General features: G+C 39.8%; 1 protein-coding gene across 1 annotated transcript; it reads right to left on the bottom strand.

Annotated features, from left to right (window-relative positions):
* Positions 1–73,523: 73,523 nt before the first annotated feature.
* On the bottom strand, positions 73,524–125,286 carry LOC137503195 (uncharacterized). Its single transcript, XM_068230707.1, has 5 exons — positions 125,193–125,286; positions 120,708–120,824; positions 118,706–118,801; positions 105,497–105,592; positions 73,524–74,102 (listed from the first exon to the last, which is right to left on the bottom strand). The coding sequence occupies exons 2-5, from the start codon at positions 120,771–120,773 to the stop codon at positions 73,722–73,724; spliced, it is 639 nt and encodes a 212-aa protein (XP_068086808.1). The 5' UTR covers positions 120,774–120,824; positions 125,193–125,286; the 3' UTR covers positions 73,524–73,721.
* Positions 125,287–144,179: the final 18,893 nt, after the last annotated feature.

Below are 144,179 nucleotides of genomic sequence, written 5' to 3'. Positions count from 1 at the left end.
AATACAGAATAAAATTTAGCACCATAGAAGAATGAAAAGCAAGTATGCAAGTCAGGTAGTGGAATTGATTGCAAGATAATCTTCTTATTGAGAGATCGGTAGTCGATCACAGGCCTGAAGCCACCTTGGGGCTTAGGGACTAGGAAGATGGGGGACGCATAAGCAGAAGTTGAAGGCCTGATAACTCCTTCCTCAAGCATCTTATCAATAATTTCTTTCAGAACCTTCATACGTGGGGGAGATAGACGATAGGGAGGAGATCGAACAGGGATGGTGTCACTCACATCAATTTTATACTCAAGCACATTAGTTACCCCTAGCTTATCCGTGTATACCTCAGGAAATTCATCACACAATTCATGTATCAGTTGAGCTTGTTCACTAGTTAAATGACTCAGGTCACATTTTTCCTCAGTAACTTGGTCGTGTGCATCAATAGAACAGAGATGTTTACCAGAACAAGGGAGATAATTGACCAATGGCAGAGCATAGTCTGTACAAAACTTGAAAGACAGAAAACGATTATGGGCATCAAGAATTAATCCTACGTGAACAGCAAAGTCGTAACCAAGAATTACATCATGCGATAACCCTTCGACCACAATGAATTTAAATTTCCAGGTGAAATGATTAATACGAATTTTGACCTTTACATGACCTTTAACATCCAAGACAGAGCCGTTTGCGGCATGAAACACAGTTGAAAGGGGCTCAAGGTTCGGAAATTTACAGACAGATTGATTTTTAGAAAACCAAGACCAATTAATAGCAGAGGTAACACTGCCAGAGTCCACTAGTGCAAATGTAGGCTCATTATTGATTTCTACAGGAATAATCGGAATTTTAGAATGGACACTCCCTGAAATACTTTTACAGTCACCAGGACAAACAACATCATTATCATAGACATAAGTATTATCATGGTCATTCAAATTACTCATGGAGGGGCTTGCGTTATCAGTACTTTCACCTAGTCAGATGCGCTGATTAGTATTACTCAAGTTGAAATTAGCAGAGGGAGGTGGATAATTTGGCACCGGGTAAGCAACGCCTTGAAATTGGGGGCTAGGAAAATTACTAGTAGGCAAATTCTTCCTCTTTACCAATGGGCATTTGTTCCTCAGATGGTCTTTAGACCCACAAGCAAAACATTTTTTTGAAACAGCACCTAAACTACTGGCGTTCAGGCCAGACGACTGCCTAGGAGAAGGACCAGTTGGAGGGGGTACATTAACAGGTCTACAACTATCACCATGTTTGGCTTCTTCAGCCTTAATACAAGCCACTTTCAGCTCACTAAAGGTTTCAGGACATTTCCTAAAGGACAGGTATGAACGGTACTCAGGGGATACACCACTCATTATACTATCTACCATATTTGCCTCATCAATAGATAGCCTGAACACATTACAATAAAACTTAAGGTCATTGACATAGTTAAACAGGCTTTCAGAATACAACTGTACCCGAAAACAATGTTTCGCTGTTAAATCCTTGAGCGCTCTGAAAGGTATAAACTTCCTTAAAATTCCATCATGAAATTGGTCCAAGGTAGTATCACCCCAACAAGCTTCTAAGATCTCAGATTTAAGGATACCAACACAATGGGAAAATAGGGTTCGGAATACACTGGAAGAGCTAAGTTTAAAACAATTTGCGGTCTCTTTAACCTCGACCAGTAATCTCAAAAAGGACACTGTTTCCTCAATTGAATCAATGGACAACTTGTTAACCCCTTTAAGCAAATCACAAACAGGGTTCACATTATCGCACCTTAGCATGCCAGGATTATCAACCAATAATACAGGTTGGCCATGAAAAGCAGCTAACGAGTGATTACCCAAAACAGAGCTAGAAATGGGTTGGTTAAAATCATGAGCAGCAGAAATATTGGGGTCATTATCTTGAGAACCAGCATTAATATTAATACTTCCCAATTTAAGAGTTTGCATGATGACGTTCAAATCAGCAGATATGTTAACAGCCCTAGTTAGCAACACAGTACATTGGTTCAGAGTGGACCGATCCATTTTTAAGGTAAACAGATCCTGGAGGCGATTCGTGTAATGCGTTACACGAGCTATTTGTCTCTGTACCTGGTACTCTGAAGGTTGAGATGTTTTAAAGGCTTCAGTTAATTCACTTATTTCATCTAAGGCATCAGTAATGAACAAAACAGACTCACCAATCTCTGCTTCTGACATGTCAGGTACAACAATGGGGAGATCAGCAATTTCTGAAAGCAATTCTACGTCACCCTGGATAGTACCGGATGGCTTCCTACCACGAATCTGCACCTCATAGCTTAACTCCAGCTTCCGCAACATTCTAGGAACTGGCAAGGGGCGAGACTCCATGATTGACATGAAACAGACAACAGTTAGATTAGACTTTACACTTGGTCTTACAAATACAAGTTTAAATACCAGTTATTTTATTTTGAGCAACTAGCAATGTTGGCCTGGGCAACTTATCAAGGTGTTAGAATAACAATAACTGAAACCACAGCGAATTGCTACCACTCACTACTGCAACCTTACCAATTAGTAAACCAAACATTCAAAAGAAAAGCACAAACATCAAGAAGAAAACAAGCACAATACTTACCGAAAGGCAGTAGCATAAAATATGAAGCGTGGAAGGCAAAGCGAGAATTAAAAAGGCCAGGATCTTACATAACTTTGACAGGTTGCCAGGTAAATACTGCTAGCTACTAAATGACACACCAGATAAATTTGAAATGAAGAAAATTTACTAAGCAAATGTAATTTGAAAATGGTATAAAATAAGAACAATAAAAAAATATATAATTCTTTTTCTGAAATTTAAAAATGCAATCAAGCTAGATGAGGAAAACAGTATTTTAAAATAAAGTTGAAATTAAGGAAAAATGAAGCTCACATAAACATAGGCTTCCGCCGAAATTAAGGTTTGAAAATTCATTAATAACTCATTACCTTACATATAGAAACATTAAAATTGGTTGCAACCGATATGCGGGCCCGCGATATAAAATCACTTTAAAACTGAAATTTGCTACACTACAAAATTCTAAGTTACAAGACGCACACAAGGACACACGAAAAAGAAGAAAATTTAGTGGCTCCAACCGGGAATAAACATTACACTAAAGAAACGAGCTAGATGAAAACACAATAAAATAATAGTGCAGAGCAATCCGAACAAAATGAAGTATATTAAAGGAAATTTACAATTAACGGTGCACTCATAAAAATAATAAAGGACACCGAAACACCAAACAGAAGCTACCCGTTACCGACGCGAAGCCAAGATCCCATAATAATCCTCAAAGCCACCCAAAATATTAACGTATCATCAGATTAGATAAGAAGGGGTGACATGACGTAATAAAGACAAAAGCAAGAAACCCAAACAATGGGAGAAAAGGTAATAAGACAACGAAAGAAAACTCCCATTATTAAACTTAATTTAGACCAGCAAATTTCAATTTTAAGATTTTAAGTTATTAAAATAATAATAATAATAATTATTTATCCAAGAGGTGATGGTACCAGTTTACATTAACCTTACTTAATTAATTCACCAGCGATTTACATACTTTAGAACAGAGGGGGCCGTGGAATGCGCTACGATGCGAATATGAGGTGTCATTAATTAAGGCCTGTAACAATGCGATAATCATTACGTACAGATAACCAGCCACGAAGGCAATAGGACAAAATTAGACAGCAATATCAACCAAACAGGACAACACTAAGGGAGAAAACACGCACCGAAATGAATTACCAAAAAATAAAAGTAATAATAATAATAATAATCATAATCGCCATCATAATGAATATCAAGAAACACAGTTGGCAAAAATGCACCCCGACAAAAACGTAAGACAAAATCACTTACACAAATATCACCTCATTGATGCATAACTAGCCATCCCGCGCTCCCTACATTACATTACATTTTCTTTTTCAAACGGTTTCAGTTCAAACAGATATCAAATTTTGCTTACAAGGTTGCACTCTACCAAAATTGTCGTTTATAATGTTGCTCATGTCCACGATGAAATTACTCACACTGGTGCCTGAACGAATGGGATCCCTTCAATAAATTATAATTTTCAGTACTTACTTGAGTTAAGGTATCCAAACTTACAAGACACATAAAACATTTCATGCCGATAATGGTTACTCACTGCACCAAGTTTACATGTTACATTAAGAACAAAAAAGGGTTGGAGCACACTGGATAACTTTGAAGGAATAATAGGGCCTAGCCCTCACATTATGTTTAACCGCCGGAGTCAAGCTCCATTATAATAGCTTTCCCTTCTCGCCAAACCGTCTGCTTGGGAGCTCCATACAACACAGCCATCTTGGAGAGTAACGGCAAGCTGACTACTGCCGACTACTGAGCTCACACCGAGCTAGCCGAGAGGCAGTCCCATAATTCAATGCGTGCACCGCGAAAATGCGCAGAAGTTACAAATGATAATACGGCGCAATACAGAATCCAGTCAAATGCCTGACAATAATGGATAGATAACTTGAATTAAATTGGTCTGGTAACTTCCACAGTTAGGAAACAGTTCCAACAATGACCGATAATACAGATAACGGCTGGATACACAAGTCGACATGACAGATGAATAAATAAATACACTTAGATGCTTTGATGTAATAATTCAGTTATGTCCAGTAAATATTAGTTCCCATTTTCACATTACAATAACGAACACAGAGAGATCCGCATAGCAAGACAAAGCTTTCATGGACTCATGAGCACAATACAAGACGCGTAAAATAACAAAGGATTGCCGCATCAAGGCAAGGCATATCCCCACATAATACACAGTAGCTTCAACGTAACCATCACGCTTGCAACGTATTCATATCGCCTCACCACGGACGAACATGAATACCAGTCATAGCGTCAAACACAACGTCACGCATCAAGAGCTCGGCCTGGTAGAGGATCGACAAATTAAAGAAAAATGGCAATAGGTCTCGAACTTCAGACCACATACACGCCAAACAAACACACCACTGACTAAAACCATCCTCCATCCTTACGGGTTTAAGTCACACAAAAACAGAACACACAAGATCAGAGAAAACTAGCAATAAGACAAAATGCAGCATTAACGGTTAAATGAACATAACTAATACGCCCACGCAACCACAGCAAGCCAAAAAAGTTACCTAAATAGTCAGGCGTTGCTCAGAGCATTAGGTAGTCACAAAATAGCGACCGAGATAAAGAGCCGGGCATTCAAGTAGATAAATATACTGCAGGAAATATAAACGGCACAGGTCAAAGATCTCGTATCTCAAAAAGTACATTGTTGTCTCGACCGCCATGTCGGCTACAACCGTCCTGCGAACTTATTTCAAAGAAGGCGAGCACAAGACTGACTAAGAGGGCACTTCGGCTGATGGCCGGAAGCGCGCTATGTCAAGGAGAAACCGAGTCATACGTCACGTCCGGGGAATAGATCGACCAAAAAGTCGATAGCGGTCAAAGAGTGTATTACATACAGATGAGTGCGCCACCAAGGGAAACTTGGTGCGGCACATCTTCTCCACACCCCCTCGAAAATGAGTCCTTACTTGGTGATCAGGCAGGAAGGGCTCATTTTACCACGGGCAAAACTTAACACTAAGTGTGTACACACCCTATAACTAAGCGTATCAATTAAACAATAACTTCAGGCATTAAAAATGGACAACAGAATATGAAAACATCTATACACACGTCATAGTTACACCTTATTTTGAAGATATACAATATAATAAACGTCCTTTCGTTATCAAACACAGATTCATTAAGAACTAAACAGGCATCAGTGTCCTTTCACCGAGCGGTAATTGACTCCAAGGAGAGTTATGGCAAGTCAGGCAAACATATGTATCTGTCGATTAATAATCCAGTGAATTAAACAAGTTCAGACCACAGTACTTCAACACACTCCGACCTCTTCTCAGTCACTGAGGGTGGATTGCGAAGGAATTTGGTCGAGCTATCAATACGTTTCTTTTCCTTACAATACAAGTGTTTCTCACAGGGCAATCATTACCTGAAACACAAAACAATATAAGCATACGTGCATGCAACAAGTCAAAGTTAACTCCATATTATCAAGTCCAATACATCTTAAGGGTGCTAGATAAATCAATGCTACGAACTTCTGGAGTAATACTTTTTTAACATGGAAACGTGCGCCTTTGATTGCACACGGCCGGAGAGATCCTCCACTTTTACCGTAACAGGTCCCAGAAACTCAGTGATCCTTCGGGGCTCAGACCACTTTCGACACAGCTTTTTACTAATGTGATCCATGGTAGAACTGACAGGGAACCTCTTTACCAGGACCAGATCTCCGACGCGGAAAGGCACAGGCATTCTTCCCTTGTTATACCTCTGGGCCACCCTGTCTCTGGCTTTAATCAGTTGCTCGGAGGCTATCTTCCATTTCTCCAGGACATCCAGACGTCGGGAGGGTTCGGAGAGATACTCCACATTCCATTTCAAAGAGAGTGGATCGTTGGGGACCCTGCCCAAAAATAATTCGGCAGGCGTGAACCGGCTGGACTCGTGCATGGCAGTGTTGAATCCTAGGCTAAAAAAAGAGAGATAGCAATCCCAAAGGGATTGGGTGTTATAATGGAAGGCAGACAAACAGATTTTTAGATTTCGATGAAATCTTTCAACAAGGTTCGGTTGAGGGTGATGAGGGCTCAGACGGATATGTTTTATATCCCAGGAGAAGCATAAATTACGGAACTTAGCGCCGGTAAAGATCGAAGAATTGTCAGAGACAAGCGTCCTAGGTGGACCAAAAACTCCGAAGATGTGTTTAGTTAACAAATTCACCGTGACGTTAGAGTTAATTTTACGAACTGGGAACAGCCAAATGAATTTCGAAAAACCGTCGATAATAGATAAGATACCCACGTTGCCAGATTGAGATCGAGTTAGGGGTCCAAAGAAATCAATGAATAGTTTATCACCAGGAGAATTGGCAACGTCGGCGGAATGAAAACCAATCTGAGTATTCTGAGCAGGCTTACATTTTTGGCAAACATCACAGGTTTTGACATACTCGAAGACTTCCTTTTTTAAGTTCGGCCAGTAATAATTCCGGGAAATTTTGTGAAAGTATTTTAACTGACCGAGATGAGCGCCTAAATGAGAATCGTGATAATAATTTAAGATCATGGGTCTCAGATTCTGGGGGACGAAGATTTTAGAAGTACGGTTGTGAAGACTTTTGTGACACAAAAGGCCCCTTTTTATTTCAAAGGATTCCCAACCTTGTTCCTTCTTCGAAAGTCTATCGGCTAGACGGATACATTTATCGTCTTTCTTCTGGAATTCAGACAATTCGGTAAAACTGAAGGGGTAGTTTCGAAGGATGCAGACCGGGAGATGATTATCGGGACTGCACCCGATCTCGTAATCAGTTGTCTCGCCACCTTCAAACATGCGCGACAAACAATCGGCAACAATGTTATCTTTACCTCTTACATGAACAACAGTGAAATTATAAGACGACAGTCGGAGAATCCAACGAGCAGTCCTCCCTAACCTTTTGACATTGGCAGCCATCCAAGATAGTGCTTGGTTATCAGTATGAATCCAGAAATGTCGGTGTTCGAGGTACGAGTGAAATTTCTCGACACCAAGGACAACAGCCAGACATTCTTTTTCGTACGTGGAGTACCTGGTTTCAGAGTCGAGCAATTTCTTACTGAAATAAGCAATGGGGACAAGATGATCGTTCTCCATTCTTTGGTTCAATACAGCAGAGACAGCAATATCACTAGCGTCACACTGAAGGACAAATTCCCCGTTAAAGTCAGGGTTGTGCAATACGGGAGCTTGACAGAGGGCATCTTTAGGTTGGCAAAAAGCTTGCTCTTGAGCATCGCTCCAGAAGAAACGAACATTTTTCTTTTTCAACGAGTTCAGGGGGGCTGAGATTTCAGAAATGTTGGGGATGAATCTAGAATAAAATCCAATCATGCCAAGAAATCTACGGACAGCTCGTAGGTTCTTTGGCCTGGGAAATTCACGAATGCATTTCACTCTCTCAGGATTAACAGATATGCCGGAGCCGGAAACGATATGTCCTAAAAACGTTATCCTTCTAGAACACAAAGATGCCTTCTCAGGATTGACAGTGAATCCGTGCCTCTTCAACCTAGTGAAAAATTCGCGAAAATGAGCGACATGTACCTCAAATGTGTCGGAAAAGATCACGACGTCGTCTAAATACGAGAATAAACAAGAGAACTTTAAATCACCGAAGACGGAGTCAAGGATGCGACTCAGCGCTTGGCCGCCTACTGAAATACCCATGGGAACTTTATTAAATTGATATAAGCCAAAGGGGGTGGCAAAAGCCGTAAATTCTCGGCAACTAGGGTCGAGAGGAATCTGGAAATAGGCAGAATTGAAGTCAAAAACAGAGTAGAACTGGGCCTTCCCGAAGGATTGCAGGGCAGATTCGATGGTTGGGAGAGGGAAACTGTCGAATATAACATTGCGATTCAAAGATCGATAGTCAATCACAAGACGAGGTGGGCCATCCTTTTTGGGAATCAGAAAGGCGGGGCTACTAAAAGAAGACTTTGATGGGCTAATGACGCCTTTCCCCAGGAGTTCATTGATACACTTTCTCATAGCGGCGAGCTTGGGAGGGGAGCAACTGAAAGGTGGGTGTCTGACGGGAGTACGATCTTTCAGTTCGATGCAGTACGAAAATTCTTTGTCACACCCTAATTTGGCAGTAAGTACCTCAGGGAAATCTTTTAGAAGATCATTGAGCACGGATACTTGGTCATTGGAAAGATCAGACGGGTCAATAATGGGAATGCCGTTTGATATAAGGCATAACGGATTATTACCAGTAGGAACCTCGAAATGGAAGTTTTCATTGGATCGAAAGCGAAAGGCAAATGAACAGCTGATAAAATCGATAGATAACCCGGTGGCTAACATGAAATCAGATCCAAAGATGAGGGGAACAGTCAAATCGGGAACAACGTTAAAATTCCAGTCCCAGGAAAAATTGTGAATTTTGAAATGGATACGAACACGTCCGGTGGGACACATACGATGGCCATTGGCAGACACGTATGTTACGGAACATTCACTATCTCGAAGGTGTTTCAAAGCCATGCCTTCTACCACAGACTGATTTATGAAAGAACTCGAGGATCCGGTATCCAAAAGGGCATATAGCGAGCGCGAGCCGGAAATAATTTTGGCCCAAGGAGACGCAAAGGGAAGACCACAAACTTTGCGGTTTGAAGAGGCTTGGGGCACCAGCGGCGGGCCTACACGCTGGCGCGGGATCAATTTCCCTAGTTTCCATTGCATCGAGGACAGATATCATGAAACACGCCAACTAAGCCACACTGACAGCATTTTACTGGGGGCTTCGAGTTACACAGCATGAAGACGTGTCCATCTTTCCCACAATTCCAGCATGTAATGGACCTAGACGTCCCCCTACGGGGTACGTTTTGATTTTGAAGACTGCCTGCCATATTATTTAAAGAGTGAGGAGGTTTTGACCGGTAATCAGAACGATCAGTGCATGACGCAGAAGAGAGCGGTCGGGCAAAGGAGACCGATTTAGACACAGAGCGACAGGCGGTGTCAGGGAAAGAACAGGTATCGGGCGGAGGAGGGGTTTGATATAAGTGATTCAGTTGAAGAGTAGACTCGTATTCGCGCCCTAGATTGATTATATCATCCACACAATTTACCTCAGACCTCTTTATGAAAAGTTTATAGTTAGGAGCCAAATTACGGTAAAATGTATCAAATATTTCAGTCTCATGAATATCAACATCAAGACGGTTAAACAAGGTAAGGATACCAGTCGCATACTCATCAATAGGTTCGTTAGGACCTTGGGTTCTCCGTAGGATCTCTTGTTTAAGAACAAAATTCATGTCTGATAGACCAAACCTAATTTTAAGTTCCTTCGAGAAATCGGACCAACATCTGACTTTAAATTTATTTAATCGGAACCATTTACTTGCACGCCCCTCTAACATACCGGGGATGACAGGGACAAATAGGTCTAGGGACATAGAAGCACACGCAGCGACGTCTTCGACTCTCTCTAAGAATTCGATCACGGAGAAACCTTTTTCTTCGCCGGAAAATTTCAAATTCCATTTTCGAATAACATCAAGCGCAGGATTAAATTGAGATGGCCCACTCGCAATAGGCTGAGGAATGCGATGTACAGTATGAACATCCATGCTAGAGATAAACTCATTAAGGGGCCCATTCACAGTCGAGCGGGTTGGCGAGCCCGTTCGTGACCTTGGTCGCACTGACCGGCTCGAAGGTGTATGGGGGGTTGTTGAGGGTTGGGCTCGAGGTTGGGTCCGTGTTGGCGGTTCGACTGCTAAACCAGCGAACCCGACCGGTTCGCCAACCCGTCAGTGTGTGTATGGCCACTACCTGACCGGCTCACTGTGGTTTCGTCTGTAGCTTAATTTGGTTTCTGTGTGAGTTAATTAGGCCTACCTCGAATAACAATGACTTTTGAGAAGAATAAGCAGTTCCGGGAAGAATTTATTGAAATGTACGGGGCGAGTCCTGGAGCTTTCCCATCCTTGCGTCACGCAATGCCTTCCATGTGTTAATGCGACATTCGAACGCTAATAATAATAATAACAACAACAACAACAACAACAACAATAATAATAGTAATTTGAAGAAGAAGAATCCATGGTCTCCCGATACTCTCGTACAAATATTATTAGCCTATAGACCATTGTGCTATGACATATATGAATCTCGCGCCTCTGCACTTAACTTGTTAATACTGTAAGTAGGCTATGTATCATACATTACTACAGTAGTGGAATTTTCTGTATGTCATAAGTAGTAGTGAAATAACATTTCCCAAACTAATCACTTTCAAAAGAATATTACGTTTGTTTTAAAAAAACTATCTTATAATACATCACAATCAAAATTATGTAGGCCAACTTACGTGCAAATATTCCGACTGCAACGTATCGAAGATTGCCCAACACGTCTCAGGAATGATTTTTCCAAGTAGCTGAGGAGATATTACACTGCTAAATTTCAGGTCTTCATAACTTTTCCCTGTCGCTAGAAAATCGCAATGACCGAGCTCGATACCTGCAGTCGCTTAAGTGCGGCCAGTATCCAGTATTCGGGAGATAGTAGGTTCGAACCCCACTGTCGGCAGCCCTGAAGATGGTTTTCCGTGGTTTCCCATTTTCACACCAGGTAAATGCTGGGGCTGTACCTTAATTAAAGCCACGGCCGCTTCCTTCCCACTCCCAGCCCTTCCCTGTCCCACCGTCGCCATAAGACCTATCTGTGTCGGTGCGACGTAAAGCAACTAGCAAAAAAAAAATCGCAATGTTACAATTAACCTCTCTTCAGCACAGATGGTATCTCCCATGTGTGTCTCCTGTTTCTTTATGTTTGGCCGAATCAACTCCAACAATTTTTCGCAAAAACTGTCGCTATCCATTCGCAGAAAGTTCTTATAATCTGCAGGTTCTTGTACGCACAGAGTTCTTAATAGGCTAACGTGTGAAAATCCTAGTTTATCTCTCAACCATTCCTTCATTGACACACGTTTCTTCTTCTTTACTTCATCATTGCACAAATTCTGCAACAGCTACAGCCACTTTGGAATGTTTTTGTTGGGCCATAACAAAAACTTTTTTTGCTAGTGGTTTTACGTCGCACCGACACAGATAGGTCTTATGGCGACGATGGGATAGGAAAGGCCTAGGAGTTGGAAGGAAGCGACCGTGGCCTTAATTAAGGTACAGTTCCAGCATTTGCCTCGTGTGAAAATGGAAAACCAAGGGAAAACTATCTTCAGGGCTGCCGACAGTAGGATTCGAACCCACTTTCTCCATAACAAAAACTAGGCAATGCACGTACTATTTGCAATACAGACTGGCGGACTGGTCCGCCAACGGGTTCGCCAGTGTATGGTCACCGTCGAGCCAGTCGGGTTCGGGGTGTGGATTTTATACATGGACGGGCTCGCCAACCGGCTCGACTGTGAATGGACCCCTTTAGGGCAATTGTTTACAGCAATACTCGCATTGTTGTGATCAGAGTTTGAATGAACGGAATTACCTTCCATAGACGTGCCTGAATTATTTTGCATATCAACACTGGGGAGATTTTCACACGCATTGACTTCTATGTTCTCCATTGTTTACAGATAAGATAAATAATGCAAGAGCAACAGTCAACAATGACAAAACCACAACCAAAGTTATACACAAGATTTAACGAAAGTATGCTGTGAAATAGCATCAATTAATATATATATATATTATTCATGGCACAGTATAGACACAAAAAGGAGGACTTAATTTTAAAATAATCCAGCTCTGCTCCACCGAGAATCAGCCCCTCAGTGAAACTTTCCAGCCACGAACCACGCTCTGCATAGCATCTGCACCCACACACCGGACCCACACACACATTCACTCATGCCTTACACACACTCTGCTACCGAAGACACGCACACGCACATACGCACACACGCACGCATACACACACCAACAGGTCCGTGAATACTTACCAACTTACCTCATGAGACGAGGCCGTGGACGGGCTGGAACAGACTAAAACAGTCTGGAGCTGGACTCGAACCAAATTAAACTAAAGGGAGGAGCGGGAGACGGAAAGAACCCAGAACCCTTCCCGATAAATGAAAGAACGGGGTCAAAATACATGGGGGTTTATTAATGAAAATAAAGCAAGATAAGGCAATAAAAAATATCCAAGTTTGAAACATTACTCACGGAGATATGCGTAGAAACTTATCGTGTAGGTTATTCATCCAATCATATCAAGAGGCAGATTGAAAAGATATCAAACATGGCCACACAAGCTTCTTACAATCACAAACTTGTAACATACGATTTACTCTCACCGCATAATTTCACATACGCGACGTATGACACATTCGTCCTCGCAATGAACTAATATCAGTGGACATACATCGAAAGAACTTACACGCACATCAAATAAAAACATACACGTTACATCTCACACATCTCCATGTATATGGACCAGCATCCCAGAGAAGAGATCCATCACGCAACAATCCCCCATTTGAAAAGACACAGCATCCCAGCAAGGAGGAAAAAATCAAAGAATAAATATGGCTGCCATAGTTACGAGGCGAGTAAACAATGCTAACAATGAAAGAAGACTCATTCAAATGAAAACTACAAACGTAAATATATAATTAGGCCAGCAAATAGCCCGAGGAATGAAAATAAGAAAATGTAAATAAAACTTTAAAAAATAACACTGTAAGAAAAGGAGAATGCTGTTAATCAGGCAAGCATACAGCACAACCACACGTACACACTCACCATAAAGACCCAAAAGAAATGTATACGGGTAGAATAATCAGTTTTGTCCAGACACATAACGAACACAGAGAGATCCGCATAGCAAGACAAAGCTTTCATGGACTCATGAGCTCAATACAAGACGCGTAAAATAACAAAGGATTGCCGCATCAAGGCAAGGCATATCCCCACATAATACACAGTAGCTTCATCGTAACCATCACGCTTGCAACGTATTCATATCGCCTCACCACGGACGAACATGAATACCAGTCATAGCGTCAAACACAACGTCACGCATCAAGAGCTCGGCCTGGTAGAGAATCGACGAATTAAAGAAAAATGGCAATAGGTCTCGAACTTCAGACAACATACACGCCAAACAAACACACCACTGACTAAAACCATCCTCCATCCTTACGGGTTTAAGTCACACAAAAAACAGAACACACAAGATCAGAGAAAACTAGCAATAAGACAAAATGCAGCATTAACGGTTAAATGAACATAACTAATACGCCCACGCAACCACAGCAAGCCAAAAAAAGTTACCTAAATAGTCAGGCGTTGCTCAGAGCATTAGGTAGTCACAAAATAGCGACCGTGATAAAGAGCCGGGCATTCAAGTAGATAAATATACTGCAGGAAATATAAACGGCACAGGTCAAAGATCTCGTATCTCAAAAAGTACATTGTTGTCTCGACCGCCATGTCGGCTACAACCGTCCTGCGAACTTATTTCAAAGAAGGCGAGCACAAGACTGACTAAGAGGGCACTTCGGCTGATGGCCGGAAGCGCGCTATGTCAAGGAGAAAACGAGTCATACGTCACGTCCAGGGAATAGATCGACCAAAAAGTCGATAGCGGTCAAAGAGTGTATTACATACAGAGGAGTGCGCCACCAAGGGAGACTTGGTGCGGCACACACCATAGTCTGCACGGTTACTAGGTAACACTTTATGCCATCAATCCATACCCCACATCACAGCCTGCAAGTTTGGTAGGTAACATTGTCTTGCAATCCATCCGTACTTCACGTTACAGCCTGTACTGCTTCCTGGAAACATTTCCCGGTCATCCATCAATACTTCACATCACTGCCTGTACAGTTGCTAGAGTTACGCATTTGTCGACTTATTTCTGATGATCTCCGGCCATAAGACTTTTATGTCCAAAGGAAGTACGAATATAATTTTTAAAGGTAAACAACTCCATCTTGAGCTAACACGATACATATGTTTATTATTATCATCTTTATTATTAATACTTGGAATTAACTCTCCGGTGGTCGCGCGGATCACAATTGCGATCAATACTTTCTTTGTGATATGAGGCTGTTCTGTGCTACTTATTCAATGAATATGATTGTGCATTGTGAAAAGAACTCTATTTTCTGTACAGTGTAATATTATCATGTGTGCATTTATAAGAGACACCTGAAATATTACTGGCATTGTGATTTGTCTCACTCACTCCCTCCATTACCTTCCTCAATGTCTGGTTCATAGATTTATTTTCTCACAGTCATCCTATTTGCTCCTATATACCAATAAACTCATGACACGGTGCTTATATAAGCACAGGAACTGAGATTAGACACCGTAATAAGAAACGAACAAAGTCAAAAGAAGTCACGCTAGTGGTCGCACTGATCACAGTTGTGATCCACAAGAATAAGTTGTTTTATAACGCAACGGCCATCAGTCAAGGGTTAGCAGACTCCTGCGTGTGAGAGAGGGGTCGAGGCGTGAGGAAGGTACACAGATGCTCAAGGTCAACAGTGATACCAACAAACAGTAGCGAAGAAACTAAACGGCTGGATCACCATTGTGATTCACGCGACCACTGGAATGTTAGGTCTTGCAGCATTAATGAAATAATCATCAATTGGGCACTATCAAGTCATTGCTACCCATAACCTTCGAACATTCATCTGAAATGAAATATGTTATTTGAATGATATAGCAAAATGCCTACATTCACGCTTAATAGTTAATAAGTAATATTTTCTGGCCATCGATCCATACCTTACGTCAGTGCATGCTCGTTTACCTACTAACTTTGTCTGGCATTCAATACATACTTCACATCACAGCCTGTACAGTTGCTTGAGTTACACAACGGGTTAACATTATGAGCCCAAAATCAAAGTGAAGTGGAGGCGAACAATCGAACTCCTTGAAAACACTAGTTGGGCTCGTGGCCCGACGATACAGAGGCTAACTACTGAAGTGACTAGCTGGAGAAAATCTTTACGTCACAGAATTTAAAGATTAAAAAGCTTACATAATTCTAGTCACCTCAAAATCAACATGAGAGGGAAGTCGAGAGAGTAACTCATTCTCTATGCCCTAATGAAGTTTAAGTTATATACAGCTGTTAGAAATTTCCTTTAGAAGTAGAACTTAACAATTTATGTTAATGGTTAAATTCGGAAACCTTCTCCTCGAGTTAGCTTTCACTTAATACGGATGTACTGTCATTACCTGTAGATGCTCGACGACTCGCCTCCTTTGTACACACACACACACTAGACCAGAGCGATTAGCAAGACAAAGTGGCTCAAAAAATGGGTAGCTTATACACTCAAGAAGAAGGTTCCCGAAAACACTGGGGTAAAGCCCGACACCCCCCCCCCCATTCTTTTTGGATAATTTTCATAGGTACATGAAAATCCCTACTGGTTGAAATAAATATATAAATTTCATATTGGTCAATATTGGAAGTCGGCGGTCAGAGACAGAAGTGTAGTAAACCATTGAACATAACAACACAAAACATAATCAACACAGTTTAGGAAACCTACGAAAAAAATCTTCAGAATTTTAGTAGTTCCGTTTTAATAGAGACATCTATAGGGAGAAGTCCAAATTTCTTGCACTAATTGTTGCCATCTTCAATTTAAGATGTCGTTCTACAATGCGCATGATTTAAATGAGCGGGGCAGGTGTACCCACCGGTACTCATATTTCATGATTTTTGTATAAAATGTTGTAAAATGAACATTATTACACTTTGTGGACAAGGCGATATTATTCTTAAACTTCAATCATCGGCGAATCACCTAGAATTATACTTCAATGCTACCTTCAGAGCATTAATACACAGAGTGAATGTTGCAGCGTGAGGCCAATATCATTATCAGATCATCTGGGATTCGAAATAGTTTCTGAGGGGATATATGGTTAATTGTCAAAGACTGGCATGAGAAAAGGTCATGAATTCGGAACATGGGAGGTGCTTACTTAGCTGCTCTGGTTAAGCGTAAATTACAATGAAAACCGTGGACATAAATGGATATTTGCAGCGGAAGTCATTCCTGAAGGTGACCTACCATAGATTACAATCTCATTATGATCGTATTTTTGTAAGTATTTGTTGTTTAATGTCAATTATTTATTATAATATAAGGGACATTTATTTTTCCAATTACCGCATCATATTATTCGGATTAATGGTTGAGGGTAACATTTGAAACTTCTTCATAAGGAAATGTAGCCTAATTTTAAATATTAATGAGAATGACATCTAAAATAAACACTTCATAACTTTCACAAACAGCTGTAAAAACTGTATTTACCATTCTTGGTGTACTGAAATATATCTACACCAAGCAATGCGCAAACACAGCAAAATATGGACAGAAACGGACACGAGTAGCGTACAGCGCCACCAGATGAACTCTCAGGAGCAAAAGATAAACAGGTAACAAGAAATGTTCACTTATCATCAGTCGGAAAATACACAATACACTAGGGTCAACAGCATTTCAATTGGCACTGGTTGTATATGAGTCTTTTATAATATGCTGCTTCAACAATAATGATCATAATAATAAAGGGATACATAAAAAGCAACACAGGTGAAATTTCACTCCACCTACTAATTTCGGCTTGGTAAAGCACATTATAACTAATGTGCATGCCACATTTGAAATAGGCCTATAAATAGGAACCGCTGAAGAAAAGAAACATCCTGCTGGTAAAATGTGGTGTGGGAAATTAAGAATTGTTCGTACTGAATTTGGCTTAATTTTAATTCCCACATCAAGAGCTTCGTTATGAAAATATTCCGGTGAGAAATGCTTCGAGCGTAATGTTGAATGCTTGCCAGGCAAGAAATTCTCCCTTCTTAATGCAATTACCCATATTCTTCCTTGCCTAATTAGCTTGAAAACTGAAATCTATTAAAGCACAATATTCATAATTACAGCACCCGGGAAACTGGAACTGTAACCAAAAAAATAAATTACACGTGATTTTTCGTATTGTACAGACACCTGACAACGACATTATAAAGCATATAATCCTCTCACCATCGTAGTTTGTCATTATATACGAAACCACAGATTAATTTAGGTAAATGTTAACCTTCTGCTCCCATCGAATTGAGCCTAATTTGATCATAATAAAACTTTATTGAATATAAAAATGTGAATTTTTTCATAAAGCGAAATTCAGTGCTCTTACAGCAGTATTTTGACAAAGACCGCCAAAGAATATCCTTAAGTCACTCAAGTTTCTTAAAATCACGTTCTGTTGGGGGCAATAAAACAATTATCTCGGCGAAAAACAGCTCACCAGTGCGCACTAGATAGCGTAGAAAGTAGGACAACCCAGCCAGACGTGTGGGAATTTTCCGCTGGTTGCGAGACAAGGAACCACGGAGCAACGAAGAGAGAAGTTGGAAATACCTTCCTGAAACCCCTAAAAATGAAGTGAAATCGTCCAGACAGACAATTATCAAAATAGCTCAGCCAATAAAAATTCGCCATTCTAACTATTTCAGTGTTAGCGCTCTGTTTTATTAGTCACTATAGGCTATCAATCAGAAGTTACAGATAATTTTGTGGGAATAATACTCCGATTTATAAAGCGTAAATAGTGGAGGAAGAAAATTTATTAGATGTGTGGCCGACAGTTAATGGAGTGAAACAAGGGACAATCAGTATTGCCGCCATTTCTCAACCACGTCACTCAGTCCGAAATATTCCAACCTAAGCCGTCAGAATGATTTCAAATTCAGTGATCAACTTTGCAACCACGATACAATAATGAAACCGCTATATTGGAATGTTCCAAGAAAATAAAAATTTAATAACCCATGATGTAAAATTATAATTTATTATAATGCAATAATTGGTGACACTAAGTTTCAGTAATAAACATTTAAATGGTGGTTATTAAACTATTGTAATGCACTTTACATCAATGATGATCGAAATAACAATTAAGGCATTGTCAAATGTAAGATGAATTAGTAATGTGATAGTTAATTAATTAATTAATTAATTTAATAAAAGTTCATAATCATTTAGAATAATAGTAAACTTCTGGAAATCTTCCAAGCTGGCGTTAGATCAAGATTTCAACACGTTTCCAGCTTGATAGTCTATGTTCATATTGTATTTTATCAGTCTGTAGAAGTAGGGGAGCTGTGGGCGTCCCAATCCACCTCGTCAGCATTTCTTTTGCTGAGTCAGCACCCGAGGTCATTGACCCTGAGATCATTGACTCCGAGATCATTGACCCCGGTCACGTGACTATGACGTCATCACCACGTGCTATTGTTAGTAAACAAAGCCACGTGCTCTTGTTTGTAAACACAGCTACGTGCTTTCTGATAGCTGTCTTCGACAACAACGCATCGCTAACCTCAGTGCTGCCATCTTAACGGGCCTAAACCTCAGTGCTGCCAACTTAACCTTACTAGCGCAAGATTTGAATCGGTAAACAAATCCACGTGCTTTTTTGACAGCTGTCATCCGCCATCTTGCATCGCTAACGTTTGAAATGTTAAACAGCTAATTGAGATCAAACTATATACTTCGATGCCAGTGTCTTTAACGGAAACGTTCCTCGAGGTCACTTACCTGGATGATCTATGGTGCTGGCTATCCACACTGTCCTCAGCTTGTAGACCGGCTTCAACCACTTAATTCGACGATACTGTGCAAGTATATTGCTCTACTCAACTTCCAATTAGAGAGCGTCATACGGTCTGCAACCCTTAGTAACAAAGGAGGCAGAGAGCTGCTAATTTAATCACAAGGAAGATGGTTCTGGGGCCAACACTAACTCATATTTAACAGTTTTATTACATTGAAACAATTTATTTACATTGGTACAAGCCTTAGCATATAATACGATTCGCTTCCAGGCAACGACACAACACAGAGTTCTTTGTTACCGGCAGGATCCCTCACTGTTGTAACACTGAATCTCGTGAGAGGAGGAAGGGCTCCTTCTCACCTCCAAGGCGCAGGTAGGGATTGTGCTACGGATAGACGGAGACACACTAGATTACTGTTGTGTGTCCAAGTAACTTACTTATTCAATGAGCACTGCTCTAGGAAGCGTACCACCTCATGGTGCCTTCCCCCCTCCGTTTGGCTAGGGTCAGAGCTGTGCAACTATTAGTCTTAGCATCGAGACTAGTGGGGTATAGTGTGGTGAGGTACTTCACTACTTCAAAGTGACCTCCACGTGCAGCCCAGTGTAATGGTGTGTAACCACCACTAGTCTTAACATTGAGACTAGTGGGGTCTAGTGTGGTGAGGTACCTCACTATATCGAGGTGACCCCACTGAGCAGCTTGTACACGAGTAGTACCCAGCAACTCCCCAGTAATACCTGCCCCCTCCAGCAGGTACATTACCACCTCCACGTGGCCATGTATGGCTGACAAGGAAAGTGCAGGCACTCCTTGTCTGTGGGTAACAATGTTCACATCAATGTCACTCCTTCCAAGGGAGAGACAGTCCTCTAGACCTCGATTTTCTCCTTTCCTACCAGAGCCTCCACAACATGCAGCTGTCCCCTTCTGCAGCATGGTTCAAATCGGTACGCTTCCAGTCCACACAGGGATTTCTTTCAAGAAGGAAATTCACCACATTGATATATCCCTGATCAGCGGACCAATATAGAATTTGCTGAAGGATTTCGTGACTTGGTTCGTACTGGAAGACCAGTTCCCGCCACTGTGGACCTTCCTCTCTTTTCCGCCAATCCTCTCTCTCTGGAGAGGAAGTTTCTCTCTCATCTCGCGCGCCAGCTCTTTCTTCTCAACAACCTTCTCTCCGTCTCTCATCTCGCACGCCAGCTCTTTCTTCTCAACAACCTTCTCTCCTTCCTCCTCTCTATTCTTACATGCTCTCTCCAACTCCTCTTCTCTCTCCTTACGCGCTTTCTCCACATCTTTTGCTTTCTTCTCAAACGCCTTTTCCCTCTGTTCTATCTCCATCTCCTTTTCAGCACATTTTCCCATGAACTAGCGCTGTTCTCTGTCTCTTTAGGGCTTCTCCCCAATTCTTGCACCACTCTAGTGTCATCTTTCGGCTGCAACTCCCTAATCTCCACATGTTCCGCCAGTGACCCATAGAGTGCCGTACACAGTCGCACCGAGTCTGGAACACACAATAATACCACAAAATAGCAGATAGTCCTCCTTAGAGCCGGTTTACATGGGATCATGTTAATGAAACTGGCCACCATGAGAATTACCTGAAAGGAAATTGATTAAGTTACGAAGTGCTGCAGACATGCCAACCCTATTATAATGTTCAAGAAACTTACTTCGTCAGCTGAGTAGCACTGTAGTCAAGTTGCCAACAAAGAAAGAAAGAAAGAAAGAATAAATTGCACGCTAAAAGGATGATTTAAACATTGAATTTATTTGCAATGTAGATCCCTCACCAGCCACACATTTTATATTGAACTACCTGTACTTCTCAATGTTTACGGTTGAATGTTTTCTTCTAGGATTGTCACGGCCTGTCAATTATCTGTGATGTGAACTTTTGGAGATTTCTTTACTGTGAGAGAAATTTATATTCTTCACTTTTTAATTTTAGTTTTAAAGTTAATATATTTAATTAAAATGTCTATTTTTCTGTCTTAGGTTTTTTGGCAGCTCAGTTTGTCCACGGAATAGTTCATCCTTTCAAAGTAATGGCAACCCTCGATTCTCTATTCAAAGAAAGTTAAACAACAATAATTATTGCCAGACTCAGCTTGAGGTCCCCTAGCCGCTAATACCACGCTCGGAAGCTAAGAGCCCATAACACCCCTTTTTAGTTGTTTCTTAGAGCAGTATTCCATCACCCTCCTGCCTATGTTACATCACTCCACCGAGAGTCGCAAGTTAGGGAGGGCATCCGGTTAGGAGGATAGAACCTCGAATTGGGGTAATACGTGAAAACAAAGCCCTATCACAGCCTCCACCGGATTAGTGCCATAAGAACCCATGTATACGCGTGATTCTACTTACTTGTGTCAGGCCGCCCACTTTTATCTATCCTATCCGACCTTCCTCGGTTTACTCTTGTTCTTTTCCGACCCCCACGCTATTACGTTTACGAGGGCTAAGGAGTCTTTAATTTCCACGCCTTTCGTAGCTCTTGTCTTTCTGTGGCTGATACATTGCGCGGTCGCTCCACTCCCCAAGACCTAAGGTCGCTTTACAGCGTTAAGCGTCAAGGAATAAAGCACAGTGTGTATTAAGACATACACCATCTCCCTAGTACCATGTCAAGTCCTAGGAGTTTAATGCGTGGCCAATTGCGACGTTAGACCTGCAGGAGCATCGAACGTGAAGTGTAGGTAGGGATTTCATTCTGTATTCGGGAATTCTGATAACACGCGAAATCCTACAGAGCTAAATTCCGGCACTACATTATTTTTACCTATTATATTGGGTATTCAGTATAAAGATAGTTTAGGTATTCCTGCGTGATTGTACCTAAGTTGCGAACTTGCAGAAAAAATGAACTTTGTATTCCATGTTTCAGCAAATACATCCAAACTTGTCAACTTGCACGAGAAGTTACTTATTTGCTGATATGTGCATCCTAGGTTCACCGTTTCTAGAATTTCCAAGATGCTTCCCAATATTACGCCCTCTATGAATAAAACATTTTTTTTGCTAGGGGCTTTACGTCGCACCGACACAGATAGGTCTTATGGCGACGATGGGATAGGAAAGGCCTAGGAGTTGGAAGGAAGCGGCCGTGGCCTTAATTAAGGTACAGCCCCAGCATTTGCCTGGTGTGAAAATGGGAAACCACGGAAAACCATCTTCAGGGCTGCCGATAGTGGGATAATAAAACATTTGTATTACACCATATCCCTAGTCCTATGTGTAGCCATCAGCTCCCACAAATCTCAGCATCAAAGTCGAATCTCAAACTTGAGACTGTAACACCCTTGTAAAGTTAAGCCTAGCGTCAAACGCATCGGTTAACCTAGCACTTTTGACCATAATCACGTCAGCAATTAGGTCTTGAGATGTTAACGCGTGGGTGAGGCGGGGTGATGTACTGGTCATCCTCCTCAGTTGTATTCCCCTACCCCCAAAGTCTGGAGCTCCAGGACACTGCCCTTGAGGCGGTAGAGGTAGGATCCCTCGGTAAGTCCAATGGAAAAACCGACCCTGGAGGGTAAACAGATAAATAAGAAGAAGAAGAAGAAGAAGGAATTAGGGAATTGCCTCTATAAGGCTCTGTGTATGCTTATTTACCCCTGTGTCCTAGCAGAGCTCCCCCCTGAGTTAGCCCTCCCTATTAGTCACCCTTACGACTGGCAGTACACCATTGATGCAATTCTACCCCTCCACCTCACCTCATAAAAATGAGGATCTGAGTGGAGTGACGTCATAATAGAAGCAAAGGCTGTAGTGACGTCACCGCGAACAAGCTTTGACCTGTAGCTGAAGACTCCAAGTTCTCTCAAGTCAGGTGTCTTGCGTCATAACACATTGTCGCAATCCTTTACAACGCCAGATAGGAAAAATACAACTTAGCTCGCAAAGTCATTCTTTTTTCTTTCCTGATGACATGTACACGTCTCCACATTTACTGTAGTCAGTACATCTTCATCGTACACATATTTCAATTGGGGTGAGGATATTTGAAATGCACATAAGCTCTTTTAGTTTTTGAGTTTATGTCAACTCCACGTTCGAATCCTTAGGAGTGGCATTTACTCTGCTCACCTAGGGTTGAAGTGCCCCCTACAAGATTTAGCCAAGGAGGTTAGATAGACGACAGCTTAGCACACAACATGCCTAGACTCAGATACAGATCCCCACGATTTCGCCAATGCTGACACAACAACAGCACAGGTTGCACGGCTCCTACCTAAAGCAAGGGTGCCCCTGGAGTAGCTTTACTCTTTTAGAACCCCAACACATCAGAATAAAGTGTCCTACAAGAGTTGGCCAAGGGGGCTTAGATAGACAAGAACTTACAATACATCATGCCTAGAATCAGCTAAAGCCCCCAGTTCGCTAACCCATGCTCTCTCAAGTCAGGCATTTCTTTTAGTAGTCTCTTTCTACAGTATTCCATAAGATAACGGCATCCTACTTTCTGAAGGTGTCAGAGGACGTAACGCGTGTCTAGTATCATGATCTTCAAAAAATCCCTTCTACAGCTGTAGTATTGTATCCAAGGGACGAGCTAAACCTTGGTATAAAATTCCTACTTTCAGCTGGAAATATATCACAGGCAATGTGCTTCAATGTGGTAGCAAACACTTGTACTGAATTGTGGATTTGTGACAATTTGGCCTATATTATGCAGAGTCTTTGCGGTTACCACGCTAAGTCTTAAACTTATTACCATATTATAAGTTCAATATTAATAGTTCATGGTGTAGGTTACTGTAGTCACGTACTTCAACAGATGAGTTGTCCTGAGTTCGGGATACAAGTTGCTACAGAATAGGTGTGGTCACCTCAAATACATTCTGAGTTGTAGCCCTCCCTGTTAAAAGCCACTGCAGTGAGCTCACAGTTTGATCAACGGCATTCTGTGAGAAAGAATTCCCAGACCACACTATATTTTCGTCGGGCTGTTTTCACATCAACTTTGCTGCATGGGAGTGAAAGCTGGGTGGATGTGGGGGTACATTGTTTATGAGATGTAAGTAACAGACCTGAAAGTAGTGAGAATGACTGCTTGTACGATCAGGAGGAAACAATGGCAGGGGGATATTCGGAATGAGGGTAGTTCAATCCCAATTCGTACAGTACAGCTACTGATTTAATTTGGCTTTGGTGGTGTCATGTTTGGCGAGTGGCGAAGAATAATGTACACTGCTTTAGAGTGTAGGAGAAGTACAGAGAGGACCAATACGACGACGGTTAGACTCAGTTCTTAACGAGATAAAGATTAAAGCTCTGAAACTAAATGAACCACGGAGGGTTGCAGACCGAACGCAAAATACGTGACAGTTGTAAATGAAGAAGTACTTAAGACACACTTCCCGAGTCTTTGACAGTAATTTGTGTTTGTATCAAGCCTGTCCTTATTCCTCCTTCCAAGATGCGCAGGGATGAAATGACGCCAGACGCCGCTAGCTGCAGGAGAAGATGGCCGATACACAGCTTGGTCACGTGTCACAGCTCATCGCTTCTCTCAGAATACCTGATGTATTCAAACATGTGGAAAAAACAACTTCAGGATAAAAGAAGTAACAAGTAGGTTTTGAGATGAAATAAACAACACTGAAATTACAAACAAGTTATAAACTTAAACACGTGTAATTATAACATGAAATGTGATCACAGCGTGCAATTCCCCCAAAATACTCTCAAGATTACACAAATTACCTTTACTTCGCTGGCTGCATTGCAGCTAACGTCACTTCGCTTGCTACTACGCTACTGACTTTATACTGCCTCACCGTACAGCTGCTACCTTCGCTGATTCTCCTCACTTCTGCAACCTGGGAACCTCTATGTCACTACAACATCAGCCGTCTGGAATCATCTCATGATAAATGTGTTTTTGAACTTTCTACACTCGCCCTATAACAGATCAGCCCTCAGCTTCTACAAATCAGTTCAATGCTGACAGCGGTGTGGTTCTGCTTTCGGCGTATTTAAGTTGACTTAACATCTTTGCTATCTGGACTCATCTTCAGCACGGCATGGGTGAGAAAAGGCTTGACATTTATATTTTGTTGTGAGCATTAAGTCCTTCATTTCAGCAGCTCCGTTAGCCAATCATCTACGAGTGTTTATTAAGCTATCTCGAAATTTATGAAGTTCCCAGAGAAGCACAGTGATTACATGTGGTTAACGATCCTTTGCATTATTTTGGTTACGTAACTGCGTGTGGCCATGTGAAATATTTTTCTTTACTTATGCCATTTTCAACTACGCGGGACCGTTGCTTCGATTCATGTACCTTCCCCGAGTTCCCCTTTTGCTTTTCCCAATGATGGGGTTCTTCCTTTTTAATGTTCGCCACTTCTTGTTATTGTTTACCTGAGATTTGGTGTAAGGATTATTTTCTTAAGGTAACTTTCACTGTTGTTATCTTTGCGACCATTCAAGTAATATGCGGCTGGTACACTGCGTCTTGATCAGTGATTCGTTTTATGAATGTTATTCCGTGTTGCTCTCTTAACTTGGTCCTCTGAATTGTGTATTTAATTCTTAGCATTAATACGTGTTACACGTTGAGTTTTTGAAATATTTTTCTACTATCTTTTGTCAATAATGTACTTTCCTGCGAAAATCTCTGGTTGTCGAAATGCTTCCACGAACCTAGTTAATTCCTATTATCTTTGCTCTTTGTCGGTTGGACATTAGTTTCTTGTTCGTGAGTATTATTATAGCCAACTCGCTTGAGTTAAAGTCAACTTGCCACAGTCTATTAAACATGTGATACCTGATCTAACGCATAACAACCAGAACACATATCTACGTGCCCTGGTACAGCACATGTTCACTTCACAACGGTCCTTTAGAGATTGTTCAGTTCCCCGGATCTCATACCTGTAGATGGCCACATATGGGGAATACTGAAAGAATTTGTTTTCCAGTCAAGACGACTCTATCTAGAAATGTACATGAATTACAAGAGGAAACTGTCTGCTGCAACTAATATTCACAAATATGTTCGACGATCTACAGGAATCTTATGATCAATGCATGACGCATTAGGCCACACTTTTGACAGACTTGCACAGCAAAGTGCATATCAGTTCGTGCTAGTGCTTCAAAATTAACGTATTGCGCACTGCCTACGCAAACATATGAGGAAACGGAATAAGCGAAGGAGACATCGGCCATTTATCCAACGAACATTTACGGGCGTTTTTACAATTCTCTACATGTCTTTAATGGGAAGCTCCCATAACCAGGATCTCAACTCCATTTTGCTAATTATTATGCTTCTCAGTGTTGCAGTTAATCTTCATACAGCAACAGCGATTGCACTCAGACCTGCTACTTCATGCCAGGGAAAGGCTGAGCATTGTAAGCTTCAATTTGTACCAATGAAATCATGTGATTCCTATGGGTGAATCTGAGGCAAGTAGAGACAAGTGTTCGTGGATATATGTGATCCAAAGTGCTCCCTCTGTTTTCCCATGTAAGCTGTCTTGTATATGACAACTATTTCCGGGTATTGGGGAGACTCACTTCACTTCATAACAAGCCTAATTTCTTATTAAAATATCTACAATTACAATTATGAAGGATGCACACTGTTACCAGTCATGTTTAAGGGAGAGTGTTTGTATATAAATCTAAACTTAAGGGTACATGTCTGTGAAGGACCATAATTTTAACTACAAATCACACACAAGATATCACCAGTAGTATGCTTCATATACACCCGAAATTAACTATACAAGTGGAATTAACCTTTTAGAACCATAAAACAACAAAGAAGAATTAGTTAGTCAAGTATTTTAATAATTAGCCTACTTTATCCTTTGTATGTAATTTACTTTTTGGGAGTGTAGACAGTTTTAGGTACATTTGTCTCTGAAAATTATCAATAAAATCCACCATTTTTTAACTGTACACAGAGAATGTGTGTGTGCATAAAGTAGACTACTACGGAGAACATGAGAAAAGAAATGAATTAGCAGCATTAATTAAAACTTGGTACATAAAAGTACAGCAATTTTTTGTTGGCTGTAGCTGAAGTCAAGTCCTAACTTTTTAAGATAGGTCCATGATTGTAGTCTACTTTTCTTCAATTATCGTTCTGATTCTATGTACGAAGTTTCAGCCTTCTAGCATGAGTAGTTTTTGGTCTATTGAATTAATTATGTCAGAAAATTAAACTTTCGGGAAATTGGACTTAAAGTTTAACTTTGATTTTAATGAAAGTTGTGGCGTAACCTGATGTGTTTAATGCATTCCAGCCCCATACTCATCTTGGTTCAGAAGTTCTTCATCCTCTTTCTTCCTCCTTATATTCCTTTTTCTGGTTCTTGCCTCCTTGGAAGTCACCTTGAACATTCTCTCTGCCTCGGCAACTATTCTGTCAATAGCAGTGAGGAGGTAGAGGAAGATCCATAAGTGCACAGAAAGTTTGTGTTGCTTTATACCCTTTGCCTATACACCGCATACCATAGGCTAGTCTTATGTTCATATTATAAAGCCTCTTGTTATTTACGCCTGAGGTATATACAGATTCCTCATGACCACAGACACTGCACATAATGATAAGTTTTGAGACTAAACTCTTTACTACTATATACATCTTCAAGCAGTTCCATACTACTTTCACTTTCACAATATTTACACTCTAACATTAGTTCAGTAAACTGCACACAACACTCAGTTCAATTATCACAGACCCAGGATTTATGTTTGGAATCTTTTCTTCACTAAAGTTACTGCTGTATGAGTCGTCCAAATATTTCACTTTAATTTTTTGAAGCACTTCATTGCACCTTAACCTCACTCTCACCAGAACCATTACTGGTACTGATTTGTCTTTCTTGCTCCTTAGATGTAAATCTATTTCCGGAGAACTTGCGCCTGCTAGCACCAAATTTCCTTGTCCTCGGCATATCTATGGAAATATTTGCTACTTATACTTTAAGAAAAACTGTTGTGATCAACACTATAGTTTATTTATTACTGATGTGGAGTAAGATGAACATCGTGTAGGTTAGCCAACTTTTGAAAGTTAAATTTACTATTTTTGCACAGATATTACATTTACTGCTCCAAAGTGACTTGTTCAGGAAATATCATGAAGTTTAAATACATTTGAAATGTAAAGGGGCGTGGCAGAGTTCTGCAGATATTTAAGATTAGGGCTGTAAAAGGTCCTAAAATATTAATAACCTGTACTTATTGTATATGGTTGGATTAAGGAAAGACTGGGGGATAGTATAAGAGCAAAATTTATTTTGATTTTTTAAAAAATTCGCGTACATGTTCCCTGAAAATACTAACTATGATTACAAGTAAATAATACATAACAATAGTACGATATAGACAAGGAGAATATTTGAGTGATATATGTAACATAAATATTACATACTTTTGTGATTTGTCTTGGTTGTGGCAGTGAGTTTACAGACGAGGAAGTGACACGAGTAAGTTAATAAACATAATGAATTATTTTATATTTTATACGAGTTTATTGAGTTGAATTCTAAAAACTGACCATGTACGTCACAAAAATTTACTGTAAATTTATTTATAACTATTTCCTTATTTTAATTACATTTGTGATACTTCAGGAAAGGTGATATTTAATAGTTACAGTAAATTAAGTGCAAACTGTAATCAATTCATTACATGAATTAGAACAAAAGGTAAGTCATACTTCCTGCAGTCTTGTACCTTTATTACTGTATCTTAATCTCCCTCGTTGAGGCAACTGTCAATAGCCCCACATTAACCCTTTGACGCCGACATCCATATATCATATACGACTCCTTTTCTACACACGCTGCCGACCTCTATACGTGGTATAGACACCTGCAGGCCCAACATCATTTTGTTGTTGCTCTTAAAGTAATAAATGTTGTAGAGATGGAAGTGGTATACCTCTGACGGTTAAGATCTCTACCTTGCTTGTATATATGAATCATCCCAAATCAGTGTTTCTGTCTTTCTCTCTGAAGTGTTTGAAATAGTCTGATTCCTATCCGCTTGAGAGCAAGAAGTCGAATCTAGCAGATGTACGTTTCATTACGGGATGTTTCCTCATGTAGATTGAGAGTAGAAATCGCAATCTTCTCAGTGATATGAATGTTGACATCATCTGGTGAATTCATATACCGTAATTCTTTCAATGCCTTGAAATCTCCTCTGACACCTTATTAGTTGAGAGAAATGATGTAGAGATAACTACACAATCAATTACAAAGTCAATACGGCCAATATGAGCTGATTTTCATAATTAATTGACCCGCTGTCAATTTGAAATGACATTGCGTGGAGCAGAAGGATGGCGCGGAGCAGTTTGAATGAAAGGGAAGTAATACAGGTTTAATAAATCAGACGATATCAGCACTACACCAGACTAAACTGAGCGAAGCGAGAATGGGCGTATTAACAAAAGAAATGGGAGGGCATGGTGCGCAGCAAAGTAACGGACGACGAAACACGCCAAAGTATACGCCCTCTTTCTCATGAACTATTCGACCCATTAACCTGGGATTGGTGCCAAATAAATCTTCGAACTATTGTGCTCAGATCTTCCACTCAGTTACTGAGACAACGGTTACCGTAGTTTCACTGCATTGAGAAACATCCCAGGCAAATACAAGAACGTCACTTTCATTGTGTACAAATGCGGAAGGTCCCTTCTCTATTACTAAGCTATCAAGGTAAATACAAAGTTCATGTAAACTACATTATTTTCAGTCTCTTCTGTAAACGTCTGAAAATAATCTGGACTAAACAGTATAAACTTCATGATCTCTATTTTCAGTGCTGAACTGTGCAAAGTATAAGTCTTTGTTTTTTCCTCCTATTCAAAACCTTATTCAACCTCCGTAGGGGGTTACAAATTCATGTCAAGTTTACTTAAAAGAACAAGCATGTTTCGGTCATTCTTTATGGACATTTGAGGTACAGATTGTATTGTACTGCCCCACCAGCTAGGTAACACATACCAACCTAGCTGATCGGCAGTAAAACTGCACCACTCAGGATAAAAGGTCCAGTGCAAGAGAAACAAACAGGAAGCGTCACATACACTACACACCCAGAACAATATTAAAAGAACATAGAAACAGAGTAAACTTGCCTACAGGTGGCAGAAAACAAGGACAAACCGGTGGATCAAGCTACCAACTGTCAGTGTGTGAAATAGTTATAAAGCAGAAAACAAGACAAATCTTTCCTTTTTTAAGAAAAATATAATTCATAAACTCAAAGAGAAGTCAACAGATCAAATTACAGGTCATCCTCGCAGTTTTGTTTTACCATGATAAAATAATAGTTTAACTGAACAAAATAAAATGAGTTTTAAATCGAATAGGAATAAAATGGTCTTTAAAATAACATCAAATTCGATGAAATCAAAATAACCTGACCTCACTAAATCCACAGAAAACTCCAATTAAATTCAAGTTGAACACCAAGGGTAAAATAACGGAATTATTTTTAAAACCGCCGGTCGGCAAGAAATAAATTAAAGGAAATAAAATCGTACCATCACGTTGAACAGAACACTTTAAATAAACGAAATTAAATTATAAACGGCCGGTCGGCAAGAAATGTAATCTAAAATGAAATACATAGATCTATTTCGTACATTGTATTTGGGCTTTGACGGGTTAACATGGTGTGTGTGTGTGTGTGTGTGTGTGTGTGTGTGTGTGTGTGTGTGTGTGTGTGTGGTAACTATTGCAGTCTCAAAGAGTGTACTATACCTCACACTGATGACTTAAGTTACTTTCTTCAAGGTAAAACAGTGTTTCTTAAATTAGACATGTGACAAGCCTTCTGCCAGGTATGCTTAGCAGATGAAAATAAAGAAAACTTAGCCCTAATCACCCCTGTTGGACTATTTCAATTCAACTACATGCCGTATGGGCTTAAAAGTAATCACATTTATTGGAATGTTTTGAGAAGATTGAGATCGAAGATGGTTAGGATGATGTAACAATAAGGGAGTATTTTGGTTTTAAAAATTACTTATAATGTAATAATGCTACTTGCTTAACGTCCCACTAACTACTTTTACGGTTTTCGGAGACGCCGAGGTGCCGGAATTTTGTCCCACAGGATTTCTTTTACGTGCCAGTAAATCTACCGACACGAGGCTGACATATTTGAGCACCTTCAAATATCACCGGACTGAGCCAGAATCGAACCTGCCAAGTTGGGGTCAGAAGGCCAGCGCCTCAACCGTCTGAGCCACTCAGCCCCGCTAAAAATTACTTAAAAATTCAGAATTATTGCTTTCTTCTGGAATTCTTCTATTAGACGATGAAACATATTGATAATTTGTATAACATAGTTCCGACGCAGAGTGCCAATGCAGTTACCATATTCAATGCATTAGAATGTTTTGAATCAGCTGTTTCTGGAATAAGAGAACATAATGAATGGTATCAGGAAGAAGATGATGATGAATGTTGTACCACAGCAACAAAAAGCTCTAAATAGAGTTCTGGTTTAAATCTGATTGTAGATGCCAACGAAGTGTTGGATATAGTGATCAACCAAATGAAAGACCAATTCCAAGAGTCTCATATATTAAGTAGTTTCGAAATATTGTTCCGAAAAGTTTGCTACGGTCAGAGAAACTTTCCCAGCGAATTTAGCCAATACTTTCTCATTAAGTTGCAATCCATTTATCTACGAAGATAAACTAAGAATGAACTTTCAGTGATTTATCGGAATGATACTTTAAGGATATTCCTTCTGCCTGTGATTTGTTCACATTCTTCATGAAGCATTCCTCCGAAGAATCGTTCTCTGAGGTACACAAAACTCTACAAATTGAAACTACGCCAGTTTCAACAGCGAAAGAAGAGCGAAGTTACAGCACATTAAAAAGAGTCAATGATTATCTTTGAATAATATTGGTCAAAACAGACTGAATTCACTCACTGCTTGTTCAATTCATAAGGAGGAATCTGGTGGATGCCAAACCTTAACAACAGAGTCATTGTTCAGAAGAACAGGCGTGCTCAACCGCTGTATAAGTAATATGCCATTTGGTGAAATAAATACTATTCCTTCATTATTAACTACTTAGTGTATATATTTAGGCCGATATATTTTGATATACTGTACCGGTAACGGCGGTACAAAACTATGTCCCCGTAATAGAAATCTTGAAAAAAAAATTACGCGTTACGCTCCGGGCCGGCTAAGAAGGACTGACTGGACGGCGAGCAACAGCTGTGTGCGTGTGACGTAGAGAGCGGGTGACGTCACAGCATGCCTCACCACAACACAGAGCCTAGACTGATGTGGAATATTCTTCGAGTTTCTATGGGTAATAACTTTCCCCACAATAATAATTAAACAAATTTAACAATATCATCGTGTAACCCGATCCCTTATCTACGTTCCTGCAGAGTTTCACGTAAATCTGACATGAGGCGAAGTTATGGAACGAGATGTGAAGGCCCGGATCAGATATAAATACAGTACTGCTTCCCTCAGCAGAGCAGTGTGTGGCCTGAATATGTGGCCAGAGTGTGTATGTGCACGCTAGGCAGTGGAGTTCATACAGTCGGTTCGCGAGGACCGTGATATAGCGTGAAGCAGCTATCAATCTTCGAGTCCGTGGGCTTTAACCCAATCGCGTCGAATATGGACTTGTACGGATTTCTTTATACTGTGAGTGATAAACCTTTACTCCGACGGGACGTGATATAAATTGTGCTTCGTCTGAACATTATCAAGTGACTGTTTATTCTACACGAGTGTCTAAGACTTGCGAATGTTTTCGAGTGCTCGTAATTTGAAGTTTAATGTTATGGACAGGACTTAGGACAGTTTGCTCCTTACAGAGTACTAAATACTTCAAGTTTATGAGACTGTGTTTTAATCCAGATTTACTCGATTGCAAGCATGACTACGTCACTAATTTACCATTTCATGAACTGTGTAAATATTTGTAGGTCATGAACTGAAAACTGTGCATGTGTGAATTGTGCATTTCAATTCTACTAAACAGCACATTTCAATTCTACGAACATTCAGTTGTGCGTTTCGATTTTACGAACAGTCGAACCAAGGACTGTCAATACATGATTAATTTCGTCTTTTAATTTCATGTTATTATCAATACGTGAATGAGTTCGAATTCACGAGTGAAACATCTTTATTTTCGTATCCAATTAAATTACGTTGAACAGTGTTTCAAACTAAGAACTAAGTCGTGCGACATTACTTTACATTATGCCAAGTGCCACAAACTTCAAGTGACTGTTAAAATTCGACGATAAGTTTCGAGTAGACTTTTATTTTATGAGTATTTAACTTACATGCTCATTCGAGTTTAGTGGCCTTCTTTTCATTGAACACGGGACAAAATTTAGTGACATTTGGCCGTGTGATAAACTTTCAAAGATACATTTTTTTTCGTGTTTGAACCTTGTTAAAACCATTGATAAACTTTCCTCTCATCTGTGCAGAAGCAGTCTTTGCATTAACTCGCCCCAAGGCTTAACGATGTTCATTCACGTTCATCGTTCACGAGGACTACCTCAACGCCCTTCATCAGCACCGTATGGATCTTCAAGACGTCGGATGGATCTTCTAGAACTTCCATCGGGGGAGGAATGGTGGTTCACTGGTATGGGAAAAGGAGGAGCTGCCGGAATCCAAGAACATCGCCAGCCCTAGGACGAGGAACATTTTCTACTGTATCTGCTGTACAGAGGTGAAATTACTTTGAATTTATTAATAAACTCAGAGGAAATTTTAAGATTTAATTCTAAACAAACCCTCTCCCTCTGTACGCACTTCAACGAATGGTACACGCCCTGCGTCTCATGTCTACCGAAGTGCCACATTTACTGTTACAATACGTACTCACCTTTGGAGTTTTTGTGGTACGGTGTACATACCCATGTTTCAAAAATACCTGCCGCAATCCCATTTCCATGGCCGAAAAGTCTATAACGGGCCCTACTGGCGGAATTGATCACGAGCCGCCACTGTATGCATTCAGGTCTGATAATATTGTAATTGGTCTTGGTTCACGCTCGGGGACTGGGTATTTGTGTTTGTCCCAGAATATTTCTCTTAATATTTACGCAACCCTATCAACACGCAATAGAGATTACATCCCATCACGTAGGCTTGACGCCGGGAAGAGCATCAGGTCGTAAAACAGAGTCAAATCCACATGTGCGACACATCTCGCACCCACTGGTGAGGTAGAACACAACAGATCCATGCCGTGGTTACTGTACCGGAGGTACACCCGCACCAGCGCCTTGTAGAAGGCCATCTAGATCATGAAATCTGAAACTCATTTTGGAAATAGTGTGGAACATTTCTCGACAGATGTCACTACTATCGTGTTGCGCTTCTGAGGTGGAGATGAACTACTATATCTATATCTATATATATATAAATGTCATTGTATGTATGTATGTATGTATGTATGTATGACATCTCCTCCTAAACCACTGGAGCGATTTACACAAAACTTGGTGCACTTACCACTTAGTATCAGGAGACAAACCGCGTGGGGGTAAGACACCCAAAGTACCCTTGGGGATGGGGGGGCGAGGGGGTCACATAAAAAATATACAAAAATAGTGTCGAATCCATCATTTTTGGATTCACCGAGATAAACAGTGATACTCCCGAATTTTTCCAAGTCCAAATTTAGCCCCCTTTTGGGCGGGGGGCGAGGGGAGGGTGATATATCACAGTAATAGGAAATTGTGTCGAATCCATCCTTTTCGGGATCGCTGAGACGAATAGTCAAACTCCGGATTTCTTTTGACAAACCGCGTGGAGGTAAGACACCCCATGTACCCTGAGGGGCGGGGGGGCGCAAGGGGGTGACAAAAAATATTCGAAAATAGTGTCGAATCCATACTTTTTATGGTCGCTGAGATAAATAGTGATATTCCGGAATTTTTTTAAGTCCAACTTCTGCCCCCTTTGGGGTTGGGGCTAGGAGTCACATATAAAAATATACGAAAATAGTGCCGAATCATCGTTTTCGGATTCGCTGAGATGAATAGTGATACTCCGGAATTTTTTCGAGTCCAAATTCAGCCCCTTTTTGGTGGGGGGCGAGGAGGAAGTGGTATATCAAAATAACAGGAAATAGTGTCGAATCCATCGTTTTCGGGGTCGCTGAGATGAATATCGACACTCCGGATTTCTTTTGACAAACCGCGTGTGGGTAAGTCACCCCATGTACCCATAGGGACGGGGGGGGCGCAAGGGGGTGACATATAAAATATTCGAAAATAGTGTCGAATCCATACTTTTTACGTTCACTGAGATGAATAGTGACATTCCGAAATTTTTATAGTCGAAGTTCTGCCCCCTTGGGGGGCGAGGGGGAGTGATAAATCAAAATAACCCAAAATGGGGTCGAATCCACCCTTTTCGGGGTTGCCGAAATTAATATTGGCACTCCGGATTTCTTTTGACAAACCGCGTGGGGCTAAGACATCACCACGTAACCATTGAGGCGGGGGGGCTAGGGGTTGACATATAAAATATTTAAAAAAATGTCGAATCCGTACCTTTCGTGGTCGCTGAGATGAATAGTGACACTCTGGAAGATTTTGAAGTCCAAGTACAGCACCTTTGGGGAAGGGGCGCGGTGGTAGGAGTGGTATAAGAAATTTATCGAAAATAGTGTCGAATCCATACTTTTCGGGGTCGCCAAGATTAATAGTGTCACTACGGATTGTTTAAAGTACATGTTCAGCCCCCTTGGGGGTGGGGGCGAGGGTGGAGTGATGTATCAAAATGACCAAAAATAGCGTCGAATCCACCCTTTTCGGTGTCGCTGAGGTGAATATTTACACTCCGGATTTGTTTTGACAAATCACTTAGGGGTAGGAGGCCCCCTGTACCCATTGGGGAGCGGGGGCGAGGGGGTGATATATAAAATATTCGAAAATAGTGTCCAATCCATACTTTTCGTTGTCTCTGAGATGAATAGTGACAATCCGAATATTTGTAAAGTCCATGGTCATCCCCCATTGGGGTGGAGACGGGGGGAGTGTTATATAAAATTAATCGAAAATAGTGTCGAATACATAGTTTTCGGGGTCGCCAAGGTGAATTTTGGCACTCAGGAATTTTTTAAAATCAAGTTCAGCCCCCTCTGGGGTGGGGGGCGATGGGGGAGTGATATATATTAATGACCGAAAATAGTGTCGAATCCATACTTTTCGTGGTTATTAAGATGAATAGTGAGACTCCGGATTTTTTATAAGTCCAAATTCAGCTCCTCCGGGGTTCGGGCGAGGGGGTAGTGATACATAAAAATTGTCGAAAATAATGTCGAATCCACATTTTTCTGGGTCACTGAGATGAATAGCGGCACTCCGAATTTTTAGCATCATGAGACAACCCTTAGGGGTAGGGAGCGAGGGGGTGAGATATAAAAATCATTAAAAGAAATGTTGAATCCACACTTTTCGCTGTCGCTGAAATGAATAGTGACACGCCGGAAATTTTTAATGTCCAATTTTAGCCTCCTTCGGGGTGGGGGAATGATATATAAAAATACTCAAAAATTGAGTCGAATCCATACATTTCTATTTTCTTTTCTTTTTGGCTAATTTGTTTACGTCGTACCGACACAGATATGGCTTACGGCGACGAAGGGATAGGAAAGGCCTATGAATTGGAAGGAAGCGGCCACGGCCTTAATTAAGATACAGCTATACTTTTTCAGGTCGTTGAGATGAATAATCACACGCCGCTTGTCGTTGTTCAGCCCCTATCGGCATGGATATTAGAAGGGGTGGAAAGGAAAATGTTCAAAATGACCAAATATACGGATGTATTTTTCATCCAGCATAGCCCTCATATAAAATTGGTACACGTATGACTTACTATCTGAAAAAATGCTGTTGGGGTAAAACACCCCTAGCACACCTACGGGAAATAGTGAAATATTAAAAAAAAAACTTTTTTTACTGATATGAATGTCGAATACGTTCTTTACGAGGTCACAGAGTTGATCTGTGACACTCTGGATGGTTAAGTCATACTTCAGCCGCAATCAATATGTTGGTTGAGCCGGGGGGGGGGGATGAATGTAAATATAACGGATATTATGGAGGTACTGTATGTGGGTATGTTCCAGAATTGCTCTCAACGAAACTTGGTACACATATAACTTACCATCTTAGAAAAACTACTATGGAGATGAAGATTCAAAGCCTCCGCTGAGGGCGGGGAATGAGAGGGACTCACGTGCAAAAATGATGGAAAATAACCGATATTAATGTCGAAAGCTCTTGATACCGTTTAAGTCCACGTTCAGTATTCATTGAGACAGGAGCTGAGAAGGGCTTAAAAGTATATAGTATAAAATGACCGAGATTAGTGTTGAATACACTGCTTTTTGGGTCACTAGGCTGATTGTGACGGTCTCAATGACTGCTGAAATCGTGTACATCATTTTGTACGGTGCGACTGGCAAATAATATAATTATTACGTTTTTTTCTGGAAAGAATCAAATACTTCCCAGTCATTTCTAGCTTCAACGGGGACGAGGATTTACGCAAGGATAAAATAATCTAAACTTGAAATCAGATACATCTAAATAACTCTAAAACTACATAATAGTTCGTAAAATCAATATCTCAAAAATAAATCAATAAGCATCTACTTCACACTTAACTAACTGATATATCAAAATAATAGAAAATAATGTCGAATCCATCCTTTTTCGGGGTCGCTGAGATGAATAGTGACATTCCGGACTTTTTTAACAAACCGCGTGGGGGTGAGACACCCAAAGTAACCTTAAGGGCTGGGGGGAGAGGGGGGGGTGATATTTAAGAATATTTGAAAATGGTGTCGAATCCATACTTTTCGGGGTCGCTGAGGTGAATAGTGATACTCCGGAATTTTTAACGTCCAAAATCAGCAAGGGGGGAGTGATATATCAAAATAATAGAAAATAATGTTGAATCCATCCTTTTCGGGGTCGCTGAGATGAATAGTGACACTCCAGAATTTTTTAACGTCCAAGTCTATCCCTCTTCGGGGAGGGGGGCGATGGGGGAGTGATATAAAAATAATCGAAAATAGTGTCGAATCCATACATTTCGGGGTGGCTGAGATGAATAGTGAGTTTCCGGATTTTTATAAGTCAAAGTTCAGCCCCCTTTGGGTTAGGGGCGAGGGAGGAGTGGTATATAAAAATAATCGAAAATAGTGTCGAATCCACAGTTTTCGGGGTCGCTGGGATGAATAGCGGCACTCCAGATTATTAGTGTAATGAGACAAACCACGTAGGGTTGAGACATCCCAGGTTCACTTTAGGGGCAAACTTGGTATACACATGACTTACTATATAGGATACATTACTTTGGGGGTCAGATACACCTAGCACCCATAGGGGCGAGGGTGAATTATAAAAAAACACAGAAAGACGGGTGGAATATAAAAAATAATAGATAACGACAAACATTCGTGTACAGTCCATACTTTTCGAGGTCGCTGAGGTTGTCGATGTTCAGCCCCTGTCGGCAGGGATATTAGAAGGGGTGGAAAGAAAACTGTTCAAAATGACCAAAAATACGGATATATTCTTCATCCAGCATAGCACTCATATAAAATTGTTACACGTATGACTTACTATCAAAGAAAATACTGTTGGGGTAAAACACCCCTAGCACACCTAGGGGAGATGGTGAAATATAAAAATAAACGATTTTTTACTGATATAAATGTCAAATACGTTCTTTACGACGTCACAGAGTTGATCTGTGACACTCTGGATGGATAAGTCATACTTCAGCCGCAATCAGTATGGAGGTTGAGAGGGGGTGAAAATGAATGTAAATATATCGGATATTATGGATGTGGGTATGTTCCAGAAATGTTTTCAAAGAAACTTGGTACACATATGACTTACCATCTTAGAAATAATACTAAGGAGATGAAAAATCACAGCCTCAGCTGGGGCTAGGGAATGAGAGGGGCTGACGTGCAAAAGTGATGGAAAATAACCGACATTAATGTCGAAATCCATTGTTTATGTGTCTCTTATACGAACTGTGACGCTCTTGATACTGTTTAAGTCCACGTTCGGTCTCCATTGAGACAGGAGCTGAGAAGGGCTTAAAAGTATACAGTATAAAATGACCGAGATTAGTGCTGAATTCACTGCTTTTGGGGTCACTAGACTGATTGTGACAGTCTTAAAGACTGCCGAAATCGTGTATATCATATGTATAGTGTGACGGGTAAATATATATAATTATTACTTTAATTTTTTGGAAGGAATCAAATACTTCCAGTGAATTCTAGCTTCCACAAGGACAAGGCTTTACTCGAAAATTAAATAATCTAAAACTTGAAATCAGATACGTCTAAATAACTCTAAAACTATATAATAGGTCGTAATGTCAACATCTCAAAAATAAATCAATAAGCATCCACTTCGCACATAACTAACTGGTAATACAAATACCAAAGGTAAGCATTCAAAAGTTACCCGGACAACGCCGGGTACTACAGCTAGTTTCGAATAAATTTTGTGTGTTAAGTTTTCCTGAACTAGAATATTTATTGTTTGTTTTCGATGTTCAAAAGTTATCAACACTTCCATCTCTTCCCACCAACTGAAGACGTTGGCCAGCGAAAATTTTTGTACATTTATTCATCGACCAATCAAAAATTTCTCATATTTAATAAATTAACCAATAAGAATGGGGGTGTGTCCAGAGTTTCCTGGATCTTTCCTCTCCGCTATAAAATCCGAGGCCTGGTGACCGCTCCAGTCTAGAGTGTGTACGTAACGGAGGCAGCGGAAAGGCTCCCTCGTCCATCTTCTGGATGTCCACCAGCTCAAGGTAATGGCAGTCTCGGCGTAACTACGTGATAGCTCGAGGGGAACGTTTCAAATATTTAGTACTGTAACTTTTATTTTCTCAAATGTTAATTTCAAACTTTAAATGTAAATTTCAAACAAGTCATGAGAACTTAACCGAAATCAGGGAATAGAGGGTCATTAAAACTCTCTTGTGTTCCCTCTCAACTTGATATTGAGGTGACTATGATTTTATAACCGTTAAAATCCACCTGGCATGTTTTTTCTCCATGTAGTCACCTCCGTAGCCTCTGTAATCCCAAGTAGTGCAAGTGTTCGCCTCCTTACCAAACGTCAGGTATGATGGGTACTTGTTACAGTTAATATCATTCATTTCATTTTTAGGCAATTAGACTGTTGAGCAGTTAGGACAGTGACTAGTTTACTTTTGTTAAATGTAGGTTGTGCCTGAATAGGCCTGGAACTTGCAACTTTCGAGAATAGTCCACTAAAATGTGAATTTGTAGAACAAAAAGCTCTTCACTGATGTAGAAATTGGGAGATCCGCCTCCTTGACTGTTGATTGAAAGGATCTGTAGCGCTCATGTAAAAATTGTAATTAGGGAGTTTCATGCTCATATTGTTAATTTACTAGTATCTGATTTTTCCAACATTGTACCAAAGATAACGAGCTAGTACTGTACCTGAATCGTTATTTGTTTAGCAAAGTGTAAAATTTAAAATTTGAAAAGGAAAAGTAGAAGGGAAAGCAATTTGGCTCAAATTTTAAAGCAGCTGTCATCACTCCGCGGGACCCATCGTGTTGTGAGGTGATTGTCGCATTACTTCTGTACGTATCTACGACGAAACACTTCGAGGTACAGTCATGCGCCCCGTGTACCGAGCTATTAACGAGGTGGATATCTCCCAACACTCCTGCGTGACGGTACAAGCTACAGTGATGTGTGAACATATGCCATCCACTCTGAATGTTCATAAGCGAAAAACTTGCATTTATATTTCAGAGGAGACGTCCCTAGATCACCTTACATTTATACCGTAGGCCCAGTAGGCTTCGAAACACTGTGCCGGCGCAATCAACACATCAAGGCTCCACTGTTTCGAAGCACTGAGATCACTTCGTGTGTCATGTCGCGTGAACAGGAACCAACACACGTCAGCTACATCGATGCTTCGGAACAGCACAGCTTTGAAACAGTGACGGTGCTTTGATCATCTCCTCGCCACAATAGAAACACTCCGCGTGACATTGCCCTGAAGATAAGCCGAAACTCTTTATATTCCGAATCGCTAGTCAAATGATTAAAATAACAATGCACTCCACAATGTAAGGTCTTTCACACGGAAAAATGACATTATTGTTCTCAAAGGAGGCTCATATTATAACAGAAAGAAGGGCAAAATTTCTAAAATTATGTTTTTAAACTTAAAATTGAAGTAAAATTTTAAACTGGAATAGACCAAGTCTGTTACTATACACATAATACCGATCTTGGGTACTTCTGAGATTTTATTACTCATTTTATAATTATTCAAGTTGAAATAATAATAAAATGTTATTTGCTTTACGTCCAACTGACTACTTTCACGGTCTTCGGAGACGCCGAGGTGCCGGAATTTAGTCCCGCAGGAGTTCTTTTACGTGCCAGTAAATCTACCGACACGAGGCTGTCGTATTTGCGCACCTTCAAATACCACCGGACAGAGCCAGGATCGAACCTGCCGAGGTGGGGTAAGAAGGCCAGCGTCTTAACCGTCTGAGCCACTCAGCTGCCGCATGCTTTAGGTATACACAGAAAAACTATTTTAAACTGTATTTAAGTATCGTTAATCATTTTATAATTATTCACATTAGTTGCTGTTTAATGTGCACTTAACGGCTTTTATTACCACTGTAAGCGCGTAATGAGGAAGGAAACGCTTTTTATTACCGGTACTGGATACTGCTACTAAATACTGGGCATCATATATTTATCATACTGTACGTTGTACATTTGCTCATTAAATATTTCATGGACCTCATATTTTATCTGTATCAGAACGTCGAACATTTTAGTCAGTGAATTAGACTTAGCTATGAAACGTGGTTCATGTTCCACCACGCCATCGCGAAGCACTGTTTCTCTTGCATTCCGAGACGGAAGTGCGCCGTGTGTCGAAATCCGCTGCCGTATGAAACATTCAGCAGTGACATGTCTATTATTAGAACAGTATTTAAGCCACACGAGGCGGAATAATTCAGGCTTATTGCATTCTAAGTTGTACAGATATACTGACAATATAAAACTAGCAATGTCTCATCTTCTTCTCTTCTACAATATCCTCATCGTATGTCGGCTGTCATCGGGGCGATCTGACCCTTGTCCTAAGCAAGTTGGGGTACCGAGTCCATACCATTCTCGCACAGTCTGTAGCCAAGATTTTCTCCTTCTTCCCCTACACCTCTTTCCCTAAAGTGTATCTTTGAGATAAACTGAAGGAGGTCGTTTATTTATCTGTGTCAGTCTCATAATACAGTACAAATTACAAGAGAGATGATACATATTACAGTGGTGCTGCCTAGTGCCAGATACGAGCATTAGTATCAGGTGGATATTATTCTTTACTTTGTCCCACTTTGTCTGTTTAAAGACTTCCACATCGTCCAGTTACGGGGCAAATTCTATTCAAGTTTCACAAATTCCAGGCGATCTGGATAAGCAGCCCTACCTGATCATGTCAAAGCATCGTGAGAGAGGAGTTTTCCCTCGGTGTTGGCGCAGTGATACTTGCAATGTGTGGCCACAGGTACATAGGTATATCACTGTGTTCCAGTACTTCTCCCATCCACTTGACCTGTAAGTTTCAAGATGCTTCTTTATTCCTCACGTGAAAAGCATGGATCTGGTTTTTGATGAATTTGGTTTTAACGTATTATTCTCCAAACGTATAAACTACTGCACTACCTCATAATTTCGAATGATATTGTACGTGACCTCCAGCTCGGAGTACAATAGCCCCACATCTCAAAGGATGGTGTTCAGGCCTCAACAACATTTAGTAAGACACGAAATGCACAACACAGAACTAAACATGGACGGAGAAAATGATGTCCCTGTTACAGAGGCTTTAAATAATTCTCTTGAAGGCAGTCCTTGGGACCCAGTTTCAACAGGACAGCTCAAGCTGTGATCAAGTATGCAGGTGAGAGACCTAAAGTACTGGACTTGCTTTAGTGATGTGCCAGCTACTCTCAACTTTATAGGTTGAATGACATGTTTTCTTACGATCATGAAGTTAGTGTTTTCGTGTTTAAACGCACAACTCTGTTTGACCACACAGGTCGCTAATATCTGTGGACCTTCAGCACTTATTGCAAACCGAAAGGTATCATCCGCATATGGCCGATTATTTATTGCGATTCCTTCAACAATACTGATATCAGAAAAGCACCCTTTCATAGAAGTTATTGAAGAGGAGTGGAGTTATAACAGAGCCTTGCCTCATCCCTTGCTTTATTTCAATAGCAAAGGCGTTGGTGTTATCAACCTTAACAGATGCGGACTGATTTTAATATACAGTAGATTGGCAATGGTTCGTATATCTTTTCCATCCAGACCAATACCATATTGTAGAGTCAATTTACCATGTAACCAAATAAGTCTCTGGACAACTGGGAATAAAGCAACACCAAGATGAATTAGTCTCTTCTGCAAGGAAACTTCCTGCCTTTCATGAACATATATACCTTGATCATGACCAAAGGTTTCTAGAGTAATGTGGAATCCGAACCAGGGCATGCCTTCATTTCATAACTCCCAAAATCCGTGGCCAGAACTCCAACCGCAGCCAGCTCAGCGACAATGACACTAGGCTATCATGCCCCCTGATCTATATCGTCAGATTAAGTCAGCAATGCCCTTATGATAGGAACATCGGTCCTGATCGAAATGGGCCTCTGCTTTGTGTCAAAATTGGATGTCTTCATTTAAGGCACCACTTGGATGGTCCACTGAAAGAACACTAGCAATGTGATAGAAAGGAAGGTCTTAAAAGTAGAACTATTAGGCAGTACTATATGGCTGATAAAGCAGGCATGAGGCAGTTTCTAAAAAGTAACTATGATCGGTGGAAAATGGTAAATAAAAATGTAAACAGACTCTGGGATGGGTTTAAAGAAATTGTTGAGGAATGCAAAAACAGGTTTGTACCTTTAAGGGTGGTAAGGAATGGTAAAGACCCACCTTATTATAATAGAGAAATAAAGAGACTAAGAAGGAGGTGCAGACTGGAAAGAAATAGAGTTAGAAATGGCTGTGGAAGTAAGGAGAAATTGAAGGAACTTACTAGAAAATTGTATCTGGCAAAGAAGGCAGCTAAGGATAACATGATGGCAAGCATAATTGGCAGTCATACAAATTTTAGTGAAAAATGGAAGGGTATGTATAGGAATTTTTAGGCAGAAACAAGTTCCAAGAAGGACATTCCACGAATAATTAATGAACAAGGGGAGTGTGTATGTGAGGATCTTCAAAAGGCAGAAGTATTCAGTCAGCAGTATGTAAAGATTGTTGGTTACAAGGATAATGTCGAGATAGAGGAGGAGACTAAGGCCAAAGAAGTAATAAAATTTGCATATGATAACAATGACATTTACAATAAGATACATAAGTTGAAAACTAGAAAAGCGGCTGGAATTGATCAGATTTCTGGGGATATACTAAAGACAATGGGTTGGGATATAGTACCACATCTGAGGTACTTATTTGATTATTGTTTGGTCGGACGAGCTATACCAGATGAATGGAGATTTGCTATAGTAGCTCCTGTGTATAAAGGAAAGGGTGATAGACATAAAGCTGAAAATTACAGGCCAGTAAGTTTGACATGCATTGTATGTAAGCTTTGGGAAGGCATACTTTCTGATTATATTAGACATGTTTGTGAAATTAATAACTGGTTCGATAGAAGGCAATCGGGTTTTAGGAAAGGTTATTCCACTGAAGCTCAACTTGTAGGATTCTAGCAAGGTATAGCAGATATCTTGGATTCTGGAGGTCAAATAGACTGTATCGCGATTGACCTGTCTAAAGCATTTGATAGGGTGGATCAGGGGAGACTACTGGCAAAAATGAGTGCAATTGGACTAGACAAAAGAGTGACTGAATGGGTTGCTATATTTCTAGAAAATAAATCTCAGAGAATTAGAGTGAGTGAAGCTTTATCTGACCCTGTAATAATTAAGAGGGGAATTCCTCAAGGCAGTATTATCGGACCTTTATGTTTTCTTATATATATAAATGATATGAGTAAAGGAGTGGAATCGGAGGTAAGGCTTTTTGCGGATGATGTTATTCTCTATAGAGTGATAAATAAGTTACAAGATTGTGAGCAACTGCAACATGACCTCGAAAATGTTGTGAGATGGACAGCAGGCAATGGTATGTTGATAAACGGGGTTAAAAGTCAGGTTGTGAGTTTCACAAATACAAAAAGTCCTCTCTGTTTTAATTACTGCGTTGATGTGGTGAAAGTTCCTTTTGGGGATCATTGTAAGTATCTAGGTGTTAATATAAGGAAAGATCTTCATTGGGGTAATCACATAAATGGGATTGTAAATAAAGGGTACATATCTCTGCACATGGTTATGAGGGTGTTTAGGGGTTGTAGTAAGGATGTAAAGGAGAGGGCATATAAGTCTCTGGTAAGACCCCAACTAGAGTATGGTTCCAGTGTATGGGACCCTCACCAGGATTACCTGATTCAGGAACTGGAAAAATCCAAAGAAAAGCAGCTCGATTTGTTCTGGGTGATTTCCGACAAAAGAGTAGCGTTACGAAAATGTTGCAATGTTTAGGTTGGGAAGAATTGAGAAAAAGAAGAAGGGCTGCTCGACTTAGTGGTATGTTCCGAGCTGTCAGCGGAGAGATGGCGTTGAATGACATTAGTAGACGTATAAGTTTGAATGGCGTTTATAAAAGTAGGAAAGATCACAATATGAAGTTAAAGTTGGAATTCAAGAGGACAAACTGGGGCAAATATTCATTTATATGAAGGGGAGTAAGGGATTGGAATAACTTACCAAGGGAGAGGTTCAATAAATTTCCAATTTCTTTGAAATAATTTAGGAAAAGCCTAGGAAAACAACAGATAGGGAATCTGCCACCTGGACGACTGCCCTAAATGCAGATCAGTATTGATTGATTGATATGGAGCTACAGGACGAGACCAAGAGAATTTAGAGTTTTGTGTACATGTGTTGGAAGGAAGATATTTTAAGAAGTAGATGTCCTTGGTGATGCGGGTAATCACTTCACCACTGTCCGCTCCTTAAACTCGAGAGCTTCCTGAACTCTTTGAGATTGTCGGTTTAGTCTTTCACGGCCGGTGTCTTAGCTGTATGCCGTGGTCGAATTGCGTTAGTAGTTGCCTATGTCCCACCGGAAACTGAGCGAGGCATTCCCAGGAATCCGGTCCGTATGAACGTCAGTAGTGTACTGAAGGCAGTGTTGCCAACTGTACATCCTAAAATATCGTTAAATTCGTTGATGAAAGTCTCTAAAAATAGCCAAATTTTTGCCAAAGTCGCTAACATAAAATTACCAATAAACATGAATAAAATGGACATACCTATGCAGAAAAAATATTCTATCTTCATCGTCTTCCATTTCCTCCTCAGAAAACGATGTAGCCTGTGAAGTGGAAGGTTGCTGAGTTGTCGATGGAGCAGGTAATAGTTCAGCAGTTGTTGAATAAGCATTTTTAATTCCTATCTTCCTGACGACGTTCTCTGGAATTTCGTTGAAATGGCAGGTTTTTCCCAGGCACATAAGCGCATTCCTGATGTGCAAGATGGATGCTGCTGTTTCGACTTTCATTCTGTTTCTCAATTTAGATTTCACAATACCAAGTTTACTAAAGAGCCTTTCTACTTCGGCATTTGAATGCGGGAGAGCCAAAATTTTCATAGCAAAAGTAGTTAGTTTCCTGAAGGGATTTTGTCTTGCCGAATCACCATACTGTAACACCTCTACCCAGAAATCTGTGGTATTTGAAACTTGACTCCATTTTATTGCGTTTAAATTACGCCACTGATTCTCAATGTGATCTATATCTGAGATACTGCAACCCATATCTTACGCTAACTCAAATATTGGGTTTTTGACAACATTCAGACAGATTTTAATAGAAAGGAGAGCCATTTTTCTTAGGTTTTGAAAATTGTTCGGTAGCCTATTTTTTAGTTCTGTAATTAGCTTTTTCGTGAAGTTAATACTGCGGCCCCTAACCACTTCTACCTTTTCTACTGATAGAGTTTCCGCGAGTTTTTCGAACTCGTCACCCAGATAGGATTTGGGGTCCACGTAGCTATCAATCACATTTGATGGAGGAAACAGATCAAATCGAGCAGTTGGGTTTAGGATTTTCCTTCCTAAAATCTGTATACGATTCGTGAGATCATCAAGTAAATGAGTGGGGTCTGCATTTTCAGATTCAAATACTCTAATTACTTTTTGGACCTCATGCAGAATACTTTTTAGGTAAGTCATGAACAATCTGTTTGATAAATCAGAGTACATTTCGAATAACATCTCTGAAGTATAACTATTTTCTTTGTGTCCTTACTATATCGAAATGTAATTTGAGCTCATCCCACTGTTCAACAATTCGCCGCATTGTAAATTTGCTTTTAAATGCACTGTCTCTTGCTGGAATGAGCGATACAAAGGTAACTTTCACGGACAATGAAGTCAGCATACGCGGCAAAGTGTCTTCCGTAGCATGAGAAACAGCTAGCTGTATGGAATGACACACGCACCTAATCATTTTCAAATGAGGAATATTAAACTCTTTTTTCATAAGTTCATATACCCCATTGTTCAGCCCAGTGTTCACGGAGGCGTTGTCTACACCTATACCTAACAAATTAGCAGGCTTCAGTTGCTGTAAGTATATTCCTGGTGCTGTGCCATTTAGTAAGTCTAGCAAACCTAAAAATCTTGATACTATCCTTTTCATACTGGCGCTGAAGTAACGAATTATGACACCCAACAACTTGGTAACGGATATATCTGTCTCCTCATCTATTATTAAACTGTAACCCTGATCGCCAATATCAGAAACCATGTCCTCAACAAAATGTGGTGCTAGTACATGTTTTATTACTTCAGTATATTTTGTTCTGTGTAAACGGAGATCTGCTGCTTTAGAACTATCGCCAAAATTTTTAACACACAGTTCTGACAAGTGATCTACAGTCAACAATGAGCAGTGCTCTGCAATAAACAATGCCAAACTTCCTTCAGTCCTAGCAGTACTTATGTTTACTTTTGCAAACGGTATTTTTTTCTGCAGTGGTGAGGTAAACGGCCCTGATCGCATTTTATGTTTCTGAGTTTTAGAATGTTTCTTTAAATAATTATATTTAGCATACAGTTCTGTTTTACAGTAGATGCAGTAGGCTTTGGACTTACCAGAATCTACCGGTATAACCATTTAAACTGATGTTCCCAGTCTTTACGGTAGTTTTCCTGATACTTTGGCTTACCCATGGTGTTGAGCAAAAAATAAAAACACAGTTCACAAACAAGAAAATACGAAAATGAATATTTGAAATCGCACGTGTAAATTTGCGTAAATGCACCTAACAAACCATGAATGACTTCAAGAAAAACACAGATCATAACAGAACTTATTATTATACTGATAGCTGCGAAGAGACCGATTCATTTTCTTAGCGCGCGCGCCTGAATCACCTCTGTCCGCTGTGTAATGTTACGCGTAACTAAGAGGCAAAAAAAAAAAAAAAAAAAAAAAAAAAAACGAATGACTGACTAATCTACTGCGTTAATACTGTATCAACGCTGTCTGTGCAACTCCCAGTGCCTACACATGATGTCATCCAGCAGATAAGAAGAGGAATTGCCGAAGGATGTCATAATGTGATTATAAAATCACAAGAAATGATATACAAGGAAGTCAGATTGAAAAATAACCGGTCATAAACATTCACGTACTGAACTGCAGTTTATTCCGTTAAATTGATAATAATTTTATTAAACTATGAAATTCACCAGTTTTCCCTCTAAAGTGCTTGAATAATCCCCAGAAAAGTCGCTAATCGGAAAAATAAAATTTTGTCGCTAACAAGGTTCCCGAATTCCCTAGATTTAGCGACTTGTCGCTGAAGTTGGCAACAATGACTGAAGGTGTGGCATCCAGTAAATAGAAGAGCAATCCGAAGCGGCAAGAAATTTATCTGAAAGGAAACATAAAACACATTGTTGGTGTAGCTCTGAAGATGTAGCAACATGAAACTGCCGTGAAAGTGGGAAACTGGCAACGCCTGTGGCCGTCGTGTGGAATGACGTGTTCCTACAAGCTGTGGCTCAGCTTACCTCGCCTTTCCGTTATGTATAACAGAGGGAGGACTGTTCACTACTCGGCCATGTGTACATATTTCAATCTGCACTCAACATACAACAGCCACACCCAGAAATCTCCTGAGCTGTGTAGTGATTACCTTCCTCATGACCAGGGGCGGCCGTACCGTATGTGCTGAAGTGCTGCAGCACACTGTCTGTTGGAAAAATAAATTAGTTTAAAAATATCTACAATCAAATACAGTACATTGAAAAAGACGCCAGCCAAAGAATAAGAAATTATTCAACTCCCCTTACAATCAGGTAACTACTGGTGCGCTCCACGCCGGGTGCTGTGTGGTCACAGCTCAGCGAGAGCTAAGCTTTTAGCCAGAAACCAGGAACTCTGCCTTTTGCGCATGCGTGCCCAACGTTTCCGATACAGAGAGATAGGCTGTGGAAACAACAGCCTAGACATCACTTCACAGCGATTCTTTCGTTCGACCACAGACAGGCAGCACTAGCACTAGCACTAGTCACACTTGCATTACGACCAATATGAGAAGATGGCAGCTGGCACCCTCTTGACTCAGCGATAGTATTTATGAGGGGACTGCTCAAAGTAAATAGGAAAACAAAATACTGTAGAGCTGTTCCCGCCAGGTCTTTTAATACCAAAGAGGACAGAATACCACCAACTTGCCTCTTCCATAGCCACTTTTGTAAATCGATGAACTATAAAAATTGAACTTTTTATTTTGTCAAAATAAGGACATGATATTGTGATTTTCTTTAATTTCTTTAATCTAGTTTATAAATGTCACTATAAAAACATAACATTTTGCATTACGCCGTTGCTGGTTTTATTTCAATGATGTTGGTGGCACTGGGAAGTTCTGTTTTTCCGCGCTCACACCAAGTGTTTGAGTTCGTGAATATTTTGCCATTGCAGGTGTTATTGTGTGTTTAATTATATCGTTTTACAGTTTTTCTATGAGGAATGTGTATATGTGTTGGGGTTGTTTGCGTGTTTGTTCAGTGTGGAAAACTCAGTGGAGAGCCTCTTGAAAACCACATACCGGTATGTTTCTAAATATTTTTATTTTTTGGAGTGCGGATGGGTTACAGCACACAACTGATTTTCTGCACCAGCCGCCACTGCTCGTGACGGAACTCCAACGTGAGTAACAATTAGCCAAGTCTACTCCATATCTTCGTGACGTGATGATGATGATGATTGTTGTTTAAAGAGGCCTAGCATCTAGCTCCTTGGCCCCTAATGATACGAAATGTAAAAACAATTTAAAAGTCCAAATATTCAACCTCTGACCAGAATTCATATCTTGATTGTGAATAATGAATGGACGAATACGAAAGCAAGATAATCATCGGATCCAACTCACAATATTGAATATTAAAAATAATTTCAATAATCAATCCTACGAATACAAAAATAAACACGACGAAGAACAATTATTATGAACTTAAAAACAATCAGCGGATCCGGTCCGCAATGGCCCACCTTCCCAGAAGCTAACTTATAACAATGGTATATACTGACCAAGGAGCTGCTTCCAAAGCACATCCCTGAATCGATTATGCTTTTTGTCTAAAGAGGTCGAAAATCTAGGTGAACGGCCCCTCATAAAGGTACCTATCGCTGGTAAAAGAGAACCATGGTATTTCTCAAAAGTAACGTAAACTTTCGGTGTTCCTCACATAAGGACGCAACCCATAGGCAACGCAAACCCATGGTGTTCCCCACATAGTGGGTACTATTCAGAGGGACCCGTTCTACCCCGCGGTATTCCTTGACATAGTGAATAGTAATCACAGTGACCCGTACTATACCGTGGTGTTACCCACATAGTTGGTACTAATCACCGGGACCCGTATTATCCCGCGGTGTTCCTCACACTGCGGTACTAATGAGAGGTAAAACCCACACACGTGGTGTTCCTCACATAATGGGCATTAATGAGAAGTAAAACCCAGACCCCTAGTGTTCCTCGGAGGCAAACCCAAAATGTTCCTCATACAGTTGTACAAATCTCAGGGAACAGTACTGTCCGTGGTGTTGTTCACATAGTTGTACGAATGACAGGTAAACCCCAGACCCGTGGTGTTCCTCGGAACGCAAACCCATTGTGTTCATCACATAGTGGGTACTAAACACAGGGACACGTACTATCCTGTTGTGTTCCTCACATAGTGGGTACTAATGACAGGTAAATCCCAGACATGCGATGTTCCACGGAACGCAAAACCATGGTATTCCTCTCATAGTTACTAATCACAGGTACCCGTACAATCCCGTTGTGTTCCTCACATAGTGGTACTAATGACAGGTAAAACCCAGACCCGCGGTGTTTCATGGAACGCGGATCAATGCCGTTCCTCACATAGCCGTACTAATCACAGGGACCCGTAATACACCGTGGTATCCTCGGAAAGAGAACCATCGTGTTCCTCACATAATTGTACAAATCTCAGGGACCCGTACTATACCATGGTGTTCCTCTCATAGTGGTAATAATCACAGGGACCCGCACTATACCTTAGCGTTCCTCATATAGTGTTACTAACCACAAGGAACCGTGGTATTTCGTGCTGTTCATCAAACAATGGAAACTAAGTACAGGATCCCGTAATATTCCGTGGTGTACCTCACATTGTGGTACTAATCACAGGGACCCGTACTATCCCGTTGTGTTCCTCACATAGTGCGCACTAATCACAGGGTCCCGTACAATCCCGTGGAGTACCTCACATTGTGGTACTAATCACAGGGACCCGTACTATCCCGTTGTGTTCCTCACATAGTGCGCACTAATCACAGGGTCCCGTACAATCCCGTGGTGTTCCTCATATTGTGGTACTATTCATAGGGACCCGCACTATCCCGCGGTGTTCCTCACAAAGTGGGTACTAATGACAGGTGACACCCAGACCCATGGTGTTCCTGGGAACGCGAATTCCCGGTGATCGTCACATAGTTGTACAAAACTCAGGGACTCGTACTATCCCGTAGTGTTCCTCACATAGTGGGAACTAATGACAGGTAAACCTCAGACCCATGGTGCTCCTCGGAACGCAATCCCATGGTGTTCCTCACATAATGCGTACTAGAGTAGAACGCAGCCCGGAAGGCGGTTTCGTTGCGCAGAGAGAGACAGAAGTATGAGGTGCAGTGATGCCAATTTGGCTACTCATAACAGCATGTATGTGTAAACATGTTTTCATCTAGTTATATCTTTAATTCCAAAGCGAATACCTATATTTTTTGTGGGCTTAAAATTTTCCTGAAAATCCGAATTAATTTTTAACACCAAACCGCGAGAAAGTATTGATGGAAATTTTCGAGATATTAAAGAATTAAATGGAAGTTGAGAGAAATGAAGGCGAAGTGCAGAGAGCATAACAGCATGAATGTGTAAACATTTTTTCATCCAGTTATTTCTTGAATTCCAAAGCGATGACCTATATTTTTCGTGAGCTTAAACGTTTCCTAAAAGTCCAAATTAAATTTTAACATCAAACCCCTTCGAAAGTGTTTAGGAAAATTTTCGAGATATTAAGGAAGGTAAATGTAAGGTGAGAATAATGAAACGCGAAGGGCAGAGAGCATAACAGCATGAATGTGTTAACATTTTCTCATCCAGTTATTTCTTGAATTCCAAAGTGATGACCTATATTTTTTGTGGGCTTAAAAGTTTCCTAGAAGTACAAATTAATTTTTAACATCAAACCCCGAGAAAGTGTTGAGGGAAATTTTCGAGATATTAAGGAAGGTAAATGTAAGATGAGAATAATGAAAGGTGAAGTGCAGAGACCATAACAGCATGAATGTGTAAACATTTTTCTTCCAGTTATATCTTGAATTCCAAAGCGATGACCTATATTTTTCGTGGGCTTAAACGTTTCCTAAAAGTCCAAATTCATTTTTAACATCAAACCCTGCGAAAGTGTTGGGGAAAATTTTTGAGATATTAAGGAAGGTAAATGGACGGTCCAGTTTCAATGCCGTAGGATATTCGCCGTTTTTATACATATCAAATATTGTTGTACGCAGAACATTTTTATTGAAATCATCGAGGATCGTCACGGGCTTCTTCCTCTAAGGGTTCTTCTCTGGCGACCTGAACACCGCATTATTTTTATTTCCAAAGCTTGTTGTATCCTCTGTACTGTTCGTAGGCCGATACCACACGTGAGTGCTGTCTTCTTTTGAAGCGTGGCAACATGGCGTTCTTCACCTTCTCCGCCTATGAACGCCTGCTGCTGCATGCTTACAAAATACAAATACACGTTAAATACTATTTCCCTCGCCTGTCGACGGAATACTTGTCTTTTTGCTCTTCCTAGATCTATCGTACACACGCAAATAGTTCCCTCATTCGTAGAAAAAAATTAAATGTCGTACGGCTTTTAGTGCCGGGATATCCCAGGACGGGTTCGGCTCGCCAGGTGCAGGTCTTTCTATTTGACTCCTGTAGGCGACCTGCGCGTCGTGATGAGGATGAAATGATGATGAAGACAACACATACACCCAACCCCCGTGCCATTGGAATTAACCAATTAAGGTTAAAATCCCCGACCCGGCCGGGAATCGAACCCGGGACCCTCTGAACCGAACGCCAGTACGCCAACCGTTCAGCCAACGAGTTGGACCACTAATTCGTTGATTATGATATTTCTAAATAAAACTCGAAACATTCACTCGTGACCCGCACAAACAGGCACCTCTTACTGAATGTTACTTAAATGATTCTATTGGCTCAGCGGAAAACGCGTCATAGTACAAAGTGCGTGAATGTTACTGCGCAACCCTCTTCAAACCGCCTTCCGGGCTGCGTTCTATTCTAATGACAGGTAAAACCCAGACACGTGGCGACCCTAGGAATACAAACCCATGGTTTTCCTTACGAAACTGTGCATATCTCTGCGACCCGTACTATGCCGTGGGGTTCCTCACAGAGTGAGAATTAATCCCAGGAACCCGTACTATCCGGTGGTGTTCCTCACATAATGGGTACTAATGACAGGTAAATCCCAGACCCGTGATTTTCCATGGTGTTCCTCATATTGTGGTACTAATGACAGGTGAACACCAGACCCGTGGTTTTCCTAGGAACGCAAATCCATGGTATTCATCACATAGTTATACAACTCTCAGTGACACGAACTATACAGGGGTGTTCCTCACAAAGTGGATACTGATCACAGGGACCCGTTCTATCCCGCGGTTTTCCTCGGAATGAAAACCCATGGTGTTCCTCACATAGTTGTACAAATCTCAGCGACACGCACTATACAGGGGTGTTCCTCACAAAGTGGGTAGTAATCACAGGGAAATCCTAGACCAGTGGTGTTACATGCAACGCGGACCCATGATGTCCCTCACATAGCGTAACTAATCACAGGGACCCGTACTCTCCCATGGTGTTCATCACATATTGGTACTAATCACAGGGACCTGTACTATCCCGTGGTGTTCTTCATATAGTGCGTACTAATGACAAGTAAAACACAGTCCAGTGGTGATCCTGAGAACGCGAGCCCATGGTGTTCGTCACATAGTTGTACAAGTGTCACGGACTCGCACTATCTCGTGGTGTTCCTCACATAGTGGGTACGAATGACAGGAAAATCCCAGACCCGTGCTGTTCCTCGGAACGCAATCCCATGGTGTTCGTCACATAGTTGTGCAAATCTGAGGGACCCGTACTATCCCGTGGTGTTCCTCGGAACGCACACCCATGTTTCGACAACCAGATGCTGAAACACCCGAGCGACGTTAGCTTCTTTTATCTCCCTGGGATCCTCTAACCGAATCTAGGCAAAGGGTTAGCCTCCGTCATAGTGATGGGTACAGTGATCCTCTAACAGACCCATGGTATTCCTCAGTTTGTGGTACTAATCACAAGGATAGTGGAACTAAGCACAAGTAATTTGGTTCAAAATTCAGCATCCCTTGGTCTCGTCTTCCACGCACAGAGATCTGTGTGTTTGGTCCGCGAGAGCTATATTATTTCGCTCACGTCGACTGGAAAGCAAGGTAAGAACCCCCTACACGTCACCTGGGACGCAGCACGTGGGAGTAACACCTCTCCCCATGCTACGGCAGCGTAGTAGGTTCGTGGATAATCTGCTGTTACTTGATGTCGTGTGTCCCCACTCTCTTACCGCTCTCACAACTGCCAATGGCTGCCATACAGAAAAGCCGCATAAGATGACTAGACTCGAATTCTTCTGACCGTAACATTTTGAAATCTGTTGGTGAGGTTTACCATTTTCCACGAGCTGGTGGGCAGTCTGTTTAGCTGTAACATTCGCATGACCCTCTGTAACTGGTTGGTTACAACTCAGAAGTTTAAGAAACCTCCGGCTTTTCTGGCTATCCTTCCTTAGATCAATCTTCCCATCGCTCCTGTTATTAGATATCGCTTTTAAGAAACATTCCTCAGCTTGGACGGTACCGGATCTCAAATGATCGTTGTCAAAGAGATCACGATAGTTTCTCAATATTTCAATAGTTTTTGTATATAATGTTCACCGTCAGCGAATTCAGATACGGGAAAAAACTTCACGATATTTACATAATCATCACATGATTAAGAAAAATGCTCAATATTCAGAATGTTCTCGTGCAGTAAAATAGTATATTTCCCCAATCAGCCTTCTTAAAATGACATCTTCGGAAAGGATCTCACATTCTAAAGATTTAAAGGTAAGATGTATTGAACTAAGACGAGACCACAGAACTAGTTGCAAACAGAGGATTTGTGGTGGCGTTTTGTAAATTCACAGAGGGTCGCAGACTGAACGATGAAAGGCATAAAAGTCTGTAATGAAGATGTATGTATGAAAAGGAACTGTCTGCGGTCAGATTGCAGCCTATATCTGGCATATAACAGGACGATGAGGGATTGTTTGCCTCAATGATTTCACTGAAAACCGAGATGTGTGTTTGCTTACGCAGATACTGTAATTTAACATCTGGATAATATCCATCCTCCACCTCGCAGTGTTGAATGATACTGGAAGTTTGTTATCATGCTGTAGAATTAGATTGCACGAATCTGTCCATTCTACGCCAGCCTCTCCTCTTTCGTCGGTACCTGGGTAGCCCCATGTTGTATTACGACTGTTGATATCACCAACCACAAACTTCACATATTGATGCTGGAAGGCTCCACAAGTCAAAATACAGTACCTGGTGGCTTATTAATTGAGCTCTACTGTGAGAGTCTCAATGTCATCACGGGAGATGATCTAGATGTTGGATAGCACTGAGGGTGTTCAACCACTAAACGCATGACCTTGACTTTGGGACGGCGAAGATTCTAGTCTCGGCGAGTTTCCTGAATGCATATTATTAGAGTGTCGAGTAAATTGCAAGGTTGTATATTTTGTGTTGTCTTTCAGATTCTTAGAATTAAGTGAAAAATATAAGTAAAATAATCAAAGTGCAAAATAGTATAATGAAAACTTGCGTAAAATAAACCACTAAACCCATACATACATAAGACGACGGTGAGCAGGAAATGGGAGCTGATGAGTGTTAAATGTAGTGTACTAGTAACTTCTACAACGTAGTCCGGTGTATTTTGCTATGTGTAGGTCTGATTTGACCTTGTAATATTTTAGTGGAAGTTCATCACACTTTCAGCTATTAATTTTTGTGCTGAGAAGACACAAGTAGAAATTTACGATGCTTGCGTGTGTTAGAAGTGTCACTGTGTTATAACCGATAATCAGCCATATTTTTTCTTCAGGATGGGACGTTAGATTGCATTTCTCATCAAATTTGTTCAGACGAAATGCGGAATATGTTTGCAGTATAGCAGTGAAATTGAGAGTAATTGTAAGTATGTTAATTTGTGACATTTCATGTCCACAGACGTAGAATCAGTTGAGTATGCAAATTGGAAAGTTCTGGTCAATTTCTAATTCGTAAATGTCAGTAATTACAATATTTATGTATTTATTTGGCGTGTGGCTACAGCAGTAAAACCAATATTTACAAATATTATCTCATACTAATAACAATAATTGATTTCATAACGCTAATAAGTTGAAGACGGGGAGAGTTCGATTTTAATCTATCTCAGCAGTATAACTAAGATATTTAGCATCTGAGGTTGCCTCAAGACTTTTTCTGTGAAGCTAGTTAATCATAAAATTCATATCAAATGCTCGCCCTTCACAAAAGGTCTCATTATTTTATTCAACAATAGGCAGGAATGAATTCAGTACTCGGAAAACGTCATGCAATTGCATCTAAAACGAATCTAAGACTCATATTAGAAAACCCAATACATGGAAGGATCTATTCGATAATTACACAAACAAAATCTGGTAACTCTGTTTGGCAAAATTACTCAAGTAAATAATTTCAAATACTTGGGGAAGTCATCCAACCATCTGCATTAAATAATGAAGCAAACAGAGAGAGATTTCTATATTACAAGTAGGCCATAGAATCACATGGAAAAGGTACGACAGAAAATCAGTATGCCGGAACGCTAAATTAAAATATTATAACACCGTAATTAAGCCTCAAACATTGCACACGTCAGAAACCTTGATCAGTGGAGAAAGATCATTATCTAAAATGATCGAAAAACATGAAAGAGAAGTCCTCAGGGAAAACATGGCCCAGTATGCATAGGAGTGTGAATGAACAGGTGGTGTCCGGAATTATATCAACATACTGAGAAAATATCAGACACAATATTTGCAAAAGGTAATTGAAGTTTGATTGCCATATTCAAAGAATAGATGATGAAAGACTGACTGAAAATATATTTAATAATGCCTCCTCACTACGTCAGAATAACTGGATAATCGAATTGAAAACGACCTTCAAGTAATCAACATACCAGATGAAATTATATGGGACACGCCTAGCTTTAGAACGTTGGTGAACAAACATCATTTTGCTGAAAACACAAGATGAGAACACAGTTACACAGAAGGAAGAACAGATGATAAACACAAAGAGGGAAGAAACTCTGGCAGGAGAAGAAAGCACAACCATCGGCAAAATAAGTACAATCGCGCTCCTTAGTGCGGCAAAACATTTTGAAATAATAATAAGTAATGAGTAATAGTTACCATCCACGTGATATGCTTTTTTGTGAAGTGTCAGTCTGCGATACATTTATCAGGAAGTGATAGCTCGAGGTTTGGTCTATTGAGGTTTGGGGTCTATGTTGGAGTCAGTGTCAAATGCGTCTGGAGTATTGTATTTCCAAGTGAAGTGAGAAACTTCGTAACTGTCCATAACTGTCGGTGGTAGATAAGTTCTATTTGTCCATGTAGTTATGAAACCATACGACTCAGTTTGTGAGACATGCTCCTAGTAGATACTCCAGAGGTAATAGTGTAGATAATGCCGAGGTTTCTTTGTAAAAATGCTCCAGAGTTTCTTCCCTCTTTGTGTTAATCATCTGGATCATCAGGATGGAGTGTTTTGAAATATGGTAAGGTCCATTGTTTGAACATTGAATAGGATCCTATATCCAGAGGGATTCTTTGTTCATCCAATAACTCCATTAGTACCAGTATAATGCATATCAAATTGCACAGATCCCATTAGACTTGAAATCATTCGTGATGGCAATAATGTTGACCGATAAATTCTGATAATACAAGGATTTGGACGAAGATTTGTGCTGTAGTAAAAGGTCATCCATGGCGAGGTTTGTTTGCTCACTTGTAAACCAGTGGAACGCGGCAGATATAAACCTGTTTGACGAGATAACAGGTGTTCACGTTTAAATGAGGCGGAACCTCTTTGGAAATAGAGGGCCGTGTTACAACATTATTGATGTTAAAATAAATGGGGAGTTATTTGAATTTCAATTCTACTGCATAGCAAATGTTAGAGTGGATTCTCAGTAACATTCCCGAACACTTGACTATGTATTCTAGTTTCGATGTTTCCAAAACACAGTCACAGTACGTATTGCCACTGAGCATTCAAATAAGTACTTTGGTGTCAGAAGGTTGTCCTTAGATATTAAGATTTCCATTTCTTGATATATTCGTGGTGCAGCTAGGTATTATGACTGCCGATGGCATGTCCTTCAGTGGAAAGCAGGATGGTGGTTGAAGTGCATGGAAGGGATTCTTGGGATTGCTCGGCCATGCTAGGATCGTGAAATTATGTAGCTAGCCAACTGCACCTAGATGAGAGGTGAGTATTGTAGTTTCACACGAAGAGTCGGTACCACATGGTATTCCGTAAGATGTAGTAGCACCCTGCCATTAGTCCATGTGCTACCCATGATTTATGGCCATGTTGTTCATAAAGGAGTTGTAATATTGTGTGTTTACATTTTAGTAGGACTATGTAACTGGACGTAGTTGAATTCCGTGACCTATAATATGTAAGCGTTACACATGAGTCGAGTTTATTTTGGGGTTTGACTGAAGGTTATAACGAAATGTTAACAGTAGTTTTCATGAATTTATTTCAATCACTGACTTCAACCTGTTCTTGTGGTTCATCGAAAATCATTCATTTAATAAAAATAATAACACTACTTTATGTTGTGTAATTTTACGCTATTATTCACTGGCACTTGAAGTCCACTTGTTTTGGAGGGTCACTTTGGTCATCACGCACGTTTAATTAACTTCAACGAGAGGTCACTTTGGTCACCAGGCACGTTTACTCAACCTTAAACATTAATAAAGTGGGTGACCATGATAGCTCAGTGATGTGCATTCGAGGTTACTCAGATTCCACTGAGTGTCCAGGTATCTCGTCCTACGCTGATGGACAGTTAGTGGATGGATTAAATTAAAAAGGTATGGAAAACACTTCGTGATATTTAGACGATCGAGAAATCGGAAGCATAATGCACAGTTGTTTATGGAGCTGAGCAGGTTGAATCTCATGTTGATTTCTAGTTAACCATAAACTGGTTTTCCGTAAATAGCCCTTCAGGCTTTCTTTTGCGGTGAATATTAATTTCAACCCGAAATCGTCCAGCCGCAGCGTTATATTAATGTCACTGACCGCCGACCACTGTTTATTGCCATATTTGTAAATACACCCGCCATCATAATTCATTGTCTTTTATTGAATAAACATAGTCAGATTATGTAAGCTTTGAATTTATATAGGCCTTCCTTGATACCAAATAGTCATGTTTGCAAGTGACAAAGAGCCATTAACACTCCCTGAGACACAAGAGTTAACAATTCATGCTGAAGACCTGCAACAGGCAAACATCAGTTTGACATGAGAAAAAGGGTTCAGTATTCAGTATGTCCCTTCAACACATGCAACGTTGAGATATAAGAGATTTGTAGTAACTTCCTTTTGGCTCCATAAGAGAAAAGAGAGAGGCCGATTCTCTCCCACCAGGTAAACAAAAATGGAGAAAAGTATACTGCAGCTGTCGACATACGAGTCCCTTTGAAGACGCACCTCAAGAATTACGCGATCTTCATGAATAGCTATGGGCACTGAAGTAGAACTTTCAATCTGCATTCAGAACCGGCTAACAGACACAATATTGTCGTACAAGTGCCGAGGGAGCATGTACAATTTTGAGGTACTGGTCTATTCACAATTAAAGGAACACACGACATGTAGGAAGGGGGAGCACAGGTGTGTTCAGGTTTCAGCAACAATTTCTTCCAGATTGCATTAAGGGTCCAGGTTTCTCGTCCTATGCTGATGGACAGTTAGTGGATGGCCTAAATTAAAAAGGTATGGAAAACACTTCCTGATATTCAGACGATCGAGAAATCGTAAGCATAACGCACAGTTGTTTATGGAGCTGAGCAGGTTGAATCTCATGTTTTCTAGTTAACCATAAACCAGTTTTCTGTAAATTAACTTCAGTGAGAGGTCACTTTGGACATCACGCACGTTTTCTCAACCTTAAACATTAATATAGTGGGTGACCATGATAGCCCAGTGATGTGCATTCGAGGTTACTCAGATTCCATTGAGGGTCCAGGTATCTCGTCCTATGCTGATGGACAGTTAGTGTATGGCCTAAATTAAAAAGGTATGGAAAACACTTCCTGATATTTAGACGATCGAGAAATCGGAAGGATAACGCACAGCTGTTTATGGACCTGACACTTATGTAGTAGTTATTGGGACATTAAGCAAAATAACATTATTATTAAACCACGTGCGGCATAATCACTTACTTATTCCCTTGAATTATTTATTCAAATGTGTGACTACTTCTTTCATGCGCTTCTAGTCTTTTACCACTTTTCTTTGCCATATGATTCTTTTGTGTTCATCCGGATTACTTTTTATCCTCGCATCTGGATGGCTCCCCAACGATTGTTGATGACCACACTTCCATTTTAGTCCGAAAACAGAAAAATGGTCGTCCATGGTTGAGAAGAAAGCGGTAATTCATGAAATGTCCTTTGCACTTTTTGCACACAGACCTGGCATTATGTTACCTGAAAATATTCTCTCAGAGAAAATGGCACAAATGGATGGAGCGCTGTCCGGTGTACATTTTGAGGTGTGCAGAAAAGGTGCCGTTCTAACTGAAGAATTTATTACTTCTCTGCTGTGTGCGACCGCATGTGCCTCGCTACATCTCCGGAATTGGAGAAGGTCTTGTGGAACTCCGGACACTTATGTAGTAGTTGGTGGGACGTTAAGCAAAATAAAATTATTATTAAATCAAGTGCTGCTTAATCACGACGTGACGTAACGCTCGTGCGCCGTCTCGCCCGTGTGAACAGACAGCGTGGTGCTGCGTGCGAACGATTTGCCAAGAAACACGTAGCAGTGCAGCATCTCTCCAGTATGGTTCACATGTGCGTGGTTAACCCTGCATGATTCTCTGAATATTTTATCGCACTACAGAGCACTCGTGTGTGTTCTGATCTGAGCGGTTAGAGTGACCTTCTTGGCTGAATATTCGTCAGACATTACACCAGTATACTTTCCCGCCTGTGTGATTCCGCGTGTGAACTGGTAGGCCACTTTTCTGGATTAGGTATTTGCAACAGATATTGCGGCAGTGCGCCTTACGCCCGTGTGAGTCCGAATACGACGTGCTAAGTGGGATCTCCTGCTAAATACCCTGCATCAGACATTGCAAAAGATGGCTTCTTGTCTGTGTGAGTGAGCATGTGAACTACTAGGCCGACTCTGATGATGCTGAAGAATAAGCTACAGATATTGCACCAGTATGGCATCTCGTCTACGTGTGTCCGCATGTGAACACCTATGTCGCGTTTCTGGATGAATGATTTGCGAACATAATTCACCAGTGTGGCTTATCGCATGTGACCTGTTAGATGGACTTTCTGGCTCAAAGAATTCCCACATACGTTGCAGCAGTATGGCCTCTCATCTCTGTGTGTCCGTCCGTGACTTGCTTGACGGATTTACTGCTGAATTACTTGCAACGGACATTGCAGCACTATGGCTTCTCACCTGTGTGTCTCCGCACGTGAATAGCTCGATAGGCTTTACTGCTAAAGAATTTGCCACAGACATTGCAGGGGTATGGCTTCTCTCCTGTGTGAGTACGATTATGGTCTATTAAATGACGTCTCTGGCTAAAAGATCTCCCACAGACGTTACAACAGTATGGCTTCTCGCCTGTGTGAGTACGATTATGGTCTTTTAAATGACTTCTCTGGCTAAAAGATCTTCCACAGACGTTACAACAGTGTGGCTTCACGCCTGTATGAGTCAGTATATGATGAGTTAGTGTGTTTTTCTGAGTGAATGATATCCCACAGACATTACAACAGTGAGGCTTTTCACCTGTGTGAGTACGAATGTGACCTGCTAGATGATGTTTCCGTCTGAAAGACTTTCCACAGACGTTGCAACAGTATGGCTTATCACCTGTGTGAATACGAATGTGACCTGCTAGATGATGTTTCCGTCTGAAAGACTTTCCACAGACGTTGCAGCAGTATGGTTTCTCGCCCGTGTGAGACCGCATAAGGTCTGGACGTTTCCTGAACTTTTCGTGACATACGCAGCATTCGGTAATAATCCCACCTGTATTCAATCTCGTGTCCTCCGTCAGCATTTTCCTCCTTGTAATGCATTTATCAGAAAATCCGCACACTTGGAGCGGGTGGATCCTGAGTTGTTCCGACAAGCTGCTTCGGCTACCAAACACCTTTCCGCAGTAATCGCACTTGAATGGTCGATTATCCATGTGTCTCTTCAGATGTCGCGAGAGGCCCAACTTCCCAGCCAGGACTACACTGCACACACTGCACCTAAAACTAGGTGATCCGTTATCTGGACGTTGATGATCTCTATAGCTCACCTCGGGTCTCGATCTAAAGTGACAAATTAAAACCATGTGACCAATAGTTCAACAGCCAACTGCACTAAAACTCTCATTAAAGGGACTTCCTACTGGACATTCCAATCACTGATATCCAGTGCAGAGAGCTCGTTACTCATAAACATTACATTCCTGAGAGTAAACATTATCTGAGGTTAAAATTCAAAACCTCTCACTTGTAACGAGAATGTGTTGCGTCTTTTCTTAATCACGATATCACGCGCAAGAAACTTGTCACGATTTAGAAATATACGAGTTAATAGACCTCGTTTAAAAAATGCATGGGAACTGGTCCAGCCTAAAAGGAGAAATACAAGCTCTTTAATGCAGCATACATTATTCTATTGAAAACCGTTGTCTGTTCTCCTACATAAAGGATGGCATATGCTTCGGAGTTTTGATCTTGTTAAACCACTCTGCGCTTTGTGGCAGGCAGGTAATAATTTTTGTAAAGGACCTCGTTGTTGAGGTTGTTTGAGGGAATGTCAGTGTTGTAGATATTAATAAAGTTGAGAACATCGTTTGCCGACATTCAGCAAGATCTGATGAACCATGGCTAATCTTTTATGAATGTTATTTTGTCACACAAATATACATATTGTATTTGTACATTGTTATCATATCACATTAGCATTCTATTATGTCACTGTGCGCTTTTCCGAAATATGTATCTTTGATGTGCAATCACACAGAGCCAACTTCTATATAGGACGGTATGTTTATACATGGACGTTCATACTTACTACCATGTACTACATCAGTCTACGTCCTAATTGCTGTATTTAACACAATCCCAATGCAACACGGAAACCACTAATCCTGATGAAATTCTGGAAAAGCTGCAATATAACAAGTATACGACGGCTCTCTCCCTAGCATTGATACTGTCTTTTCTCCTCCAGATACTGCTGTTATAGACATTATGAAGGCAACACAGAATATGGCTTTGGTGGTAGCGTTTTATTACTATGTTCTATTATCCTCAATTTGAAACCAAACGCAACCTATCAAGCCCTTGAATATCCTTACAAGTATTACTTTAACAATACAGCTAGAAAGAGCATGAAAATCAAGGCTTGAGCCAAAATTCGAAATGACAAGATGTTGAATTGCACCGTAGTGTATATTGCTGCAATGAAAAGGAAGAAATGAGATTTCATTCACTTCAAAAGATCACGGACAACGTGATTATTTTTAGTGGATTGATAGCATAGTTGGATAGCATCCAATTCTGTGCCTGTCTCCCCACCGCAGAGTAGTTCTACATATTCTACGAAAGAAGGGCGAGAAATACAAATTTATTGGTTAAAGATGAGATCCGCTTACAAATGGCACATGGGAAAATCGGTCACGCAGGCTACAATATATCGTAACATGAACTGGTACTTTCCAATTCATGCTGTATGCACTGAATTCACATGGCCCAGTCGAATATATGACTGGCTCACAAGCAAAGTAATGGGACGATCGACAACGTATTGTTACTGCACTCTTAGGAGAAAATAAGTGGAAAAATAAAAGGGGGACATTGATTCCAGATATGACAGGCTAGACCTCTTGATCATCTCACAAGATATTAATGTTGACACCACTAGACAACAGGGGGCAGAAAATACGACACTGTATTATATGCCATACGTTTTGTGGCATTTCACGCCAAGCAAAAGTGCAAAAGTCTGCAACCGTTCTTCTTTACGTGATTACGTGATTCTTGTGACAAGTCAAGTCCACAATTAGATCTTCAGTAAAATAATGTTTCATTTTGCAGTGATAAACATTCTCCACGAACCAGCTATATTGATGTAACACGTGGTACGTCCCAGGTGACGGATACGGGTTCCCCACTGGCCTGCCGATGAACTTGAGCAAAACATAATAGCTCTCGCGTACCAAACACGTACAAAGTCTTAAGTGGCAATTTTGGCGGAGATGGAAACTTTCGGTAAGGAGCAGTTGGCAGAAGAGGTACCCAAAATTTCTGGAAGTTAATGCAGAAAAGAGCTTAGCGGTTCTTCTCTAGAGGAGCGGCTGCAAAATGAGTCTGATCCCTATGTCCGGTGCTGCGTTACTACCTTATATCATGAGCTCTAAAATGCTACAAGACAAGCCGGCCGTAAAATAATACCGTCACATCATTACAGAAATATGTCTCATGGTATCGGATCCAAAGTTAGTGCAGCCTCTGGAAGGGACGCGCGTTGGCAGGGCCCAGCCAGCATGAAAAGTATCCAAGGGTTACCGTCACACGGGCTGTGACGGCTAACTAAGCGAGTACCCCCATTCTGTATCCAATAATTGAACTATGACTGGATGAAGTAGCAAATAAGCCACTGCACTTGAGAGAAGGCTTATAGGCATATGTGAGGTGCGGGAAAAAAGATGGAGTAGAGAAAAGTCATGGGAAAAGGGGTGCGGTTACTAACTGATGTACAACAGAAGCCGAAGAACAGCTCATGGTGTTGACATTGTCATATCAGCTAAATTTGACGGTTCAGTCTCCGAGGTGCAAAAGTGTGACAGTCGCTTGATGTAACTCGTCCGCATTGGGGACAGAAGGAAATTCTAATTTTTCAGCGCAAAGCTCCACAAACTGACGTGCGCACGGAAGCCGGAGATGCGTTCTGGGCACTGCCTGACAAGAAGAACGCTGACTATCTTATCGCTGCCGCTGATCTGAATGGACGTGTCGGACCGAGGAAAGAAGAACAAACAGTCCAAGGCGTTCATGGAAATGGAGAAAAGAACGACGATGGCCAACAAATTCGCGATTATGCAGAAAATGATAATCGCAAACACACAGTTTTTTTTACAATTTGTTTTACGTCGCACCAACACAGTTAAGTCTTATAGCGACGACGGGACAGGAACGAGCTAGGAGTGGGAAGGAAGCGGCCATGGCCTTAATTAAGGCACAGCCCCAGCATTTGCCCGGTGTGAAAATGGGAAACTACGGAAAACCATCTAGAGTGGGAACACACGGTTCAAAGAGAGTGATATTCATCTACTCAGTACTACGGTGGCTTCCATCCAATTCGCATTGACTACATCCTTGTGAGAGGATGAAATCTCGAAGATGTTTTATAGATAACAGTTGTCCCTTATTAAATCGTTGCGTTGTAACAACGACCAGTCATCTAAGCTGCGGACAAAATCACCAAGAGCCCAATACTTCACAGGAAATAGACAAATTGGGATCAAATGGTTGCCCCTGAAAAAGAAGACTAACGTCGTTGCAAAAGTTACAGAGTCACAAATCACCCTATTTCAAGTGAGCCGGACTAAACTGAAATACGCCTTTCGCTCTAATCCTGGAACTATTAAGTCAGGGCGACGACAACGAAGGATTAACCATGACATATGGTTAAGGAATGAATATGTTAAATATGCAGTACGGTTGAAGAAGCTGCTGTACCACGAGTTCATGCTCGTTGGAATGCCTACAAATCTTTGAGGTAAAAAAAAGCAAACCGGTAGGCAGGTCTATATGTGAAACTTGACATGCGCGAATTCGAGCGGAATTTTTAACGGCAAGTCCAATCGAGCCATCGCAAAACGGCAGAAGTCCAACGTTTTAACGGCATCAATGAGGAAACAGACGATTTGCTACTGGACTGGCGGGAAGCGCGAGTACACCGGCGGAGCTATTTTGACAACATTTTAATCATGGAATTTCCGTATCTACCAATCCTAATCACCTCCGCTGTTGAAGGTCCAATGTAGGAAAATTACGTCACTAAAGTCCAGGCTATGCTGAAGGAAATGAAACCAGGGAAAGCCATCTGCCCCGATTATCTTCCAGCAGAGTTTTGTTTCTCTCAATGGGGGGATGCAGCAGTGTGGCTAAAGCAAGCTTTTCAACTATACCATCAAAGTGGGTCAAAAACAAACTGACTGGCGACGGAGTATCCATTCAGAAATAAGGGAAGCCCTGCCGATTTTTCTAATCACGGCCCGATCATACTTCTGAAGCACGCAATGGGAGACTTAGAACAAATCTTCGACAAAAGGATTTGCGATTTAGCCGAACATACAACAAGCCAAGCTGGATTTGTGTAAAATTGTGGCGCAATAGGAGAAACCCGCGCTACCAGGCTGTTGCTTGAGAGACACTGCGAAAAGAATAAGAGTCTTCATCACAAATTTCTGGACCCTGAGAAGGCCCTCCATCGGGTACTGCATAACCTAATCAGTCAGCCTTACACGTACATGGCATTCCAGAGCACCTTGCTGAGAGGGTATAATTGCTCTACAAAGAACAAATGAGTTGTGTTCCTGCTGCCGCAGGAGCGTCTGATGACTTTCGTATAACTATTGGAGTCTATAAAGGCCTCGCCTTAACACCACTGCTGTTCATTCTTGTGATGGACAAAATTACCTCAAACCTGCACAGTCCAATACCATGGACACTTCTCTAAGCAAATGACATCATTTTGGCTGAAGAGAATAAGCTTGATCTGCAGCGTCAAACAGAAGACTGGAACAATCGACTAGCGCAATAAGCCCGCGCGTCAACAAGAACAAGACAATATATTGCATTACATCGTTGCATGTTGACGTTGAAGATATAGCACGAGTAGGGATATTTAAGTATATTGGCTCCACAATCTATGATGATGGCCGACTTACTGATGAAGTCAACTTGAGGATATACAAAGCCTGACTGAAGTGGAGAATGACAACAGGCGAACTTCCGAACTTTGGACGAAGGGCCATCTCTAAAATAAGTTCTAACGAACTGATATCTATCCTATCGTTATCCATCCTGTCGTTTTCTATGGCAACGAATGCTGGCCAGTTCTAGAGGTAGAACGCCAACTAAGAATCATGGATACGAAGTTGCTTAGGTGGAAGGCTGGCATAACTAGACTGGATCACATTTCAAATGATGTTATTAGAAAACGTTTTGGCATTGCACCGATCCAGAAGAAAATTAGGGAAAGGCGTGTGCGCTGGTTTGGGCATGCGTTGCGTGCAGAGGACGATATATTGGGGAAGTCAGATTATACACAGAAAGTCGGTGAAAAGAGGCGCTAGGGACGAACCAGACATCATAGACTGATAAAGTGCACAAAGGCCTGAAAGTTGGAAGGTATGGCCCGAGACTGAACTAACTGGAGTCAATGAATCACAACACCGGATCCTGCCTCCAGGCAAGACTAACACTAAGGAAGCAGAATAACAAGAAGCAGATTGATGAATATTCGGTGATAAAAATGGAATGCAATGGATATTTTACACATCCTAACATTCAAATTAGTTTATTTTATGTTCAAATTTTTTCCCCTAAAGCCTATGTCCGATTTCTATAAAAACTTATTTTCACAAAATAGTGTTTGAAACGCTGAACGCTTCTGGATTTCGTGTTTAAGTGACTCCTATAGATGCACTGTAAGGAAAAACCTATAACTCAACAAAATACAAAATATGGGTATATCTGTGTTAAATAGGAGGGACAGTTTGAAAATCCGGTGAAATTCTATGAGTACCAACAAGCGGGGAGTCCGTCAGTGTATTCTAGCCTGAATAGAATTTCGCAATTCATATTTCTGCTTACATACGTCATAGACAGCAGATCAGTTTGTTATTTTCGCTCCGATCACGTCTATAAATATGAAGACCATGGAGGAGTGGCACAAAGTGGTCAGCTCAGGGCCATGTGACACTCGACGCTCTAAAGCTGGAAGGAAACCGCATATCTAAGTGGTTAGTTCAGGACCATGTGTCTCTACCCAAACGGAAGTAAGCCTCATCACTAATTATTTATATCAGGACGATGTGTCTCTCCACAAATGGAAGGTAATCTCATCACTAATTCGTAACCTCAGAAATGCGTGTATCTCCACAAGTCAGCAATTAGGAAATTTTATGAATCTTAAAACCTTTTCTTATCTTCTTCAATACCAAAATGGCATGGCAAATATTTTAGACATTTTAAAGGAAGTCATTGAAGTTGCGGCATGATATTTGTAGACTGCTGAAATGAGAGTGAGGAAAAAATAGCGCCTGAGGTGAAATGTACAACAAAGTGGTAAGTAGAAGATAAGATCCTGTTGACAATATCCTTCAGAAGCATCTAAAATCTATGATGTACGGTGGACTAAGCTACGCAGACAATGGACTGTTCTCTGCCATATATGCCAAGGAAAAAGAAGACACATAAAATGCATGTCGCTTTGCTGGTCCGAGAGTGCCTCTGCACAAAATATGTTTAGAAATTAGAAAGCTAATTTAGACTCCATCAAAAATTAGAAATATGCATTTTGTGTGTGAAAAGGATTCATAAGCAACATTTTTACTGGTGATCATAATACAAAATCGTCCTCTAACGCAGCCTATTGTGTCCTGTTAAACATGAATTAAAAAGAAACAAAGAGTGTGAGCTGGTACTGGGTAGTTCTGAGGACTGACACGAATATTTCTTGCCACTTGTTGTGAATGTACAAGAGGAACAAATCAATGTGTCGCATAACAGCCGAGTAGACACTAACCACCCATAAAATCAAATAAACCTTTCAGAATTCTTAGTTTCCATCACAAATCTGGTCTGAAGTCAAACCTTAGGCTATGACTAGCCATTGCAGGACGTCCCGATACAGGGGCTCGGGTAAGAGCACCAATCCGAAACTATACAATCATTTCCCAGTGAGTATCAAAGATCATTTCACACAGTAACCAATAAAGGTGTGACAGCTAGAAATTAATTAACAATGTCACAACTACAGTTCAAAAACACTACAGTGACAATAATTGTTTTACAACAGGATATACACTTGTGCTACTTTGTAAGAACATTATATCACTACGTCATTTACCTATTATTATTATTATTATTATTATTATTATTATTATTATTATTATTATTATTATTATTATTAGCATAGGGCAACACATTAGATACATATGTACAAGTATATAATATTTACAAATATACACAGACAAGAATCATGTTTTATAGCAGTTCTGTCCAGCTGGGTGATCCACTGTATGGCTTCCTCTGTTGGTTCCAAAAAGTCACTCGGGCTACCTGTGTAGGAACGTCGTGCACATTCACTTACAATATGGGGATCGTCTGCCGAGATGCACCACAGTCGCACTCTGGTGATGAGATATATTTCCACGTATGAAGAGCATCCCTGCATCGTCCATTATTTGTTCTCTCCCGATTCAGAGTGGTCCAAATCTTACATGGTAGATGATATTCACCAAGAAGATGTTCACCAGAAAAGATGTTGTGTAAGGAACTGTCTGTAGCAACTTTCCAGCGACTTCTCCATTCTTCTAAAGGGTGAAAATTCCCATCAGCCAATGTGACAGCATCATGCAAAGATGGATGTCGTGACTTGAACCTCGTTATCTTGAGAACAGGAATATCATCCAGTTGAGGGTTCATTTCTATCTTCTTGAACTGTCGAATGGGAGCATTTGATCTTCTTAAATCAGGCGGCATTATGCCTGAGAGAATTGGGAGCCAATAAAGGGGTGTGGACTGGATAGTACCAGATATTAACCGCATGCTAGCATTCAGTTGAGTATCAATGAGTCTTGTATATGGGCTATCCAGCCAAATTGGTGCACAGAACTCAGCACACGAGAAAAGACGTCCCAATGCAGAAGATCAAAAAGTCTTTGCTGATGAACCCCAACTTCAGCCATACAATTTCTGAAGGATAGTATTACGTGTTTTGAGCATTTTGAACAGATTCACAAGATGTTGTTTGTAAGATAGTGTGCGATCAAGTGTAATCCCCAAATATTTTATTTGGGATAGCTGCTGTGCCGAAGTTCATGATGACAGTTACAGTCCCTGATGTGTGTGGAGTTATGTTACCCACCGAAAACGCTTCTCCTGCGAGCATGTCAACTGCGAGCAGCGGGGAAGTGAGACGTCACATCTGGAGAACTTGGTCAAGGTTGTACTACGTCAGACGACGGAATGTTCTATTCTTTTCCAGCATTAATGCCTTCTAAACGAATTAAGATATGAAGAAATGAACTACATCATCGCGTAGCCTAATTTTTTACAATCATGATTCCTAAGTTTCAAAGAGATCTGTTGAAAATTATGGAAGATATTGCCCATTACAATTTCTTCGGGATACCGAATAAATAGGCAGGCATTTCGCTTGTCAAGGCAGTTCACCTTGTACCACAGCCGAGATCGCATCACCCCTCGAAACAAACTTTTACGGTTACAGAGGGGGAAGATAAGTATAAATGGCGCCCCAGACGTATAGGGGCCGATCTGAATAGCATATTAGGGCGCATAAGAATAAATGACAATAAGATGTGATAGGAATCAATCTGAATCTATAGTGAACAAGTATAAAATCAATCAGCATAAAAGACATTTAGATGATGCTCAGACTTTCAGAACTTGACCTGAATAAGTGTACAAATAGATCTTATAATTATTCTAAACTGAAGTACAGGAATTTTGATATTCAGGTCGTACTAATTTAAGTGCAGTGATAGAAATATCAACATCGATCGTGTGCTATTTAATCAGAGTAATCTCGAATCAACAGACTAATTCTGAACTTAGTTGAATTCATTTAAAAATAATACTTGGTAATATAAAGTTAATGAACTACCACACATATTTCTTTCAAAGTGCTACAATTGGACTAAATTGATTTTTGATGTTGTATGTGAAATATTTGCCAGTGTCTAAATGATTATTTTACAAACTGTCTACCATTGAACATTAATGGTGATATTTTCTAGTTTTCAAAATGCTTGATTATAACTTGTATATGGGATTTTGGTCAATTATAATATTGTCAAAATGGAAAACATATTAGCAGCCATTGAAGCTCTAAAAATTAGCCTAAATGAAGAAACAACAGAATCTAACACCAATTGAGGACGACGTATTCAGGAATCCAACACTAACTTGGAAACTCTTCTTCATTGGCTGTATGGGTTTCCTGTATAACCACAAAATCTATCTTATTATCCAGAAAAACTTTGGATAGGTAGTCACATTTTGTTCTACTGATGCTTTCTACGTTAAGCTGGAAGACCCAGATAGAAGGTCCAATGTTTCTTGTCTGGTAGCTCCGAGAAAAGCTATTTCCATGAAATACTTTTGTCATTGCTGGGAGATATTTAGAAAGATAGGTCCAGCAGCCACAATTATTGCTTTCTTAGTACCACCCGGGGGTCACACGTAGGGCACTTTGAGGTTAAACCTACGGACATGAAGCAATAATGTAATCGCTATTTATCTAATTTTACGAGATAATAAATTCACTTTGTTAAAGAATTTTGAATTTTTTAGGCAAACTGCACAAATTTAAAAATCCACTTGTAGCTGTCCATTTGATTAGTTTATACTAATTGCGTAAGTATGTTTGCAATCAACACACTACAAGCACCTCACGGGCAATGAACACTAAAATGAATCAGCAAGTGTGACCACAACACTGGATCGAACATAAATTCAATACCACAATTTTTTACGCTTTCAACAATGCAGAAGTTTTATTTGAAAACTATGATATCGAAGATGTAGCACTACTGATCTGAAGGTTTCATTTCTACAACACCTTATCTGCTTTGGCGTCCACAAATGGAGGCATCTGACTTCACACACTAGCGAACAGAAATGATAACAAAAAAGGAATCTAACCAAATAATTTAAAAATGACATTCTCTGAGTTATCACATTATTGAACTCAGCCATCATTATATTGATTAATGAAACTAATTATGTTAGTTAGGAATAATTTTATTGTTTACAATGTACATAAAGCTTAAGAATTTTTGAATTTGTAGATTTAATTTATAATCTACAAACATCACTTTTTCTGTGTGTCACTGTTGGTATGAACGTATAAAAAACTTACTCAGAATATCTGGAGGCAAGAATTTCAGATGGCATTTCAGATGATAAGAATGTGATGAACAAATGATGCACAGACAGCGAAAGAAAGAACAAATTTTCCATAGCTGCTTCAAGGTATTGTAAACAAATACACTTCAAACTGTCTACCTTTAACAGAGATTCGTTTTGTAGATATATATTGAATAAAACTGCATGATGGAACATTTAATATGATCTTAAAGTTCCTGAATATTTTAGATAATTTTAACTTATAACATTTTAAGATATTTGTGTTTAAATGTAACCTTGTAAAGAAAGGATTAAACTGATCAAAATGGCAAGTTTTGGAGATAAACCAACCACTACTGAACACAACTGTGAATAGGTACAATATATCCCATATTGTGTAGGATTTGTAGTGTACGTACTTTCTTCCTTCTTTGATGTACGACAACAGCTGATCATCAGTATGTTCCTCTATGAATATTTCCTCCTTAGTATCTTCAGAAGTCTATAAGTAAGAAATAAGAAAAGTAGAATAAAGAAGTAAAGGAATAAAAATATGTAGGCCTAAACAAGAAACAGCTGAAAAAATAATTCTTAATGGCACAAGAAAAGTATACTTATTTATCTCCCATTTGTATGTATGTATGTATGTACGTATATCAGTCCGTCAGCGCTTCCGCTGGTGGGATCCTCAACAGCTCTGCCATCAGCTCTCACAGATGGCCTAGGCATCACTGAAGAGGCATACTAGGGAAATGAGGAGTGAGGTAGTTTCCCGTTGCTTTCCTCGCATCTCCCATTTAAAAATATATAATGGAAAGGAACAATCAAATCAAAATCACTTTAAATGCAAGAGAGGTGTCTACCTTGGTGGCAAATGGTTTACAAAAATACATTATTATCAAGCAGTAAATGTTAAATGAACAGAGAAGAAAACAATTTCCTCCAATGCAGTATTACACAATTTACGCTATTTTTTTCTATTAAGCACACAGCTCGTCCTTAATAAATGTATATAATTTACAAAATTGTACTCATAATGTCTTCTGTATTACAAACACAATCAGCACATATACAACTTGTGCAACTACTTCAAATAATAATATACAACTTCTATTACATTAAAATTTACATTGCATTTATTTACAGTAGAGTCTCGATTATCCGACTTAAGTGAGACCTGGAGTACGTCGGATCACCGAAAATGTCGGACAATACGGAATAACTTTGAAAATGAACTAAAACAAATAGGAAGGCTATACTGTACTATGTACTATGTTTTACGGGACTCTATTTGACTTATTAATTCAATTGTACAGTAGATGCAGTACTCTTTTCTTACTACGCCTGTAACCAGGTGCAGACGTCTTGGCTTGGGCTGCAAGAGTTTTGATGTCAGCATCTTGAAATTTAGCCCAGTCTCATCACAAATAAAAGTCTGATCACCGGTTTATCCTTCAGCAAGAATTTTTCTTGAAATTGTCTTTTAAATTTCACAACCTCATCGGATTTAGCTAACTGTTTTCCTCCACAGATATTAAGCTGTCCAATATCGTACCGTTTTTTCCACCGATCAAGCCACCCAGCACTAGCAGTAAAATTAGGGTCCCTTTAGTAACCTCCTTCTGGATATACACCGCCATTTCTTGCAGAATGGGGCCAGATATTGACAAGCCCTTTTTCTGGTTTTTCGTACTCACATTTTCCATTGTTTTTTTCTAATTTTCAGTGCATCACTTGTTGCTCTCGTAGAGCACCACTTTTCAATTTATTCCCTCGTATGTTTCCAGTCTCCCACTGTAACACGTCCAACACCATAATCTGAAGCCATTTTTTGGAGAGTTTCCCCTTTGTCCAGTCTCTTTAACCCACTCTACTTGTCTTCCACAGAAACAATCACTTTCTTACGTTTACTCGCCATACTCACAGAGGATATGAAAACTACTGTATAACATCTGCACCCAACCAGTACTACATTGAACAATCCTACCGCATGACTGCCAGTGCTTGTCCCACAGTCGCACCCTCCACACCCCGTGTCCCAGAACTGCATCCACCTCAAGTTCAAATTAAGACTACCAGTGTCGGATAAGATGGAGTGTCGGATAAGCGAAGGTCGGTTGAGCGAGACTCTACTGTAATTTTTTTTTACCACTTTTTGAAACCTAACTTGCATAACGACCTGCTGCGTTTTAACCAGAGACCCTTATGCCACTGCTTTTCAGACAAATGATAGAGAGATACGAACATGAAAAGGAACACACTGTTGGATAGCAGTAGACAAGGTAGCATAGAAAACGAGGAGCACTTGTAAATATATAAAGTTAAAATTACCTACATATTTGTGAATATTCAGCAGAGTATATGTACACATACATGTGTAATAAATACAATCTCCAAATCATTACGCAAAACCATTCCTTGCTTCTGTTTCTCTTTCTGTTGATCCCTATTTCTACAATGAATAGCTAATTTCTTCATCCCCTTATATTCACATCTCCCTGTTCGCATCTTTCTATGCATGACTTGACTTGTCACTTCTTGTTCATTTCCATGTTCATATACACTTTCTTTCCGAAAAACTTCACTGTAATATCAAATAATCACACAGTATTCCCACCACTTTCCCAACAAGTGGACAATGCTTAAATCATAAGCATAGAAATAACCATCATCAGTCTCTGTGCATCATATTAGGACCAAAAAACATAAATCAGTCAAAGTCCCAAACAATGAATGAATCAATCAAACAACAGCATTTAAAGCTGTTGGTTGTTTATGTAGAAAAGGATTGCGACAATATATGAAATAACTCCCATGGTAAATTATTTCAATCACTAAATCATCTTTCTATAAGTGAAAATTCCCAAAAATTTGTCCCCATGAATTTCTAACTTCTCTTCCTACACTTAAAGAACATGACTTAAATGTATTCATCAACTAATGTCAGTCCAAGCCATTTCTCCAATGACATCTCAGAATATTATCTTTAATGAAACAACTTGTCTCCTTTCTCCAAGTCTTCCCGGCTGAAACTTTGCAACATTGCAACATGTCTGCAACACAACTATTTTGTTAGAAATTACCCGCAAGAAATAAGCTTTTTCTGTGGATTATTTCCTGTTCTCTACTCAAGTAATACTGGTGATGGTCTCATACTATCATTGCTGTTTTGCTAGAGATTTACATGCCCCCTCCTTTACAACCCTAAATAACCTCATAATCATATTAAGAGACCTGTAAATTTGATTTTCAATATGTTTATATGATTACGACAATGAAGATATACACTTATTATGAATAACTAGGTACTTACAGAGATCCCCATGAAGAACTTTCACCCCATCAACACAATAATTAAACCAGAGAGGACTCTTTCAATTTATAAAACACAGAACCTGACTTTTCACCCCGTTTACCAATGTGCATCTTACAATATTGTCAAGGTCTTTTTGCAGTTACAATCCTGAAATTTATTTATTACACAGAGTCTCATTACTTTTTTCAGTTCATTATTCATATTGTTCATATATATCAGAAAATAAAGGTCTCATAGTACTGGCCTGTGGGACCCAAACCAATAATTGTTACATGATGAAATAAAGCTTCACCTATTCTAATGCTCTGAGTTCTATTTTCTAGAAATACACCAGACGTGGCCAAATTTTAATGGTAAAAGGTATATTTCTATCTTTATGTAAATTATCGACCTTGATAGCCTAATCCTTGAACAAGTTTGGTGGTAAAGTTACCACTTGGGATATCCCTGTCCACACTATTGTATTTTTTCATACAGTGGCCACAGTGAGAACCACAATGTAATTTCATTATTCACATGGTTTTGTGTCACTTTTGTTAGTGATGAACATGTTCTGTTGTTCATCGTCTATATCTGCATATCGTTGCTGGATGGAAGTAAATAATGTGACCTATTGTTAAGACTGTGCATTCTGTAAGTTCCATGCGTTATTGATACAATTCACGAGTTCGGTTGATATGTCTTAGGAGTGGTTCTGGAGAACTGTCAAATTTTGAGGTTATGGGGAGACGAAAGGACCTTTTGCCAAGAAAGGCATTGTCAGAGAGCTACTTGTTGAGAAACATTATTCACAGCAAGAGATGGATTCTAGGTTGCAAATATCACAGCATTCTGTTAGTAGAATTTTAAAATGTGAAGATAAGAGGAAGACAAAATGTCAACAACGTGTCGCAAACTGTGGACGAAAGTAGAAACTAACCCCAAAGAGGAAGCAAAACTGATTAATTTGTCAGTAAACAACCGCAAGGTTAGTAGCTTGGATTTACGTAAGAAATTAGAAGAGTATGGGCCATTGGTATGAGAGCTCTTTAATGCTAGAATGAGAGCAAGACGACCTCAAAGAAAAGCGAGGATTATTTCTACTATGGCTGCAAAGAGGTTCCAGTGGGCCAAGACTCTCCAGAGTTGGTAATCTGATGAATGGAAACAGGCAAGTTCATGACAATTACTGTAACTCCTAAATTTTCATTCATTATTCCATTATAACCCAATCTAAGTGATGTAACCGTACAGTTAAGTAAATGTATAAACGTTGTCTTTTAAACCGTACAGCTTACTGCATTTAATGCTAGGCTTATTTGTTTTATTTATTTCGGGATTTTTAGTGACGAATCGGTATTTGCTGTTGAAGAAGAGACAAGTCAATGTGTCAGACGAAAAGGAGGAGAAGCATTCCATCCAGACTGAGTGAAGCATCCATCTTCAGTGATGGTTTGGAGTGTGTTTTCTTGGTACGACTGTGGACGATTATATATTGTAGAAGGAACTATGAGACGTGAACAATATAGCATTAAGAACCCGTTTTATAGCTCAGGTGCAAGAGTGGTTTGGCCAAAGTGAATTTATTTTTATGCAAGATGTGCCTCCTTGCCACTAATCCTAGAAACAGTCCAGACATGAACTCTATAGAACATCCTTGGGCGATATAAAAGTCCGAAAAACGAATATAACGACAAAAAATGGCTGTATTGAGAAGCTCGTTCAGATCTGGCGCCATGATGACGATTTAAAGAGTCAGTGTCAAATACTGATTGAGGGTATGCCTAGTCTAAGCAAGTCACACATGAAAGCTAAGGGGTGCTTACCAAATATAAAGTCATCAACTTAAAAATGGGTAACATCTTATGTTTTCAATTCTCAATTTTTAATGGTTAATAATTTGGCCACGTCTTAATAGTCACCCATTTAGCCACTATTTTATCTATCCCAACCACACTAATTTTTGTCAGTAGTTTACCGAGGTCTACCCTATGAAAATCCTTAGATATGTCAATCGTGACACATCTGACCACGTGAATCTAATATATCTGCTATATCCTGCTGGAATCTACAAGATGAGCTTCAGTGGAATAATGTTTCCGAAACCTGAACTACCTTCTATCGAACCAGTCGGTAATTTCGCAAATGTGTATAATATGATCAGAAATAATGCATTCCAAGAGCTTGCATGCAACACCAGTCAAGACGACTAGTGTGTAGTTATTGGCTTCATGTTTAGCACATTTTCTTTACACAAAGGTTGCTAATATACTAATTGTTCCTTTATCTGGTATAGCTGCTTCACACATACACTAATCAATAACTCAAAGAATTGACTTTCGTATATGCCCAGAAATTTTACCAATCCCAGCAGCGTTCCTAGTTTAAAAAAATTTGTATATTATTTTTAATGTCTTTTTAGAGTAGGTCCACGAGGACATTGCAAAGTGATTTCAAAAGTTTGGATGTAATTGCCAACTGCGTCAGGTCTGCAGAAGGACACGAACATACATTGGTGACATATCCTATGCCCCACGAGCGATGGCTGCGATGCTCATTTGCTGGTGAACGGTGTTTTCTTTTACGTTGTGCAGGACTGTAATGCCCGCCGACTAAAGGCGTATACACAATTCCATGTTGTGTAATTGCTACTCCATACCATTCAACACCGTACACATCAACAAGACGTAGTACCATGCAGTATATTCTGAACTTAAGACGTAGTGTTATCCATCAGTCACAGTGTGTGCCTGTGAATTCCCTTCATCTCATCCATGCTGCCTTTTATCATAATTCGTTCTTCAACAACTACCCCACTACCAGTCAATAGGCAAGATCCTAGGTACCTGAAACAATTTGGACGGAGACATTGGATGGTTCGGATGACTCCAAGTATTCACTATTCCTTTTGTTTATTCTAAAGTTGTATTGTGAAAAACAGGTATTCAATATTCAACTTGATGCCGCAGTCCCATTCCGGGTCTATCAGCAAGTGCAACATAAGAGAGTCCTACAAACACTCCTTTCAGGTCCCATGTGGTGGTGTCCATGCTGAGGACAAAGAGAAATGGGGACAGAGTGTACATTGGTGTATACACCAATTTTCACTGAGAAGCTCCCCGAGACGTTGACAGCGCAACATACATAACCTCTGGTATTCGTGTGTAGCATCTTGATCCAAATTATAAGCATTTCTGGTACACCATGGTCACGAGTGCAGACCAGACCACACGGTGTCGAATACGGTCGAAATTTATTTCAGTATCAAGGAAGGTAATGTACACTACCTGCTGATGCTCTCAGTGCTTTTCAATTAGCATTCTGGCAGTGAAAATTGCATGAGTTGTTCCAGCACCCTTAATGAAGATGCACTGGTTAGCAATAATGCTGACGATTTCACCCAGTCAATAATGAAGGATACTCTCAAAGATATTCTCATGTACAATTGGGGATAATTCGGACGGTAATTTGCACATTCTGCTGAATCGTCATTTTGCTTCAAAATAGGCACAAAGATGTTTACAGCGCAATGACTGGGAACAGAGCCAGAGTCAACTCTTTCAATGAACAAGGTTGTCAGCCAGTTGATAATGAGTGCTTTAAATTGCTATAATTTCCAGAAGTTTGTTGGAAAGTCATCTGGTCCTGGCGCTTTTTGGTTCTTCACACTCCTAAAGGTACTCTCCACTTCCTTTGACGTGATGCAAAAGATGGGACTTACCATCTGGAATAGGGTGATGTGGTAATTCAATGCAGGAAATATCTACAAATTTTGTTGCCAATGTTTGAGGATTTCTTGTTTGTCCTCTAATCACTGGTCATCTTTGCCTCTACTGTACACAGAGTGCTCAATACTTGTGTCAATTTTGGTCAGATGGAAAATAGTTCTCTTCTCCTTCCTTGGAGTTCAGTGGTGTACAGTGTTTATCAGAACTATACGGACAAAATTTAAGGATGCTGCTCGTTTACGTTAAGAATAATGGTTCAATCAGACTGGCGGGGAAAATTATACTTTTTGAGAATACAGTTTTAAATTGTTACTTCCGGGTGCGAGATTCAAACTGACGAGCTACTGCCGTGTTTCAGGGAAGAGAAGGGTAGGGAGGAGTTGTGGAGTGTATGATGCAGACAGTGATAATGCTTCGTGCGTATGCAAAAAATCCTCATACGACTTCAACAGGATTGTCTCTAACAGGCAATATCCATAGTTCATTTATTAAATAGCCGTAACCGCGCACACAGTTACAGAGCACACTGTATTTAAGACACACATGTTAGTCAAGGAAAGCACCAGATTGTTTCTCTTCTCAACTGTCTGTCGCATCGCGACTGTGTATTCGTTCACTCATAACATTATAAATTCAATGAAATACTGAACGAAGGAATCAACACGCCCAACGGTTTGATTACAGTAGACGTTCTATATGGCCCCCTCCTATTTCGGTGCATAGATCACAATAGTGCAGTAGTGAGTGCCCTTTGGACTCTGCCCAAGATGTGAAGTGTGTGGCGAACGGTTTATAAAGCTGCCTGTATTCTTTTCTTTCAATGGGGATCACATAGTAGTCAATTTGTTTAGAACAAACTGTTCACTGCCTACCGGAGCTCGGAAGCGACTATGGGTAATGAACGTGAAACTTGTGCATTCGCACCGAGAATTACTTATGCCTCCCACTTTTCACTTCCCATCCCTTCCCTATTCTGACGCACAGCAACGGGCAGAGGCTGACTCTCTGGTATAGCAAATACAGTAAATAATTTATTTCCTAAAAAAAGAAACATTTCCCCGACAATCCAACTGCACCATCATCCTCAACATTACACGAAGAGCATCCCTGATTTCTTTGTCAGTTCAGTTCTGATACAACTTGTACACAGGTCATTACAGTGAGTGCACCTCTATTCAGCGACAGATTTCCTAGCCACACGTTCGGCAAAGACAATTCTTTCCCTGTGTTGTGGAGTCTTTGGTGAAAGCCAATTTATATAGAGTATGTCTTTGTCTTTTTAGACACTTCTTCTTGCAATGGAATCAGCCATAAGAACGTTTGATTTTCAATACAGTAGGAACTAGGTTATGTCGCACCCAATTTTACTGTGATGGTTGCAGTGAAATATCTGTATAATGTGTTCACATGTTGTCAATTGCATTCAGATCAACGAGAGGAAAATTTATGCTGTCTGCTATGGTCTCCTTCTAGTCTTTAAGCTTCCACCACTTGATCTTCTCGGGGACATTCATCCCTCCACCTCTACGATGCATAGAGATCCTTCAATCCTCTATGCCTACCTTATGCAGAGGTGGTACACAGTCAGTTGATATGACATTCACATCCTTTGTTAGCCCGAGATCAAGGTGCTAAACAACGATAAGGTCAATTTGGTTGCTGCAGTCACCACAAGTGAAATCTAAAATATGAGTTCCATCATCATATTAGATACCGAAGGTATTACCACCATGGCAGCTATAAAAATTATTAATGTGACCAACATGCGCATTAAGATCACCACAGAGAAGTGGAAACTCATCTTCAGGACACGCTGCAACATGATCTCGTAGCTCCTGCCAACGTTGTTCCTTCACCAGGTCATCACAGCCAGACTATGACACAGAAAACACAAGTTCGAGAGGATGCACTGTCGAGTGTAATTGACGTAAGGCTGTCTGAATAGCGCTGAACCTCAGCAACTCAATCTTGTGGGCTTGCCCACACAATGAATTCAATAATATTTTTGCCCGATGTAACCTGGTAGTTAAGTTCATAGACATCTCTGATGCCATGAGATTTCTGGCCTTTCCAAAGCAAGAAACTTACTAAATAATTAACATAGCTACTCTTCAATTCTAAACCGGACTTACATTATCCTAATTACAACGGGTTAACAGGAATAATAGAATTTTAGTGAGAACTAAATTTCTAAGGAGAAATCTCCCATAGAATGAAAAATTGAGTAATAATACAGCAAGAATGATATGTAATAATAAAATAAATATTGTACAGTAATACTAAGCCACATTTAGATGTATCCTAATCACAACAGTTTAACTGAAGCAACTAATATTCCTAAGCTATGAATCTATGGAACTTATGAGAATGTAACTTTTCATTGACTACGAACATAACATTTAGCTTCCTTGGTTTATGAAAGAGACAAAAGGTGAAAAGTTTGAATGTAATTATCAGTCAAAGAACAGTGGCCAGTTATTATCGTCAATTTAAGCCTTATTAATGAAAGTTAATTGAACATAACCTACGGCACTTTTTATTTGATCGTTTCTATCATTTCCATTCCACACCGACAGAGATAGGTCGTATGGCGATGATGAGCTAAAAATGGTTAGGAGTGGGAAGGAAGCAACTGTGGTCTTAATTGAAGTACAGTCGCACCATTTCTTTGCCGTAAAATGTGAAACCATGGAAATCATGCACTTCAGGGCTGTCAACAGTGGGTTCGAACCCTGCATCTCGCAAATACAGGCCGATAGCTAAACGGCCAGTTGCTCAGTACCACAAGGAAGCAATTGCTTGAATTCCTTCTCTTCCAATACTTATTGTGAGAGTATCTTTGTATGTAATTTCAAACAATATGTTAAAACAAAGTTTCTATTTTAAAAAATCGGTGTTTGCAGTTCCCCATATTTACACGCACATTTGGACATAAGTTTTCATATACATGTCCAAAATTTTACGATACATGGGGTTACTTTGGAAAACTAAAGAGTAAAGTAGAACCACATGTGCACATCTTTCAAACTTCTATACAGAGCATGCTTTCCTCCCTTGAAGTCAAGATGGGCTGGCTACCTATGTTCTTCGTTTCTAGGATCGAGGTAGCCCTTACTTCTTACTTCGCAGCTTCTCTGTATGCCATTCACCAAAAATCCCTTTACGAGACTTATCAAGCATATCGGCATCGTAATTACGATAGACCATGCTTCCAAGTTTATGCTTATATTCTTGCAGCACAGCCCGAAGGAAACCGCACGAAAGAACTCTACTCAGAAAAACTGCGAAGACATTATTCTTGAGGTGATCAAACTAACGCAAGTTGAACCTAACAGAACTTCAGTTAGAGTGAAACACTCAAAAACAATTCACTTCAACTAACATTGGTTGACAATGTGAACATTCAGTACCACACGATACAACAAACAAATTCCCCCTCTGATGTACAGAAAAAAGTGACAACAATCAAGAAATAGGTTTATCACAATAGTTCTATGAACTTTGACTGCCCTATATCACCACAGATCTATCCATATTAAGAAACAACGTATGCACTTGTTTGAAGATAAACCGTCGTCCAGAATTATTCCATGGAATATTTGGAAGCTAACACTCAGAGAAGTGTAAGAAAACACTAGTAAACTGCAGGGTATATGCTGTAAACGGGAATCATGGTTCAAAGGTATCTAGGCACAGAGAAACGGTCATGGGTCAATTTATCTCCAAAGGGAAGAGATTGGATTGGATCAAAAACATTTCAACGACACTTGGGTGAATTATCAATTAACAAATAGTAAATGAAATGATTATCACTATTTTACTGTAAAACCAGTTACAGTATTAAAATTAACAGCTAAAAGATCGCTGGGCATGTTAGAAAACTGTTAATAATGTAGAATGACACTGAGTAAGCACTGTAAAAATCTACAGACAGTTTCACTTTAAAGTTCTACACAACAATTTAATCCAAAAATGCAATTATCACATCACACAGGGGTTTTTTTACAAAATATCAACGCACCAAAATAATACACTTTTAATACTTCTGTATAATTTATACAGTAGTATATACTGTGGAAAGAAATTCTTCGTCTACAACATATTGTATCCGAATATGGCATAATTACAGTTAACATTGAGACTGCCGCAAAAACCTTAGAGCAAGTCGCCTTTAAGCTCATAGCTGCATGACCGCGTGGCGATCCGTTCCTTTTCTCGTACTGGTCAGGAGCTTTGCATGCGACAGATATGAATAGCTAACATTTTCAAGGCTAGCACTGCCCAGCAAGTTTCCAGAACTCTTCACAAGACCAGTTTCGAACATTGATTTTTAAAGAAGACGTGAAGAAATTTTATGATTGGTTTCCAACTCATCACACGTTCTAGGCTGAGAACTGATAAAGGCAGTGTGTAATCGACGCTCAACTTACTCAGCTCTTACTGTACCGCTTTCATACAGCTCTACTTTAGAGCACAACTTCGCTTCGCTTTCCCACTACAATCCTACAAGTTATTCTACGCCAAGAGACGTTTATTAGCTGTTATGTCTTGCAAAGAGAACACTTTATTGCGTCTTCTGCAAGACATAACCACTACAATATTAATTCCAGAACACATGTGGTATGCATAAATCATCTGAACCCGCAAGTTAAGTCTCGACTGACATTTAAATAGGCAGGGTTGGAGCACATATTAATGTGCTGTTTTAGTTTCTGTGTGTGCGTGTGTGTGTGTGTGTGTATGTGTGTGTGTGTGTGTGTGTGTGTGAGAGAGAGAGAGAGAGAGCAAGCCTAAAAGGAAACCTGCAAGGCAAGGAACAAGGGGAATCATCATGTTGTTTGCAACAGAAATCTCTACATCCATCACGGTGCACATTGCAAAGGATATTCCTTCCAGAATGTGCTACTAAAAGGGGTGATGCCACCACAACCTAAAGGGTGGTAAAGGGACCAATCATGAGACGTTGCCAGCAAGGACTGAATCAACTTCCATCATAAAAATTTAAATACCTTTTTTAAATATTAATTTCCTTTTCAGAAGGACTTCATTCTTGTAATAATATTATGGATCATTTTGTGTTGTTACAGACCCTTACCGCTTCTCATCTACTTATTGGTGTTGGTAAATTTTGTGAGTGACTGAAATACACTCATGTCCTTAAAATACAGAACAGCTTGAAAGACTAGTGATAGGAAGTTCATATTCACAAGACATGTGGACTAGTATGTTCTGAAGAAATGATTAGCATTTGAACCATGTCGAATATCAGGTACAAGGTCCTCATCGATACATCTGTGCACCACCATTGGCTGGTAAACTGTACCTGCGGCTCTCATTGTCGCTGTAAACCGAAGGTACTGGATCAGTGTGACTTGAGCAAATGTGCAGGATGCCTCGCAGACGTATGCAAGAAAAGTACTGTCAGATGAGTGATTTTGAAAGAAGCATGAGAGAACGTGATATACATATATCTGGGAAATTGTAGCTCGCGTACGAAGAAGTGCGTCGGCTGTGCAAAGGGTGTGTACAGAACGTTCACAGGAGGCTATATAACACGACCAGATGTGTCTGGTCGCACCGCCCACAACCCTCCCCCAACCCCAAGAAGATCGAAACCTAATCGGAATAGCATTGCAGCACAGATCACAGATATTCATCCTCCTCGGTTCTGGCGCAACAGTGGAACAGTGTAACATATCGTACTTTCAGGAGTGAGAGTCCGTCCAAGTTTATTACGATCTGGGTTAACGGCGCATCGTCCACTCCTCCCCCTACCTTTGACTAATGTGCATAAACATGCCAGACTGCAATGGTGTATGGAGTGACGTCTCTGGGGACGGGAATGGCAGCAGACAGTATTTTCAGACGAATCCAGGTTCTGTCTGTTTGAAAACGTTGGCCGCATTTTCGTTCGCCGCAGACTGGTGGAGAGACATCACAATGACTGCATTCACAAAAGACATACAGCGCCAACTCAAGGCATTATGTGTGGGGTGCTATTGGGTACAACTACAAATCACAGTTGGTGCGTGTCCAGGTCACTGTTACCAGTTTGACCTACGTAAATGACATACCCTTTCTGCACAACGCCCCAGACACCACATTTCGCTGCACGAACACGTGCTTTCTTCTTGTCACAGAAGGTCAGACTGTTGCCCTGGCCCACCTGATCATTGGACTTATCGCCAACTGAAAATGTGTGGGATATGGTGAAAGGACGGGTGCTTCGCTGTGACACAATGCCAGCCACCAAAGATGAACTGTGGAACGAGGTGAATAAAGCATGGATGGCTATACCCCAGGACGCCATTCGCGCCTTATACATGTCGATGCCATCACACAAGGAATAAACTGTCAGTGCCTTTGGAGGACCCAGTGCCTACTAGGCAACGTGACATATGCCGATTGTGGGTGACTGAAACGCTACTCGTTTCAGCAGAACATACTAATAAACACGTCTTGTGAATAAGAACTTCCTGTTCTAGTCTTTCATGGTGTTCTGGTTTTTATGAACATGAATGTAGTTCTATCAGATAAAATGTGTTGATATTGTAAGTCATCAATTATTTGAATTTCATTAACAGTGTAGTGCACTAGCAATCAAGTGTTAAAAATCATAGACCAATTTGTTAAACTTAGAACCTAAAAGACGAATTGGGATGGATATGATGTATTAATTTCCGAATGTTTATAGAATATGACACCTCATCTTACATAATTTCATCAATGAAGTATAAATTGTCACCTAAATGTTATTCATGTATATTAAGGACGAAACGTATGATATAAAAATAAGTTATGTTTAAAGTAATGAAAGTGGATGTAAATGATTGAGTGTTAATAATAGGCCTTAATGATATTGGATGCTCTATTTATGAAGGCAGATAGTGCTAAATGCAAATAGCCTAGCCTTGTCAAGTGACAGAATGGTACCATAGCACATATTTATGATCACTGAGGAAATAGCTTTTATTATTATTATTTTTTTGCTAGTTACCTTACGTCGTACCGACACAGATAGGTCTTATGACGACGATGGGACAGGAAAGGGCTAGGAATGGGAAGGAAGCGGCCGTGGCCTTAATTGAGGTACAGCCCCAGAATTTGCCGGGTGTGAAAATGGGAAACCAGGGAAAACGATTTTTAGGGCTGCCGACAATGGGGTTCGAATCTACTATCTCCCGAATACTGGATACTTAAGCGACTGCAGCTATCGAGCTCTGTGAGGAAGTAGCAACGAATACTGCATTATGGAGAGTATATTGCAGAGCACATGAATCGACAACCGCAGTTTAAAATAATAATCACTCTCTGTGCTCACTCAACAACCCCGAGCTTGTCTAATTAAAAAACGTATCTAATTAATGCAAATTTTAAACCATTATTAGTCTGTCTTCTATAATGAGTGAAGATAGATTAACAAATCTTCGCACTGTCCTAAAGTGATCGTTCTTCTAGTTAATCGATCATGATTCTTACAGTGAGAGTGACATAATTTCTCGAATGTTCATGAAGTTAAAGTTTTCAATAAATGATGAAGATACGTAATGTCAAAATTATGCCTAAATAAAATGATTAACCTCACATGACCATAAATTGGGAGGGGGGATTTGAAAGTAGGACTTGGCCAAGAGTGCAAGCTTAACCTAACGAGCACGGGTTCGACTCGGGGCCTAACATCGCAGGCCCTGGATTCAACCCTAGGCTTAACCTCACAAGGTCATTAGCTTTACAGACAAGTTTGATGTCCAAGAGTACTGGCTGAATCTATCAAGCATGGATTTGTTGCCCGGTTTAACCTTGCAAGGGCGTTATAGACTCGAGTTTGAGATTCGATCCCAGGCTTAACCTAGCTAGACAAGATGAGATATGGTCCATGGATGTTAGGAGCTGAGGTTGGAAATGGATGGCGGCCATTCACATTATTTTAATAGGACAAGGGAGATGGTGTAAAGCTTAATAGGTGTGCTATATTCATAGGGGCATAACGCTCAAAGGTGACATCAGATCATGGAACTGAGTGACTGCAAAAGGCCAAAAGCGCAAAAATGATACAGATCAACATGGCAAAGGACAAATGTGCAAAAGTGTTAAATGGCTAAAGAACAAAATGGCAATAGGGCTAAAACTAAAGGGCGAAAGGGAATGAGCTACGGTCTAGGATTCAAGAGCTGAACGTGGAACAAGATGGTGGTATGGGACTACGGAGATGGTAAAAGGTTTAATGCATGTGCATTATTCTTAGGGACATACCTTTATATAGCTACCTCAAGCTCCTTGAACTGAGCGACTGCAGAGTCAAAGATGCTAGCATGTAGGCTGATGCTTAATATGCTGTTGGTATTTAGTGCTTGGAACCCCAATTTTCTTATTGTAACAATTCGAGCTCAAAGATTTGAATTCTGGAGGCTTATAGTAGCTTATAATACTGTTGATATAACTCAAGGGAATAAAATTTAAGTGTTCAGAACTGGAAAAATATGTTCGCACTATATGTGACCGGGAACTGAACACAGAGCTCATCCCTTTGGACTGCTGAGTATCCTGCTAAGTAAATGACTGCACACTGAAAGTGTCCATTTAGTTCAAAACACCTAACGTTTGAGCTGAGAGAAATTAAAAATCCCCACACCGACTGGGAATATAACTCGGCAATCTTTCCCTTGGATTGCTGACTACCATAGTAACTAAATGATTGTGTGTTGAATCTAAAACACCGAACCTTTGAGCTACAAGGAATGAAAAATTCGCTGACCCGACTAGGATTCGAACCCGGGAATCATTTACTTGGGAAAGAAACAAGCGTGCTAACTAAATGACTGTACATTAACAGCTTATGTGTTTCATTAAAACACCTAGCTTTAGCCTTACAAGATTCAGAGGAAAAAATCACCTACAGAACTAGGATTTGAACATGGAGCTCGCTTGGACCCAAAGCTGAAGTGCTATTCAAATATCTAACACCAAAAATTAAAACTTTTAATTCTGAACAAAGAAAACAATCGCTGAATTGGGTTCTCAAACCTGGAGCTAACTTCGAATCATAACTTAAAATCTTAAAGCAGAAAAAATATTAAAAGTCCTCAACCCGACCCAGAATCGACGACGGGCTTTTCTTTCACTAAAGACTAGGTGTGAACGATTAGCACAAACTATGTCAATTGAATATGGAAAGAGAATGCAACAAATTCTGTACTAAGTGAGGTCGTGACATATGTGCGTCTTAGCAAAACAAAAAAAAGATTGATTCCAAGAACATTCTGATTAGACTTCGAAATATTTGCTGTGATATGAAATACAAAGTTCATTATTTTTGCAATTAGCCTAGTATGCACATCTCAGCAAAAGAGCATTGGCGGTACGAGCAAGTTGACTAGACTCCGAAGTAACTTATTTAGTAAGACAGGGAGTACACAGTTTATTGTTCGCGCATTGAGCTCTAGGCTACAGATTTGAACCCTGGAGACGTGTAATTGCCTGCTGGTTTACATCACTTGGTAACTAACATTAGAGAAGCGAGCAAATAAAAAAATCACCAGGCCGCCTGGGAAACAAACTAACATAACAGCCAAAGTAATCAAAACCCACAACCTTCAGGAATAACACAAGTAATTAAACATTGTCAATAATATGTGTACTGTACCATTACGTTACAATTGACGTCAATTGACATGAAGATAGATCGGATGAAGAATGGCGTAGGTCAGCTTCAAGCGTCAAGAATGCACGGAGTAACCTTTTATGACAAGTTGATCGCAATTAAGAGGCATTGCCCGGCGAGAAGGAAAGGAAACTCTATGAAAAATGAACAATTGTACGTAAAAAAAATTGAAAACGTCCTATTCTTATCTACTTTGGCAAAAAAAAAAGATTACACCAGAAACGAGCTATAAAATTCTGATTAGCTAACCAGAAGGACAAGTATTATAATCGAGAGAACCGTACTAGAATCCGTACGCGGGAAGAATCCAATAACAAACTATTGAAAACTACTTTTAAAAAAACGGCAGGGAAGCACGTATAATACACTCCAAGTACTGTGCTGAAGAAGAGGTGTCGGATTAAGGCATTCATAAATAAGGCCAATAGTAACTTAATAAGCGGCCAGATTTTCTCAAACGATACGAATAATCCATCTACAAGATTCAAATAACATTGTTTAGGCAATTTATTTCACCAAGAAAGAACCAATTTATAAAGATATAATTAACTCTGAGCATTATCCTTAAAGAATAAGAAGCATGAATACAATTAGTCAATGTACTTGGCAGAGCTTTGTATACGAAAAACTAATATGTATTCTGTGAAATTAACAATGTCTTTTCGTTACATGGAATTTGGATTCGAAATGGAGCTAGCGTAAATCGATGGAGGATCATCGTAAGCTCAGGCCCGGCGACTTAGAGAGATCCAGTATGGCGTAATCCAGCACGAGGCTAGATGTTCTGAGATGCCATGAGGAGGAAGAAGAAACCAACATCGGACATAAAAATGGCTTGAGAGAAGTAACATTTCCAAGAAATTTAACTATCAAATTACTTCATTTAGTGTAGTATAATTGTAGAAGAGCTGAAGTGCCAAAATATAACTTGTTTGTGCCAATATGTGAATTCTAAGGCATATGCCGGAGAAAATAACCAGAGATATGTGTTATGTATGTATAGTAATATACTGCCGTGCTCATAAGTTGATCTTAGGTTAATGTGAGCAGTATCGGGAAGTGAATGATGTTTTTGAACCTATATGCTTAAGAGAACGTCGTATATCAAACTAGGCGAGGCTAAGATAAGAAAGTGAAGTGTATAGTAAGAAGCCTAGGTTACCCAACGACCAGATCGACTAACAAGGCCAATATCGTTCATATTTCCGAAGAATTGGAATAAAGTAGCAGCTTGCAGTGTTATGAATAGATACTGAGGTAAAATAAGTGTTTTACTGCGACGTAGTATTAAATATGGGGAAGTTGAGTAAAGATATTGATTGTATGCGGAGGAATCGCAGTAATTAGATGCGTGAATAATAATGTTGTTGGTGTTTTTGAAATGTTGAATAGTTATTGTGTAAAGAATGATTCAATGACATAGGCGCGAATTTATGGTCTAGCTACGGTTATGTTATGATTGAAAATGAGGCAAGCAATGGAATTAAGGCCTAGATACGTGAATATTAAGTATAGCATAGAGGTTAGATGGTCGATTGGTTGAACTTAAATCAAATATTGAGATAGGTTGATCGTAATTTACATGTGTTTTGAAGCACATATGGGAAAGAGATATAGTCGCCTAGCAATATATTTGTCTCACATAGTGAATATTGGAGTACGTTTTAACCTAAACACGGCACATCGGTAGGCAGTAAAAGGATTCATTTTAATTGAATATGCACATAGTATTTAATTGATCTGTACGACTCTAGCAGGTTATGACGATTGATGAACATGGATATGGCACTCGTAAATGAAAATTTTATATTTTATTTTGGCACATATTTTTTAAAATATAAGGATGTTGGAGTTGATATTAATATGGTTACGATTAATTTCTTTTAATTACTTACGATGGCATTTTGAAGCCATAGTTGGAAAGGAGTTACTTATCTCATGCCACAAACAAGTCAATACGTATTTCCAAACCAATCCTAAAGAAGACTGCAAATAGACCTAAAGGAAAGAAAGACCACTCCCTCCTTTAATAAAGAATGAACCTTATTTATCCCCATGATGAAATAAAATCATGAAATGTGGTCACACAACAAAATAATAATTAATGCACAAATGAATTAATGAAACCTACCCAATTTTAATTGTATTAATTCAAGAATTTGATTTGTCAAGAATGATAATGTGTTACATTTGAGTTTATTTTCCTCTATTACCAGAGATTGATATTATTTTATTATTTGTAGTATTAGCATGCTAATAAATTAGTTTTAAGATTATTTAAGCGTTTATGTTCCAAGGTAGAGATAGGAAGATTAGTTATAAGATAATATATAGACTGGTATTTCGGAGTTATGATATATTTAGAGGCTCATATTGATTTTACGATAGGATTTTGGGGGAAAATGAGTAACTTATTGAACAAATTCACCCTCTTCAACGGAACTTACGAAGGTAGATAGTATTATCGGATATATATGGATGTTTTACCCTGAGATGCTGACTAAACATTGACATGCAACCACCGCGCTTGATCTGTATATTCGTTCCCGATTCCATATAATTAATTAGTAGCATTTAAGAGGAAAGATAGCACGGACATCAGCATATTAAATTAGTAATACAACATGAAGCAAATCGAGAGGAAGTACAGCGCGATGGTTATACATATATTGTTGTCGGTCCAACGTGGAACTTGATAAGAATTAGGGCTACGATGCCAGCACAGGTTACAGTACGCAGACGACATACAGATATATACACACGCATAACATCGTGACTTACCGACTGCAATAAATAATATGAACGACGACCTAGGAAGAATATGTAGGTGGACCGATGACCATGCACTAAAAATCAATGCCCAAAAATCGCAGTGTATTCTCTTAGCTACCCAAAAAAATCCACGCACGACTTACAGACATCCATACCCACTCAGTAACATTAAGAGGCACTCAGTTACAATTCAAAGACACAGTTAAAAACGTAGGGATGATAATGGATAAAAACCTTAGTTGGAACGATCATATAACAGGTATATGTCAGCGAGTGTTTTATTCCTCACATTCCCTTAAAAACCTCAGAGATTTACTCCCCCAAAATGTAAGAAAACTGCTTATCCAAAGTAATGCCAATATTCGACTACTGTGACGTAGTATACAGTAACCTGAACGCCTCACTTTCCATCAAGTTCCAAAAGGTACATAACGCATGCGTTCGATTTATTTCAGATATAGCAAGGTTTAGCCATATTTCTCCTGCATTTGATAGGCTTGGCATACAATTCCATTACCTAGCATCACCTTCTAGTATTCCTACCAGATCATCACCCACAGCAGTACTAAGCACTCCCATTTACCGCTCAACTGGCTACAGCAGATCATTTATAGTCGCCGCCAGCCGAATTTGGAATTCCCTACCTGCTGAAATTAGGAGCGTGTCAAACCACCTCCACATTAAGAAACTCTGTCAAACCTGGTAATGAATAATAATAATTTCTTATAACATAGTAGGATTAGATCATAGCTAAGTATTAGATTAATTAAAACATGTAATTGATACCTTAAGATATTAAAATGTAGATAATTTAGTGGATATTTAACTCTTCATGTACATGTATGTATGGTCGGACAGGATAGCAGGCTTCATAGCCTGAGTCCCGCCATATAAAACAAGACAATAAATAAAAATAATAAATAAATAAACCTTCGAGCCAGAAGAGATTAAAAAATCACCGACCAGACTAGGAATCGCACCAGTGGCTTCTTCACACGTGCATGAAACGAGCATGCTAACTAAATGACTGTACATTAAAAGCTTGTGTGTTTAATTGAAACACATCAAGTTTGACTTCCTTTCATGGGGTGGTCGACAAAAACAAAATTCGCTTTACGTCTTAATAACTACACTCGAACGTTTGAAAAGTTTGAAATAATACGTTTCAAGAACCAAGCTGCTGACGTACTGAATACTCAACATTCATGCACAATAAGAAATATAAGGCCAGCACTTTAACCGCCTGAGCTACTCAGCTAGGCAATTAAACTATTAAGTGCCAAAACACATACACACTGATAATGATAATTGTACCGGGAGGTACACCTCAACCCCGTGCATTTAAATGAAGCGCACTGAAGAACGCTACCTATCACATAAAAATTGAAACAAGTAAAAAAGGATAGGGGAAACACGCTGACTTAGTGACAAGACAACTACAAATGAACATAACATCAACAATACAGTTTGTTGCCATGGTCCTAGATGGTTGAATGAAGATCCCTGGACTATCCCAAAATGAAACGTAATGTTCAAATTAATCACCCAATTCAAAAATGCCACTAATGCTTCTTACAGTCATGCATGGTGATCTGTTCATAAAAAAAGTTGCAAGATTAAACAAGGTATAGAGAGTAGCTGCATATTGTTTGCGAATTATCTCACAGTAATTCAACAATGGTACAAAAGTTTATTGGAGATCCACCTATTCAGTACACATAGCATTCTTATAATTAAGATTTACATCTTGTCTTACTAATTGCATGGGCATCATCACCCGTGATCTCATGCCTAAAGAATAAAAATCAGATTTTGAAATTCCCTGACATATCCCTGTTTTCTAGACATAAAAACCAGTTTGTCTCTGACACACAAAAACAAAAAATAAAATTATAAAGGGAGTTTCCAGCTATGACAGCAATATTAAAATACATTTTTAAAGCTTAACATCCAAAAAATAAATGAGCAATTAATGTGAAAATTAAATTTAGAAACGTGGAAGTTGAATTTATTCTAATTAAATTCAATTTAAGATTTTAAAAGAACTGATTACCATTACTGCTGCAGATAACAAATTCCTTTGTCTATAGACACCAAAGACTGTTGAGCTTCTTTCAGCAACAAAGTGGCCACAATACCCTGGCTGCAAACACAAATTGTCCTCTGCCTACCATAGCTACCATAATGAACTCTATCACTTATGACTCCACTTCTTCTTCTTCTACTTCCATTACAGAAGGTTCACGAGAGGATAGATGTCTACAGAATTACCTTTCAAGAGAGCAAGTAACCAAAGCTGACATTATATGGTGCATGCAAACTGTCATGCAACACCATTATTTACGAGCCAGTGAAGCTAGTGTACGTATGTTCCCTGTAATGTTTCCAGACTCTGAAATTGCTTCGATCGTTCAACTGCACGGAACGAAAGTTGCATGTACAATCACTGATGGTATGGCTCCCTATTTTCATAAACAAGTTCTTGAGATGTGTAGTAAGTGCATACTTTTCACCATTGGTTTTGACGAGTCACTGAATAAAGTTTCTCAGATGGGCCAAATGGATCTTGTAGTTAGCTGTTTCAATTCTGATACTAATGAGGTATGCACTTCTTATTTTGATTCCGTGTTTCTTGGTCACTCTACCTCCTAGAATTTGTTACATGATTTTTGCAAGCACTGCAAGGACTCAATTTAAAGAACTCTAACAAATTTCAATGGGTGGTCCAAATGTTAATAAAAAGTTCCTTCAGGATATCGGTAATTTATTAAATGATGATCCAGATGCTGCTATTTTAGTGAACATTGGACCTTGTGGCTTGCATACTGTGCACAATTCATATAAAATGCCAGTAAAAGGAACCCAGTAGAATATTGCTGAGTTTCTTAGTGCACTTCACTTCTTGTTTTCATACGTTCCTGCAAGACATTATTCAGGTTCAAAAGTACTTCCTTTGAAATACTGTGCTATAAGATGGCTTGAAAATTTGAAAGTCACTGAACGTGATATAGATAACCTACCTAATGTTGACAAATATGTGGAATGGAAAAACAGAGGCAAAAAAAATCCCAAACTGTAACAGCTTCAAAAGAGTACCTACTTCACTATCACTAACATAGTATGCACTTCCTAACAATATCCCACACTAAAATAAGAATACATACATTATTATTACAAATAAAAGAAATAAATTATTTGCAGCTAATGACTGGCATAGGAAGGATGTTTTGGCTGATTGAGACCATGGTGCCAATTTTTGCGGAGTCACATTCTTCTCACTTGTCTTTGATGAACTATACTCAGGTACAGTACACAGACAAACAATATACTAACCAACACACGGACGTAAATAAAATTACATCTACACTGAACATTATTAAACCTATACCATAAACGCCGAGCTAGGTAGCTTAACCACATGGCGATTTATTGTAGAAAGTATAGTCGGCAGCCAGGTTTCAAGATTGCACTTAAACTATATAAATCAATATGAATGGCAGCTTGGGACTGGTTGGATCAAGACTGAATACACAGAATCATGCTTCAAAAACTCCAAACCAAAAAACAACTTTCATCATACAATGTGATGTCACTTTATTTTAAATCTTGTTCTGTATTCAGGAAATTACAAGCCACTAGTCATGCCTCAAGCTTCCAAACACTTTGCATAATAGATAGATAGATAGATAGATAGATAGATAGACTGATTGATTGATATGGTTTATTTTAACTGGCAAAGTTAGGGACATGTGTCCCTGTCTTACTATTAACCAGTGAAATACATAAATAATATTAAAAAAAAATTTCTGAATACTGAATTAAAAAGAGACAAACAAATTACTATGCTACTGTGCTACCTTACGGTACATAAAATATCTATTATAAAACACAATATAAATTTACATTTCCTAAGTATAATAATATAATAACTGCTAAAAAAACATACAACGAATTGCAACAGTAATAATAATAATAACAATAATAACAATACAGACAAACCTAATACTTGCAATTAATTTGTCCAATTCCAGACATATATTACACTGACAAATGTTATAATTTTCGGGTTTTTATTGTTGGCCAAAAACATTAAAAAATGGGGATCAGGATAAGGTTAACTATGCAGGGAACCACAGCTGAGTACTCTCTAATACTATTGATGAATGATATTATAATAATAATAATAAAATGAAGAAGAAAGGACAGGATGAGAAGGAGAAGAAGATGAAGAAAAAGGAATCTATCGCACTACAAGCTTGTTTCATACATATTTTGAGAACATACTTTTAAATCTTCCCAGGTTTGATATCCCTCTGACCTCCTGCAGAAGGAATTTTCATTCACAGATGGCCACAACAGTGAAGGAATTGTAGGTTGAGGATCTATGCTTAGGAATAGCGAGCAATGTCGAGCTCAGTGCTCTGATGTTTTTAACATGGTGTTCAGGGAAGCTATGAAATCGTTCATACAGGTAGGATGGGGATTGTAAGGTCAAGATTTGGTGCAATGAAGTCAGGGTATGCAGCTTCCATCTATTTTCAAGGTGAAGCCATCCGAGGTCGACGTAAAACTGGGTAAGATGATCACAATATTTCAGATTACATATTCTGTGCACATTGTAGTTTATCTCGAAGCTCAGTTTTCATGTCTGTGTAAACTACGTCACAATAATTGAATATTGGAAATACGAGGGCTTCAAATAGTTTCATCTTTAAACTGAACGGGAAAGTAAATTTGAAATTGTTTAATATGTGCAACATTGCAAAAAATCATCTATTCACAGATATTGCCTGATCCATCCAAGAGAAGTGCTGGTTAATGATCACTCTGATATTCTTTACCCTCTTGCAAGAGGGTAAAGCTTCATACTGAAGTCATACATCAGGGATGGACATGTGGTAATTACTGGAAATAAGTCTTGGATGAGCAAATGCAATGATTTGGGATTTTTTTGGGTTTATAATAAGTCCATGCTGGAAAGACCATTTGCTTATGGCCTCTAGATCCATGTTAATTTGCTCAATTGCTTTCAAAACATCTGTTGGTTTTGCATGGATGTACAATTGTACGTTGTCAGCATAAATGTGACATTTACAATGTGTCAGCTCTTTAGCTAAGTCATTGACATAGACAGAACAACATGTTGACGTTCATGTAAATAGGCTCCCATCCATTTCAGAGTACTGTAGGAGAACTCTAGGCGATAAAGTTTGGATAGGGGCAACTCATGGTCTACAGAGTTGAATGCTTTGCTGAAGTCCAATAAGACTAGAATTGTCAGTTTTTGCTCATCAGTAGCCTGCCTTTCAGTCATGCTTAGTAAGGTAGTACATGAACTGTGATTTCGGCGGAAGCCTCACTGGTGTGGGTCCAGTATGCCATGGACGTTGAGATAGTTCGTGATTTGATTATGCACCATATGTTCGAGTCTCTTGGCTGTTATAGACAGTATATTAATAGGTCTGAAGTTACAGTTTAGTGTAGGAGATATTATTTTCAGTAAAGGATGTACCAGGGCCATTTTCCAGACATTTGGGAATACACTGTTTTGAAGGGAGAAGTTGAATATGAATGTCAATACTGTAATAATGGTGTCGACATAGATTGCCCACCCCTGTGGACTTAGTTTTAATTCGCAAGATAGCTGCTTTCACTTGCAGGGGCAAGACAGAACTACAATAAAATTTATCTCTGCCTATGGGTGGTGTGTTGTTATTTGCCCTCAAAAGATTTTATTTTGCTTCTTCGATTAATTGAACATGGGAGGATACAAAATGATCATTCAATTCATCAAGAGAAATCTCCAAATTGTCTACCTTGTCCGGTTTATTTAAGCCAAATAGTCACATTGACTTCCATAAGGTAGCGGGTCTTAGTAGGGTTTTATAAGGTCATGGGCGTAATATAGTTGAGCGTTTCTTACTGTCTGAGTCGTTTTATTATGTAGTCATTTATAATAGATAAGGATTCCTCCTTCGGGTAATGTTTATATTTCGTAAGAGCTGCATCCTGCTTAGGCATCATTGCTCTATCATCATTTAGCCACGGGGAGAGTCTTATGCAGATGCATGCTGTTCATAGAGGGGCGTGCTTGTCAAAAGTATGTAGTATCATGGTATTGAAAGTCGTGACCATGTCGTCAATGATAGTTTTATGAGTTATATCCTGCCACGGCATCGAAAAAGAGTCTTCTAATAAGTTTGCATTGTCAATACGGCTAGAGTCTCTGTAAGTCACGTACTTAGGTTTATGTCTGGGGCACTGCAGTGCGCAAGACATAAAGATAATGTCATGGGCTGACAGTCTGGGAGTAGACGTCTGGCCATGATATAATACTCTGTCAGGGTGGTTCGTTACTATCAGGTCCAGTAACGTGTGTGGTTTTAGTGTGCTGAGTGGGGGAAAGTGGCAGGATCGCCATACTGCATGCCTGAAACATATTCAATAGATGGGTGGTTTCAGATGAATCAGGATATAGAAGGTTTGTATTGAAGTCGCCCATCATTATAAAATGTTTGCATATAGGTAACAGTCTGTTAAGATCAGTCTCTAAGTCCTTCAGATGGCGAGCTTTATGTGGCTTGTATAGAGCACCTACTAAGCATTTCACAGTAGAGACCTGCATCACTATGAACATGTCCTCAGGTTTTCGCTCATACTGTTGAGGCGACTGAGAGATAATTTGAAGTTTAAAGCGCTAAGAGACAAAAGCACAGACCCCACCTCCCCCTTTGCCAAGTCTGTCATTCCTCAGACGGCAGTAGGCAGGTAATTCCAGATTCTTAGCCTGATATTTGACTTTCAAACAACATTCACTGCATAAGATTATATCAAAGGACAGTGGTATGAAAATCGCTTTTATTTCATCTATACGAGTTTGAGAAACTAAACTCTCGGCATTAAGGTGACATGTCAAGTGCGCTTTTATGTCTATTTAGGGCTGACTAGAGAATGTGTGTTGTAGGTTCAAGGGGTGGAGTTTGGGTCAATGGACTAGCAGGTAGACAGTTTGAAGGGATGGGTGGGGAAGGGGAAGTGTGACAAGGCAAGTACTGCTATGGTCACAGGGATTACGGCTGTTTGTGGTATGCATTACCAACTGCTAAAATGAAACTAACTAGAAAACAGCATTCGACTACATCCTAAGAACGGTCAGCAATTTATGTATTTTAGATAATTAAATTGTGAGTAATAATAATAATATAAATAACAATAATAATAATAATAATAATAATAATAATAATAGTGATAACGTGCAACAGCAGATTAGGCGTACAGAATACTCAAGTAGGAGCTTACTCTATGTAGTGTTGATGTTAGATCTATGTAGACGTAATACAGAGGCCCGACTTAAATTAGATCCAGATAGGAAAATTTTATTAAAGAGTAAGTGGATAGACAGGTGGTAGGATAAGAAAACAGATAAGCGAATAGATATTTAGATAAATAGATAAATCAATTTGGTAAATGGATAGATACGTACATAGATGAAAGATACCTAGATAGATAGATAAAGTTACTTGAAAAAATTTAAAAAGCCAGCTTCTCAGCTGCGACTTACGGTAAAGGATGGGAGTTGACTCACATTGTCAAGTGATAAGGCAGCACTGCAACAGAAGCTTATGCCATAGGAAGTTCCTTTAACTGGCACACTCTTAATTCCATCCTGCCCGCTTTCTTGATTACGATGTCTCCTGAGTCAGTCCAAGTGTTTGTAAGAACAAAACACTGGATTGCTGTCTTCAAGATGGACATTCTGAGAGCCGAATGATCTTCATGGATTGTTGTGGATAAGCCTTTCAGTTTCGTTTTCCTAGTGGACATCCTGCTGTGACCGATAAGACACAAATTTCACTAGGATACGCCTTGTTTTCTCTGGTAATCAAGGTCTTACTCTGTGACACCTTTCAATGTCATTATGTCTAACATCTGCACCTACTACTTTGCACACGTTGAGCACTAGTTCATCACAGTTTTCGTTCGAACATTCAGGGATGCCGAAATTTCTTACATTATTTCTCTTTCCGTACTGCTCCAATGAATTGCACTTGTCATCCATATCCTCCTTCAGTTTGCGGATTTCTGCCTCCTCCTTACCATGTTCTTCAGTTAACTCTGAAAATGCTTCGATATTAAAATTTAAATACTTTTCAAATTCTTTTACAACCAGTTATGTCATGCGAGCCGAAATGGCCTGCACAATTTTTTCAAAGAAGCTGTCCGAGTTATTGAAATCCTCCAGCACACACTTCACGAGGCGGTCTACGCTGGCAGCACTGGTAGTGGCTGGGCTTCCAACTCCATCGTTTCCCCATTTTCTTTACATTGCAAATTTGGAAGAAAAAGATCAACACCGACAAAAAATATGGGTATATCGATTCGTAAATACAAACGTAACACATCCGCAAGTTTCTATCACTTCCACTGATGTACAACACCTTCAAATCACTTGATTACTGTGGAGCCTCACTCACTGACGTCCGTCACCAACCATTTCATCAAATAGGTTAGGAACTCAACATGGCACGACTCGAACAGTATCACATTGCATTACACATTTACACAAGGTTTACCTACATCAACACATTTAATAACTGTAATAATAATAATAATAATAATAATAATAATAATAATAATAATAATAATAATAATAATAATAATAATAATAATGAGCACTCGAAGGAGTATTAAGTTAAAGCGAATTTCACACTTTCCTGCATTGAGTCAGTGTCTTTTCTCTTTTTACATTTTATGAGGTAGTGACTATTGCACACATCATTACATAGTAAACAAACACAGTCATTTGTTGGGTAGTGGAATTTTGTCTATATGCATATTTTGCTGTGGAAGCCATACATTTAAGCAATTAGAAAACTGAGAACACAATATAGGCCTCACCATTCCCCAACAACACAGAATATACAATAGTAAGCAGATCAAAACATTGAAAATTCAATCGAACATAGTCGCTACTGCATGCCATATGCTATTCATATAGCTACTGAAGATATCGGTTACTTCATATTCGCGATCACCGGGCGAGTTGCCTGTGCGCGTAGAGGCGCGCGGCTGTGAGCTTGCATCCGGGAGATAGTAGGTTCAAATCCCAATATCGGCAGCCCTGAAGATGGTTTTCCGTGGTTTCCCATTTTCACACCAGGCAAATGCTGGGGCTGTACCTTAATTAAGGCCACGGCCGCTTCCTTCCAACTCCTAGGCCTTTCCTATCCCATCGTCGCCATAAGACCTATCTGTGTCGGTGCGACATAAAACCCCTAGCAAAAAAAAAATATTCGTGATCACACTTGGTTTTGTTAATGTTTATTCAGGTTTCTTCACAATTTATTCCTGGCATGAAAGACATGCCCAAGATTAATCTTACAAAAATTGAAGAATGTGTTTCTATTAATGGACAAATAGGGTATGTCCATTTTATCTGGCAGAAGAACGAATTTCCAGATTATTTTCTGAATTCCGGGACATTTCCTGATTTTCCCATTATTTCTGGAATTCCCTGACATTCCCCAGTTACCAGTATTCCATATTGCTGGACACACTGTTAATCCCGTATTTGTTTGGTGAGGCCCCAGTTTTCTTATTTTTGTTGAAAATGTGTAAAAAGGATCATGTCTGTGTGTTGCTGTGTGTGTCTTTACTAGCTGATGTGATAGCCTCCTCTTGTCCTATTAGTCGAATGGGAATGCTTGTGCTAGATGTTGGCTACAGCTTCAATGTTGAAATCAAATATTGAGGGATGTGTGGTGAAGAATCTGTAATGAGAGGAGGCTAGAAGGATTTTTAAGATTAGAGCAAAAAGGGTAAAATTTGACGAAAAATGCTGTGTACAAAATTACTCACACCGTCGACCTTTCTGGTGGGAACTAGTTGCCTTTGCAGCATCAGAACCAATGACAGTAGCACTTCTAGTATTGTATCTGTGTGATATTGATGGGAGGGGGTGTGGAGGAGGAGAGGAGATGGGCGGAACATTGAGCTTATGTGCGGCCGGCTGTAGGGAATATTTACAGTGATAATGGCACAAACATCTTTGAAGCAACAAAAGAAATCAAGGCCTTTCTGCAAAACAACCCTCAGAAAACCATCTTTTCACACAACTGCAGGCATGGGACTGACATGGCATTTCATCCCTCCTGCAGCACCACACTTTCGTGGAATCTGGGAAGCAGCTGTCAAGAGTCTGATACATCAACTGAGAAAAGTGATGGATTCTTATCGCTTCACCAACAAAGAAGATACCACTCTTATAACACATATATAGTCTCACCAAATATTTTTTTAACGTGTCTTAATTGTGTAAATTGTCGGTTGTGAACTTACAAGTTTCCTCATTTTTATGTTCCTATATGTAACACCATGACTAGAGTAATCAGGATCCTGATTTTTATCCCTTAGGCATGAGATCACGGCCGAAGATGCCCAAACAATGGGCGAAACATGTCCCCTTAAATTATTATTACAATATATAAATCCTAATTTTAAGACCCCAATGCGTATTGAATACGAGGATTACAATAAACTTTTGTAACATTGTTGAAATAATGTATATTTCAATACGGACCAGTCATGAGATTGTCGTAAACAACCCATGGAGTGAAAATAAGGTCCACTATTCGTATAGGAGTTGAACCCTCTACACAAATGTTAGATTAATGTTGTGTAGGAAACTATCAACTCATACAGTATAAAAACTATAAATCCAATCATAGATCAAGAAGGTCATCTTCTTGTTGGTGGAAGACTCCAATACTAGTGGAGTAAAAAATTTAGAAATTCTGTATCATCTCACTAATATAATTATGATGGCAGAACACTTTCAACTATTTCATCCTGACACTCAACTCTCTGAGAGACAAGTTTAGGATCTCATCAGCAAGGGGGACAGAAAGAAGCCACACTCATACACATCTCAAGTGTTCTATTATGAATGCAGATACCTCAGAACAATTAATGTGAAATACACAAATGTTGCCTGTAACCCAGAATTACCCATTCCTTAAAACTGCTGGCCAAATTCTAATGAAAAATCGTGAGAAATCAAACAAGACCAGACTGCCTAGCTACCAAGGCTGTCTACATAGACACGATACCTGATCTCACCACAACATTTCTCTCTGCACTTTATAGACTTAGTTCTCATAGAGGTCAACCGCTGAACATTTACAGCAATTACAGCACAAACTGCTTTGGAGCAGCTACAGAAATCAAGGCTTTTCTGCAAAACCACCCTCAGAAACCATCTTTTCACACAACTGTAGACATGGGACTGACGTGGCATTTCATCCCTTGTGCATCATCACGCTTTGGTGGAATCTAGGAAGCAGCTGTCAAGAGTCTGATATAACACCTCAGAAGAGTGATGGATTCTTATCACATCACCAACAAAGAATGGACCATTCTTACAACACATACATCCTCTCACCAAAGCTAAATGATGACCCTTTTGACACTTTTTACCTAACTACATCCCATTTCCTTATAGGACAGCCAATTACTACACTCCCTGATCATGATTATACTTCCCATCTCATCACAACCTTGCCCACATAGAAATATTTTCAGCAACTAACCCAGAACTCCTGGAAGAGATGGTGAAATGAATATCTCAATAAATGGGCAATGAAACACCCCATAGCAACATAGTCATACTGAAAGAAGATGACACTCATGCTATGAAGTGGACAAAGGCAGTGATCAAATGTGCATCCTGGTAATGAAGAATTCATTCATGCAACGAATTTTCAGGTGAGTAATGGTGAAATTATAAGGCCTATCACAAACGCTATCCCTTATGAAGTATGAAACAGAAAAGCAAGATAACTCTTGAATGGCTTATTTATTCCATTTTATGTTTAAGTAAAATTATCAATCACAATGGACAAGTAACACCACAGACCACATTAGGTCACTTGCCAAGAGATGGCTACAATGTGAGTAGTATATTAAGCAAACGCTCACGGTAAACAAGCATATCACCAGCAACTTGTATCAACAAATTACTGTATTATCTAGAAATCAATAATTAATATAATCAATAAGATAACAAAGGTGTTTCATTTGGAAGCAACTAGTAAAATATCATGTAACAGTAACAAAACAATATACCTTATAAACACTTTGTGTTCAAAACTATTTACGAATTCAAAAGTATTAGTAGGAATGATATCAGCTCTCAAATGCTAAAGAGTAGAGGTCTTTGGAAAAATCCTAAGTGCTGTGCAATTCATAACGCAAGATCATGGAACAAATCAAAGGAAAAGTGAAAATAGGTAAGTAAAAGGTCAATCTCATAAAAAAAGTGTATTTTCTGTAGGACTATCAATCATATGCACTGAAATGAAGGGTCAAACACTGATATCTGTGGAGCCATTTTCTAACCATTTCAATTACCTGACGATGGCTTATCAAATTATGTACATTACCTCAAAGGAGTTTTCCTGCATCGAACCTGGCTCGGTTAACTCTGATTTCACTTCTCCTTTCAGAGCTATCACTTCTGACAAATGTTCAAAATTTTCCTGTGAAAAAGAAGATATATTAGGTATGCTCATAACACACATCTACAAATACAGTCACTAAAAAATGAGCATGTTATTTCATTAATATCCAGTATTACAGTTACTTTACAGCGATAATGCCACAAACTTCTTTGGAGTAGCTAAAGAAATCAAGGCCTTTCTGAAAAACAACCCTCAGAAAACCAACTCTTCACACAACCGCAGGCATGGGACTGACACGGCATTTCACCCCTCCTGAGAGCACCACACTTTGGTGGAATCTGGGAAGCAACTGTCAAGAGTCTGATATATTACCTCAGAAGAGTGATGGATACTTATGACTTCACCAACAAAGAATGGACCACACTTATAACACATACTCACATCCTCTTATCAAATGTTTTTTAGATGTATCTTTATTGTGTAAATTGTCGTTTGTGAACTTACAAGTTTCCTCCTTTTTATAACACACGGTCCTCTATGTAACAATCTGACTAGAGTAATCAGGATCGTGATTTTAATCCCTTAGGCATGAGATCACGGCTCATGATGCCCAAACAATGGGCGAAACATATCCCCTTAAATTAGTATTACAATATATAAATCATCATTCTAAGATCCCTATGCGTATTGAATACGTGGATTTCAATAAACTTTTGTAACATTGTTGAATTAATGTACATTTCAATATGGACCAGTCATGAGATTTGTAACATATAATTGTCTGAGATTGTTGTAAACAACCCACGGAGTGAAATTAAAGTCCACTGTTTGTATTGGAGTTGAAACCTGCACACAAATATTATATTGATATTGTGCAGGAAACTAACAACTCGTATAAAGACTATTAATCCAATCATAGATCAAGAAGGCCATCATCTTGTCATTGGATGACTGCACAATACTCCAATACAAGTGCACTGGAAACATTAGAAATTCTGTATCACCTCACAAATATAATTATGATGGCAGAACACCTTGGACTACTTCATCCTGGCACTCAACACTCTGAGAGACAAGCTTACGATCTCTTCAGAAAGGGGAACCGAAAGAAGCCACTCATACACGTCTCAGGTGTCACATTGTGCCATACTAATTTATGTTTCGCCCATTGCATGGGCATCATCAGCCGTGATCTCATGCCTGGGGGATAAAAATCAGGATCCTGATTACTCTAGTCAAAGTGTTACATAGATGAATAATTAATGAAAAATACAAAAATGGTGCCTTTAACTCCGACATACCCATTCCTTAAAACTAGAATAAACTGTGCTGGCCCAGTTCATATAAATAAATTGTGTGAAACTGAACAAGACCAGACTGCCTAGCTACCAAGGCTGTCTACATAGACATGATACCTTATCTCACCACAACATTTCTCTCCGCACTTGATCAACTTAGTTCTCATAGAGGTCAACCCCTGAGCATTTACAGCAATAATGGCACAAACTTCCTTGGAGCAGCTACAGAAATCAAGGCCTTCCTGCAAAACAACCCTCAGAAAACCAACTCTTCGCACAACTGCAGGCATGGGACTGACGTGGCATTTCATCCCTCCTGCAACACCACACTTTGGTGGAATCGGGGAAGCAGCTGTCAAGAGTCTGATTTAACGCCCCAGACAAGTGATGGATTCTTATCGCTTCACCAACAAAGAATGGACCATTCTTGAAACACATACATCCTCTCACCAAAGCTAAATGATCAACCTTTTGACACTTCTTACCTAACTACAATCCATTTCCTTATAGGAGAGCCAATTACTACACTCTCTGGTCATGATTATACTTCCTCTCTCATCACAACCTTCCCCACCTGGCTATACTTACAGTAGCTAACCCAGAACTCCTGCAAGAGATGGTGAAATGAATATCTCAATAAATGGGTAATGAAATACCCCATAGCAACATAGTCATACTGAAAGAAGATGACACGCATGCTATGAAGTGGATGATGACAGTGATCAAATTTGCATCCTGGTAATGATGAATTAATTCATGTAACGAATGTTCAGGTGAGTAATGGTGAACATACAAGGCCTATTCACAAACACTATCCCTTACAAAGTATGAAACAGAAAGGCAAGATAACTTTTGAATGGCTTATTTTTTCATCGCATGTTTAAGTAATATTGTTGTGAGATTACCTGTGGAACTGAGAGAGTTGAAAGAAGATGTCAGCTTGAATGGGTCTATCTACGATATCGAAGATTAATTTAAAATTTAAAAACAAAGGTTATATTTCTTTTCAGATCTCAAATTTAACAAAATTCTTCACTACGTCAAGGAACAAAATGTCAGGTACAAAATAACAAACAAGAATAGAAATCCAAGGGTTGGAAATTACAAGTTTTGAGCTTCCAGCTCCAATTTACAAGTTTACAACGTCACAAATGTTGCGTTTGGTTAGATAATGAGAGATATCTCCCAAGACACAGTTCAAGAGCACCTTGCTCCAAAGGTTACACATACAGCCTCCCAAAGGCCCCACTCAAAATTGCACCAATATCAGACAAGAGTTTACATATTCTTTAAAATCAACAAAGGAGGCTGTGCTCCCAATTCCTTACAGCCTACTCAAGGAAACATTAAACAAAACCTTACAATTTCTGGCATCTCTAACACAGTGGTATCTAGTACCCATACTACTGGGCCTTCATGGAAAAGAACAACAGGTTATATTACTGTCCCAAACTCAAAATGTATGCAGTCGTAAACTTGTGTTCCTTGAAAACCAAGTTTTGAAACCCTACTTGGGCTTGTGGCCCGATGATGCAGAGACAAATTCTACACAACTGAGGTGACGCAAAAGAGAAGTTAATGAGTGATTTACAGGAGAAAAAAGTTACAAAATCGTAGTCACCTCAAGATAAACTGAAGGGGATTTTGAGAGGGAAACACACTCTCTATCCCCAATTTACATTTAAGTCTGTATGAAATTTTACATTAGCAGAATGAAAGTTTACATTTGTGAAAACAGCTGTGAGTTTGAGGAGACAGCTACAGATATAGAAAACTGGTGGCCATTACCTGGGTTGACGTTCTGCCTGCCAAAGAATTAGGCACCCCTCCTCCTGTCTTAACACACACACTCAGAAATTTGACGAGAAAAAGACAAGGTAATTAGAAAAGGCCGCGGCTTTTATACCCAAGGGGTGGGTTCGAGAAGGCTCTGGGCTAAATACAACCACACCCTCGCATTTTATTTGATATTCAAAAAGTTACAAGAAGCTTATAATTGGCTGAAAAATAAATACAGAAAATTTGTGATTGGCCAGACTTCAAAGCTGGCGGGATGAGAAGGAAGTGTTGCAAAACATTGAAGTATCAAAATAAATGAAAGTCAATTTAGTTGAGGAAATTTATAAACCCAAAACTTCCTTAAATCATTAATTATTCCACCTTGCATCAGAGTGCATTACCTCAGCTTTTTGTAGGGATATCTACGGAGAAAAATTCAAATTTTTTGATGTACACCAAAACAAAACAAAGATATCCAGTCAGTTTAGGAAACTTTAAAATAACATATTACTCAGTTATTCAGTTATGCATTAGCGGTTTCAAGTTTTGTTCGATAGATAGTGTTCCTTAAGGCGCTTCTTTTACATGTACGGGGTTGAGGTGCACCTCACAGTACAAATATTATAAGTCACAATGGACTAGTACCATCACAGACCACATTATGGAGAAAAAGAATACTTTTCACTTGCTAAGGGATGGCTACAATGTGTGTAGTATTCAAGCGAACAATCACAGTAAACAAGCATATCACCTGCAACTTGTATCAACAAATTACTGTATTATTTATGTACCAGGTGGTACACCTCCACGCCGCTAATTTAAAATTTGCGCCACTTGAAACTCCTCTACTGGAGGAAGTCCGAACTTTATCTAATGAGTTAATTTTCAAGTCTCTCAGAAGATGTCACTACTTGCAAATTTTGAAGTTTCTGAACTGTGTTATTTGCGACGTATTTTTGTTTTGCTTGTAGTAAGAAGTGTGAACTTTCTCTTCTACAGGACACTACTGAAGAACTACAATGGTGCACCCTAGTGCGAAGTGAAAGAACTATGTTTTTGGAGAAATTTTTATTTCAAAAGTTGGTTTCTTGTTAAATTTCTTTCTGTTATTGTTTAAGTTGGATGTATACGCCTCTCTTTCCCCTTGTTTTGTATTTAGCCAATCCAGAATTTCTTTAATTAATTTCTGACCAATCTGATGTATCTTCCCCCAACTTGAATATGCTGCTTATCCCTAACCAATAAAGGTTTGGTGGGAGGGTGTTTTCATTCCGGTAAGGCCTCGAACTTTCCGCGAGAGTATATAAACCGCTGATTTTAGGGTCTCGGCGCCAGTTCTGTTCCATCGTTGAGTGTGTAAAGTACATAGCAGGGGGCGGGAAGCGCCTCTTTCTTCGGCAGCAGTCAACAACAAGGTAATGGCCGATTAATAACTTCTTTTCTTGCTTGCTCAGCAGTTTAACTCTCGGGGCGGGTCCGAAGCCTTTCACCATGTAACTTTCCTCTAAAATGTAAAGACACTTAGTAGCTATTCTATCTTTGAAACTACATATTGGGATAGAGAGTGCTTAACCCTCTCGAGCTCCCACTCATATTGTTTTGAGGTGAACTTATTTTTCGCAACCTATTCTTCCTTAACGTAATGTAAATTTGTTTCTTTCATAAGTCACCTCTTTAGTATGGGATTAGCCCTTGCATTAGCGGCCTAGAGCCAAATTAGGTTTTAAAACAAAAGGTATTAGGAGTGCAGATCGCCTCCTCTCAAATTGTTATTTTGGAGGTCATGTAATTATCCTCTTCTCGCTTAATAGACCTCAGTAGGTTGGGTATTTTACCCCTGTGTTTACGTCCTTAGAGGACAGCTTGAAGGTTGAGTTAGGTGTGGCCTTGTGATAGGCTTACAACTTTAAGAGTGGTTCGCTCTTTTGAAATTTGTTTCTACGTGCCTCTTGGAGGTATTACTGTGTAATTCGGAGCAAGTGCTCCTGGGCATGACTGGGGTTTTCTGCCCCTTTGTTTAACCTTATGTACATGTAAAATTGGGCCAACTGCTCAAGATTTGGAAGTTCGGGGCTCGAAGCCCAAAGCCTGTAAATACTGTTGTTGCTCTTTGTTGCCTTGCTACTCTGTACCTGCCATTCTTGTTATTTCTGAGATTGAAAAAGAAAATATAACCTTGTTAAATTTTAGATTCACTTTAATTTCGTAGCCTGAGACCTATTCACCACCCCGCACCTTCTTTCACCTCTAACTACCACAAAAACACGGTAACAAGTGGTAGCAGAGCGTGGTTGAATGGGTCTCAATTAGCCCCTTTTGACGGCTAAACATTGTTTTGTTCCAAACTCTAACAATTTTCTCTGTTGCTGGAAATTTTTGGATTTTTTCAAAATTGTTCTGTCATCATGCCCGGCCCTCGCGATGTTCTCCATCTTAACTATTTGCGCAAGGAGGAGTTGATATATGAATTAACTATTAGAAATGTGCAATCTGGAGGCATGGTTGCGGTAGACACAAACAAGCTTAGAGAGTCCCTTGATTTACCCATTTCCATCCCCACTTTGGGAGAAAAAGAAATTGACGACTCTCTTTCCACGATCATTGAGAATATTACTGGGCTAGCATCTGTAGTTAGTTTTTTTGATGAAAATGATCCTTCTCCTAATCAAATTAAGCGTGTGCAAGCCAGGCAATATCATTTTTCAAATAGAGTTAACGATCTGTTGTCTCTGAAGTTGAGTGACGTTCAGAGGAAGGAAGCTAGTACGGTGCTTGAAAATATTTCTGAATTATCTAGTAGGGTCACTCAATTGTTAACTGGGGAAGTTCCTCCCAAAACTGATCAACCCGCCACGATGAATGCCAGTAGCGAGGAAGAACCTCCTAAGGGAGAAGTCAATAGGATAACCGTTGCTGCTCAAACTATTTCTGCCCCATTAGACAACGAGTCTGAACGCCGTGCATCGTTGAATAATGTACGTTCTGAATTAACTTCTCTGCCACTGAAACCTTTACCTACTATGTCACCTGGGTTCAGCAGCTTGCCTCATCCATTGGCAATGTTGCTCAGAGGTATCTCGAAGTTTTCCGTTAACACTACCAGTGAAGTTATTTCTTTCTTAAGGTTTTTAGTTGAATTTCAGGATCATGCCCTTGTTTTTTCTCTTTCTCCATGTCAGATTTTGCAAATCATCTATCCCTATGCAATAGGTATTCTCTCAGACAAAATAGTAAGAGCCATTGCCGAGCAATCATCTATTGAGGATTTCCACGCCCACTTGCTAGCTAACTTCATCCCGGCTAGGGCAAGGTCCTCCCTTATTCAGAAGTACTATTATCGGGTACAGCGCTTGGATGAAAACTTGGCAGACTTCATCCAAGATATTAAGTTTTATACTAGGGTGTTTGCTCTTCACTTCCCTGAGGATCAGATTGTACAAGCTATTGTGGAAGGGATCTCACCAGCCTACAGGTCATATTTGTGTTTCGCGGCGTGCCCGCAAACTTTCTCGGAACTTGAAGCATTGGCCGTCTCAGCGGAAGGAGTTAGATACGCCGATTCTTTGCGTGTCGCGAAAGAACCCCTGCCTTCTTTTAGTAATACTCGGCCTCCACCTCGCCGATCAGTCACACCTCGTAAATGTTACGCTTGCGGGCCGCCTGACCATCTTCGGAACAAGTGTCCAGTGATCAAATCTAGTAGGGCAAATAATGGAGCTGGCTCATCACAAGGCTGTTTTAAATGTGGGGCTTTCTCACATATCGCCAAGAATTGCCCAAATTCGAATAGCACCCCCTCCTGCTCAACTTCTGGTGCAAATTCCACCTATGCCAATAATAAAAAGTGACTAGTGGCTTCGGCTGAGTCGACTAATCCATCTTTCCGAGGTTCAGACCCTGGTAAACAGATCGAAAATTCAGGTAACGTTCAATCTGCCAATCCGTCTTTTGAATGCCCCAAAGAGTGTCTTAGGATTGCGGCGGATACCCCCGCACCTGTTCCTTTTCTTAAGATTGAGTTAAATAACGAACCTATAACAGTTCTATTAGATTCAGGCAGTGTTTGTTCCATTATTTCGGCCGAATGGTATTCAAAATTGAAATCTGTTTGTAAACTACCTGACTATGACTCATCTCCTGTTCAATATGTTTCGGCTAATTCATCCCCATTAGAAACTCTAGGTTCTTTACAGGTCAAAATTCGTATTTTTAAATTTACATGGAAAATCAAATTGTTTGTGGCTAAGCACTTGTCTTGCCCCATCATTCTGGGAGCTGACTTCATTTCTCACACTGGTCTTGTGCTCGATCTTCACAGTAAGTCGTGCACATTCAAATTTGCTTCCAATTGTAAAATCCTCTTGTTAAAATGTAATTCTGCATCATGTTCATCTATTTCGCCTACCCAGGATGAGATGTTGTTAGACCTTAGACATCTACCTGAGGAGCAGGCTGATAGTATTCGTGAGTTGTGTCAGTCGTTTCCAGAGGTGTTCTCTGATACTCTTGGTGTTACTGACCTTATTGAATACAAAATTGAGGTCACGGATTCGATTCCTGTCCGTTTTCCACCTTATAGGCTATCTCCACCCAAAATGAAGGCTCTGAAAGAAATCATCGATCAGATGTTGAAGGATGGTATTATTAGGCCCTCTAAGTCGGCGTATTCTTCGCCTATTTTTCTAGTCCCGAAACCCCAAGGGGGCTTCAGGCCTGTCATTGATTACAGGGCTCTCAATCGGAAGGTGGTGTTACAATCGGTGCCCCTTCCTGACCTTCATTCTTGTTTTTCATGGTTTCGTAAGGCCAAGTTCTTTACTATCTTGGATTTGAATCAGGCCTATAATCAGATTCCCCTAGCGGAAGAGTCTAAACATCTTACAGCGTTTGCCACGGACTGGAATTTATACGAATACAACCACGTGCCTTTCGGGCTCCCCACGGGAGCAGCTGTACTCACTAGGCTGCTAGATAGGGTCTTCTCTGACATCAAATTTGAGTACCTGTATCACTACTTGGATGATGTCGTCGTATTTTCGGAGACCTTTGAAGAACATCTAGGTCATCTGCGAGAAGTTCTCAATCGCCTTCGTAAAGCTGGGTTAACTGTTAAGTTGTCCAAGGTTGCCTTTGCTAAGCCCTCTATGTCATTCCTAGGGCATATTGTGTCGCCCGATGGTGTCGCAGTCGATCACTCTAGAACACAGGCCATCCGTGATTTCAAGCCTCCCAAGGACATCAAAGGTATTGCTAGGTTCACTGGTATGGTGAATTTCTTCAGGAAATTTATTCCAAATTTCGCCAATAGAGCGGCGCCCTTGAACTTACTTCGTAGGAAAGGTGTCAAATTTGAGTGGGGACCTTCTCAACAAGCCGCTTTTGAAGATCTTAAATTAGCTCTCTGTAATGCCCCTGTTCTAGCTATGCCTGATTTCTCAAAGAAATTAATCGTCCAAACCGACGCGTCATCATCGGCGGTGGCTGCAGTCCTTCTTCAAGAGACTGAACTAGGGAGGCGACCCATCGCCTATGCGTCTAGGACTCTATCGGCTCAAGAAGCAAAGTATTCCATATATGAGCTCGAAGGTTTGGCAGTCTTATTTGCCTTAGAAAAGTTCCGTCTCTATCTGGAACATGTCAAATTCGACCTGGAGACAGATAATCAAGCCTTAAGCTGGGTCTTAGGTAGGCCGCGTCGTACTGGTCGTATAGCCCGTTGGGCCATCCGTATTTCTGCCTTTCAATTCGATGTACGGCATATCAGAGGTACCGAAAATGTTGTTGCTGATGGACTCAGCCGTATGTTTTCCAACGACGTCGAGACCCATGAACCGGTCGACAGTTCATCACCTATAGTATACAATAATAAAGTTTTATTATGAATCCACCTGTTCAATACATTGTATTGTACACATTGTATTGTACAATGTATTGAACAGGTGGATTCATAATAAAACTTTATTATTGTATACTAACAGATTTCAATACGGATTAAAACATGAGATTAGTCACTTGCAAGTTCATCACCTCCCGAGTCCATTCTATCTGATGTTAATGCCATCTTAACAGATGCTCCCATGCTCTTTAGGGATATCGAGAAATACCAATGTGAAGATCCGACGCTGGCTCCGATAATGGAAACCCTTTCTTCTGGAGAACATGTCGTCCCTTATGTTCTGAGGAATGGTGTTTTATGTTGCCCTTCGAGGCATGATAAGATGATGAAGGTTGTCGTTCCAACTGTTCTTGTACCTATGATCTTCAAGTACTATCATGAGACCCCATTGGGGGGGCATCTTGGAATCTTTAAAACTCGTGAAAAGATTCGTGAAAGGTTCATCTGGAAAGGTATGGACGGTGAAATCCGTGAACTAGTAAAGGCTTGTAAATCCTGTTTGCTTAGCAAACCAACCATGTCCACCAAGGTAGGCCTTTTGTCTTCGCATCAAGCGTCGCGCCCCATGGAATGCCTGTATATTGATTATGTAGGACCCTTCCCCCAGTCAAAGGGAAATGCCAACAAGTTCATCTTTGTATGCGTAGATGGCTTTACTAGATTTTCCTGGTTATTTCCGACTAAGCTGGCTACCGCTCAGTCCACCATTACTTGCCTAAATTCTATTTTTGCTTCTTTTGGTCCGTGCCAATATATTGTGTCTGATAATGCTAAGGCGTTCACATCAAATCTTTTTCGTAAATTCTGTTTTGACTTATCCATCTCTCATGTGACAACTTCTGCTTATTACCCTCAACCATCTCTGGCTGAACGGGTTAATCGTAATCTCAGGTCCGCGCCTATTGCCTATCATCATGAAGATCATTCTAGGTGGGACACGTCCCTGCATTGGTTAGCTTTTGCTTTGAATTCGGCGGTTCATGAATCTCACAAGTTTACTCCAGCTTCTTTGATGTTCAAGTTCGTTCCCAACATGCCGCTCTCTAACCTCTGGTCTCTGAGTGACATTCTACCTGAGACAATAGATCCGGACAACATTAAAGATCTTTGGAAGAAGGCTAAAGCCAATCTTAAAGTGTCTCATGAAAAGGTTAGGGAAAGGTATGATCGTGGACGGAGACCCACCCATTTGAAGGTAGGTGACCAGGTGATGGTCAAGAATTTTGTTCCCGCGGGCAAGCTTGCCCCCAGATTTCATGGGCCGTGTATCATTCTAGATTTCCTTACGCCGGTCACATTATTATTAAGCAATCCAGCCACCGAGAGGATATTTAAAGTTCACCTGTCGGAGGTGAAACCTGTATAATTTCTGTGCTAACTTGCCTCATATTATCTTGAAAGGAATATGAAGGTTATATTTTTTTTGAGTTTTCACTTTTAAGGCATTCTGCCCCTTCTATAATATTTTGTTTTATTGTAAGCATTTTTGTAAAACCCTTCCCCGAACCGTTAAACTGCGATCCTGTCGTTGCCACGGCCATTACCACGCTCCCGTCTCCTGCTCCACTACACACAGTGGCTTGCATCGGAAATGAATTTCTGCACGCCGCTGGCCCCTCAATCTCTCTACAAAGCCTGTGCCCTCAAAAATGATGATGGTCCAACAAAATTCTGCCGCCTAGCTTTAATGTTTCAGTGCCCCTGCAGCCGCGCGGCGCCGTGCCGCGACTGGGATAGAGGAAGGGCCCCTCTTCCCCAGCGAGGATGACATGTGCACGGCGAGCCGGAGCCCTCCTCCCGGCCAAGGCTGATGTGCGGCGCACAACCTGTAACTGGCCCGCGAACTGCATGTTCACCACGGGCGCGGCGTGCTTCAACACCACTGCTCCCCTCATAGTGCGGGCGAGCGGTATCTCAGGGTACTTGAGGGGTCCGAGCGGCCTCCTCGGAACTCAAGCTGCGGTAGCTGGTCTGGCCGCCAAAATCAATCATCGTTTAAAGTACATATCCAGCTATATGGACATTCCTGTTCAACATTGCTACCTTTTCTTGGATTTTACTGCAATTCCTGGTGGACTTAGAAAATATTTCCTCAACTTTAAAAACTAAAGTTTTCCTTCTGAATTCAACTTCTACAAACATAAAGACATTACTTCAGCTGTTACAACAAGAATTATTGAAACGGGATCAAATCAAAATTCAACAATTTTGATAAATGCCTCTGCAATTAATCTCCATATCAACATCATAACTTGGACCCTGTTTTCAAACAAAATTCATGTGTCACCCCTGGAGGAACTTTTGGGGGGGGGAGGTCTGTACCAGGTGGTACACCTCCACGCCGCTAATTTAAAATTTGCGCCACTTGAAACTCCTCTACTGGAGGAAGTCCGAACTTTATCTAATGAGTTAATTTTCAAGTGTCTCAGAAGATGTCACTACTTGCAAATTTTGAAGTTTCTGAACTGTGTTATTTTCGACGTATTTTTGTTTTGCTTGTAGTAAGAAGTGTGAACTTTCTCTTCTACAGGACACTACTGAAGAACTACAATGGTGCACCCTAGTGCGAAGTGAAAGAACTATGTTTTTGGAGAAATTTTTATTTCAAAAGTTGGTTTCTTGTTAAATTTCTTTCTGTTATTGTTTAAGTTGGATGTATACCCCTCTCTTTCCCCTTGTTTTGTATTTAGCCAATCCTGAATTTCTTTAATTAATTTCTGACCAATCTGATGTATCTTCCCCCAACTTGAATATGCTGCTTATCCCTAACCAATAAAGGTTTGGTGGGAGGGTGTTTTCATTCCGGTAAGGCCTCGAACTTTCCGCGAGAGTATATAAACCGCTGATTTTAGGGTCTCGGCGCCACTTCTGTTCCATCGTTGAGTGTGTAAAGTACATAGCACGGGGCGGGAAGCGCCTCTTTCTTCGGCAGCAGTCAACAAGGTAATGGCCGATTAATAACTTCTTTTCTTGCTTGCTCAGCAGTTTAACTCTCGGGGCGGGTCCGAAGCCTTTCACCATGTAACTTTCCTCTAAAATGTAAAGACACTTAGTAGCTATTCTATCTTTGAAACTACATATTGGGATAGAGAGTGCTTAACCCTCTCGAGCTCCCACTCATATTGTTTTGAGGTGAACTTATTTTTCGCAACCTATTCTTCCTTAACGTAATGTAAATTTGTTTCTTTCATAAGTCACCTCTTTAGTATGGGATTGGCCCTTGCATTAGAGGCCTAGAGCCAAATTAGGTTTTAAAACAAAAGGTATTAGGAGTGCAGATCGCCTCCTCTCAAATTGTTATTTTGGAGGTCATGTAATTATCCTCTTCTCGCTTAATAGACCTCAGTAGGTTGGGTATTTTACCCCTGTGTTTACGTCCTTAGAGGACAGCTTGAAGGTCGAGTTAGGTGTGGCCTTGTGATAGGTTTACAACTTTAAGAGCGGTTCGCTCTTTTGAAATTTGTTTCTGCGTGCCTCTTGGAGGTATTACTGTGTAATTCGGAGCAAGTGCTCCTGGGCATGATTGGGGTTTTCTGCCCCTTTGTTTAACCTTATGTACATGTAAAATTGGGCCAACTGCTCAAGATTTGGAAGTTCGGGGCTCGAAGCCCTAAGCCTGTAAATACTGTTGTTGCTCTTTGTTGCCTTGCTACTCTGTACCTGCCATTCTTGTTATTTCTGAGTTTGAAAAAGAAAATATAACCTTGTTAAATTTTAGATTCACTTTAATTTCGTAGCCTGAGACCTATTCACCACCCCGCACCTTCTTTCACCTCTAACTACCACAAAAACACGGTAACAATTTAGAAAAAAATAATTAATATAATCAATAAGATAACAAAGGTGTTTCATTTGGAATCAACTAGTAAAATATCCTGTAACAGTAAAAAAAGAATGTATCTTTCAGCTACTTGGTGTTCAAAACTAATTTACGAATTCAAAATTATTAGTAGGAATGATACCAGCTACCAAATGACATAGAGTAGAGGTCTTTGGAATAATCCAAACTGCTACACAATTCATAACGCATGATCGCAGAACAACTTGAAGGAAAAGTGGAAACTAGGTATGTAAACAGTCAATCTCATAAAAAACTATATTATCAGTAGGACTATCAATCATGTGCACTAAAAAGATGGATCAAACCCCGGTATCTGTTGAGCCATTTTCTACCCATTTCCATTATCTGACGATGGCTTATCAAATTATGTACATTACCTCAAGAGAGTTTTCCTGCAATGACTCTGGCTCGGTTAACTCTGATTTAACTTCTTCTTTCAGAGCTATCACTTCTGATACATTTTCGAAATTTTCCTGTGGAAAATAAGATATATTAGGTATGCTCATAACACACATCTACAAATACAGTCATTAATAAATGAGCATGTTAATTCATTAATTTCCAGTATTACAGGTACTTTCGGAATTTCACTAATGTTTAAGGAAGATTTCTTCCAGCAGAGGATTGTTATAACCAAAGTCTGTACTGAGAAAGGTGTTATTATTCTTGCTCACTCCTTATGTCAGAGAAAGGATGAGACTGAGAACAAAATATAAAATGCAAAATATTTTCTAGCCATATCAGAAGATATAACACCAGGGATGGAATTGGGGCTATCTCACACTTAATTTGGAAGGAAGCAGCCATAGGCATAAACACTAAATTGTATGAACTGTTTTCATATGTTCAATCATATCAGTCAAATCATAAAATTTGTTTGAACCAATTAGAAGCATTACAACATTTCTAAATGATTTTTTGTTCTCAGCATAGAGTTTGTTTAAAGACAGATTAAAATTACTTGAAATAATGGAATCACATTCTCTACTATGGTTTTGCTGAGATCACAGGAGCTACATTAAACATTAATACAGTTCTGTTTCAATGATTCCAAGTGTAAAATAAAAAACACAAACATGAAAGAACCAGACTTATCACAGTCATATAACAGTGAAAGATGTGATGAAGCCCAAAGTCAAAGCAGCTAGAAATGAAATATTTTACTACTATAAGCATGTTATGTAATGTTCTGTGACAAGCTGAGGGTATGAGGACACCGTCAGTGGAGAATCAGCAGTGTTGGAGTGTATATCTGCAGTTTCGGAAGATCTTTTATGATCTACTATGAGACATTTAAATTTCACTCTTGGATTCATAAAACCTTGTCAGCATTAAAGGGGGGAGGTACTGTGATTAAAAGCATATATTCTAATGTAAGTTAAGTAACTAATAAAAATGAATTAATGTATCAAGTTCTCTAGAATATACCAACTTAACACATTCAATACTAAGAGAACAGTGGATGAACTAAGGAATGGATGAAAAGGATGCACAAGAAGGACAAGGAAATAATGACAATGAGGAAAGAAAAAATTCTGTTTAATGTGCCTGAAGTCCTTGAAGTGTCAGAGCCCACTAAGAAGGGGCATATAAAAGAAATTATTCTCAGAAATCATACATGCTAGAGCCCTTAGACATGGTTCTCTACTGTATATATCATAGAATCTGACCTGTATTTGAGGAATAAAATGAGCTAATCACTATTCTGTCTTTCTAGAAGAATTCAACATCTGAGCAAAATATTTATTTTGAGAGAACGTACATTCAGATTTTGAGGTATTTCATCCCTCGTATGTCATAGGCAAATCTGCTCGTTCCTTAAAACACATAATATCTTCCAGCACATTGTGGATGTGAGGGTAACCCAGAATTATCACACCAGTGTTGACATTTTGTTTAGCAGACTGGTGTATCCAGGCTAAAAAAAAACACTAATGAAAGATTTGTGATTTAACTTCTTCTACACTAATTATGGTAGGAGTAATAATTCTTAACATGGTGGTGCAGTAGTGTAGGAGGATATTAGTTTTTTTTAAAGTACGATCGGCCAACCATCATCTATTATAATCAAAGGGGAAAAATACAAAAAGGTGCAACCCCTAAACCAAAGTAATTTCAATACTGACAGTAAAACGTACAGACTAACCCAAGCCTAACCTTAAGTTCCTAAGAGTTGGCAGCTTTGTGTAGCACATTGTGGTGTATTCCCAGACAAATAAAACAAACAGAGTTGTACTACGCATAGATGCTCATTCAGCAATTGGTGACTGCTGGTGTTAATACTGAGGAAGCACATAGAAAATTATGCCCCTGCCAAACTTATTCAGATATTAAGGGTTAATTTCTGACCCCTATAAAGTTATCTGGTATGAGACTTACAAGCGATGCCGTTGTTTCTCCTTCAATCCAGCCTGGTTCCTCTTTGATCTTTGCTTCCAGGTCCATTTTGCACTGCAAACTGAAGTAGTTAGAAGGTACTGGAATGGTTGATTACTTCTACTGAAACATAAGCCAGAAAAATATATTACCTTATTAATGTCATTGATACTTATGGTGTTTGTTAACAGACTAAGCAACAACCTTGTCATTTTAAATGCTATTGGCTTTACGTCGCACCGACACAGATATGTCTTATGGCAATGATGGGACAGAAAAAGGCTAGGAGTGGGAAGGAAGCAGCCGTGGCCTTAATTAAGATACAGCCCCAGCATTTGCCTGGTGTGAAAATGGGAAACCACGGAAAACAATCTTCAGGGCTGCCGACAGTGGGGTTCGAACCTACTATCTCCTGAATACTGCATACTGGCCGCACTTAAGCCACTGCAGCTATCGAGCTCGGTCATTTTAAATGACCATCAATATTATGATCATACCAAAAAACCCAAAATTTTACATGACTGTTGATATTGTGATCATACCTATAGGACCTCAACTTTTCTATGACTAATACTTCGATCAAAGCTAAGGACCTGAAGTTTTACATGATTAATAAAACAGTGATCACATCCATAATATAATTTAACTTATCTGTCGATATCAAGACCATAGTCATAGGACTCCTAGTATTACATGACACCTTATATCATATTAATAGCTATCTAACATACAGTTTTATATGGAACTGAAACCGCAACAAGATGACTTTTCTTGAAAATTCAGTGACTGTACGGTTTGCATATCACTCTGATCACCCGGGTCCATATACTGGAAACTTCCTACCACTTTTATCTTTTGTAATCAGCTTCAAAACTAACTGAACAAGTTCACAGTTCTTTGAGATATGTTCTATCAAAAGTTTCCTGCCCAGGATCAAATTAGCTCAAACCATTCTCCTCTCATTAAGCTTATTCACTATCTCTTTATTTGAGACATGCTCTATCAATCTGATCTTCAAGGACTTCTGATAACACGGCATCTAAAAGGCTTCAACTATGTTTCTTCTTGGCACCAGTTATTATCTGTGTTTCACTTCCATACGGTGTCATACTCCTTGATCAGTGTAAACATAATTTTAATATTTTTCAATCTGTTGAACCTAAAGAACGTGATAGAGAACAGATGGGAATTTAAGCTGGATTCAGCGATGATATTTATCGATATTGAGAAGGCATATGTCAGTGTACCATGGCAAGTGGTCTCGGATGCATTGATAAAAAAGAAGACAGGGAGAGGTGAAGAGCCAATTATAAAAGCCATGAACAAAGAGTGAGTAAGTAGTATGAATACTGTGATAGGACAAACAAACTTTTTCAAAGTAGAATCAGGACTTCAAAAACGATGTTTTTTATCCCCGCCAATCTTCATTACAATCATGGATGAAATCCACAAGAGTATACAACAAAAAATGGGAACCAAGGAGGCAAAGGCCTCATACTTTGCAGATGAGACAGTAATATGTGGAGAAGATGAAATGGAAGCACAAGAACAAGATAATGCAATGAATCAGGAGATGGAGGAATATGGAATGAAAATAAGTGTGGAAAAGAATATGATAGTAGTGGTGACGAGAGGTAATAGAGAAGGAAGTGGGAATATTGAAGTAAATGGAAGACCATTAGAAGTTGTGGAAAGCTTCAAGTATTCGGAGAGAATAATTGAAGATGGGTAAATAAAATAAGAAATTGGATAGGGACTTGAATAAGCCAATGAGTTTTACCAATGTGCGAGATGTATAGTCTGTAACTGGGACATTGAATGGAATGTAAGAAAATTTTGACATATGCACCAGGCACATGGACAACAACAAAAAACATGATAACGCAGAATGCAAGAGGCCAAGATGAAATTCCTTAGAGAAATATAGGGAGGGCATAAAGGGATAAAGTCAGAAACATAGAAATGAGGGAGCGAATTGGACACCCTGAACTGAAAGGCAAGATAGAGACCCGTAAGCTGAAATGGTATGAACAAGTGATGAGAATGGAAGAGGATAGAGTTCCACAGTAAGTATTTACGGAGAAACTCATAGGCGAAAGACATCGGGGAATGCCCAGAAAGGGGTGAATGGCTACCGTAAGGAGAGTACAGAGAAGAGTGGAGTAAAAGTCGAAAAAAAATTCGAGGAAGGAATGGAGTGGTGGAGAGAGAAAAACTGAGGAGGTTCTTGATTCACATTTCTACCCACAAGACTGGAAATGGAAAATGAAGAAAATTCTGTTGAAATAAAGACAAAAATGTATACAATAATGCTATCAGCTCATTTCATTGAACAGTGCCACCAACCTTAAGTGCCTTTTCTTTATTTTTCTATGCATGTCTTGTCTAATGACACAATCGAGTGGTGTTTACCAGAGTGCCTCTTGTAGGGAGTTCCATGTCAAATGAGTGGTTTAAATGTTTAGCAGTTTTTTTGTTCCCCAGGTGGCAAAAAAATTGTCTATGTTGAATACCTCGAGTAGTGCCTCAAAGAATTCATTTCACCCAATAGCAGTGTTTGTTAGTCACTTTGTGATATTTTACTGTAAATGTAAACATACAGCACTAACAATGAATACGAAAATTTCTCCTACAGGTAATACAAGCTTCGTTCCTGTGGGTAAGTGAGTTGATTCTTATGCATTGCCAGGGAACAGATTTCTATGTAAACACATATCTATTCAGGTAAGTGTGATCAATTGTATTTGGTATTTTTCACCGGAGGGGACAATACTGAAGAGTGCCGTGTTTACTTGTTCTGGCCATCACAGGTTATTCTAATAATATGTTATTGGCTTTACATTCCAGCAACTACCTTTTACAGTTTCCACAGCCAGAATTTATTCCTGAAGATTGTTCTTCCATTCCTGCTAGCAGTTTAATGTTGCACTAACAACTCCAAGGGAAAGGGATAAGATTAGGTATGCAGCAGCATTAATTAAGGTTAATTAATGATAAAATGGGGAAACCACAGAAAAGTATTTCAGGACTGCAGATCATAGGATTCAACCCCATGCAAACTCACCGTCACTCACCCCTGAAAATCTTTTACACACCAATAAATCAGAGAGGCAGCCTACTGTTACCTAAATCATCACAAATAAGTACCGGATATAGCTGCTGTGGGGTAATGATGAGATACAGGAGAATCTCCATAACAACACTGATGTAACAAGATACGGATATCCTAAATAGAAACCTCTCAAGATTTTGAATCCTACTACCATATGTCACGGCATACAGAGCAAAGAACAACTCAACGTTCACAGCATCACTATTAAATTGCACAAAAAGGTAAATAACACAGCAAAATAATAATTAAAATTACATACTACATATCGCAATTTCTATCTGAAACTACCATCTGCATTTTTTCATCTGCGTTGCTCTTCAGAAAAAATTCTCATTCCACTAAATTTAGATATACGATATATTGCCACTACCAGAGTGTGAAATCAGAAAGAAGTGGTGGTGGGGGAGGAGAAGAAACATAGGGCTTAACTACTAATTTTTTTCAGGCAGTACCTGGTTGGGGGGGGGGGGGTTAAAATTCCCCTGTATTTTAATTACCCTCTCCACCCAGAAAAATGTAAATTTGAGATATTTTTGTTCAAATTTTGCTGTTATAACGGGAATGATAAACATTAGAACGTTATTCCAATCAGCTGAGAAGTTTATGAGAGACTCGCTATCTTAAGAAAGGCCACACGAGGATCGAGTTTCCATGGTTTATTGCTTTTTTAATGGAACTTTCCTCTACCAGGGCTATGTGTTGACTGAACCAATTGTCAGTTTGTATCCTGCTCAAGTGAATATTGTCCTAGTGATACCTATAGGAAACACACCCACTCCAAGAAGTACAGGAGTGGTGTAAACTCGAGCTACTTATAGCAATGACAAGGGAGGATGAACTTGCCAGCGTGAAACATCAACAATAAGCTGTAGGTGCGGGGTTGCCACTGCTGCGTTGTTTAATTGCTCAAGGTCTGGCAGTCACTTGAATTATTTCTGATGATTTTATGAAAATATGCCCAGTTAAAGTCATTAATTTCAGTAATAAATTATCGGTTCTACATTTTCCTGTTTATTTTATAATGAAAGGTAACCCCCCCCCGGGCAATTTTAGTGGGGGGGGGGAACCTCTGAGATAAAATCATCGGTGGGGGAGACATCCTTCCCTTCCCACCCCGCCGCGATTTCGCACCCTGGCTACAGCACACAACTTCCAGGCACTTGCAATGCAATGGCTGGGTGTTTTATAAAAAGCAAGCTAGTTATATGCGTATTCATTTTTCATGCTTTATTAAAAATAAAATTTAAGAAAATTAATAACATTCAATATTACAAATATGTAAATGCTGAAACTGAGAAAGATTAGTATTAACTTCTAATATTCTCAATTGAGATGTATACATTTAGTAAAATTGAATTATTGAATTTGAACATTACCGACAGTATGTTAGAGGTTGTGGACACAGAGTAAAATGATAGAAATCAGAATTCCTCAACGAAGAAAATCCGTAACTCACTTAACGGAATAAGCTGTAGAATAGACTAACACGCGCCTTATATAACAACATACCAGCCACTTCGAAACAAAACCTCGTATTTGGATATTGCTTAATCACTTAAAACAAACTCTTGAAGAACAAATTTGATTTGTAACAGTCAGTAAAACAGGCTGAATTTAGGAAAGCATGTATTACTAGTTACTTCTTCTTCTTGGTTAGTTTTTGGACATCGTCGTAAGACGCTACGTCCAGTCACTGGTGTGCGGGATAATTAATGTCTAGGAGAGGAACCAACATTAGAAGAAAATAGTACACTACAAGATAATAGGGTTAGCTATGTAATGAAGCTAATGACAGCCGGGGATAATGAAACGGAGTAAAATACCAAGAATATGGAGACTAAACTATCTAGGACAACACAAAAACACTGGGACACAGGGTTCTAATGCTTCACGTCTGTGTGGTCTGCCACGACGTCTTTACTACGAACAAACCAGACCGGACCACAAATAAGGGTTAGGATGCAAAATTTCATACCTATAGGAAAGGAAAAAGTTACAATTGGATGTTACAGGTAACTAAAAATTTAAGGATTAAATCTACTACGCGAAAAGACGGTTGAAACACTAAACACGAAACATTTAACGGCAGTTGGTAACCCGCATGAAGAAGCTTAGCTATGAAGTCTCGACGGTGATGTTCATATGTCTGACACTGAAAAAAAATATGGTTGACAGTACCTACTGCCCGACCGCATGGACATAAGTTACTTTCGATAAGATTAAGACGATAGAGATGAGCAGGCGTACACACATGATTTAAGCGAAGCCGTATAATTGTAGTAATATGACGCCGAGTGTAGGTACCAAAGGCAAACCACGGTTTATTAGGAATATCAGGTAGAAGCGTGAATAAGTGCTTACCTTTCAACTGGGAAGTTCGGCGCCATTCTGCACACCACTGATCGTGGATGAAGTGACGACAGTGTTCCCATAAGTCTGTGTGTGGAACTGCGATATAGTAATCCAATCCAGAACCCTGGGCAGCCTCTTTAGCTAGGATATCCGCTGTGACGTTACCGTGTATGCCAGAATGGCCCGGAATCCATGCGAATAATACTTTAACATTACGGAGGAACAAGTCATAGCTTAATTTGCGTAAATTTTGAATGTACCAATTATTGGTATGTTCGGGATTGTCTAAAGCCTTCAAGGTGCTTAAAGAGTCAGTACAAATGAGAGCTTTTGATATTCCAGAATATTTTATGTGCAATAAAGCCTGGCGTATGGCGAAAATTTCAGCCGTGAAAGAAGAAGCGAGGTGTGGGAGAGTGAATTGTTTGTTCATAGCCAGTTGGGGGGAGTAAAATGCAGCACCGACACCAGTAGGGGATAGGGTCTTTGAACCATCAGTGTAAAAAATAATATATTGTTCTTGGTTATGCCTATGGAACGCAAAGTGAAATAAACTGGTCGTGACATGGTTATTTGTACGGAGTATTGGAGGACTAGTTTCGAATATAGTGTGAAGAATATCAGGTTTAAATGTACTAGCTCGAAAAGGTATAGAGTATTTCGGGTGATTTAACGTTTGTACCATGCTAGTACGAAAGTGACCGAAGTGGTTAAATGCCCATAATAGGGCCGGTTGATGATCTTCATTAACATTCCGGTTTTGATAATATTCATGTAATAGCTGTAATTTCGGGATGATTGGGTGGCGATATTTATTTAATTTGTTAAGAAGATATTTGCTAGCGAGTAGTCGTCGTCGAAATTTTAATGGCGGTTCCGATGCTTCAGCTAACAGTGCATTCGTTGGGGAGGAGGACATAGCCCCCAGGATTAAGCGGAGTATTTTAAACTGAAAGGTATCAAGTTTGCGTAGTTGGCTATTAGATGCTATATCAAGAAAATGACAGCCATATTCGTATACTGACCGAATGATATTTTTATATACCGTAAGAAGGACATATGGATCCGATCCCCAGGTGCGTTTAGTGAGAGATTTAATGATAAGGAATTTAGTTTCTAATTTGGAAAGAATATATTCGATATGTTCTTTCCAGAGTAATTTATTATCAATTTTAATGCCTAAATATTTGACCGAAGTTTTGATACAAATCTCATAGGAACCAAAGGTAATTGGAGTACGATCATAATTTCGTTTCTTCGTAAAGATCATGGCAGAGGATTTTTGAAATTCGATGTCTAAGTTATGCTGGAACAGCCATCTATAGAGGATCGGTAGTGTACGTTCAATGGTAGTACGGGATTCAAGGGCCGATGCTTTAATGGAATAAATAACTATATCGTCAGCATATTGTAGGATCCTAGCCTGTTGAGAAATCACCCGCTCTAAGTCAAAAGTATATAACAGATATAAGATAGGGCTCAAAATATCACCTTGTGGGAGACCTTTTGAAGTATATCGAGAATCGAAACTCTGGCCATTGGTCTTTAAAAAAATGTGACGATTGGTGAATAATTGCCGTATAATATTAATAAACGAAAGAGGAAATTGCCATTGATATAATTTGGCAAGAAGTACACCTATGTCCACATTATCATATGCTCCTTTTATATCGAGAAAGATAGCCGTCAAAACGTCACCTCGACTGCGAGCGAGTAATAAGTCTGTAAAAAATATATTCAGAGCGTCTGCCGTACTTCGACCTTTCAGAAACCCAAACTGGTACACTGGAAGTATATTATAATATTCTAAGCACCATAGAAGACGGTGCAAGAGGATTCGTTGAAAAGTTTTACGAAGGCAGGAACCCAAAGCGATACCTCTATACCCGTTTGGGTCTTGAGGATGTTTACCTTGTTTTAAGAGGGGTAAAATTTGAAAATCGTTCCAATCGACAGGAATGGCATGGCTGTCAAGTATAGCGTTAAAGGTATTTAGCAGCGTTTGCTTAGCGTGGAACGGAAGATATTTCAACATTTTATAGGTGATAGAATCTCTACCCGGGCTAGTATCTTGACGATGTTCGAGTGCCATATCTAGCTCATGGAGGGAGATATTCTGTAATAGACTAGAAAATTTGTCGGAGGAAGGTATTAAACTATATTCATAAGAAGGTTCCACGTAATCGGGTGTAAGTTGGTGGTAAAATTGGGCAATTCCTTGAGGATGCGATTGAGAAACAGGATTTTTATGAGTATTACTTAAATGGTGGATGGCTGCCCATATATCTTTGAGAGGGGTTTGTCGATTGATAGATGTGACAAATATTTTCCATGCTGTTCGTCGTTTTTCATTAAAAATAGTCTGTATGGAAGCGACTATTTTTTTATATTGGATATAGTGATCATAGGAGCCAGATGTTCTATAAACTTTTAAGGCAGCTTGTCTACGACGAACTAAAGACGCACACTCGGAATCCCACCAACGAATAGCATTTCTCTGCATTTTAAAAGACCGCTTGTGTTCAATAGGATGATAAGTATCTAAGTAAGAGTGAATAAAGGATAATAGTAGATCGTAGTCAAGAATATGAGGAGCTGGAAGTGTAGAGCGGATTTTATCTGCAAGAAAGGTCGTGAATAGCGTAGAATCAAAAGAGCGAAGATTACGGGATGCAATAAAGTGAGAGACATTCCTGATAACCTGTGGGCCGATATCGATTAAAATGGGAAAATGGTCGCTTTGATGGGTGTCATAAATGACATTCCAATTTGTTTTATGTGCCAAATCTACTGTGCAAATAGTGAGATCTACTGCACTTTTATTAATGTTAGGAGCTGTTAACCGAGTAGGAGAACCGTCATTGAGGATAACCAGTTCCTGTTTTACGGTGATCCGTTCAATGTTCCGCCCTTTGGGGCAACTAGATAAACTCCCCCAAAGAGGATTGTGAGCATTAAAATCGCCACCGATTAGGGTGTTGTTTTGTGAGAATTGTGAAAAAAATTTGTCCCATTGGACATAGGTACCTTTTATCCACGGCGGACAGTATATAGAAACCAAGGTCCAGTCTTGAATTTTGACTACAAGGGCTTGAGTGCCCGGTATGCTATAGTTTAATGGAGCTTCCTGAAAGTAGATGTCTTGTTTGAGGAAAATGCATGTGCCTCCAGAGATGGGTGCATCATGCCGTATGACCGTAAAACCTTTCATGCGAAAATGAAAATGAGATTTTAACCACGTTTCGCTCAAGAAAATTACCGCAGGATCAAAAGAATTTATTAAACTCACTAATTCATGCTTCTTATTTAATATGCTCCGACAATTCCATTGCAGGATCCGCATGTTTTACTTAACAGTAGGGGGAGGTCCCACAACTTGAACAAGATCATCATATAATGATTTTAACTCTTTCTTCCATATGCCAGTTGAATCAATTTTTGCGATTATATCTGCAAATCTGTTAAAGAAAGGTCGACATAGTTCATTAACGTTAACGTTTGATTTACCCTGTAAAGCCATGACAGAGGTAGATGACGCGTGGGGATCCGAAGTTTGCCCTTGAGAACTTGGCTTCAGTGATGTAGAGGCGGTCTCGGTAGGAGGAGCAGGTATCAAACGCACTAAGGGAGTACCAGAATATTCTGGAACCGTTTTCGGGTTACTTAGTAAATGCAGATATGATGCCCTATCATAACCTGGGGTGACAGGTGGGCGGGGGGGGTTATTAACCACCATAGTAAATTTACGCTTTCGAGGTTGAGTTTCTTCCGATGGAGTTGATCTAGTGGGTAAAGGAGGAAAATGTTGGGGTATCAGAAGGGGGTTAGATAGGGACTGTAATGGGGCAAAATAGTTTTTCACTTCAAAATATGATTTGTTTTCAACACTCATAATGCGTTTAATTTCTTTTTGTTGTTTGTGGATTTCACAATGTTCTGCTCCCGCAGGATGATTTCCGCCACAGTTAGCACATTTAACGACTTGGTGAGTGCAATCTTCAGTAGAATGAGTAAGGGAACACTTACCACATCTCGGCTCCCTAGAACGACAATTAGAAGCGGTGTGTCCGTACCGCTGACATCGTTTGCATATTAAAGGAGAAAATATGTAGGCCTGAACCTCTATCATGACTTTAAAAATAGACACGCTTTTCGGAAGGTGTTGACTCTCGAATACAACCTTCACAGTACCTGTAGGGATATATTCAGTTTTTCCGTCTTTAGATGAACGTCTATTTAGACGTTGTACTTTCACTACAGGATAAGGTGAATCTAAATAGGTGAGAATGTCAGATTCGGAAATAGTAGTGTCTACTCCCCTTATGACCCCTACTCGCTGAATATTCGAAGACGGAATAAAAGCTTTCAATTTCTTTTCTGCAAGAATGGAATGAGAAAGAAAGGCGTTTGCAGCCTTACTAGACATAAAAGTAACTTGAATTCTATTACGTCCCTTCCTATGTATGGCCTTGACTTCACCAATGTGCCTCTCGTAGAAAATCCGTCCCAGTGCCATAGGGTGAATATGTCCTATTTTATTTGTAGAGTCAATCGATTCAACAAATACTATGTAAGGGCCAAGATGAGTGGTAGAATAGGTAGATACAGGAACTTGAGGGCGCTGATCCGAATCACATATTGTATCTTGAGAACTGTCTCGTTGAGTAACAGTATTACTAACGTCCATGGGTAAATCCTTACGCACGGCATCTTTAGCAATATCAGGAGGTCGGCCTAAAGGGCCACCACCACTATCTACAGACATAATAGTCCAAAAGGAATTACCCTATACTAGCACCAGAACAACCACAAAAGAAATTTACTAGGATACAAACACAAACATAAAAACACTCTACTTATCTACAAACAGGAAAAAAGCCGCTGCACCAGTGACCGGAGCTAGACGTGTACACCGCACAACAGTATTACTAGTTACAACTGCAGAGTATGCGACACTCCTTCTTCTCTTCAAATGTGAATGGGCTTGTTATATCACCCAGTTCCAATAATTGTAATAAATCACACTGTAACACTCATATAATTATACCAAAATACACAACTGTGGGGAGAGTTGTACAGTAGTTTAACATATCCGTAATGTCTACAACTGTAGTATGGGACACTTACTGGAGAGAGCACTGGCAGCACTGGGTGCAATGTTACGCTACGTCCGGGATAAAAGAGGATGTATAAATAAGAGAGAAGTCTCTCCGGGTGTAAAAAAAAAATAAAAAAATAAAAAAAAATTTAAAAAAAGTTTAAAGAAAAGATCTCGAAAGCAAGTCCATAGGTCTTAACGTACCGTGGACAGCCATGGAAGGAGGGAACAACTGACTGAACTTTACGATCCAATTCTTCGTACACTAACGGAAATAAAATCTTACGGTTTTTATACATATATACATGCATTATCATTATAGTCCGCTATGCCTTTCAGCGTTCAATCTGCAAACCTCTGTGAGTTTACCAAAACGGCCCGTCGCAAAAATCCTCTATTTGCAACTAGTGCCGTGGCCTCATTTAGTTCTATACCTCTTATCTTTAAATCGTTAGAAACTGAGTCAAACCATTGTCAACTTGGTCTCCTTCTACTCCTCTTACCCTCCATAATATAGCCTATTATTCCCCTGGGTAACCTATCCTCCTCCATTCGTCGCATATGCCCCCACCACCGAAGATGGTTTACGCGTACAGTTTCATCCATCGAGTTCATTCCTAACTTAGCCTTTATCTGCTTGTTCCGAGTACTCAACTGCCATTGTTCCCACCTATTTGTAAAAGCAATAATTCTCGCTATTTTCACGTCTGTTACTTCTAACTCATGAATAATATATCCTGAGTCCACCCTGCTTCCGCTCTCGTGAAGAAAAGATGGTCTGGAAACACACCGATGTAAAGGCAGTTTCGTCCGGGAGCTGACTTCCTTCTTACAGAACACCCTTTATCGCAACTGCCAGCTCACTGCATTAGCTTTACTACACCAAATACAGTGGAGACAATACGCGACACTCTGCGAGATATCGAGGGACAGCGATTTGAGCTCCCTCTAGCGGGGTGACCTGAGAGTTACTGAATCTGTCATAAGTGCACGTGTATTTGTTTGTGAAGTTTTTGGCGTTATTTATGCCTTTGCATTAAGTTGACATAAGTAAATAGTAGCGTGTGTCATTCCTTTACATCTCCTCTCAATATGAGTGGAAAGATATCTGCAGTGTTTTGCTGCAATAACTATGAAGTGCAGAAGGATTCGCGGTCTTTCTTCCGTTTCCCTCGTGACAAGAAAATGTGAGTAGATATTGTGTTTGCATATATATTCCTCCAGTTACAAAGAGATTTTTATAGTACTTCCTAAACTTCTGACCTGCGCGACCCATTTGAATTGGCTAAAAAGTATAATAAGCTTATTTTATTGTATAGTGTAGCAGTTAACCTTCAACACCGATGTGTTGTTGTTGGTGTAATCTGTGGGTTTGATTTAATTCAGGAAAATACTTACACATATATGTCTGGTTAGTTGTGTTCCAAGTTACCCCCTTTGGAATGCCGTAATGCGTTGTCAAGAACTGAAGAAAATATGGGTGATTTAAGAAATGTACATATTTTGTTGAAACAATATGATGATGCAAATTTGCTTTACCATAATGAAATGGCATTGTGCCAAGTATTGCTTATAGGGAAAATTTGAATGTTTTTGGAGCTAAATTTATAGATTTTCTTTCTGTTAGTAAGCCTCAAGTTAAAAAGAAAATTGTCTAGCTCTTAAATATAAATTCATTGAATCATGAGTGTAAGGAGTGCGCCGATATGTTAGTTGACAAGCGTTTTAATGTGATCATACTATGCTTTTAAATGAGAAAAATAGACAAATCTAGCCGTGAAAGTTCAGGCAGGAATGCTAAAGCTAAAAAAGTAATGCATAAATGAAAGATCGAGCCCTTTCATAGCAGTCCACTTCACATCTTGATTATATGTCTAATTTCAGTATTTAAATAATAACCTATTAAATAATTCTTCATTCATTTATCCAGAAATGCTTTAGCAACTTTGAAGTTAATATCTTAGTAACACTTTCTTTCAGGACATATTTTATTTGTCCATTTCCGTATATACATTTACAATGATATTTGAATTTAGCGCGAATTTTCAGGTCACGCCACTAGGAGCGCCACTTGCGACTTGTCTTCCATTTAAACAAGGCTAAATCCGGAAGTGTCGGGTATTGCATCTGCTGTATTTGACTACATTTTGATTCAGTCCCACTTACTATATTACCATCCTGAGGGAATAATAATAACAATAAGTTAATTTATTAATTTGACCACCTAATCAATACAATAAGTCTTGTCTTTGTTGATATACATTGACATGTAATCCTGGGAGAACACATAACAAAAATACTTAAACCTATCTACGTGCTCTAGCTTTGTATCACCAATCTGACATTCAATTCTGTTGACTTTCTTACCTACTGACATCAATTTAAACTTGGATATGCTAATTGTTATTCCATACTCATTGCACCTATTGAAGTTCCAAGACATTAGACTGCAGGCTTTCGGCACAATCTGCCATTAAGACGAAGTCGTCAGCAAAGGCCAGACTGCTTACTACATTTCCACTTAACAGAATCACTCCCTGCCAAACTATACCTTTCATCAGATGATCCACGTAAACGACGAAGAGCAAAGGTGAAATATTACAGCCTTGTCTAATCCCTGTAAGTATCCTGAACCAAGAACTCATTCTACCATCAATTCTCACTGCAGCCCAATTGTCATCATGAATGCCTTTTATTGATTTTAATAATCTACCCCAGTATGGTGAACATCATTTCCCTCGGTACCCTCTCATACGCTTTCTCTAGATCTACGAAACATAAACACAACTATCTATTCATATCGTAGCATTTTACATTTACGTGGTGCGTACTGAACATCGGATCTTGACAGCCCCTCCGGGCTCTGTAACCACACTGTTTTTCATCGAACTTCCGCTCAACCACTGATCGCACCCTCCCTTCCAAGATGCCAGTGAATACTTTGCTTGCCATGCTAATGAATGAGATACCTCGATAGTAGTTGGAATCCTTCTTGTTCCCTTGCTTATAGATAGGTGCAATTACTACTTTTGTTCAATCTGAAGGTACCTTACCAACACGCCATTGTAATCTTACTATACTCTATGAAACCATTTCATCCCTGCCTTCCCAATATACCGGTACTTCACCACTTCGGGTCTAATTCCATCTATTCCTGCTGCTTTATTTCAATGGACTTTATTTACCATACTTTCAACTTCCTCCAGCGTAATTTCACCAACATCACTTTCTGCCTGTCCACTTGCTTGGTTGTGCGCGACACCACCAGGAAGATTTCCTTTAACGGTGCGAAGATTTTCAAAATATTCCCTCCACCTCTCCAGTGATACCCTGGGATCTATTATGAGTTCACCTGAATTACCCTAAACACTGCTCATTTCCTTTTTCCTTTACTTACTAAGATTCCTTTTTACTGTCCATAAAGGTTTTGGTGCTGTTTAACATAGCCTTTCCAGGTTATTACCAAAATCTTCCCGTGGTTTCTTTTTGGATTCAACAACTATTTGCTTCGCTGTTTCATTCATCTACGTAAAATTCCCTGTCCGCCTAGGCCCTTGTTTAGATCCATTTCGGATAAGCCCCCTTTTTAAGTTTATAAGCTGCTGCCACTTCATCATTCCACCAAGATGTTCGCTTTTCCCCATCTTTACACATACCGTAGCTGTTCCTAGGCATTCCCTTGCTGTTTCTACTACAGCATCCCTGTATGCCACCTATTCTTTTTCTATATCCTGAACCTGCTTTCTGTCCACTTTTCAAAACTTCTCACTAATGATATCCATGTACCTCTGTCTAATTTCCTCGTCCTGAAGATTCTCTACTCTTATTCGTTTTCAGACATATTTCACTTTCCCTCTCCTAGTCGTAGAGATACTTAGTTCACTACAGATCACATAGTGGTCTGGATCACCGAAAAATCCCCAAAGAACTCAAATACTCCTAACAGACTTCCTGAATATAAAGTCGGTTAAGCTATAGTTTATTTTATGGACCTGGTACCTCTAGCCCCCCATGTGAATAGCCTTAAGCTTGAAGAATGTATTCGTAACTCCGAAACACAAACTATCACAGAAGTCCAACAAACGCTTCCCATTCCCCTTAGCGTACATGTGTACCCCACATTTACCAATCACCCTTTCGAATACTTCACTTCTATTTCCAACTCTCGCAATGATATCGCCCATTAGCACCCTCCTCATCCTTGCTGTTGACCCTGACTACGGTGTCACTCGATGCTACATAAAACTTGTCGACTTCATCCTCATCTGCACCCTCACATGGTGAATATATTGAGACAATTGTCGTAATTCCTCCAACTGCCATATATACCCACAGCGTTCGCTCATTTAGGTGCCTAAAAGAAACTATGCTGCGTACAGTAGTTTTCCACATAAACAGTCCTTCCACTTACTCTGCCCTTCCCTTTTTAATACCCATCAAGTACCTTTTATCATCTCCTGTCTCTTCCCCGTTATCTCTTCTTACCCGAATATCACTTGCGGTACCCCCAGTACATCCGGATTCGTCCCGTTTGCTGAACCAGCCAGTTTTACTTTCTTTCTTCCAGTAGCCCCAATAATACTGGTATTTCCGCATCGAATTCCATTTCGTTCGACAAGTTGTTTCAAAGGAGTCCTTCGCCAGTCAAATGAGAGTGGGACTCCATTACTCCCATAGGTCCGAGGTTTGCTTAAAACGTTCTGAAATCGGTAAATTCATGAAACAGGATGCTATCTGTTGTGTGGGTCCTCCGCATCGTATGTTTTGCGCCTACAACCTCCGCAACCCGCCGCAGCACCGAAGTTTCTAGCAGCTACGAGGTGTCTTCACTGCGCCTGGCACGCTCACCGATGACGTCAGCCAGCGATATATAAGTAGCTTCGTTCCGAGCCTCTCCAGGACTACACAATGTTCGACGACCAGTACACACCGCAAGTCAGGCACGGAGGCATTCCTCTTTAAAACGTGTCTTGAACAGGTGGACAAATTGCTGGCCGTGAGGTTTCACCTCTGAACATTGCCTCATTATTCTGATCCCCGTAGCCACGTCGAGCCCCGACTTCAGCATTCTGCTACTCCCCCTAGTCCTCACCAGTACTCCGACGTCCATCTTAGCATTCTACAATTCGAGAAAATTTATGCAAGTTCCTTGCAACTATAAACCTAGTATTCTGCCTCTCTCTACAAGTTACGCTTGTAATTTCATGGAAGATACTTTTCGACTATCAGGACATTTCTTAGTGCAAACGGACTATCTCCTGAAGATAGAACTAAGTGTATATAGAACTCTCTCATTGTATAATTGTACATATACAACAGACATTCAATCGAAGATTTAATTTCAACATTAACTGCGTGCATTCAAACAACTTTCAAGAAGAATTTAGTTATGTTTCTTGTATGTATTATATCAAATCATTGAAACAATAAACTTTATGTTGTGTCATTGTATACCAAGTTCCTTGTATACAACACAATCCTACTTAAACATAATCACAGTGATGATATCTTCTTTAACGGGTTAGGGAAAACCGATGGAATTTTAGTCCTAGCCTCCTGATCAAACCGGTGGAATTTTAGTCCTAGCCTCCTGAGCACAAGTGGGCCATTGCACAGATTATGTCCGAGAACCCAATCCCGTTCCATAGAAATATGTTTCCCGACCCTCAGGACCACTTACTAGGCCACTCAATCGTTGCCCATGGTTCACGAACTAGAACGTGACTACAGTAACCCACACCATGAACCATCTCTTTCCAAAAAACAGAGTTTATAACCAACATCAAGCCAGCTCCCAGAGAGCTCATTGTGGAACAGGGAAAAATCAAGCAGGTGGAAAAGTTTAAGTACTTAGGTGAGTGGATAGTACCTAACAACTCTGAGAAAGAAGCAATCATGTACAGAATCAACAAGATGGAGATGGCATATCAGCTGACTAGGAATGTCTACAACAAAAGATCAGTGTCCATCAACGCCAAGCTTAGGCATTATTGTTCGGTTGTACGCCCGGAAGCACTGTACGCAGCAGAATGCCTTGCAATGAACAGAAGAGGTCTGATGGAGAAGCTAGAAGCTAAAGAAAGAAAAATCCTGAGAAAGATTCTTGGACCAATCAAAGAAAATGGTGAGTACAGGAGACGACACACCAGCGATCTGTACCAGCATATGGAGAGGATAACGGACACGATTCGGAAAAGGAGGATTAATTTTTATGGCCATATGGCACGCATGAGCACACAGAGACAGACCAATAGGATATTTTCCTACTTTCTTAATAAGAAAACCAAGGGACCCTGGTTTATCGAAGTTGAAAAAGACCTTCAGGAAATAGGAATCACACTCGAAGACATCCAGAAACGTGCTCCTCTCCAGAAAAAGCTCCAGGGATACAAGAGGTTCCAAGAAAGGCCAAAGTTGAAAACAGGCAAGAAGTGGACTGATGAAAGAAAGGAGGCTCACAGAACGAGAATGCGTGAGTACTGGGGAAGAATTAAAGCTCAAGGATGCAAACGGTTGAAATAACGTGGTCCACAGCAGGCCGAAACGAAGAAAGAAGATTATTATTATTATTATTATTATTATTATTATTATTATTATTATTATTATTATTATTATTATTATTCCGGAAATATCGTGGATCACAGAGGTGTAAGAAGGTGCTGGGCTGAACCGATGGACAAGGATTTGACAAGAGCATAATTTAATGTACTAAATTTTAAAATTTTATTCCTTCCTCCTTGTTTCTCTTATTTAAAATTTGGTAAACAGAAGATCTGTATAAACAATAACAATATAATAATTAACTCGTTAGCTCCAACAACAACGACATAAAGTCCGAAATCAGGTACAAAAGTAGAGAGAATTTTCAGCATGATATTATATGAGGGATGAGTATTATTAGCTCTGAAACAGGTACACTATTGTATAAGAGCAGGTTTGCTCCATTAACTTCCATAGCCTAAGAGTCTGAGCTCCAAACTCTAATACAGTCCAGTTCCTCAGAGCCATAAATTTCTTATAGCGCACAAGGGTATACAATGGCAATCTTCAAATGAGGTATTTACAGTCACTTCTTGTCAATTACTTTCATGTTACTTGCCGGAAACATAAAGAGGTGAAATGAGTGCCCGTATTAAATGCCCATAATGTAAAAAGGAAAAGTTTGATAATCATCGGCTAAAAACAAATGCAGGTAGGAGAAAATCCTGCCCTCCTTCTAGAAAACTCTTAAAACATTAAGTGGGCTCATGGCTCCAAGGTACAGAGGCTAAGGCTACTCCGCGCTAGATCGACTAAATGATAAACATTAAATACCAAAAACGGTTGATAATTTTAGAGACTAAGAAACTTTACTCATCCCGTACCGAGGGGAATGGTAGTCAACAGAGGGTAATCACACTTGTACCCTTACATTACATATTTCCCATTAGGGAATAAAACAGAGCCCTTGGACTGGAGAAAATTTTACACTTAAACCACCAGGTTTAGGAATGTACACGAAATAAAAGAGCTTTGAAGCATTCCCCTCAAGCTATCTCCGGGAGCTATCACATGTTAAGAAAATTCTGCCATTACCTTGAGTTCCTGGGCCTTCCGAACGCCGATCTGCGACCTCTGCCACTTAAGTAAACGTCGCACACAATAAACTGGAGCCATAACAATGGAAATACGGCCTTAACGCTCCCAGCTCTTATAGTATCTCGAGGGGAAGTTCCATAACTCTTTACAGATAGGTTGGATGCTTGTACACACCACAAATGTTATTTGGATAGAGAAAATATTAAAAAAATTTCAAATTTTTTGATAGATACAGGCTATTGAGGGGGAGGCAGATGTGTTGATAACCTTGACAAAGAACAAAATAATTCTCAAAACAAAGATAAGCCACCTCTAAAGATTAGCTTTCTCTTAAGAATTAATTGTCCTTAATCCCACCAGAGGGGGCACTTAGGCCCATTGCAGAGACATCTAACAGTTAAAAATCCAAGTGTCTTCCATATCATCATTTCTAGTTCAATTTCATAGATGGCCTTATAGAAGACTCGCATTTCCACCGAAAGGAGAATGTGCACCCTGTGTTCAGACCGCCAGCCCCTAAGCTCTTACCACGGCATGAGCAGCCTTGACATCTTGAATCTTGCTATGTATAATTTTTTGAGAAAAGGTATACAAGTTGGAGTATCATTTGATGGAGTTTCCTTTCTTGTCTATTTGTTGAATGAAAGTAGATCAGATAGTGTTTGCGAAGTAGTAGAAGTTCGGGCTGTTGCTCCTAGAGTCGATGACAAGAGCGGCTGACGCTGACGATGACTGGATGGGGTCGTCCGGACTCCCAAGGTACCTTGAGATACCATCGTCCCGTATACTGAGGGGAACAAACATGGCGATGGTCACAAAGTACCAAATAGCATTGTTCGGGCCAAGGATAGAGTGGTCGTTCGGAATCCAACTTCCAAGCCTATCCCAAGCATTATAGTTCCATATGAGGCAGTTTAGAGGTTGTCTCGGCCGGAACGAGGCGGGCCCATACCCCACGCCGGCACTCTTTCGCTGGTTGACACGATGTGGCCTCAGGTGAAAGTTGGGCACTGTAACACTGAACTTTGGGGCAACAGTAACTGACTCACAGACAGTGTTACATGTGGTGCAGGTAAATGGCGACTTTGGAGGAGGAGTACACGAAGTTTCTGACACACGTTTGGAGGCAGGATCCTTCAGGCAGAATGGTAATAAAATAAATGAAGGGGAGGTTTTCAAAAAGTATCTTAAAAAAATAAAGTTAACCTAGGATATAACTTAAACACATAAAATAGATCACAACCCACAGGGACAGAAGGCCTCTTTATTCTAACTAGCTTATATAAAAAACTAAGAAGATCCTAAGGAAAGAAATATAATTAAATCAGCAACATCATCAATTGGCGGCATATAATGAAAAGCAAAGTCTTTCACACAAGTTTTACTTGAGACAGATGGACCCCTAAAATCCTTTCGATACTCGGGTTACTCACCAAAGGGTGACAGGAGTAAGGAAATCAAGTATTATGCAAGTTCCATAAAATCTGTAGGCAGGCTTGCCCGCGGAAACAAAATATATAACTATAACCTGATCTCCAATTTCTAAATTGGTGGTTCCTTTTTCCACGGGCATACCTAATTTTTACTTTCTTATGAGAGGCCTTACGGTTATTTCTAGCTTTTCTCCATAAATCCCGGATATTCTCTGGGTCTGTGTTATCTGGCAATAGCTCATTGATCGACTACAAATTTGACAAAGGAATATTTGGGACAAACTGAAACGAATGAGGAAGTGGAGGAAACATGTGAGACACATGAAGGGCCCAGTTAAAGGCTAATGATATCCAGTGTAAGGAAGTGTCCGAACGAGAATAATCTTCGTCGTGGAAAGCAATACGGGCAGTTCGGGGCTAGAGATGGCTGTGGGTGGTACGCAGACGTCGTGACGTGTGAATAGACAGATCGAAACAGAACTTACGAAATAAATTTGAGAGGAACGCATTAGCGACATCGGAAACAATATATTGACAGGGTCCAAAAGATGGAAAAATAGTGTTGAAACAAGAAACAGTGGACCGATCAGTGTCATTCCTAGTCGGGAACAGCTATGAGAACCGTGTGAAACGATCCACGCACACAAGAATGAATTTATTCCCATTCCCTTTAGATTGAGGCAAGGATCCGTCGTAATCGATGTACAATCGCTAAGTAAACACGACTTACATGCTTTCACCAGTTCCCTAATCTCGCCGTCCATACTCTTCCAGATAAACATTTCCCTTATGCTTTCTCTAGTTTTGAAGACGCGTAAATGTCCATCTAATGGGGCCTCATGGTAATATTTGAAAATCATAGGCGCTAGAACAGCTGGAAACACAATTTGCATCTTGTGATCACGCCTCGAAGGGCAACACCGAACCCCATTCATTAAAACATAATAGACAACATGTTCCCCAGAAGAAAGGGTTTCTATAATAGGAGCCAGCACTGATATTCACGTTGGTATTTCTCTATATCATGAAATAACAAAGGGGCATCAGTTAGTATCGCACTTATAATAATAGGTGTGGGAATAGAAGGCAAAGGCCTTTTCTTCGAGACAACAACATCAGAATCGCCGGGAAACATTCGGCTTAATCCATCTGCCACCATAATTTCAGATCCCCGAATGTCTCACACGTCAAACTGAAACGCTCATATCCGATTTGCCCGGTACGACGGTGCCTAGACAGAACCCACCTCAGTGAATGATTGTCAGACTCTAATTGAAATTTAACATGCTCAAGGTAAGGACGAAAAATTTCTAAGCGGAATGGGAAGACCAGTCTTTCTAATGCGTACGTAGCCTACTTTGCGTCTTGAGGTGGCAGGTTCTAGACGCATGGGTCATTGGCCGCCATCTTTGTTCAGATTCCTGAAGAAGAACCGCAGTGACCGCGGATGGAGAGGCGTCTGTGTGTAAAATTAACTTCTTTGAGAAATCTGGCATAGCCAAGTCCGGGGCGTTATACAGAGCCGATTTCAGATCCTCTAACGCTGCTTACTGCAACGGCCCCCAATCAAACTTGACAGCTTTCCTGCGGAGACGGTTTAGGGGTGCCGCCATATTGCGAATTTGGGGATGAATTTCCTGAAGAAACCTAGCAACCCCCTTAACATCTTTTCAAGGCTTGAAGTTACGAATTGCATGCGTTCTGGATTGATCGACTGAAACTCCTCAGGTGACACAAATTGCTCCAAGTAGGACATAGATGTTTAATCAAAAGATACCTTTTACAACTTGACCATCAATCCAGCATTTCGAAGGCATTTTAGAGCTTCATCTAGATGAGCTAAGGGTACTTCTAAGGTTTAAAAAAATAACAACATCATCTAGATAATGGCAGAGATATTCAAATTTAATATCGCAGAAGACCCTATCTAGCAGCCTAGTAAGAACCGCCGTGCCCGTGGTGAGCTGAAAAGCACGCGGTTGTACTCATACAGATTCCAGTCGATAGCGAAGGTAGCCAGATATTTTGATTATTCCACCAGACGTATCACATTATAGGCTTGGTTGAGATCTAAAATGGCGAAGAACTCAGCCTCCTGAAACCAATAGAAACATGAAGGCAAGTCGGGAAGGGTTACTGATTGTAGAACAATCTTACGATTTAACGCCCTGTAATCAATTACTGGCCTGAAGCCACCTTGAAGTTTCGTCCCCAGAAAAATGGGTGAAGGCTATGCCGACTTGGAGGGTCGAATGATACCATCCCTCAGCATTTGGTCGATGATTTCATTTAGGACATATATTTATGGCAGAGATAACCTGTAGGGAGGAAATCTCACGGGGATCGAATCCGTAACCTCAATTTTGTATTCAGTTAAGTCAGTCACACCTAGATTTTCCGAAAACTAGCAACTGCAACTAGCCTGATCCTAGTCTACGGTCAAATGATATGTCACTCTGGGGAGGCGAACTAATAGAAGGTGCTACAGAATTACATTTAAAAAGAGGTACCGTATATGAAAATTACTCCTAAATTTGAACGTGCAGGATTTACTTTGAAGATCGAGCACGACAGAGGAATGAGACAGGAAATCTGCTATTAATATCACAGAGCATGGCAAATATTTAACAAAAAATAACTTAGATTTCCACGCAAATTTTAAAATACGATTTTTGTCATGGGTATGTCCCAAAATTTCCAGGGGAGAAGAGTTAGCCTAAACACGTTTTACAGAAGAAGAAACATATTCGGGATGTTTACAACAGTACTTCAGCTTGGAATAACATTCCACCGAAACAATGGACACAATACTTCCTGAATCTAAAAGGCCCGTGACCAGTGCGTTATCTCAATTTTGAGGAAGGGCACGAAGTCATGAGTATCGAAGACAATTTGGAGGCATTCTTTAGGACCTTTGAAGATGGTCTTCCTTCTTTATTTTGTGACATAGTGCCTTCAGGTACTAAGTCTTCTGATGCAGATAGGGGTGAGAACGCAGCCATGTACCCTAGTTATAGTAATCGCCATTTGAGGCCCAACAGAGAAAGGTAAATATCAACACCCGATTCTCTTCTCTTAAGGAGCATCACTCCTGCCAACATGACTAGTTATATATTAAATTCACCAGACATAATTATAACTTTTTTTACGTCAATGTATGCATCCATAATGAATGTTCTCTTACAGCAGTAAATGATAAAATTTAAGATGAAAAATCAAGATATTCATAATTAAAGCCGTCCCCACGCTCCTATTTAAATTAATGTTACATATTTCTGCCTTTATTTTTGATATATGCATTACTATAACCATATACTTGAAAAGAGGGATGTCTTAAACAATGCAATTTATTTTAATAAGTATTTCAAGTGTGATTTTCGAAAGTTCCAGAAATTACTTAGTACCATTCCTTTCTTTGCGCGAGCGTCAATAATAAATCAATCAATCAATCAATCAATCAATCAATCAATCAATCAATCAATCAATCAATCAATCAATCAATCAATCAATCAATCAATCAATCAATCAATCCATCAATCAATCAAACAAACAAACAAACAATCAATCAATAAATCAATCAATCATTCAATCAATCAATACTGATCTGCATTATAGCTGTCACCCAGGTGGCAAATTCCCTATCTGTTGTTCTCCTAGTCTTTTCTTAAACGATTATTAAGAAATTGGAAACTTACAGAAAATCTCCCTTGGTAAGTTACTCCAATCCCTAACTCCCCATCCTATAAGGAATATGTGTCCCAATTTGTCCTCTTGAATTCCATCTTTACCTCCACATTGTAATCTTTCCTCCTTTTAAAGACATCACTTAAAACTTATTCGTCTACTGATGTCATACCACGCCAGCTCGGAACATACCAGTTAGTCGAGCATCTCGTCTCCTT

The sequence above is a fragment of the Anabrus simplex genome, chromosome X (genome assembly GCF_040414725.1).
Source record: "Anabrus simplex isolate iqAnaSimp1 chromosome X, ASM4041472v1, whole genome shotgun sequence".
Lineage (NCBI taxonomy): Eukaryota > Metazoa > Arthropoda > Insecta > Orthoptera > Tettigoniidae > Anabrus > Anabrus simplex.
This window is presented reverse-complemented; position numbering and strand designations above follow the sequence as displayed.

Coding starts and splice junctions, on each gene's coding strand:
- LOC137503195 (XM_068230707.1), bottom strand. CDS start 120,773: ATGGACCTGGAAGCAAAGATCAAAGAGGAACCAGGCTGGATTGAAGGA. Junction 118,802..120,707: donor GAGAAACAACGGCATCGCTT/GTAAGTCTCATA, acceptor TATTTTCCACAG/GAAAATTTCGAAAATGTATC. Junction 74,103..105,496: donor TGCAGGAAAACTCCTTTGAG/GTAATGTACATA, acceptor TCTTACTTATAG/ACTTCTGAAGATACTAAGGA.